The sequence below is a fragment of the Myxine glutinosa genome, chromosome 3 (genome assembly GCF_964187855.1).
Source record: "Myxine glutinosa chromosome 3, kmMyxGlut1.1, whole genome shotgun sequence".
In the NCBI taxonomy this organism is placed as follows: Eukaryota; Metazoa; Chordata; class Myxini; order Myxiniformes; family Myxinidae; genus Myxine; species Myxine glutinosa.
This window is the reverse complement of record NC_136263.1, coordinates 82100870-82245048: the sequence shown is the minus strand read 5'-3', so window position 1 is coordinate 82245048 and position 144179 is coordinate 82100870. Positions and strand designations below refer to the sequence as shown.

Genomic DNA, 144179 nt, shown 5'->3' with positions numbered 1-144179 from the left:
GCTGCTGCTGCTGCAATGCCCTCTGTAGGTTATTAGGGCAGAAATTTGTAATTTGGCCATGGTGCCAGCGATAGCTCGCCTACTCTTCGCGAAGGACACTGGGATCTTCAATGTCCACCAACTATTACTGGCAGACAGGACGCCCAGTTTGACGTCCATCCAAGGGACGGCACACACATTGGTGAATAACCCTGCCTAAGAAACACTGGGATGACAGTTTATAGTTGGGTCAAGATTCGAACACAGGCTACACAGCTGAGAGGAGAGTATGCGTATCTCCAGGCCATCCCGCCAGCTCATTCTGCATTGCAGCACCAGAGTTGAAAGTTGGTGTCTGGGGGGCTGAGGATGTGGGGTGGGTGTAAAGTGGTATGTAATTAAACCATCTGCAACTGTGGTTGTTCATATTGTTACCAAGATGAATGAAAATGTAAGGAAGCATAATGTATTCATCAACAAATCGTGCTCAGTGCAAGTCCTTTGTTTCCATTATTTTGCGGTGATGAAAACTGAGGAGAAGGCAGGAATTGTCACTTTGAAGCAAAGATATTGCAGAATGAACGGTTATCGCAGGACTTCTCCATATTTTACGCAAAATGTTGTTGTATAAGATCAAGGCTCATGGAAAAATGAAGTCACAGATGGTAATGTGTTCACTGTTTAAAAATCACTAAGTACAGTATGTATTATAATAATGACAAAAATCCGTGATGTAGTTTATAAATTGCAGTTTTTCGGATTAATTCATTCCCTTCAGTTGAACAACCCTAAAAACTTCATAAAAACCACCCCTCCCCCACCCCCTGCCTCTCCCCCCCATTTTTTCCAGCTTTTCCTTCCTGAGAGTTTGCTTCCACATCCTCCCCTACCCCTGATTCCTACTTGCAATTCTGCTGATCCTTTCGTTCTGTTGCCGTCCTAATCCATTCTGTGTTCGCGCTCTTCCGCGAACCTCGGCTTTGCTTACAAAAAAGCTGCACAAAAGGTTTCAGCAGTTTCTCGGATTTAAGGTTTTTTGTGTTACACCATTTGAGGATGGTATACATTGTAGTGTAATCGAGATAATTGTAATAGGGTCTAGTCTTCAAATGAGCATGCAAAAATTGTGGCTTTTCTCCTGCCCAGAGCCATAGAAAACCAGAGTTCGGCGAACTTAACAATTGGCGCCATGTTGCTACTCAACTGTTCTTGTACGGGTAGCGTTAATTACGTGCTATTGGAATCCAACTTTGAGACCTTTAAGATCCCTTAGACCTTTTTACAGACCTTTTTTTACCCTTATTGAAGGGTAAAAAGTAATATTTTACCCTATATATTTTACCCTTATTGACCCCCAGAGCTTTAACTTTAAACCCTTATTGAAGGGCTCCTTTAGACCCCTCAATATCATCAATGTCGTTAGACACTTTACACCATTTAACTCTCATGTCACTTAAGATACCTTAGACCCACAAGACACCATTAGACCCTCAAGACCCTTTGCTATGAGCCGAGCTTTTTAATAACTTAGGATGATCTCTTTGAATGCACCAGGCATGCCAAGTCACAGACAAGGTTTGTTATATCTCAGCTTTTCTTTATCGACACAAAACATCCCCCAAGCACATCACCTTTCATGACCTTTCATGGTTTTCTACAGTAGTAATATTGCTTTAATGCATATAATGTATGATCAACTCATGATTCTGTGTGGTTCCATATATGCAATGTTACATGACATGTACATGTTGACGCATACAGATTATTTTATTATTTGGACCACAACTTGTATTACATTCATAACAGAACAGATTGTCCATTTTAAGATCATATTATCATAGCATAGGATGTCACGTGGTACAACTCCTGATTCTACTTGGCGTGTAATCAATCATTTCAGCGCAAAATTAGTGTACTGCTTGGATGGGAAGAGAAGTCAAAACAAATAAGAAGTAAATACTTTAAATGGTAACTGATCTGCCCTTAGAGGAGAAGGGAAATCTGTAAATGGGAATCCCTTTCGCTCATGGCGGATCAATTACCATTTATTTCCTTCTTATTTGGCCTAATTCTATACTTAGCTCGTTTTAACAGCAACACAATGATTCTCACCACGGCAAACAGAAACGAGTCGTCGTTGGCTCTCAATTCCACACGACAAATTTTCCTTTTTTTTTTTTTTTTTGGTATACAAGATCGAGGCTCGTGTAAGAGCTAACATTAATCACACAAAAAAACGAACAGACAAAACATACAGTAAAGGGAGCATTAGACAAGATGGGGAGGTAGAGGGAAGCAAACAAGTACAACAGCAGAGAACAGGGACATCGGGAGATCTGTGGGAGGGAGAGGGCTTGGGGGGAGCGGGCATGGGAAGGGGGAGGGGCAGTGGGAGAGGTACACAACACATGGACACTGCTAGGACTTCCAGGAAAGAAGTTGATATTTCAAAAAAGTGGATCTGGGTGAATTAATTGGGGTAGAAAAGATCAAGGCTTTGGATGGGGGAAGATAAGAGATGGTGGTGAACAGCTGTTTTAAAGACCTGGAGGGAGGAGTGGGATTGAAGAGAGTGAGGGAGTTTGTTCCAGAGGTGGGAGTAAAGAGGAATGAAAGAGTGAAGGTGAGCAGAGAGTCTTGATGTTGGCAATTTCACCAGAAGAGGGTTGCTGGCAGATCTTGTGCGAATTGTAGGAATATTTGGGGGACAGAGCACTGAGAGAGCTGGGGGAGCAAGGCCGGAGAGGAGTCAGTCGAAGACAGAAAGACCACCTACCTGCCTGCGGTGAGTTAGTGAAAGGCCCTCACAATCGGCTTCATCGCGGGAGATTCCAATGATTCTGAATGCTTTGGTTTCAACCGCGTGTAGCCGAACTAGGTGTAAGGCAGGAGCACCAGCCCAGAGGGGAGAACAGTATTCCATTGAGCTGTGGATGAAAGCCTTGTATGTGGTGAGGAGCTCAGGTGTGCCAAGGAAGGACTTCGCACGACGGAGGATGCCCAGTCGGCGACTGGCTTTGGAGGCCAGATTTGAAATGTGGTTTTCCCAGGAAAGATCATGGCAGATAGTGAGACCCAAAAGCTTGAGTGACAGAACTTCTTGGAGAGGATTGTTGAGAAAGTAGATGGGAGGGTTGTCCCGTCGGTCTTTTCGGAGAGACATAGTAAGAGTGTGAGATTTGTCAGGATTGAAAGACATGTTCCACTTGTTTGCCCAGTCTGTGATTTTGTCCAGGTCTGCAGAGAGTGAAGAGGCTGCAGACTGCCGATCTGAGGGATGAGGAATGGAGCGGCAGAGAGTCGAGTCATCAGCAAAGAGATAGAGAGGATTTTCCAGACCATCGGAGAGATCATTGATGAAGACCAGAAAAAGCACAGGGCCCAGAACACTGCCTTTGAGAACTCCAGCATGAACCGGAAGGGGAGATGAGAGAAATCCATTCAGGGCCACACGTTGTCTACGACCAGAGAGGAAGTCCGCAAACCATGTGTGGAGATTTCCATGGATACCATAGGAGGAGAGTTTGGTGAGCAGAGCGGGGTGCCAGACCATATCGAAGGCACGTGATATGTCGAGGGAGACAGCTCTGATTTCCTGTTGGCATTGAGGACCTCCATCCATTGTTGAGACAGCAGAAGCAGCATGTCCAGAGTAGAGTGACCTGGTCTGAAACCAAATTGATGATCAGAGATCAAGCCATTGGAGAAGAGGAAGGATTTGATATCCGAAGCAATGATGGATTCCATGACTTTGCTGATAATTGGGAGCAGGCTGAATGGTCTGTAGTTACAAGGATCTATTTTTGCACCTTTTTGTGTGGAGCAGTAATGTTGGCTGATGTCCCAGGAGATGGCAGATGACCTTGAGCAAAAGAGAGGGTGAAAAGAACAGAGAGAGGGTGTGAAAGAGCAGCAGAGCAGAATTTTAGGACCCGTGGGCTGATGCCGTCTGGTCCAGTTGCAGAATCAGAGTCGAGGTTTGACAAAAACTTCTCTACCTTGTCAGCAGAGAAGGATACAGAGTCCAGGAGCAGCTGGGTAAGGTGGGAACAGAGAGAGATGGGTTTGGGACCCAAGATTTTGAGGCAAACACAGAGTTGAGGCATTCGGCTTTGTCACATGTGGTGTCATCTGGGTAGCCATTTGAGGTAAGGGAGGGGATGGAGTGGGAACAAACACCAGAAACAGATTTGACCAGACGCCACCAGGATTGTGGAGGAAGGAGTCAGGTTTGAGAGTTCAATCTTGAGAGTAGAGAGATAGTGCTTCTTGGCTCTCCTGAGGGTCGACACACACTTGTTCCGAGCTTGGTGGAAGAAATTGAGATTGCCTTTACCATATTTTCCTCCTTTCTGGATCACCAGGATAAAGATACATCTTCCTTCCTCTGTCTGATCGATTGGATCTGCCCCATACGGAACAGCACGGCCTCTTTTACACCCCAAAACTGACTTCAGAATTAAATATTAAAATGATGTGACGAGATGTAATAAGCTTGGAGTCCACGCAGATGCACATAAATATCGCAATGAATAACAACAATGCACCTTGCGGTCATGTGAACATGTAATCTCCAATCACCATCGCTTTCGCTCCAACCTAGTTCGCCAAACTCTGGCTTTCAATGGCTCTGCTCTTGCCCCCTCCTCTCACCCCTGCACCCCTCCCTCTCCCCTAGGCCCTCCCCCCTTTTACACACTTTTATTTAACTTCATCTGAACTTTGTTTGTTTGTCCCGCTTCAAATCTTTGAGCCGTTCGTTTTCTGGGTTGCATGTGTCTTAGAGAGCTGAAATTTGGCCACGGTACTCTTTTCCGGTACATTTACATGTATCAAAATTTAATTTTAAAAATAAATAAATAAAAAAAAAATGAAAAGGTTTAAAGCTTTTTAAAAAAGTGTGTAGCCCTAAAACATGTTTTTTCGTTTACTTGTTATACTTCCCTTTATCAGCCATTTATTACCTGCTTCCTTTACTTTTCTCAATTCCTGTGTGTGTATGTGTTATTACACAGATGAGCCATATCGTAATGTCAACCCAATCAATGTAAAGCCGTGCCTTTAAGTCGACATTTTCAAGACTTCAGTGTAAAATATGCTGTATGAAAAACTGCCTCGATGTATGATAATAATGGGTTGTTTTTGTTATTTTAAGTTTATTGTTCATGTAAAACTTTGTGATGCAGATAAGGTGATATCACACCTGAAGCATTGAATGTTGAAAGTTACGAAACTTCCCTTTCCTTAGATTGGAACAAGATTGGGACAGGCGGGCAATCATCAAGGAAATGGGAAACACTCAAGGAGGAAATGTGCAGCGAACAGAGTAAGTATATTACAGAGAGGTGTGAATCCAGAAGCAGGAAGAGATCAGGGTGGTTGAGCAGGGAGATAAGGAGTACTCTGATAAGCAGAAGGCATTTATTAGGCATGCAACAATAGGACTGGAGTCTGGCTCAAATCAGTATAGGAGTAAACAGAGACTAGTTGTTAAGACGATAAGTAATCAAATGGGTGTATTTAAAGGGTTCGGTGTAGGATGACTAGATTGATTCTGGAGTTAGCCTGACTAAGCTCGGGGGAGAGGTTGGCCTTTCAGCAAAATGAACAATGACCACAGTCTATCAGCCATTTATTGGCCACGTCATGGGCCACATGTGGGCCACATGTCATGGGCCACATTTATCATGCCATTTATTGGCCATGGGCCACAGTCTTTAGCTCCTGTTAAAGCACTGAATCAGCAGAAGAGAAGACAGAAGTTGCAAAAGATGTAAACTAATCGCTTGAAGACGATTTACATTCAAGGCCTGAAAATCGCCCATAGACGTAGTATTTCTTCTGGGCCTAGCAGCGCAAGCTAGTCGAACAGTTTAACAGTTCTTGCATGTCTTCCTCCTTTTGAAGGCACCTATTACCAATTTAAGGCATTACTTCATCTAATCATATCTATCCTCGGGATATGCACAATCGCCACTGAACTGTCTTGCATGGGTTCAAATCTAGGCCCAACTATAAAAATGAACTGCCGTCCTAGTGTTTCAAATGCAGGGTGATTGATGGACGCATCCTTGGTGTACGCCGTCCATCAGAACGACATTAAGCCGGACGACCCTGGTCCTTGGTAGATGCTAAAGATCCCATGCGTCTTTTGCGAAGAAGAGGTGATTTATCGCCGGCCCCCTGTCCAATTTCCAAATCCCTGCCGAATGCATCCACGGCCTCGTCTCAGTAAAATGATCTCCTTCCTTGAAACTTCTCTCTCCTTCCTTGATACAAATCCAAGGCCGATATGCATTCACTAATACCTTCATATTCACCATCTGAAAGAAGAACTCGAAGGTAATATGAAAATAAAGGGATCGTCATACCAAAGTATGGTGTGTATACAGTCGGTGAAACACGCGACAATAGAGCTTTTCTTCCCTCCCCGCTCCAACACCAAGGAACCTTGAATGCCCACTCGATGCCATTCCCCATCTTTGGTTGACCTTCGGCATCATTCTTTCTTTCCTTTTTTTCCCCCTGATTGTTCCTTTACATTTGGAAAGTCGATTTATTTGGTGCTTATACAGTGCTGTACTTGCGTTTCCCCGAGTATGATGGAAATCCAGGAATGGGTCGAATTGTCGCTGAACGACAAGACTTTTGAAACGGTAGGTCATGGCGTGTGATTGTATCCAACCTTTGTCGCCTCTTGTCGTTTGCAGGTTCCGACCTATTTGAGGTTCCTGAAAACTGGTAGTGTGAAGCATCGATTGAGTGGTGGACCTTCAAAGCAATTTGTTTTTGTTTTGTTTCTCTTGTTGTATGTTTATTGGTTTTATTTTTTGCTTTTTTTTGTGCGCGCCCGATTTCTGCGCACGATGCGGAAAGTTAATTAGCAGCTCTAGGATTCAGATGGCCAGGATTTGATTCCCATTTTAAAAAAAAGTGATAATGTGAGAGAATATCAGGGATTTAAAGACAAATTACAATGGTATTAAGACATGATAGTACTGTACTACTTCAAACGGTGCTCTTTCCATATTCTGGATTAAAGAAAAAGTTTAACGTGTACGTGTGCGTGTGCGTGTGCGTGCACACACGTACATACTGCTATGTTTTATCCCGGTTTGAATACCCTACTTTTCCCCCTCCTTGCCTTTTCTCATCTTGCAAAGGTGTTCAACTCAGCAGCAAAATAGTTTACTTCAAACTCATTATATTCATCTACCTTCTGTACTTGTACACGTTAGCTCTGCTATTCATATATCCTTTCAAAGGTTAGACATCATTATCTGTACAGCTAGCTTTGTTTTGCCAATGACTTTTATCCATCCTTCTGTTCATGTTGAAACGATGCTTTCAAACAAACTTTTATGCCTATGGATCCACTTTTTTGTAAGAATAAAAAAATACATCGTTGACTTCTTCTTTTTTTTTTTGTCTCGAAACTTTTTTTAGCTGAGTTTCTGTCCCAACGTCCTTGTATTTATATGTACTGCATTGCAACCATCCTGTGGCTTATTTGCACCCCCGATAACATAATCCAAGGTGTGATCTTTGCTCAAGTCAAATGGAACGCAACGTAATCCTTATTCTGCAACATTGATCTTTATATCTTATTCTGCGAGTGCAGATAAATGGCAAAGCACGACTGAATTTCATACAAACCCAGTATGCAGTCTCCCGACTTGCTAATCTCAATTTCAAACAATCCCGCTCCATTTCCCCACGTCCCTTCCATGGTACAGGAGATATTTACCGAGTAATACGCATGGATGTTCTAAGCTGTAAATACGTCATATTTGACTGAAAGACAGTTTGTGGTTTCAGGAATGGGATCTTGCACCGCGTCACTTTATTATTGGGGAATATTTGCACCCTAAGATACAAACCCACGAGACTCCCGCAACAAAATTGGCAGCGTCTTTCTATTTTATTCTGCCCTGTGAATGTTATCGCTGTCATCGCCATTTAGCTTTGTGCTGCAAAAATGAGGAATTACTTTCCGGTGCATTTTAAAAATTCATTATCAAATTTGTAGAGAATAATTTACTCATCCCGGTGTGTACCCCGGTTTAGAATAGGTACACCGTATCCCTGCGCATCGTAAGAGGCGACTAAGGGTTGGCGTCAGGAAGGGCATCCGGCCATAAAAACATTGCCTCAAACAGGGAACCATGATTGTCATGGGGCCCGCAAGGCTAACCCCCGCTCTAGCGAGGAAAATGGCCTTAAAACGATCATTCATTCATTCATTCAATTCACTCACATACTTTTTCGGCACAAAAATAGAGTACATTGCAATCACGATTTGGTTGTTTACCCAAATTAAATTGGTTCTCTCCCATTGCCAGTGAGATGTAGGTTGAGGGCAAGGATGAGAAACATGGTGGACAAGAGGTGGAGCTATGCCTGTAAATTGTTAATTTGAATATTAATCGACTTGAGATTGGAAAAATATTACTTTTGTTATGGCTGAGTGGCTAAGGACTCTTATGCGTAACTCTGTGGATTTGTGTTTCAAATCTTGGTCACACCATGTTTAAATTATGACTTTGTAATGGGCATATCTTGTTAAAATTGTATTTAATTATTAATAAAAGTGGACCCCTTTCCTTTTATGTCTGACCTGTTCTCATTCCCTTTATTTACTTTTATTTATCCAACCCACAACCTCCTGAGCTCCCGACCCAACTGGGCTGGAGGCCAAGCCTGTCCCGCCCTACAGTCTCGCTGTCTACTTGTATTAAAGAGTTAACTAATGAGCAAGGTAAGTTTTGAAGTCTCGGACCCACCACCGAAAGAACATCAGTGGGATGTGAACCGACGCCTTTTGTGTGAGAAAGTCTTTAACGGCAAATTAAAAATAAAAAAAATTAACAATCAAATACCTTTGAATATCTGTGTGTGTGTGTGGGTGTGTAAGTTGTTGTTGGCTGCTATCACCACACACGGGTATCCATAACTCCAAAGCCATGAAACCCAGCAGCCCGAAACTTTGCATGCATACGAAGGGAACTCCAAGGAAGTGTATGAGTGAAAACTGGGTATTTGGGTAAATGTAAACACCCCTTTTGAAGATAATTAACTGTGTTCATCATGAAAAAAACAAAAAAAGGCTTAACCTTGGTCAGCCCACTTTCACCTCGCATGGGTCTTAAGCCGCCATTTGTTTCGGCCTGCTCAAAAATGCCTTACCTTGGAATCACGATGTACTCTCATAGAGTAATTAAAGTACATAATTGAAATCTGTCTTCGGATTTGAGGATCATAACTCATGGACTAAAGTGTTGAAATCTGAAAATTTTAAGAAATTAGCAATTGTTATAACTGACATACAGGGTGCTTCAAAAAGATTGATACAACTTTGACTTCCTGCTATTTCTTTGTTTTTTGACTGATACTATTTTCCTTTTCAGGGTTTGGTGGTGTTATCGTGGTATTTGTTCCCTGCGATTTCTAGCTCTGTAGCTCAACTATGCCATTGACAGTGGTGCAGAAGACAAAAGTGGTGGCTCTGTCGTACGAGACTAAATCATATGTAGACACCCGCCGGAGGTTCTGCCGGGAATACGACCTCAGAACACGTGATGGACCCACAAATTGTGCCATTCAACGTATTGTGAAACATTTTGAGCACAAGGATAAAGTGCACAACCAGAGCAAGGGCAACAGTGGCAGGCCAGCATCAGTAACCAAGAGCCAAGCCAACATCGACGTCATGCGGGATTCTGCAGTGGACAGTCACAAGAAGTCCCAGCGCCGGCGTTCCCAGGAGCTGGGCATCAAACCAACATCAGTCTGGCGTATCCTCACTAAGGAACTGAAGTTTTTCCCAGACATCATCTCTATTAGGCATAAACTGAGTCAAGATGACCTGAGAAGGAGACTTGATATGTGCAATTGGCTCAGTGACAGGATGGAGCGGTACCCAAACTCAATCAACCTGATGTGGTTCAGTGATGAAGCCCATTTTCACTTGAACGGTGCCATCAACAACCACAACAACATTTTCTGGTGGGCAGAACCACCTGACCTACAGGAAAGTTGGACAGAACTTTGGAGTCAAGATAAATGCCTGTCTGAACCGCAGAGGGGCACACATCGAGAACGTCAATTAGAGACGCATTCGTTTATTTTGTGATTTATTTTCACATTGATTAATTTTGATTCAATTGATTTTGTGATCACACAATTAGAGATTTATTTTGCGTAAATGCCAATTTCAGACCTTGAGCTCTCACTAATTCTAGCAGTAACTTACTGCAATAGCAATCAGTGGTAGAAAATATCATGTGATAAGGTTTAAAGAAATGTTTGGTTCACGTTCCTGAGGTTTCTGTTTCTTTGTAAATAAGCGTTTAAAGTTGTATTTAAAAAAATATATATTTTTGATCAGAGATCAAGCCCTTGGAGAAGAGGAAGGATTTGATATCCGAAGCAATGATGGATTCCATGCCTTTGCTGAAAATTGGGAGCAGACTGGCGAGATCACGGCGAGGTCACGTCTTTTCGAAGCTGCTCCATGCGCTCACGCTTTCGAAGCTAAGTGATATTTCTCAATTGTGTTTTTGTCGAGACTGTATCTATTTTTCGGTGTATGTACCTACAGCGTATCTTTTGGAAAATTTTCGGTGCTAATTTTTCGTTCATGTATACACAATCGTCGGTTAATGGTATCGAGTATTCTGCGGCCTAGTACTCGTAGGCTTAGACTACCGTACCGTCTCAGACCTTGTGGTTTGTTTTTCTCTCAGCGATTCGTCGAATGCGCTGAAATTATTTTCGTTCACTGTTTCGTACCAGTCGTTCACCCCGTACCTCCTTGTTTAATATCTGTACTCACAAAAAAAAAAAAAAAAAAAACCCCAAAAAAATATTTCCTTCCCAGGTCTTATTCGTTTATTTGTTGTTCTTTTTGTTCGTTCGTTCTTCGTTCGCGATCACGCGGTTAGAAATGTATAATCTCTCCCCTGAACAACTATTTTCTCTCATATATTATAACACCCTTTTCTTCTTTTCCTACAAAAGGATGCTTTCGTCTTGCTCACCAAATCTATTCATTCCAAAAAATATATATAATACCATCTCTTACAGTTCCTCCTTTCTACATTCCATAAACTATCCAGAACTCCATCCCTCCTCCAGTGTCCTCAAACGTATTTTTGACTCGAAGGTCTCAAACTCATTTTGCCAAAAATGTTCGTTTCCCATGAATCGTACACTTTTCAAAATCCAATCTCACCCCTCCCCTCCAAATCCTCCCCATCACCCATCCCTTTCAAATCTCCCCCCTTGCCCCTTCCCTCCCCTCCCTCCTAAACTCCCCCCACACCCCTCCCCTCCGAGACTCTCCCTCGCTCCTCCCCTCCTAGACTCCCCTCTCACCCCTCCTCCTCAAAGCATCCTCCCTACTTCTTCCTCCTTCCAACTTTCACCTTCATCTCCCCAAACCTCCTGCCTTGCTCTTCTTCCCCCTCCTCAAATAACACCTCACTGTGCCTCACCCAATCTCCATCAAACCTTTTGTCTGCCCCATTCTTCCCTTTCTCCAAGCTATTCTGAAATCTCTGACACACCTTCAACAGCTCTCCCTACCTCTTCCTCCTCTTCCACATCTTACCCTACCCCTCCCCCCCCCTGTTCTGGACCCGATGCTCCCCCTTCCTCTTCATTGACGGTATGGACCTCAAACATCCGGGGCCTTCGCTCAAACTTGACTGACCTCTCCATACAGGTTGCTTCTGACAAACCAGATGTGATCTGCTTAACAGAAACTTTCCTCCTTCATGATGTCTCTGATGCCTTGGTATCTCTCCCAGGTTACTCCCTCCTCCGGTATGATAGACCTGAGCCTCGTCCTGGAGGTGGGGTTGCTATCTTTATAAAAAACTCTCTTCCTCACTCGCCCTCCACTGCCCTCTCTCCACCTCACCCCCAGGAATACCTTTGGCTACGGCTTCCCCTTCGCTCCCACCTTTTGTTCATATGTGTGTTGTACCGTCCACCAATCAGCGATGACTCCATCTACATCTCACTGTCTGATAATATGGACCAACTTCTATCTACCCATCCCAACTCTCTCTTCCTCATATGTGGTGATTTCAATTGTCACCATGCCAGTTGGCTGGGTGTGGGTACCTCTCTCACCAGCCATGGCTCTTCAGCAAAGGACTTCTGCGACTCACTGGGACTGACACAATCTGTCAATTTCCCGACCCGGATCTCAGTCAACGGAGCATCTTCTCTTCTGGATTTGGTTATGACAAACTTCCCTGAAAATGTCTGCTGCTCTTCTTCTGCTCCAATCGGCTCATCTGATCATGTGCTTGTCAAAGTGGACATCTCTCTGACCATTCTCAGAGAGCCTCCTCAGCGTCGACGAGTCTGGCATTTCACTCAGGCCAACTGGCACGGTCTTCAAGCAGCCATCAATCATCTGGACTGGTCTCCCATCTCTACCGCCTCTGACATCAACTCATCCTGGGAATTCTTTCAAAGTAAATTGCTCTCTCTCATGCACAGATTTATACCATCTCGTCTTCAGTTGTCATACCCTTCCTCCCGTCCATGGTACACGGAATCTTGTGGTGAGGCTGTTGCCCTGAAACAACTTGCTTTCGTCTCCTGGAAAGCAAATCCAACGGAAGGAAATCTCATTTCCTTTCACAAAGCCCGAAACAAGTGTGTGTCCACCCTCAGAAGAGCCAGGAAACAATATCTCACCATTGTCAAGACCGAACTCTCTTATCTGTCTCCCTCTTCCAAATCCTGGTGGCATCTGGTCAAATCTGTTTCTGGTGTTTGTTCCCCCTCCATCCCCTCCCTCACCTCAAACGGCTTAACGGCTGACTCCGCACGTGAAAAAGCTGAATGCCTCAACTCTGTGTTTGCCTCTAAATCTTGTGTCCCAAACCCATCCCTCTCTGTACCCACCATACCCAGTCGTACCCAGCTGCTCCTGGACTCTGTGTCCTTTCCTCCTGACAAGGTGGAAAAGTTTCTGTCAACCCTCGACTCTGATTCTGCAACTGGTCCTGACGGCATCAGCCCACGGGTCCTAAAATCATGTTCTTCTGCTCTTTCACTCCCTCTTTCTGTTCTCTTCACCCTCTCTTTTGCTCAAGGTCATCTGCCATCTGCTTGGAAATCAGCCAACATCACCGCTTTGCACAAAAAAGGTGCAAAAACAGATCCCAGCAACTACAGACCAATCAGCCTTCTCCCAATTATCAGCAAAGTCATGGAATCCATCATTGCTTCAGATATTAAATCTTTCCTCTTCTCCAATGGCTTGATCTCTGATCATCAATTTGGTTTCATCTCTGATCATCAATTTGGTTTCAGACCTGGTCACTCTACTCTGGACATGCTGCTTCTGCTTTCTCAACAATGGATGGAGGTCCTCAACGCCAAACAGGAAATTAGAGCTGTCTCCCTTGACATTTCACGTGCCTTCGATACGGTCTGGCACCCTGCTCTGCTCTCCAAACACTCCTCCTTTGGTATCCATGGAAATCTCCACGCATGGCTGGCGGACTTCCTCTCTGGTCGTAGTCAACGTGTGGCCCTGAATGGGTTTCTCTCATCTCCTCTTCTTGTTCAGGCTGGAGTTCCCCAAGGTAGTGTTCTGGGCCCTGTGCTTTTTCTGGTCTTCATCAATGATCTCTCTGACTCTCTTGAAAATCCTCTCTATCTCTTTACTGACGACTCTACTCTCTGTCGCTCCATTCCTCATCCCTCAGATCGGCAGTCTGCAACCTCCTCACTCTCTGCAGACCTGGACAAAATCACAGACTGGTCAAACAAGTGGAACATGTCTTTCAATCCTGACAAATCTCACACTCTTACAATGTCTCTCCGAAAGGACCGACTGGACAACCCTCCCATCTACTTTCTCAACAATCCTCTCCAAGAAGTTCTGTCGCTCAAGCTTTTGGGTCTCACTATCTGCCATGATCTTTCTTGGGAAAACCACATTTCCAAGCTGGCCTCCAAAGCCAGTCGCCGACTGGGCATCCTCCGTCGTGCGAAGTCCTTCCTTGGCACACCTGAGCTCCTCACCACATACAAGGCTTTCATCCGCAGCTCAATGGAATACTGTTCCCCCCTCTGGGCTGGTGCTCCTGCCTCACACCTTGCTCGGCTTCACGCTGTTGAGGCCAAAGCTTTCAGAATCATTGGAATCTCCTGCGATGTAGTCAACGCCGAGGGCCTTTCACTCACTCACCTTCTTTCTGTCTTCTACCGACTCCTCTCCGGCCTTGCTCCCCCAGCTCTCTCTGTGCTCTGTCCCCCCAATATTCCTTCAGGTCGCACAAGATCTGCCTGCAACCCTCTTATGGTTAAACTGCCAAAGTCTAGGCTCTCTGCTCACCTTCACTCTTTCATTCCCCTTTTCTCCCGCCTCTGGAACAAACTCCCCCACTCCCTTCAATCCCACTCCTCCCTCCAGGTCTTTAAAACAGCTGTTCACCACCATCTCTTATCTTCCCCCATCGAAAACCTTGATCTTTTCTACCCCCGGTAATTCACCCCAGAGTCCTTGCAGTGTTCATATGTTTTAATCCTCTCCCACCTCCCCCCAAGTCCTCCCGATGTCCCTGCTCTCAAATGTTGTGTTTGTGTCCTACCCCTTCTTCCCCCTCTCTTTTGTGTCCTCCCCCCTCTCTCCCCATCTTGTCTGCCGCTCCCCTTGTTTTTTGTTTCGTGTGTCGGTTTGTCTTTTTGTGTGATTAATGTTTGCTCTTTCACGAGCCTCGATCTTGTATACAAAAAAAAAAGAAAAAGAAAAAAAGACTGATTGGTCTGTAGTTGCAAGGATCTGTTTTTGCACCTTTTTTGTGTAAAGCGGTGATGTTTGCTGATTTCCTAGCTGATGGCAGATGACATTGAGCAAAAGAGAGGGTGAAGAGAACAGAGAGAGGGAGTGAAAGAGCGGAAGAACAGGATTTTAGGACCCGTGGGCAGATGCCGTCAGGTCCAGTTGCAGAATCAGAGTCGAGGGTTGACAGAAACCTATCCTCGTCAGGAGAGAAGGACACAAAGTCCAGGAGCAGCTGGGTACGGTGGGTACAGAGAGGGACGGGTTTGGGACACAAGATTTTGAGGCAAACACAGAGTTGAGCCATTCAGCTTTGTCACATGCGGAGTCAGCTGTGTAGCCGTTTGAGATAAGGGAAGGGATGGAGGGGAAACAAACACCAGAAACAGATTTGACCAGATGCCACCATGATTTGGAAGTTTTCAGATTTGAGAGTGGAGAGATATTGTTTCCTGGCTCTCCTGAGGGTGGATACACACTTGTTCCGGGCATTGTGAAACGAAATGAGATTGCCTACCAACCGCTTCCTCTCTACCTCTTCTCTCACCCACCCCTTCCTCGCTACCTCTTCTCTCACCCACCCCTTCCTCGCAACCTCTTCTCTCACCAACCGCTTCCTCTCTACCTCTTCTCTCACCCACCCCTTCCTCGCTACCTCCTCTCTCACCCACCCCTTCCTCGCTACCCCCTCTCTCACCCACCCCACCCTCTCTTCCCCACTCTTAGTATTTCCATCAGCGAAGCGACAGGTGCTATTTGATTGTGCTTAATATTCTTCGTGATGTCCTTCTCATACTCTTTTGGCTTGTCGAGATATTTTTATTACCTTGTCTCTTTCGACTTACTCCTTCATTGATGTAAATCTACCTCGTCACCCCTTCCTCGCTACCTCTTATCTCACCCACCCCTTCCTCGCAACCTTCCAGGAGGCAAAGGCAAGTTGTTTCAGGGCAACTGCCTCACCACAAGATTCAGTGTACCATGGACGGGAGGAAGGGTAAGACAACTGAAGACGAGATGGGATAAATCTGTGCATGAGAGAGAGAGCAGTTCACTTTGGAAGAATTCCCAGGATGAGTTGATGTCAGAGGCAGTCGAGATGGGAGACCAGTCCAGATGATTGATGGCTGCTTGAAGACCGTGCCAGTTGGCCTGAGTGAAATGCCAGACTCGTCGTCGCTGAGCAGGCTCCCTGAGAATGGCCAGAGAGATGTCCACTGTAACAAGCACATGATCAGAAGAACCGATTGGAGCAGAAGAAGAGCAGCAAACATTTGCAGGAAAAATCAGACATTTGACATTTGCAGTGTCACTCTTTTTGAAACACCCTGTAGTTACTTTTAGCAAGGTGCACCCCCTTCTCCATATTTACACAAGAAAATGTGGAATTACCAAAGCATTAAGCTTATCTTTTTCTCCTGTTTGGACAAATATGTTGAGTGAAGAAAAGATTAAGGAATGTGCTGTAAGTGTAACTTCATTGAGTGTAATGAAAATGATTAATAAGTGGGATCGCCGCAAATGCTCCTACGACCGTGCATGGGTTCTCCATGGACAAATCATCCAGAGTTAGGAAGGCAAAATAAATTAAATCAAAGATCGAATTAAAAGAATGATTAACATAATGGGAGGATTGGAATGAGGAAAGCAATGGGACAAGTGCACTATGAGTTCGAGAGAATTGGGAAATATTGTAATAATATATTGTTGTGGATATGAGGATTGTGTTTTTATTATTGTGTTTTTTTATTGTATAGTAAATTGTTGTAAAATATCGCCCTCCTCACTCCAGTGTTGTATAAAGGTCAAAGGGCGTTCCCGTAGTTAATTCCATAAAGCATACATGTTAGCCAATCATAGATTTTCCCCCTTGTTGATAGTTATATCTTTATTATGTGTATTAGGGTAAGGCCTTGTCTTCCATTAAAATGACACTCCATTGCACCAAGTGAAATAAGATAGATTCCCTTCATTCCCCATTCCCACTCCCAAAACTTCCATTGCCAAGCCTCAATTGCCAGCTACATCCCCTCCAAGCCTCCATTGCCAACTGCACTGGGCAGTTTGCCAGGTTTGCTACAGCTGTGGGTTGTTGATTTCGCCCCAAAGCCACCATTAAGCATGTGCTCAGCTCGGGGAAGAAGGGCGTGCCCACCCATCGTCATCAAGGGCGGAGCCAGAGGGCCGTGCCGACCAATCAGGGCCGAGGCGAGCTGACCGATGGGCGCGTCCTGAAGGCCGGCGGCTTGATCGCCTGAGGCGCTATAAAAGCGCGCGCGCAAGAAGCGAAAGTGTGGTTGGACCAGACGAGTCCTGGAGAAAGCAGCAACAGCGGCAGCTTCAGCAGCAGCAGCAGCCACAGCAGCAACACAGCAGCTTGGGGCCTTGACGGCAGTTTTGAGCGGGGCCACGAAGGAACGGCGGCTGCCAAACGCGCCGATCGTGCTGCAGTATCCGTGGGCCTTCCTCTCCCTCCAGCCATCCACCTCCTGCCAGTCCTATCATCATTCCCCGCGTGAGTCTGTCCTTGTTTGTTCTGTCCCTGGGTTAATTAAGATTGTAGGTAAGCTAGCGTTGCACTGTGTCTCTAATATCTTCTGTAAATTATTTTCTTATCTTTCCTTCTTCCTTGGTTACTTTTGAGCGTGTAAATAGTAAGAATAAATTTAGTAGTATTTCCAACCTTTTTGTCTTCTGTCTTCTTCTCCTTCACATCCGTGTCGCTTTAGTCTTTTCCCCATTGAATATCTGTGGCGCGATTTTGGCCAACGTTCGGGAATCGGGTTAGTCGGGGTAACTGTTCGGCCGCGGTGCCATCCACTCGGCAAACCAAAATCCTTATCCGCGGTCTGTAACAATTGGTAGTCAGGAGTTGGGATTCGAACCTGGGACTAAATTTATTTAGCCCAAATTTTGGAACACCAATTGTTCTATTGGCCGTAACAATTGGTGTCGGGAGCGGGATCGGACCCGAAGCGCGCTTAACGCGCTCAAAATTACAAGCTGCTGAAATTTGTTTTAAAGAAAAACCCGAATTTTGAAATCGCGCCATGGCTAGTCAAGGCGATCGGATGCCGGTGGGGGAACTAGAGGAGGGGTTAGGGGTAACCCAGGATCAGAGGGAAGAAATGGAGGAGGGCAATGAGGAGGTGGTTGAGGAGGTTTCAGGCGCGCAAGATTGCGCTCTCGCGCACGAGGTTACGGGCGCGCAAAATGGCGCCTCGCACATGGCTACGGCGGCCGCGCCCGCCGCACAAGTGGGAGGGATTGATGTGCGGGACCTCGTGGCGCAGATTAGTGCAGCCATACTAATGGCGAATATGGGGCTAGAAGCCAAAATGGGAGAAATGGGGGGCAAAATGGGGGCAATGAGGGACGAAGCGAGGGCTGATAGTGAGCGATTGGGAAACCAAATTGAAGCAATAACGAACGAAATGAGGGCCGATAATGAGGGACTGGCGAGGGACAGAGTCACATATGAAGTAAGGGAAGCGGAGAGGGGCAGAGACCGCAGGTCGGGCGAGCAGGTCCCAGGCGTGCACGAGGAGGTAACGCGGGTCGAGAAGCGCTGGTTGAGCGAGGCGGAGAAAAGCGCGGGTAAAATGACGGGGGTAGAAATCGCGACACGGGGTTTGGGGCAGCCGGCGACCGCTGAGGTAGAGGGGATTTTATTAAAGCCAGCGGTCGTCGAGGTGAACAAAGAAATTATGGGTATAGTTGAAATTGGAGAGACCGGGGACTTAAAAGAGCAACAATCAGAGGAAGGAATGGAAATTGCTCAAAGTCTAAATGCACATCCTGATGCCGTACTTGCTAATCCTTATAAAGATTTGCAGGTTTTGGTGCAGGGAGGAAGAAGAACCCCGAAGGTGAGACGGGCTGCATGTGGTGCCGGGAGATTTTGTAAGAGGGGGTTTGGCGCGAAGAGAATTGTCGCGCGATTGGGATCGATATGGCACCCGGGCATTGGTGAAGGGTCCCGTGTGAGTAAAAATGGCACGCGTGTGGAAAAAAAGTGTGCGTCGGCGAGTGAGCGTGTTATAAAGTGTGGGAGTGAAACCGAGTGCGAGTGAGAATGCACGTCGGGATGTACGGAGTGTGACACGAGGAGTGAGTTGGTGGTGGAGCGGGTGCGAGGATGCACGTATGGGATGAACGGCGAGGGTGTGCGAGAAAGCACACCTGAGTTGGTGGTAGCGCGAGTGCGAGGGAGCACATCGGAGCGCGGTAGTGGGTGGATGCAAGAGTGCACGCCCATGGTGAGTTACGGAGGACGTAATGGAGGAGAGGTGTGCGAACGGCGAGTGTGCCCGAGAGGTGTGGTGTGTAACCGGGAGTGCGTTGGTGGAATGGACGGAGTTTGGGGGATGCACTTGAGGCGTTGGAACGCCGGGCTTTGTGAGTGTGAAACGGGTCGCGTGGTGTCAGCATGCAAGTAAAGCATCGACGTTGACCGGGTTAGCAGTTAGGGCGACGGATAGCCGATGCGAGCACTTGGGGCGCGGTGTGCTTTGTTGGATGCCAGGCCCGGCGAGGATCGATGCTGCGTCGCTTCTCTTCGAAGCGTCGTTGCCGATTCGGGCTTGGCCCCGCCCTGCACGGTCGAGTCCGGGCCTTGTCGGGCGAGGCGACTGGTCCGGTTCAAGGGCGAGTGGGAAGAAGCGGAACGGTGCCCCCTCGCGGGGGCGGGGTTCCGATCGGGCGAGCCTCGGTCATCGGGCCCGGGACCGCAAGGTGCCGCGCTGAGATGGTGCGTGGAATCTCGGCCCGACCAAACCACCTCCCTTGAACCGAAAGCCGGACGGATTCAACCTGCAGGCGACCAAACCACCCGAATTCATTGCTCGGCTTTGCGAAGCCGAGTTTAATGATGTCATGACGCACCGAGGCTAGGATATAGCGGACTGTGATGATGGTGATACTGATAGTGTTTTTGGATTCGAAATTTTGGGATAGAAAATTTTTGATTGGTTGGAATTTGGATGAGCCAAATTGATAGAAGATGCCCGATGTGATGGGATGGCAACTCTGCCATCTCTCACAATGGGGGCAAAGGAGCACTAGTTTATGGGGTTTATGGCAGTGAAAACTAGCCCGGGAGGGTTTGGATAATGTGTAGGGACCTAGAGATTGACAATAGGTAACGGTAAGGTTAGGTAGCTACATTGGACAGGTAGCTGGGGACATAGAGAGGGTAGTTTGGATGATAAAGACGTGGTATGTGCTTAGTTTAAAGGGAAGACGGGGAGCACTAAGTTAGCAGGGCACCAGGTAGATTAGATGATGCCGTGTGTATGGTGAACAGGTGTGATTGCACAGGTGTGCAACTGAACAGGTGTATGGAGCAGTGTTTGAGTGAGTGATGGTGATGAGTATTGTGCTGACCAAATGGTCCAGGAAGGAAGGAGGGTGCAGGTGGCACCAGGTAAGATTGCACAGGTGTGCAACAACAGGTGTATGGAGAATGGTTGTGTGAAATACATGGAGTGTGGAATATATGGAGTATTGGAATGGATGGTCGTGGAGTGAGTATGGTGGAAACTATGGAGTGGAGTGGATGGTGCGAAGGTGTGAATGGGGGAAGGATGGACCCCCATCACGAATACCCGGGGCGGGTAGTGTAAGTGTTAGGTAGAGGGTATAGGTAAATTGTGGTTGGATATTGGCATCTGTGGTGCGGATGAGAGAATGGTATTTGGATGGGTGCATTAGTGTTGTGGAAATGGCTGGGCGTGTAGCCTGTTAGTGTGTGTAGTTGGTTTGGGCACTCCACCACTGTGAGGATGTCGGCCAGGTGAGGCCGCAGGTGGGCTCTGGGAGCCGGTAGAGTTGTTGTGGATGGGGCCCGAGGATCCGGAGGACGGACCCGGGTAGCCCAGTGCCAGAGGGCACCGAGGGGTGACAGAGGGCACCGAGGGGAGGGGTGACAGAGCCAGGAGGGGCCTTCCCCAATTAGATAGGGTAGGGTGAGGAGCTAGGTAAGCTCGGGTGGCAACTGCAGTGGTGGAGGTGTGCAGGTGGGTAGGCCTGCTGGAAGAGCTACACGCCCCAGTCCTGAAATTGTGGAAGGGCACAGGGAGTTGCATCGGGGGAGTGAGACCCCAAATTGATAAGCACCGCAGTTTGGTCAATGGGAATTGGTTTTTAGAACCCATAGTGTAAGTTGGCCAATGGATTGGCAGGGAAAGACCCCGGGTAGTGTAAAGTGTATTAAAGTCATTTAGAAAATAGTTAGGTTTGAAGTCTCCTCGCACCATCTGCATCCACTCACCTGAGGTGACGATGTTACTCCACACCATGCCAGGTTGTTTTCTTATTTTTGATGCAAATGTTTGGAATGTGAGACGCATCATGACGTGGGTGTGACATTGTGCTTGTTGTTCCATCTCTTCCTCCTTATGAGGATTGATGATGAATTGGGTGATGGCAAATTTTGGATTGAGGGATTGTGGAGACGAATTTGTATAGGGGAAATATGGGGAAGACGTGACATTAGCGACGAATTTGTAATGTGTAGATTGTTGTAAATATAGGTGACAGGGGGGGTGTAGGTGACAGGGGGGGGTGACATTAGCGACGAATTTGTAATGTGTAGATTGTTGTAAATATAGGTGACAGGGGGGGTGTAGGTGACAGGCAAGGGTAGAGTAGGTGACAGGGGGGGTGACGTACGGTAGGGACGAGCTTTCTCACTTCGCTCTCCGTACGCACTTCGCCTTGCATTGCCTTGATTGATGTGTACCCTTGTGACCTTACCCCTCGCTCATCTGTCTTTCCCCCCTTTGTCTCCCACATGAGGACCTGTGCGCCACTGGGCGCCGAGGGGAGCGTGCGTGAGTCCGCCATTATGCGCCCGGAACTCCCAGAACCAGCTGTCTGCATCGATGCACCACATTATGGACCACATGTCTGTGGCTGAGGACCACTTATGGACCCCATGGGTTGGGGCATGGCCCCTCTGCTGGAACCGGCCCTGAAGGCTTTCATGGGTGCTTTCATGGTGCGTCAATGCAGAGCAGACTGTTCCCCCCCCCCCCCCCCCCCCCCCCAGAAAGAACAATCACAGGTCCTGGGTTGCGTTTTGTAAATAAAGTAGCGTCAATTGTAAATAATGCTCCCCACCGTCAATGTATAGTTTGAAGACCATTCCGCAATTCGGTTAGCTGTGGGCGTGAGTCTGTTAGGCAGGGTGCAATGGAGCAGCGGGACATATTTATTTATGTTTTAAAACTGTCGCACTCAGGGTCAGGTTAAAAGTAGAGGGAACTACACCTACGTGTCACACTAAGTTAAAGTTATAGGCCCGGGACATGCCTAAGAGGAGGAGGGTGCAGTGTTGTGGATATGAGGATTGTGTTTTTGTTATTGTGTTTTTTTATTGTATAGTAAATTGTTGTAAAATATCGCCCTCCTCACTCCAGTGTTGTATAAAGTTCAAAGGGCGTTTCCGTAGTTAATTCCATAAAGCATACACGTTAGCCAATCATAGATTTTCCCCCTTGTTGATAGTTATATCTTTATTATGTGTATTAGGGTAAGGCCTTGTCTTCCATTAAAATGACACTCCATTGCACCAAGTGAAATAAGATAGATTCCCTTCATTCCCCATTCCCACTCCCAAAACTTCCATTGCCAAGCCTCAATTGCCAGCTACATCCCCTCCAAGCCTCCATTGCCAACTGCACTGGGCAGTTTGCCAGGTTTGCTACAGCTGTGGGTTGTTGATTTCGCCCCAAAGCCGCCATTAAGCATGTGCTCAGCTCGGGGAAGAAGGGCGTGCCCGCCCATCGTCATCAAGGGCGGAGCCAGAGGGCCATGCCGACCAATCAGGGCCGAGGCGAGCTGACCGATGGGCGTGTCCTGAAGGCCGGCGGCTTGATCGCCTGAGGCGCTATAAAAGCGCGCGCGCAAGAAGCGAAAGTGTGGTTGGACCAGATGAGTCAGACGAGTCCTGGAGAAAGCAGCAACAGCGGCAGCTTCAGCAGCAGCAGCAGCAGCCACAGCAGCAACACAGCAGCTTGGGGCCTTGACGGCAGTTTTGAGCGGGGCCGCGAAGGAACGGCGGCTGCCAAACGCGCCGATTGTGCTGCAGTATCCGTGGGCCTTCCTCTCCCTCCAGCCATCCACCTCCTGCCAGTCCTATCATCATTCCCCGCGTGAGTCTGTCCTTGTTTGTTCTGTCCCTGGGTTAATTAAGACTGTAGGTAAGCTAGCGTTGCACTGTGTCTCTAATATCTTCTGTAAATTATTTTCTTATCTTTCCTTCTTCCTTGGTTACTTTTGAGCGTGTAAATAGTAAGAATAAATTTAGTAGTATTTCCAACCTTTTTGTCTTCTGTCTTCTTCTCCTTCACATCCGTGTCGCTTTAGTCTTTTCCCCATTGAATAAATGTGGCGCGATTTTGGCCAACGTTCGGGAATCGGGTTAGTCGGCGTAACTGTTCGGCCGCGGTGCCATCCGCTCGGCAAACCAAAATCCTTATCCGCGGTCCGTAACAATATGAATTCATCTACTCTTTGAAAATTTTAATTGACAATGAGCATCATCTATCTATAATTCCAGTAATCTCTGTCTGTCTGTACGTTTGTCTGTGACCGCTGTTTCTCGACAACCACGGGTCCGATATACTTTTAACTTGCCAGGTATATTGCTGGGGACCCGAGGATGTGCCTTTTCAAGGTTTCATATTAATCGGACAATTACTTACCGAGCTATGTCCAAAAAACGATTCAACCAATCAGAGAGCAGCGAACGATCGCGTGTGCCGAACGTGGCGGGCACACTCTGCCTCGGATGGCACATTTGAGAGCGTATTCATTTATTTCACGTTTGCAAACTATGTTGGCGTTAAACTATGTTTTACAACTAATAAAAACGAATTTGCGATTCATTCGCTTTCCTGCGCGTTTGTGCACGCGATGGCGATTTCTTTACCAAACTCCGGAAGCCGTTCGCTTTGGACCAAACCATTGCATGTAAATAGAGGGGGGGGATTGTCACCACTCGCAAGCCGTTCGCTTTGGACCAAACCATTTCATGTAAATAGAGGGGGGGGATATAATTTTAGATATAGATATAGTACGGGCATGCCCTAGTTCAATTAATGAGGTGTCGTTTTCCTCCCCCACGCCTTCCTCCCCACTCCTCAGTCCCCTACCATCTTTCTCATGCTCTGACCACCTCCTTGCCCCCCCCCCTCCCCCTCATTCTGGAGTGTATAGTGGTGTGAGGTGTTGCTCGCCCCAACCACTTTCCACGCTTTCTTTCTTTTTCTCTCTCTCTCTCTCTCTCTCTCTCTCTCTCTCTCTTTCTCCCCCCCCCCCCCCCCCTCTCTCTCTCTCTCTCTCTCTCTCTCTCACCCCACCCCTCTCTCTCTCTCTCTCTCTCTCTCACCCCTCCCCTCTCTCTCTCTCACCCCACCCCTCTCTCTCTCTCTCTCTCTCTCTCTCTCTCTCACCCCTCCCCTCTCTCTCTCTCTCTCTCACCCCCCCCCTCTCCCTCACTCTTTCTCTCCCTCACACCCCCTTTCCTCCTGGAGTGTATCACAACGTGTGGTGGGGAATCTCTCTCCCCTCCCTTCCTCGCTCTCCTCCTCCTCCTTCCTCCACCCCTTCCTCGCTACCTCTTCTCTCGACCACCGCTTCCTCGCTACCTCTTCTCTCATCCACCCCTGCCTCGCAACCTCTTCTCTCACCGACCACTTCCTCACTACCTCTTCTCTCACCCACCCCTTCCTCGCTACCTCTTCTCTCACCCACCCCTTCCTCGCTACCTCTTCTCTCACCCACCACTTCCTCGCAACCTCTTCTCTCACCCACCCCTTCCTCGCTACCTCTTATCTCACCCACCCCTTCCTCGCAACCTCTTCTCTCACCCACCCCTTCCTCGCAACCTCTTCTCTCACCCACCCCTTCCTTGCAACCTCTTCTCTCACCAACCGCTTCCTCTCTACCTCTTCTTTCACCCACCCCTTCCTCGCTACCTGCTCTCTCACCCACCCCTTCCTCGCTACCCCCTCTCTCACCCACCCCACCCTCTCTTCCCCACTCTTCATATTTCCATCAGCGAAGCGACAGGTGCTATTTGATTGTGCTTAATATTCTTCGTGATGTCCTTCTCATACTCTTTTGGCTTGTCGAGATATTTTTATTACCTTGCCTCTTTCGACTTACTCCTTCATTGATGTAAATCTACCTCCAGTCTTGTTATTTTATCTATACAGTACTAACAGAGAGACGTTTGTGTGTCTGTGTGTCATTTTTCTCAGAGATGGCCGAATGGGTCTTATCAAACTGAGGTGCATCAGTGAGTGCCGCCCTCTGTTTTTTGGCAAAAAAGTTTAAAATTAGTACTTAAGCCTTTGTATGTATGTGAAATGTAATAATATTAAATAATTCTCAACCACAATCCTTCGTGGGTTTAGGGAGGTATTTTTGTCCTCCTCTCCCCTCTCCCCTAATTAGAAAAAAACAAAAATGGATTTCTTCAAAATACCAACAGGATTAGAACATCACCGGGCAAAGCTGAGTACCCGTTAATGTTAAATACGGTATGAGATAAAAAGGTTGGGATTCGAACTTTGAGGCCTCATCAATGACAGCGGTATTTAACCCACTCACCCAACTGAGTACGTGTGTAAATTAAATAATATTAACAATCCATGATTACCCTGCGCTCGCCAAGCGAAAAGGAGGGCTGGGCGATCGGGTGCGTACATGTGGCGTGTGCATTTTTAAAATTCATTTTCTTGGCAACCGATAGTCCAGTTGACAGGAAGGTTTACCATAGGAGCGCCTCAACCTGTATAATTTTTTTTATTCATAATTGTGACGTCATAAGTCACGTAGTATGGACGCCATCTTGGAAAAACGTTACACCTCTATATCTCTGAAACAGCTCAATGGAAAAAAAAATATGTAAACATGGCTCATTGTCAAGTACTCGGCATGGGAAATAAGATCTGTAATGATGATGTCATCGGTGCCTTCATTATGAGGTCATAATTGGACAAGTACAACGCTTTATCTGATCAGTATCAAAATAATTTTCTCTGCAACTTCGTCCGATGGACAGGAAATTACAACCAAAGGAGCACCTCCTCCTGTATATTTTTTTAAGGATAATTATGACGTCAAAGGGCACGTGGTACAGGCGCCATCTTGGAAAAATCGAAAAACGTTGCACCTCTATATCTCCGAAACTGCTCCATGGAAAAAATTGAAACATGGCTCATTGTCAAGTACTCCTCATGGGGAATAAGACATGTTAATTGATGATGTCATCGGTGCCTTCATTATGACATCATAATTTGACAACTACAAGGCTTCATCCGATCTGTATGAATTTCTTTTTTCTGCAATTGTTGGTCCGATTGACACGAAATTTTCACCATGGGAGCACCTCCTCCTGTGGAATATTTTAATGACAATTATGACGTCATAGGTCATGTGGCACAGGCGTAATCTTGGAAAAACCGAAAAATGTTGCATTTCTATATCTCCAAAACCGCTGCATGGAAAAAATTGAAATGTAGCTCATTGTAAAAAAACGCGGCCTAAACCGGTACGCCTCGCCCTGGCAAGCACGACGATCACAGATCCCCGGGCCCTTGCCAGAGAAGCCGACAAGATCTCCGCCACAGGACAGCGCATCGCAGCGGCGACATGGGACCCACCGCCGTCCGACGCAACACCCATGGCGCCCGAGCACCCAGCACGGTCGACGACCGAACTGCCGACGCAATTGGCGGCCGCTACACCGAGCCGACCACCTCCAGCACGACGACCGGGGCCTCCACCTGACCAAGCGTGGTGTTACTATCATGCCAGGTTCGGACAGAAGGCCCGGACATGCCGACCCCCGTGCACCTTCGGCAGGCCGGGAAACGGCCGGGCCGGCATTCATTACCAGCCATGAGCGCCGGCCACACGGGCAACTTACTGTTCATCACGGATAAAGCGTCCGGACGGCGCTTCCTGTGCGACACCGGCGCCTAACTGAGCGTCATACCCGCCTCTGACCAGGACAGGCAATCCGCGGTTTGCGGCCCCTCCTTGGTTGCGGCCAACGGATCGACCATCCGCACCTTCGGCCCGTGCAACGTCACCCTCTGCTTCGGCGGCCAACGCTTTGCTTGGACGTTTGTAACCGCAAACGTGCCCATGGCTCTGCTAGGCGCCGACTTCCTCTGCGCACACGGACTGCTGGTGGACGTCCAACGGCGTCGTTTAATCAACGCCGAAACCTTCAGCTCCCTGGTATGCACATTGAGCAGCTCCGCGCCGACCGAGCTGGCATGCGCCGTCCCGGCGGCGAACGAGTTTGCTCGCCTGCTCACGGAGTTCCCGGCCCTCACGCGGCCGACGTTTTCGGCCGTCGCAGTACGGCATGGGATCGAGCACCACATACCAACCACGGGCCCGCCGGTCTACGCCAGGGCCCGCCGCCTCGACCCAGCCAAGCTCGCCGTGGCGAAGGCCGAATTCGACGCGTTGGAGCACCTCGGCATCGTGCGGCGCTCCGATAGCGCGTGGGCCTCGCCACTGCACATCGTGCCAAAGCCGGGGGGTGGATGGCGCCCGTGTGGCGACTACCGCCGTCTCAATGACGCTACCACCCCCGACAGGTACCCGATCCCGCATATCCAAGACTTCTCCGCCCGTCTGGCGGGACGGGTCATTTTTTCGAAAATTGATCTCATACGGGGATATCACCAGGTACCTGTCAGGGCGGCCGACATCCCTAAAACGGCAGTCATCACGCCGTTCGGCTTATTCGAATTCTTGCGGATGCCGTTTGGTCTCAAGAACGCGGCTCAGGCGTTCCAGCGCTTGATGGACGGCGTGCTGCGTGACCTGCCGTTCATTTTCGTTTACCTGGACGACATCCTCGTCGCCAGCACGTCCCGGGCCGAGCACCTCCTCCACCTCCGAACACTGTTCGGGCGCCTCAGCGAGCACGGCCTCATCGTCAACCCGGCCAAATGCCACTTCGGCACGACGGCCGTTGATTTTTTGGGCCACCACATCACCAAGAACGGGGCCGTGCCGCTGCCAACCAAGGTCGAGGCCATCACCACGTTCCCGCATCCCCGCACCATAAAGGCCCTGCAGGAATTCCTGGGAATGGTGAATTTTTATCACCGCTTCGTGCCCCGCGCTGCTCAACTCATGCGGCCCCTCTACGAAGCCCTCCGGGGCAAGCCGGCCAAGCACGACATCGCCTGGTCCGCAGTAATGGATGCGGCCTTCCAAAGCTCAAAGCAGGCCCTCGCCGACGCAACACTGCTCGCTCACCCGGTGCTCAACGCTCCCATCGCCCTCACCACGGATGCCTCCGACTACGCGGTGGGCGCCGTACATGAGCAATGGATGAACGGGGTTTGGCAGCCACTCGCTTTTTTCAGCCGGCAGCTCCGGCCGAACGAGCTCAAATACAGCACGTTTGACCGGGAGCTCCTCGGTCTACACCTGGCCGTCCGCCATTTCCGCCACCTCCTGGAGGGCCGACCTTTCACGGCGTTCGTCGACCACAAGCCGTTGGTTTACGCCATGGCCAAGGTCACGGAGCCGTGGTCGGCCCGCCAACAGCGCCACCTCTCCGCCGTGTCGGAGTTTACCACGGACATCCGGCACGTCGCCGGCAAAAACAACGCCGTGGCCGACTGTCTTTCCCGGGCCAGCGCGAACGCGGTCCACCTGGGCGTGGACTTTGCGCTTATGGCGGCGGACCAAACCACCGACACCACGGTGCAAGCCCTCCGGGCGGCGGACACGGGCCTCCGCCTGGCCGACATCCACTTCGCGGACACTGTCCTGCTCTGCGACATCTCCCAAGGCCAGCCTCGCCCCATCGTGCCCGTCACCTGGCAACGCCGCATCTTCGCCTCCCTCCACGGCCTTTCCCACCCGGGCCGGAAAGCTTCCCAGAAGCTGGTGTCGGCGCGATTCGTCTGGCACGGCCTTCGTCGGGACGTCCGCGATTGGACCAGCACCTGCACGGCCTGCCAATGGGCCAAGGTCCACCGACACACCCAGGCCCCGCTGGCACCTTTCACTGTGCCCGAACGACGTTTCGACCACGTCAACGTGGATCTGGTGGGCCCCCTCCCCCCGTCACGGGGGTTCACACACCTGCTCACCATGGTGGACAGGACCACCAGGTGGCCGGAGGCCGTTCCCCTCGTCTCCACCACCACCGCCGACGTGGCGCAGGCTTTCATCGCCACCTGGGTCGCCCGCTTCGGCGCACCGGCGGACATCTCGTCAGACCGCGGACCACAGTTCACCTCCAAGCTGTGGGGCGCGGTCGCCCGCAACCTGGGGGTCAAGCTCCACCGTACTACGGCCTACCACCCCCAAGCAAACGGGTTGTGCGAGCGATTCCACCGCTCCATGAAGGCCGCGCTCATGGCCGGCCTTCAAGACGGCGGTTGGGCCGACCGGCTGCCGTGGGTCCTTTTGGGCCTCCGCACGGCCCCCAAGGAGGACCTCCAGGCATCCACCACCGAGCTTGTCTATGGCCAGGCGCTACGCGTCCCGGGCGAATTCGTGCCCGACGCTACCAGTCCCTGGTCCGCAGCTCACCAGCGCTCGGACCTCCAGGAGGCCGCCCGACGGTTTGCCCCCATGCCAACATCCCACCACGGTGACCCCCAGTCCTACGTCCCCCCAGCACTTCGCACAGCGGAGTATGTTTTTGTGCGTCACGACGCACATCGGGGGCCACTCCGGCCGCCGTACGACGGGCCCTTCCGGGTGCTGCGACGGGACGACAAGTCGTTCGTCATCGACATCGGCGGCAGGTCGGACCGGATTGCGGTGGACCGCCTCAAGCCGGTGCACGTGGACGTCGACCACCCACCACGGGTGGCCCTTCCGCCGCGGCGAGGCCGCCCCCCGTCCACGGTGCCCCCCACTCGACCGCCCACCACCACACCGGACCCCCTCCCACGACCCGCCAGGGGTCGCTTCGGCCGGGTCATCAGGACCCCCCTCAAATTGATCCTGCCGGTGCAAGTCGATTCTGGGGGGACGTGTGTAGCGGCTACCGCTGGGTTTTCACAATCGCCTTGCACCTATCAAGGACGCGGAGCGATCACCATGCCGGGCTCGTCCAGGACGCCCGGGCAGGCCCGCGCTCAACTTGCCAGGCCTCGGTCGGGACGCCCGGGCATGCCCGGGCAGGCTCGCCCTCAACTTGCCAGGCCGCAGCCAGGACGCTGGGCCACGCCCCCTCTCGCCTTTCCTGGGCAAACGCTCCGGGATAATATGTATATATATTGCTGCCCGATAAACGGGCTTTTCAGAGTGCCTGAGTGTTTGGTTTGATTAAAGCAACTCGGATGAATTCCAGCTTTTTGTCGCGTCCATTCTTCCGATCGACGTGGGAGCCCCAGCTCCTTCAATAATATAGTTTGATGATGTCATCGCTCACGTGGTCTGGCAGCCATATTGGATCAAAGAAAAAACCCTTCAAAAACAGAAGAGTTGTCTCGCACCAAATTGCGCAGGGTAAGTATTGTATGAATACCATCGAGTTGTATAATCATAAACGACGGGCTCATTCATTTCGTGTGCAGCCTGTCTGCTGGTTGCATCATTTCTGGGAGCACCGTTGTGCCGCCGATGCAGTGCCCCCGTTACCAGTAAGCGGGTACTCATTTTGCCTAACTCGGAAGGATGACATGGTGAGTCAACCCACCTGGTGTTAACTCAACGGCTCGACAGGGGCTCCAACTCAAGACCCTCGAAAAGATCTTCAGGCGGCCACCTTAATCGTTAAGCGAACACCAGGCTTAAAACGAAGGGTAAAATGACGGGATTCGAACCTGCAGGTCCCCACATTAGGGAAGTGCTTAACGAATAAACCCTTGATTTGCCCTTTTGGATTAAATGATTTTCTCAATCAAGTATTTGCATAATCCATGTTTGTGTTGCCCCCGAGAGAGCTGGTGACGTCATGAAAGGGGACGTTGAAACTCCACCAGCAACCTGTCCACCTGGAGAACGGTTTCATTTCTCCACCTTCCAGTGCTTCTTCTTCCTCCCACTGTGCCGGGGAGGGGATGGTGTTCGAGTACGGTGTCCGGGGTCCACCAGCTGACATGCAAATGGTGGATCCCAATAACGCCATTTGGTCCATCGTACCTGTGCCATGTCCACCTCCGCGCTTGGGGGTCAGATTACCGGTACACATTGGCCTGTTTTTTTTTTGTTTTTTTTTTCCTCCACTCCTATCCCACCACATTGAATGGTCTTGAAAACAAATAAACCACGTGACGTCCTTCAAGTAAGTCCACAGGTGGACCGATTCCCAAGTTCTTATCCATTGTAATTCCCAATTGAGAGCTTGAGAGGCTTGAACAGAGAGAGTTTGTCCAAAGTGGAAACTGATTGTCCTGCAGTCGAATAACGTGGATTAATTATGTTAATCATATGTTAACGATATGCAGGACCAGTGAGACACTTATCCTCGGACGCTGGTCCTTAATACTCATTTATTTATTTTATATTGTCAACTTAAAGTTGGAATTGATGGATTTGGACCTTTGGAAGGGGGAGACGAAGTCGTTGAGCTCAAACAAAAATGTTTTCAATTTTGACTGATTGAACATCCACGTGAGGGAATGTATATACTGTCCCTTATGGGTGGTGGTTCGTGGTGGATCGCTATGAGTATCTCGAAGTATGTCCATTGTTGAGTAATAGGTTGGAGATCAATTGACTTGAGGCTTTAAAATTCAAAACCATGAAACAAAAAAAAAAAGTAACTACCAACTACCTTTACGTATTTTCATTCCAAACCGACGGTGTCCATCGTTTTCCATGGATTCATTCAAAGGAATGAACATTTATCAGACTTGGTTGAAGAGCACGATTTGCATGAGACTCATTTACCTGAGGATTTTCAGAGAACCACTCGTTTGCATATAAAGTAGCGACAGGTCACGCTAATTGGCCACACACCGTTAACTTCTTTTTTGATGAATTTATTTTAGATGTCTCTCAACTTCTCACTATTTTAGGGGAGGAAGCGAGGAAAGGGGAGTGGGGGTTGTGGGAAATTCTACCGACTCCTCTCCGGCCTTGCTTCCCCAGCACTGTCTGTGCTTCGCCCCCCAAATATTCCTACAGGTCGCACAAGATCTGCCTGCAACCCTCTTATGGTTAAACTGCCAAAATCAGGACTCTGCTCACCTTCACTCTTTCATTCCCCTTTTTTCCCACCTCTGCAACAAACTCCCTCACTCTCTTCAATCCCACTCCTCCCTCCAGGTCTTTAAAACAGCTGTTCACCACCATCTCTTATCTTCCTCCATCCAAAACCTTGATCTTTTCTACCCCCGCTAATTCGCCCCAGATCCACTTTTTTGAAATACCGACGTCTTTCCTGGAATTCCTTGCAGTGTCCATGTTTTATTTTTTTTACCTCTCCCCCACCCAATCCCCTTCCCGTGCCTCCTCCCTCCCACAGATCTCCCGATGTCCCTGTTCTCTCGTGTTGTACTTGTGTGCTTCCCTCTCTCCCCATCTCGTCTCCCGCTCCCTTTATCATGTTTTATGTGTGTTTTTTGTGATTAATGTTTGCTCTTACATGATCCTCGATCTTGTACACAAAATAATAATTCCATATCCTTTATATGATATTTAAACAGAACAATTAATGATGATGAAGAAATTAAGTATTACAAATCCAAAATAATTATTTATATAGTGTTAAGTCCCAGGATGCATGCACACTTTGTCTAGCTTGTCAAGGTATACTGTCACACCTGTTTGATGCCTCAATTACATCCAGATTGTGGGTTTTATTTTCCGCCTCGAAATAAATAAAAGCGCCAGCGAGAATGGCTGAAAAGCCTGAGTTTGCAATTAGCAGGTTTCTCACACATGAAACGTTTCAAGGGGTGCGGTGCGGTGCCCCTCGTGGTCACTGTACCTGGGGTAAGCGGGGTTAACGAGCCGGGTTATCCGACGCCCTTCAGGCCGCCATTACGCACCCTCCAGGCCAGGCCTCCACTGCGAGCGCAGCAATAAAAAATGGCCTCTGTGTTTGTTTCGACCTTTAAAATAACGAGCTTGGAAATGTTCCGCACTGTATGAATCTATCTCTTTCTCCTGTTCTAGGGCTTCTCTGGACTTTGTTTATCTCCATTACATCGTTTACTTTCAATTGAGACACATTCATGAGATCCCTGTGTTTTTATGGCATCGTCGAGGAATTCTCCATCAGCAAAACACGACAGAGGCTCCTGTGATCTACCGGAAAACAGGTAAGAAATGATTAATTACCGGTGGTGAATCATGTATTCATTACTTATGGATCATAATTAATTTAGTTTACAGTCACTCTGTGCGTGCTCCATGGTGACTCACTACCCGTGTCGGCTGTTTTGCATTTAGAATGGGAATGACATGTTTCACATGTGGGCGTTATTTAGGGGAGAAGGGGTGGGGAGGGATACTTTGGGCCTAGTGCCCACGGACTGCTTAATCCTGCCCTGCTAGTTATAGGATTACTAGCAGAAGTACCCGGCATTGCCGGGCGGGGGAAAGGGGAGGGGGAGGGGAAAGTGGAGGGGGGAGGGGAAAGTGGAGGGGGAGGGGCGAGGGGAAAGTGGAAGGGGAGGGGCGAGGGGAAAGTGGAGGGGGAGGGGAAAGTGGAGGGGGAGGGGGGAGGGGAAAGTGGAGGGGGAAGGGGAGGGGAACGAGGGGAGTGGAGGAGAGGGGGGGAGGGAAGAAGAGTGGGGAGGGGATGGGAGGGGGGAGGGGATGGGAGGGGGGAGGGGAGTGGGGGAGGGAGGGGGGAGGGGAGTGGGGGAGGGAGGGGGGAGAGGATGGAGGGGGGAGGGAGTGAGGGGGAGGTGGGTGAGGGGGAGGGGTGGGTGAGGGGAGGGGGAGGAGGGTGAGGGGAGGGGGAGGAGGGTGAGGGGAGGGGGAGATGGGGGAAGGGGGAGGGTAAGGGTGGAAGGGGGAGGGTAAGGGGGGAAGGGGAGGGGGAAAGGGGAGGGGGTAGGGTGTAAGGGGAAGGGAGGGGTAGGGTGGAGGGGGAAGGGAGGGGAAGGGGAAGGGGAGGATGGAGGGCGGAGGAGGGAGGGGAGGGAGGGGGTGAGGGAATGGGGGGAAGGGGAGGATGGAGGGGGGAGGGGAGGATGGAGAGGGGGGAGGGGTGGGGGAGGAAGAGGGGGGAGGGGAGAGGAGGGGGAGGATGGAGAGGGGAGGGGGAGGGGAGGAGGGGGTGGGGAGGGGGGAGGAGGGGGTGAGGAGGGGGGAGGAGGGGAGGGAGAGGGGGAAGGGGAGGATGGAGGGGAGGGGGGAGGGGAGGGGAGGTAACATTCCATTACACACACACAAACTGTGTTTTATGTTCAATGGTCTGGCGGCGGGGATGGAACATCACGTGCTCGCTCTGAGCGAATCAGCACGCTGCTCTGCCACCGACTCAGAATCCGTGTATAATATTCCTCACTGAAAAAAAATCTATGTGAAACATGCTACTATCTATGCTAAATCATGCTAAATGCTAATCATGCTAAAATCTATGCTACTTGCTGTGAGTTTATGGCGGCAAGGAACATCACGTGCTCGCTCTGAGCGAATCAGCGCGCTGCTCTGCCACCGGCTCAGATTCCGTGTATAATATTCCTCACTGAAAAAAAATCTATGTGAAACATGCTACTATCTATGCTAAATCATGCTAAATGCTAATCATGCTAAAATCTATGCTACTTGCTGTGAGTTTATGGCGGCAAGGAACATCACGTGATCGCTCTGAGCGAATCAGCGCGCTGCTCTGCCACCGGCTCAGATTCCGTGTAAATATTCCTCGCTGAAATGCGCTGAGGTAAACATATGGTAAAAAAAAATATTATGAAATAAATGTTTTTAGGTCGGCCATGTTCTTCCCAGGCTCAATGGCCATGTCTATGCCAAACACCAAGCACGTGAGCCTCTCCGGTTAGGAGTCTATCGGTAACATTACACACACACACACACACACACACACACACACACACACACACACACACACACACACACACACACACACACACACACACACACACAGTGTTTTATATATATATAGATGGTCTGGTGGTGGGGATGGAACATCACGTGATCGCTCTGAGTGAATCAGCGCGCTGCTCTGCCACCGGCTCAGATTCCGTGTATAATATTCCTCGCTGAAAAAAAATCTATGTGAAACATGCTACTATCTATGCTAAATCATGCTAAATGCTAATCATGCTAAAATCTAGGCTACTTGCTGTGAGTTTATGGCGGCAAGGAACATCACGTGATCACTCTGAGCGAATCAGCACGCTGCTCTGCCACCGGCTCAGATTCCGTGTATAATATTCCTCGCTGAAAAAAAAAATGGATCTAAAGATGAAAGAAAAAAAAACCTATGTTGTGTGAATGGCAATGTTCCTCGCTGAAATGTGAAAAAACGCAATCGCTTTTCGCTCTGAATTACGTGCGAACGCGTAACTGTAAGCTTATGGCGGCAAGGAACATCACGTGATTGCTCTGAGCGAATCAGCGCGCTGCTCTGCCACCGGCTCAGATTCCGTGTAAATATTGCTCGCTGAAATGCGCTGAGGTAAAAATATGGTAAAAAAATATTTTGAAATTTTTTTTTTTAGGTCGGCCATGTTCTTCCCAGGTTCAATGGCCATGTCTATGCCAAATATCAAGCATGTGAGCCTCTCCGTTTAGGAGTCTATCGGTAACATTACACACACACACACACACACACACACACACACACACACACACACACACACACACACACAAACAAACTGTGTTTTATATATATATAGATAAACAGATTACCCATAATACATTATCCAGTGGAGATGTTGATTAGGCCACTGCAACCATTTTGGAATTAGACAATTCCAGGCAAAACTAGAACAGCACGTTGTAGAGCGCACACCTCCGCCAGGCTGAACAGTTTATGTTTTCTATCCCACTGATAGGGCGGATCTGGATTCAGACCTGAACCAAAATCTAATCGGCTTGTTCTTGTCATCGACACAACTCGTCCACCAAATTTGGTGAGAACTCGTGCACAACTTTATGAAATACGAGTAGGACTGCCCGGCGTTGCGGAGGGGAGGGGAGTGAGAGGGAGGAGGCAGCAGGCAGCATAGGGAGGGGTGAGGAAGGGAGTGGAAGGTGGTGTGCGAGACATGAGGGGAGAGGGAGGGGAAATATATATTACATATACATACATCTTTTTGGGGAGGGAGGAGGCAGCAGAGGGAGGGGTGTGGAAGGCAGTGGGGGGGGGGCGGGGGGGGAGGAGTGGAAGGGGGAGGTTTGTGTGAGGGGAGAGGGGAGGTAGAGATATTCTACATATCCATCCTTTTTTGGAGGGACGGAGGGGTGGCTTTGACAGGCCCCTCGGTTTTGGGGGAGAGGGGGGTTGGGAAGGAGGACAAATTTTCCCCTGCAAAGAGTGCTTCATAACCTCAGTGGACGAAGGTAAAAAAAAGGTAAAGGAAAGGTAAATTCTCTATGTAAATGTGCACCGTGTAGCGCCACCTGGTGATGGTGGCAGAGGGTATTACAATTTCCTTTTAATTTAACCTGGGAATACCTTTTATCTGGGAAAGGAATTCCCAGATAAAAGGTATTCCCAAGTAAAAAAGAAAAAGAAAAAAAAAAAAAAAGGAAATTGTAATACCCTCTGCCACCATCACCAGGTGGCGCTACACGGTGCACATTTACACAGAGAATATTACGCCCCTCTCCCGGTCCCCCACTCCCCCACTCCCCCACTCCCCCGCACGAGGCCGCGGCCACATAGCCTATGTTACCCCCCAAACTTGTATTTATACCCCGAGTAAAGTTTATCAGTATTTATAACTGGAATACCCTGTGTTGCTCAAGAGAAAAAGAGACATTAACATATTTGAAATGAGGGCAGATATAATGGAAAAGCAATTAGATCCAAATCAAAATCCATCACAAATGTCAAATCACTAATAATAAATACTGTAAATAACAATCTATAAACTAAGAAGAAGAAGAAGCAAAAGAAGAAGTCTTCCCACCAACTTCGTACACTTCCGGAATTGTTTGATTCATTTGTGTTCAAATGTTTACGAATTGTTTTGTATTTATTTATGTGAATGTGTGCTTGTATATAATTATAACTCATTAATTAAAAAGGCTTCGGCGCCATGGCGCGATTTTTTTTTATCCCAGAAAACGGAAAAAAACGAAACGAAAAAAAACAAAAACAAAAACTTTCTTTTGCCTAAAACACTCGCATGTAGTTACTGATGAACCTCTGAAAGTTTGACGAATATCAGTTCAGCCATCTCTGAGAAAAATGGTGACAGACAGACAGCTATCTTATATAGTAGATCATGCTTTTTTTATATCGTTTTTGGCTCCATCTCACAATGGTGAATTTATCACTTAACTAGAAAGGAACTCTGACAACGTCGACCGATATGCCTCCACCCACACTATTACATCATTATACATACTTGTACCAAGTTTGATTTAAATCTCTTCAGCTGTTCTCAAGTATCACATTTTTACCTGACATGACCTCTGACCTTTGATGTCGTAATCTAATCAGTTCATCTTTACGTCATTACACATACTTGCACCAAGTTTGGTGAAAATCCCATCACTGGTTCACAAGTTTATAGCTCGGTAATATAATTTGTATCTCACACGACTTCTGACTTTTGACCCCATCATCTAATCAGTTCATCTTTAAGTCATTATACATACCTGTACCAAATTTGACTCTGCTCCCTTCAGCCCTTCTCAAGTTATCAAGGTAACAAAATAATTGTAACTTCTCATGACCTCTGACCATTGACCTCTTGACCCCAAAATCAAATTGGTTCATACTGGTGAGATAACCGTGCTATGCACAGGTGGGAGGCCAGAAACACAGACAATGCAGATACGGTGAATGCTAAAACATGAAACCAATACATTCCACATTCCTGTAGCACCCTCAGTCGCACGTCAGACATGGACAGCAGGTTCGTGAAGGACTTCCATGAAAAACGTACCTGTTCGCAAACAAACGGGTATGTTCACGTATAGAAATATTGGTCGTGGGTCCGTGGCGAATCTGCACATGGCGATCCGCGAAGTTCGCGTTCACAAAGTAGAAACCATCACGGCATGTCGTCATTCACTTGAACTTGATATCTCTTTCATTCCAAACAGCATAACTCCAATCACAAATTAATCACAAAATAAACTTTTAACAATATTGTTAATGTTTCCTTCATTGTAAAAACTACCAAGTCAACAGTTAAAAGGATTTTGAGGCGATAGGTGTTACGGCATCGGCAAGATCGATGAAGACAGCGATCTGTTGGCTTATACACCGCCCAAATAACTATGTGGAATTCTCTCATGTAGAGATTAAACCCATATCGTTTGAACTTTGGCCGAGGTCATTATTTACTTTTAATGATGTTAAATCATCATACGATATACGAATCAAAAAGAAGATAATTGGTTTTGGGTCGTCCTTTCCGCATATCTCGTGGGATTGTGAGTTGGAGACGGCCGTGATGGCGGGGAGGGGGTTGGCATTCTCTCAAGCAGGGATTCAACCCATGTCCTGATAAAAGGTCTTTGTGCGAGGTCACAGAGTCCGATCGGTGCAGCCGTGCAGCGATGAGTGCAGCCGTTTGTGTGGCACCCGGGAAAATAACGTTATGCGGGAGTCTAAAACTGAAAATGCTGGAGGCCAAAGCTGAAATTGGAAAAACAATGTAGCCTATTTTACTCCAGGGGTTCCCAGGATTACCCACCCAAAATATCGTTGCGATCGGTTCAGCCGTTTTTGCGGTACCTTCGAACGGACGGATATTTGGTGAATTATAGTAAGATTTGCATCATAATACATACTTGTTAGCCAACATTGGTCAAAATCCCATCACTGGTTCACAAGTTATCGCAATAACAGGATTTTTACCAAACATGACCTCTGACCTTTGACCTCATGACCCCAAAATCTAACTTTGGTCATAACTAATCTACAACTTTTTTGAGACATCATAATATATATCGTTTTTGTCACTCATTGGTGAACAATCGTATCCGGATGGAGAACTTCATCAAAATCTAATCAATTCTCGTCACACACCCTACTTGTCCACCAAATTGTCTGAATCCGTCCATAACTTTTACAGACATCCTGCTCACAGACAAACAGTGATGAAAACATAACCTCCGTCCTCCCTCGGTGGTGGAGATAAATATGGAGAGACATTTATCCCAACACGTTTCCCCCCTCACATATGTAAGTAATAAATAGATGGCACCTTGTATAAAGTGTTTTAAAGTAGAGAATGAAAATACCAAGACTAACAATGATGCATCAGATAATCTACAAACAAAGCCAAGATCCTGTTGCCAATTGTAGAATATTATTTGTGCACTTTCAGCACCTGGGTGCTCATTGGATCATCATGGCAGATGTAGTTATGCCACCGAGTGCCCAACATGAGGCAGAACCATTTGGAAAGGTACCCACGCAATGGAGGTCTAACATCCATAGGTAAGCGTTAGTATATTGGATAGTCCCAACATCGCACCCAAAGACATTTCTCTTTAATGCAACAATCTACCTGTAAAGGACCAGAAATCAAAGTGCAGGTAACCACAAAGGTAACCACAGACGGCTGTCTAAAATACAGCACAAACAAATACTGTGTGCAATTCTGGAGAAGTTCCTCTCTGCCCTCTAAAACCAATAAGAGAACCATTTTTCCAGTGCTCGTTTTGGTGCCAATAGGCCAAGAGATCTCATGTACAGCAAAGTAGTTCTGCAACTGTGGTTGGGCGCTGGGGAGGGGCGGGCGGCGGGGAGGATGCGAGGGGAGAGGGTCAATCGACCTAGGGATAAAGTGAGCAGAAACAAAAAGGAGAAAATGAAAACCTTCAAAAGGGCAGAGTGCCTTGTCAAATGAAATGGCTGACACAACCCGCAGAGGGAAGTGCAAAAAGGGGACAACAGTTTGCACTTTGGTCTGTGTGTGCGACATTCGGGGGGTGATCAGATCGACCGGTGTCAAAACGGTGGTCATCCACAGACGGAAAAGCTGTCCGTGGGCAGTGTTCCTTCTACAAGTTGAAGACGAGACATTCGTACAATAGAAATGTCCATCAAGCTCAGCTTGAACCAGGGATGCCTTGGTTTGTGTTAAGATCAAACACTTTCCTTATGACATCATAATCCCAACCTCGAATCTCACGTATTATAATCATTTCCTCACTATTGTTGTTCAACTAATGTGCTTTGTGTAAACAAACAAGTTCCTCCACGCATCCCAAAAGCAAAAGTAAGGAAGAATACTTACTACATAGACATCAAGCATCGTACATTGAAACGACAATCTTGTGAAACATTAGAAGCGCCATCTTGAGAGAAGATAGAGAGGACTTTAAGACTCCATCAGCTGGAAGTTTGGAACATCCCAGATGTCCCTCCGCTTCCCCTTTGGCCACCTCACCCGAGGGAACTGTGGCTATGATTAACGTACCGTTCCGGTACCAAGTCGTGCTTTTTGAAAACAACTTGAAATGTCTCCAACCCCTCGCTCCATGCTGGTCACCACATTCTGCTGACTGATCTACATGTCATGGGGTCTCCATTTTGCAGTCGTGGAACTTTTTCACAGTCATCTTTGCCATACAAGCTGCAAATTCTTGCTTCTCTACTCGATGTCCCGTTTCTACACCTTTTCATGTGCTCCCTCTACACTTGACTGCCTTTTTGGTGATGGCTTCTTGCCTGCTCGTTATTTTGCTTTGCATTATTCGTCGGTGCTGGAGCTGAGAAACTAGGGCCGCATGAGGCCTTGCTAGATGTGGATGCCACACTGCTGTTTTGTCTGTGTTTTTTTCCCATGAACTTTGAGTTTGATAGTTTTTGCTTTATTTGCAATCTCAACAGTTGTAAACTTGCACCCAGCGATCTTCAATGGTTTGAGCCCTCAGTGCAGAGACTGGCACTTCAGCGCAGACGATCAAGTGAGTCATCATGTGACATATACCAATGACTTGGTATGTATTGCGGCATTGCAGCAGGGTACTTTGCTGTATAAACTGACAGGTTTGCTTTCAAATAGGAGTAAACCTAAATTCAGTGGCTAAGTTTTCAACTTTGTCAGGCCAACTCGGCGATGATCAAATGGTTTCCTGAAAAATGACAACCACCTCTTACTCCTGAATTTGATTTGATGCCCGCACTCTTTACAAAGCATCGATGCTGCTGAAGAGGTTTCTTAGCAAAGTTATACTGGGTGGTTTGCCATTGCCTTCCCGGCGTTGTTTGTCCTTGCTCTGTCCTATTAAAAAAGGCCGAGCGTCAAGTAAGGAAGCAGCACGTACCGTCATTAGTCTCTGGTATGACTCGGCCAGGGTTCGAACCACCGACCTCCTGGACTCAGAGTGGGCACTCCAACCATTACATCTGGTAACCCATGAACATGTTAGTGCAAATGAAACACCCAATATTTTAGATTAGTCTCGCATACACTTTCAGTTTTGCAGCCCGAGTATAAAACCAGACTCGGTGGTGCAATGGTTAGAACTTCCGCTCCGAGTCTGAGATGTCAACGGTCAACGGTCATACCAAAGACTGCAAAAATGGTGTGTGCTGCTTTCTTGGTCAATGCTTTAAAAGGATAGATCATGGACAAACAACCATAGGGTGGCAACCACTGCACAGATTTGATTAGCCTAATGCCCTCCTCCTGCATTGAAGGGCCTTCCTTGTAAGGGAGCTCGCATTAAAAATTTTTAAATTGTCCCATGGGGGACTGACGGTTATTTCCCCACTGTTTCTGAGAAGATTTTAAATAAATTACCCGAATTTGAGGCAACCCCTCTTTTCAGCCTCTTATAGGGGTGGATCTGGATAGGGAGCACAACCCCATGCCACCTTACGTTCCCGATGCATTGTACCAAATCTGGTCCATATCGTTAATGTTTTAATGAAAATGAGGGATTCGGGGAAGGGCACCATGTCCCCCTTTCTGGGTCAGATACGACAATGAGGAGCACAAGTTAAGGTTAGGACATGGACTCGATGCCTCGTGACAAGTTTTGTCTGGATCTGTCTGGCGGTTTCCAAGATGATTTTTGAATGAAATACCAATATTTGGAGCAAAGCCCCCCTCTCACCACCTTTATAGGGGGGCACATCCAGATGGGGAGCACAACCCATGAGACCTTGCTGTCCTGATGCAAATGTAGTACATATAGGTTGGGTAGTTTGTGAGAGGTTGTTTTAGTCAAATGTTAATGGACATACTGATGTCCGGCTGTCCATCCTTATACAGGGACCTCACTCTGAGTAAATAAATAACCTCATGATGTGGAGATGAGGGGTAAATGAAGTTTGATAACGATCATCTCCAAAATAAAAATCCTAGCCCGATGCCTCCCCATCCCCCCCGTCCTGTTCCTCCCCCCCTCTCCCCCCGTCCTCTTCACCCCACGTCCGTCCGTCCATCCTCCTCCCTCCCCACGTCCGTCCTCTTCCCCCCCCCCCCCGTCCTCCTCCCCCCCCCCCCCCCCCCACCGGTCCTCTTCCCCACCCCCCCACCCGTCCTCTTCCCCACCCCACCCGTCTTCTTCCCCCGTCCTCTTCCACCCCCTCCGAACACTCCAAGAGTCTTGGAGTCGCAAGGACCAGGTCAACTAGGCCAGCCACATACAATGTGCATCAACACCGCAAATGGAAGTACGGTATTTGAACCATTGAATATCTGAAATACTAGTGGTGTTTCTACCAATAACACTACCTACCTCTGCCCATGACTACCGATCTGATGAATCCTTTTGTAAATAATCACACTTGTATTAATTACAATTGCCTCTCTTCGAACAGGTGAACTGTGACTTTGTGGTCACACCTGATTTAGCATATGATGTCAACATCATCAGAAGATTAACCCCTTGTCAAAATAGCAACCATTTGTCAAAAGCAGGCCCCGGGTGTATATAACTGTTATACATTTTATTTTGGTCATTTCATGTACACAGGCACTTGTATCCCCACCATTACATGACAAGTTATGAAAGGGACAGCTGTCACATTATCCCAACCTAGCCTAATTAACAAGTATGCAGCTGGACTGGGCCTTTGTGCTGGGAAAAGTACAGCATAAGTGCATTTGACCTGAGAAATGTGGCAGGACCCATTGGCTGTTGAACACAGCCATATGCGCACAAACCACAATTATCGAAATACAGCTGCAAATAATAATAATAATAATAACAATAAGCATCTGAACTTTTCCAACTTACAGTATAAATCACAGTTGGCAGAAGAAAAAGTATTGCCATAAAATCAGATATTTCATCGACAAAAACATTGATATTTGGTGTTAAATCAAATGCCCAATGCTGCAGCAATTAGAACATGTTAAAAAGCATCGGTACATCAACATGACCGGAGAGGTAATTCAAGTGTACACCCTCGGTGAGTCTCACCCAACCAATTTGTGCCGTTACCCATGTGACGGGGAAGTTATAAAGAAAGGAGTGCGTGTCCCGATTGGCTCGTGACAAGTGAAAAGGCTAAAAGGTTACACGTCCAGAGTTGTGATGTCGCCCTCACACCGGCATCCGTACCTCGGGCCCTCCTGACCCACAGCTGCTCGGGTCGAAAGGCCCTCGACTGAAATGCAAGGGCAAGGAGGTCAAAACCAGAGAGCCATTAGGCCTTGATCTCCAGGATTGAAGGGTTCGTGTCAAGGATGGAGAGAATTATTTTGTCCATGTACTGCCTTAGGCGGCAGTTGATCTCTTCCTGCTCACGGAGGGCCTCCATAACCTGCCGGACACACGTACGCAAAAAATAAACCACAACGGGGTATTGAAAGTCTCAGGGAAATTGTGCCTGTACAATCCTTTAAAGGCCGTAAAAGGAGCTGCACCATTTACCACCTTTAGGCCAAATGATACATTCCCACTGTGTGCATTTGTCAAGTAATGTTATTCGGGTGAAACTTAAACTACAACAGATAGATTAATTGAACAAAAGCAATATTTGGGAATTCGCATTTAGCGCCCATGTTATCGTTTGTGAGCGTGGGGCGTGTGTGCGCAAAATATACCCATCTTTTGTGGGAATTAATTAGTCAATTAAAGTGTCAAAACGAATTCATGTCACTTGCGTGATCAGTTTGGCAAGCAGTGTGTCCTGTAAGAAAAGCAAGACTATCATGGAATGCATCCTGAAAACTGGGCCTCCTGAAAACAGCATTAATGGATATTGTGGGTCGTGTGGCAGAATCCAATACATGCGGTAAATAACCATCGACTACAAAGTGAAAATTTCTAACATTGTTTTATGAACAGTCTGTTTGCTTATGGCACAATATAATATTTTAAAAATAACCACATTTAGAGGCCATTTTTCCCCGCAAAGCGGGGGTTGGCCTTTTTCGGGGACCGTGGTTGTTGTTGTTTTTTTGGTCCCCTTTTTGAAGCAATGTTTTACGGCCGGATGCCCTTCCTGCCGCCAACCCTTTTTGTCGCCTTTTACGACACGCAGGGAATTACCAGTGAACTGGTACTCAATTAGCCGACCTCGGAAGGATGACAGGCTGAGTCAACCCCCCTGGTGTTAATTCAGCAATCGACCGGGATTCGAACCCAGGATCCTGGGATCCTAAGCTGGCACCCGTAACAGTAACAGTAACAGCTAGCCCAATAACAAAACAAAAAATGTTTTTTTGTTTTTTTAATATGCCACGTTGCTTGCTTCCAGCACCAACCTAAGTGAAGGGCGAAACATTAACGGTATGACCCTGCAGTAGCAGTTGCACCTTGCTATATAGCCCACCTTCCCTACCCTTCTTTCTACTTGTTTAAAACGTCTTCTGATATGTTTTCATGAACAAGAAAAATAATCATCATTTCATGTGCAGCATGTGACTGCAAGTTTGCATCATTACTGCAAGAGTTGGCTCGTCACTGATGCAGTGCCCCCTATAGGTGAGGGCAGGAATTTAGAATTTGGCCATGGTGCTGGCGATAACTCGCCTACTCTTCACGAAGGGCATCATGGGTACTTCAACACCCATCAACCAATGCCGGCAGATGGAATGCACCAAGAAAAATAAATAAGAGTTCCCTTGCAAGGAACTTCAACGCAGGAGGGAGACCATTAGGCCTGTGAAATGGCTAATGATATGAAGAGGACACTTTGCTCATTCTCGGTTGCTTTACCACACATTATGAAGATGCATCATGGAAGTGCCTGGTCAGTAAGTCGCAGGTAAACTCATTGTGCGAGTAATAATTGCATATAGTTAAATGCAGGATGGAAGAGGAGGGGATAAGGTGGGTAGACATGTGCAATTCCAATAAGAACTAGGGTCAAAGAACACCTTACTCCATGCAGTCTTGAAAAGGACATCGGCGGGGTCTAATTAGCCAATTTGATTGGTCTTGATGATGTAAAATGCCGTAATATTTTGTCCAAGTACTGCTAAACGAATGGTTTTTTGAGGTGTGAAACAGTTTATTTGTGTTCCACAGTGTTCAAATAAAATAACGATTTAGGGGTCGTAGAGGGGAAGAAAAAATAAAAATAAAAACTAGCCGTATACCACCACTGATGCAGTCTTTTACACCACTTTATTTGACATCACGAGTTATTCGTGCCTGTTTGTGTCCTTTATTAAGTCGCAAAATAACAGTAAGTTTCCTGTTGGGAATTATTACCCTCGCCAGAGGAGAGGGTATTGCATTTGAGTCAGTTTGTCTATCTGTCTGTCTGTCCGAACAGAATAAGTATGCTTTTCTCTGCAACTGTTGGTCTGATTGACAGGAAATTTTCACCATAGGTGCACCTCCTCCTGTAGAATTTTTAATGATAATTATGACATCATCGGTCACGTGGTACGGGGGTAATCTTGGGGAGTAAAAAAAATTGCACCTCTATATCTCGGAAAGCGCTGCATAGAAAAAATTGACATGGTTCATTGTAAAGAATTCCCCATGGGGAACAACATATGTTAATGATGATATCACAGATGGCCCCATTATGACGTCATAATTCGACAAGTACAAAACTTCATCCTATCAAGATGAAATCTCTTGAGCATCATTTAGGGATACATTGGTGGAGGGGGAAAAAATGACGTCATCGGTCACGTGGTTCGGCTGCCATATTTGTTTTAATATAAAAGCCTTCAAAACCACTAAAACATGTCCTGGTGAGGGTCTGCCATCTGTGATCGCTCTTTCTTCTTTTCAATTTTGTTTTACTGCCAGAGAGGCAGAGAAAGTGAAAAAAAGATTAATTACCTCACCCTTTTATGCGAATGTCGAATGCGAAGAAATTCAGAGCCAAATTATTGCTAAACTACAGGTTCGTTTTCCGATTCATGTTCAAAATATAATATGAAATTGATATCAAGTTGTTCCTTGATCACAAACTGACGTTTGTGCACAGACAGACAGACAAAGTGAACCAACTGTTTTTGCCTGTTTTTCACTTCCCAGGGAGGGGGGGGGGGGGGGGGGGGACAAACATTTCTTATATAATATATAAATAAATATAAGTATATATATACATACACATCTATATATATATAGATATATACATATAGATACATAGATAGATAGACAGACAGACAGAGACAGATAGATAGATAGATAGATAGATCGATATATATATATATATATATATATATACATATATATACACACATATAAATATATATACACATATACAAATAAATATATATATACACATATACAAATAAATATATATATACACATATACAAATATATACACATATACAAATATATATACGTAGTGTGTTCAAAAAGTATCCGACCTTTATTTTTCATGCGTAAAAAAAAAGAAGCTAGGGAGGCGTTGATTGGTGCACGTATGTAGGCGATCCTAATGCACACGCGTGAATTTTTTCCCACCTGCAGAAGCTGTCATTCGACGGCAGACCGCCGATGAGTGAGGACATGTAAGTGAGCGCCGTTGGATTTTCGTTTTTGACAAAATGACGGAAAAACTTGAACAACGCTACTGCATCAAATTTTGTGTTTTTTGGCCTCGGGGATGTTGGATGCTTCCATTGTGATGACTGCAACTTGGTTTCTGGGTCGTACCCATAAACCCAGGACTCATCGCCAGTGATCACTGTGTTGAGGAAGCTGGGATCGCTGTTCACAGTCTCCAGCATGTCCTGTGCGATCTCCAAACGGAGTTGCTTCTGCTCAATCGTTAGCAGCTTTGGTACGAACTTCGCTGAGATTCTCCTGAAGCCCAAATCCTCCTTCATAATGGAATGAACGGTGTTGAATCTTGCGGATCGTTTCCACTTGGGAATCGCCAAGCTTTACACAAAATTTGATGCAGTAGCGTTGTTCAAGTTTTTCCGTCATTTTGTCAAAAACGAAAATCCGACGGTGCTCACTTACATGTCCTCACTCATCGGCGGTCTGCCGTCGAATGACAGCTTCTGCAGGTGGGAAAAAATTCACGTGTGTGCATTAGGATCGCCTACATACGTGCACCAATCAACGCCTCCCTAGCTTCTTTTTTTTTTTACGCACGAAAAATAAAGGTCGGATACTTTTTGAACACAGTAGTATATGTATGTATGTATATATTATATATACACAAAGAATTAAGTTAAGCACCCCCCCCCGTTTTTTTACAACCTCGCACATTACAAGTTTGTTGTCGTCAAAACAGTGTAATATACCCATGATATTGCTATATTTTCTGGAGAAGTGATATTATGGTCACATAAAAACATAACAATCATGCCGTTTTCATTATTTTATTCTGAATAATTTAAGGTGAAATTTTTTGGGAATTTTAGGCATATTTTCACCTCAATTTAAGTATGGAGCTATAGGTCCATCACGGACAGTGTGGATGACGTATATGTTTTCTAACGTACAGTCATTGGTCTGAGAAGACCTCTAGCGATCTTTGCGTCAATAACGTGTGTAGGACCCACGTGATCGGATCACTACTCAACCCAACTCAACCCTACGAGTGCACTCATCTGCATTTCATCAATGGATAATTGCTAATGTCATACCAATCATTATTTGATCTCACATACCTTAGAATATATGCCAATGTATACATATACACAAAGAATATATATTAGGGGGTGCTTACCTTAATTCGTTGTGTAGGGGTGCTTAACTTAATTCTTTGTGTATATATATATATATATATATATATATATATATATATATACACGTATATAAATATATATACACATGTATAAATATACACACACATGTATAAATACATACACACACATGTATAAATACATACACACACATGTATAAATACACACACACACACACACACACACACACACACACACACACACACACACACACACACACACACACACACACACACACACACACACACAATTTATTTTATGACTTGCAGATTGATACGAGCTGCTTCCAAGGCAGTCTGCAACACAGACAAAACTGTACCACCATCGAGTGCAGACGAGTCAACACAACACATACGTGTTCACGCACGCTCATGGAGGAGGCAAATCAAAATGGGGAGAGTTCAACACAACAACAATAATAAGTTGTTGCTTCTCTACTCAAGAAGTAGTGAAGGCCTGAGTCTATAAAGGGATAACCAGACATGGCATTGGAAAAACGGGAAAATTATGAACAGGGAGCTTTTAATAAGTATGAACGTATGGGTGGGATAATTTAATTAAGGGTAAGGGGAAGTGGGTGTGATAAGTATTCAAAGGCCATATGAACAACCAAATAGGGAACAAAGTCACTTTTAACACCACTTAATGATGCAACATGGCACAAAGTACCAGTTTATGAATTCAGCTCTTCTTTTATCAGTTTTTTTTTATTCCATGAATGAAATCGTAAATTTCCATAATACTTTTTTTAAATTTTAATTAATGGGCTTTAAGCTTGTATATGACAGAACTGTGCACTTGTTTTGATTAAATGGAGAGTATCTGAAGTTCACCACAAAACACGATCAAGTTTGGGTGCAAAATGATAAAGCAATTACTGTATGTAATATATATCGTGGGGATTCGTCAGCTTATGAAGATCGATGAACGTCACATAAAAGGCTTAAAGTGCAGCCTTATTATCAATTCACACAAAGCACTTTTAAAACAGATGGATAATAGGTTTATGCTCCGTTAGCTATTACCAGCTTGTATCCAATCTATTCCTTTATACGACATGAAAATGTTAAAAAGGGCATTTGCATTTGCACAGTTTGGGGCATGAGCAAATCGGTGGCCGAAGTAGATCAGACTTACATTTTAGGATGGTTTAGACTCGGTGGATGCAAAAAAAAGCTTGAAAAGAGGGACTTTTTAATTGGCTGGATCGACAGATCTGTCCTGAGACTGTTGGATATGGCTTCAAACCATGAAAGCAATAACAGGAAAAGCTCTACAATAAAGCAAGAATAGAAAATAAACTATGTACTCACATGATGAGATTCCAGGTTCAAGATCTATAGATTGATTTTATCCGATACCCCCTAGTGTCTTTGTCCGAGATGTAGAGCAGACGTTATTAATAAACAAAGTCTTATATCATTGTTCAAATAAATGAACGAGTAAATGTCTAAGCTCAAGGTTTGCACAAATTGAACTGCTCACAAAGAATTGCAGCTTTACCTCGTCCTTGGAAGCAGAATCGATCTCCGCAGCAAGGGACTGAAAGCGAGGTGTGGTCGAGCACAGAGATTTGGCTTCCTGGATACTAAAGCCGATGATCTGCCCGTGAAGATCCTCATTCTGTTCCTTGAACCTCCGCAATTCCTGCGATTATGTGGATCAGATTTAGCACCAAAAATGTCAGGACAAACACCCGGAACCATCAATTGGTATTATCACATATTCGCTGCCAAACCCCTTCGAGATATACAATCACCCACGATTTTAATCCACTTGGCATTTTCAACTTCCGTACGCACACCTGTTTCAGTCGTTGAACCTCGTTCTCAAATTCCAAGTCGTGCGGCCGACCGATTTCGCCCGAGCTAGAAAACCGGCGTCGCGCTCTGCCGGTCTCATGCCTCAACAACTGCAGCTGTTCCAGCTCACGACGCAAGCCTTCAATCACCTGCGATCAACATGGTCCACCATTGCAGTCGAATGAGAAATACTACTGAGCAGCATAATTGCACAACATACATGTTGTGGGTATTTTCTTTTCATCCTAAGTACAGTTGACTTTATCGTGTTCATTCAAGAAACGTGGTTGAAATGTAGCACAACAGTTTGAAAACAACAACACTGCCATTGTCTTTGGCAACAATGAATTTCACCCAACCACATTCCGTTCTCTGTTCTCCACCTGGCTCAAGTAGGATACATGAGTTGATGCAAGGCGAATGTACTGTTTAGTTTGCATAATAGACCAAAAGTGTTTTTTTTGTTCCCATGAACATTAGAACCGTGTAAGAGCTGACACATGGTGACTTTGGGAGAGGTGACCATGGGGTCATCATTTTTATAATCACCCGAGTGTATATCATTGTGTGATGATGATGTTCACTCCAGCATCATCAGATGCATTTTGATGCCGAAGCAGTTTCTTGACTATTGGGCACAATCCTGGTCGGGTCGCCCCTCCTACGCAGGATACTCGAATGGCTCATTCATCCCAGCAAGCTGGTACTCATTTTGCCAACCTCGAAATGATGACAGGCTGAGTCGACCCACCTGGTGTTAATTCAGCGATCGACCGGGATTCGAACCCAGGATCCTAGGATCCCAAGCCGGCATCCTAACCGCTAAGTGAACACCAGGCACATATATCATTGTGTAATAAACAAAATCTATCATTGCATTTAGGAGAATTATAACCATCAATGCAAATAAACAAATAAATCAAAGTTGAACAGACAGTTAGTTGGTTGTTGGCGAGTATGCTAAATTATTTGGTGTTAATGTAAGATCGCAATCTTATATGAAACAAAATCCAGACTATATTAAGTGGCCATCATCTAATAAACAAATATGGCACAGTAGGCTCTTGTTAAAAACCATTAATCGAAAATTAATTTATAAAATAATAAAGAAGACAAAAACACAATTAACAATAAAAAGGGTTTTTTTTTTAAGCAACCATATCAGCAAAAGTGTTCATTTTCAAGCGTCAACATTCCTCAGAAATCAATGACTCATTCCCTTCCTTCCCAATTGTGACTTGAATGTTTTACTTGAGTGAAGAGCAAGGCCGACTCCATTATCGCACCTCTTGTGTCGTCTCTTTGTCTTGTTGGTGACTCTGCCTTGTGCGATGCAACATCTCAGATAGTTCTTTGGTGTGGCGGGCATCATCTTGCAAGCGCCGGGCCAGCCCTTCAAGCCGTCCCAGTAGGTCCTGGTTAGTCTGTAACCCATATGTGTGAAAAGGTGAGGAATGAAAAAAATTAACTGGTTAAGAATGAATGAATGAATGATCGTTTTAAGGCCATTTTCCCCGCTAGAGCGGGGGTTAGCCTTGCGGGCCCCATGACAATCATGGTTCCCTGTTTGAGGCAATGTTTTTATGGCTGGATGCCCTTCCTGACGCCAACCCTTGGTCACGCTCTTACGATGCGCAGGGATACGGTGTACCTATTCTAAGTCTGGGTACACATCGTGATCATTCATCCAAGCAAGCTGGTACTCAATTTGCCGACCTCTGAAGGATGACAGGCTGAGTCAACCCCCCTGGCGTTAATTCAGCGATCGACCGGGATTCGAACCCAGGATCCTAGGATCCCAAGCCGGCACCCTAACCGCTAAGCCAACACCAGGCTGGTTAAGCAGCTGTTATTTTGACTTGAGAATGTGCAAATGTAGACTAAAATGGTGTGGACATCTTGAAAAGAATGGAGGAAAGAATGGAAAAAGGATATGCCAAAGTAGGATAAACAGTAGAAGTCCCCTGGATAGACCAAGAACCATATGGAAGTAAACAGTGGAGAAGGATCTCTGATGGGAGAATGACTATGGAAGAAGCGCAACATCTAGCTCAAGATAGGAAAGGGTGGACAACTGTGGTTTGGACCTTACGCTGCATAGCAGTGGGAAAATAAAGCCATGCAGTCCTGAAGTTCAGTGAAGGACAAAGAAAAGACAAACTAGTGAGCAAGGGATTTAGTCAGTTCCGATCCCAATAAAGTTATCCCAGCACGAGAGAAATGGCTGAACCATAGGTATGTGGTTAGGCACAAATCCCTTGCAAGCTTATGTGATCAAACTACATCCAGAAGCAGAAAGAACAATCATGTGGACATCTCTAAGTGCAGAATTCTAGGAAAGTGCATCATAAGCCGACAGCAAAAATACAGAGTACCTAATCCTCTACTGATTGTTCCGAAGCTGAATAAACATTTTGTATACAAAAATGGCAAAGGGGCCCCTTTTGGTGGCAATGTCTCGTTTCCTTCTAGTCAATTGTCAAAAACAGACGCAAGACATGATTTAGTACAAACCTCTTCCAGTTTCTGGGTGTGTACTTTGAGATACCCGACAGATAGAGAGAGCTCGGCGTTATCATCGTCCAACTGTTGTATCCTGGTGAACGGTAAAAAGAGTGGGTGTGGGGCGGAGGGTTGCGATGAAGGGGTAAAGACAAGGGGGAATTAGGTTCAAACTCGGGATAACTGAAAAGTAAATAAATATATAAACCTTTACACAAGTACATAATTTGTGTACAATTCAAAATAAACATCAATGACAACTATAACTACACCAAGTCAATCATGTTGTACACAACCTTCAATTCATTCATTTCAAAAGTCTGACTTTTTTACATGACGGCCATCAAGGAAACATGACAAATACCCCGGTCAAAGTCGAAGCACGGCGAGGAGGGAAAATTAGATCTTTTACAACAATTCCAGGAATGGCAGCAATGAACTTTGGGATCAAAAGTCGATATTAGTGATTTGGAAAGTTGTTGTGCCCTGCAGAACAACTTGCAGGCAGGAACTGTACATTATAAAGCAAAAAGTAGATCCAGGTGGGGTGCGAAGGTTCAGTGCTCGCTGTTGGGTGTTGTAACTGTACCATTCTTCTACTGTGGGAGGATTGAGTGACCATAAGCACATCTCCTTCAGATGACCCAAGCACGCTCATTAGGATTCAACTCTGGAGATCCTGCAGACCAGGCCTTGCATGTGACGTGGTCCTGAAGTGCAGCGTTGGCCACATGTGTATGAGGTGGACAGACATTGTCATCCATAAATATCAAGTTAGGACCTTACTGTTGTGCCAGAGGAACGACTCCCAAATGATTACAAGATCAGTTGTTCAGACAACTTGAATACCTGGGTTGTTAGGGTATTATAATGCAAGTTCTCCGACGAGGAACTTCAACGCAGGAGGCCACGAGGCCCATCAAAGCCTGCACAGTGATTGCCAACCCATGGTTGTTTGTCCGTGCTCCATAGTTTTTAAATGCCGAGTGTCAAGTAAAGAAGGAGCATATACCACTTTAAAAATCCTTGGTACGACTCAGCCAGGGTTCGAACCACCGACCTCCCAGATTTTGAGCAGGCGCTCTAACCATTAGGTTGACAAGATAATTATCACGGGGGATGGGATGACCTGAACGAGCTCTCTCCATGAACATTAAATGTCCAGTCTGATGGTACCATGTCAGTGCCATAGAAATAACAGTACTGAGAAGCAATGGCAGGCTGAGTACAAACATAACCTGTGCAAAATACCCCCTTTGAACCATCCTGCGGCACGAGCAACCTCGTTTGTTGTTAAATTGCGCTTAGCAATTCTTAAACTGACGGAGCACACGAATTGCCAATTTCTAGACATCGTTGACATGGGTCATGTGCGGACCTGTACCTAGATTATATGAAAGGTGATTTGCTCAATTGTGATTCAAGATTGCTCAGTCAAGGCGAGAATAATTGTAACATTACATGTTGTACGTCAAATTTCCTGATTGCGGTTCTTTCCTCAACAACTATTGCATGAATGCACATGACCAAGAAATTTAGGAACTCCGAATCCACAAATTACTTGCAAAAATCAAAAACTTTTCAAGTATATTGGTTGGTCTTGTGCGTTATTATGTCTGTTTGTCTGTTAATGGCCCACAGTTCACAATTTTAAACCGATATTCGCGAAACTTCACCAGATGGTAGAGTCGGTCATAGGAAGAAGCCTATGGATTTTGAGGTCATCTTGAGGTCAAATTTCTAAAATTGCCATTTTTTATCTGATCAACTTGAAAATTGAACGAACAACATTTGCATAATATAAAAATATATAACCACCTTTAGAGGCCATTTTTCCCCGCAAAGCGGGGGTTGGCCTTTTTCGGGAACCGTGGTTGTTGTTGTTTTTTGGTCCCCTTTTTGAAGCAATGTTTTACGGCCGGATGCTCTTCCTGACGCCAACCCTTTTTGCCGCCTTTAACGACAAACAGGGAATTACCAGTGAACTGGTACTCAATTAGCCGACCTCGGAAGGATGGCAGGCTGAGTCAACCCCCCTGGCGTTAATTCAGCGATCGACCGAGATTCAAACCCAGGATCCTAGGATCCGAAGCCGGCACCCTAGCCGCTAGCCCAACACCAGGGTCCATAATGCATCTGCATAATGAGTCACTAAATTTGGAAACCAACTATTTGAGGTCAAAAGGTCGAAGGTCAACTCAAGGTTAAACTTCAAAAATCAATTTTTATCTGTAAAACTGTCAATTTTCATCTGATTGACCTGAAAATTAAATAGCAATTGTACAGTGCCTCACTGAATTGGGAAACCAACTATTGTTATGGTCAAAAGGTCAAAGGTCAACTCAAGTTCAAACTCCTAATATCAATTTTCATTTGAAAAATCATCAATTTTAATCTGACCTGAGCTTTGATTGAGATTGTCAATTTAAATCTTAATGAAATGGACAATTTGATGTATCCATGGCAACCTTTTTTGGGGGGCGGGGTGGATTTTGCAAGTATCATGCTCTTCATGACGTCTTTTTGTTTTGCAGTTTAAAAGTTGTTGATTTTTTTTTTTTGTGGAGAGCATAATTTCTTGCACCTGATTATTTGATTTACTGAAATGCATATGCTTTTTCCTTTTATAGGCTTTACCTGCACCTGGTTTTATCAAGCACGGGTGTCAGATAGGTCATAACCTCCCAAACAGTCGACACCGACAATACCACACCTACCCCACTGCCCTCTTGCACCCCCACTGAGTTTCCCCAATAAATGTCATACAGACACTGCAAATTGCAATTCTCATAGAAGTTTCCACTCTGGTAAGAAAAGCATTCAATTAGACAGTTATTCACTGCTTGTTTGGCCCTACAAGGCTTGTGCATAAGTCTCCAAATACTATTCGATTGAAATTACACCAATATATCCTACAAATTGGTAACCTCGTATACTGAGGCTAAAAGCCTGTATATAATAGCGTGAGGGGAGTGGATCCTCGCCTGTGGTGATTGTAAAAGCTCCGATATTTATACTCCAAGGCATTGTGATGAAATTGCTTGCAAAGAATGTCAATAGTCCAACTTCAAAAGCAATACAAATCAAACCAAACAAAAACAATGACCGGCACTGCGTAAATTTCCCCTTTTAATAGTCTAGTTGAGATTTGACGTGTCGTCGGACAGCGCATGGGAGCGCAGGACTGCCACCCAGTGGCTCGACGATATCGCCACGCGGAAAACAAAAAACGACCAAGTATTTTCACCGGCACCGGTCAAGGTGTCACAGAACACCATGTGTAGCATCAGGTTGCCCAGAAAACACGAATCACCTTGAAGTCATGCTGCTGGCTTTTTCTGACGCATCCCTCTCAAACTTGAGCAGAGTTTCACGATGCTTCCGTTCTTCCTCCAATGCAATCTCCTCTGCACCGCTCTCCTGTTCTTTCAACTGTTCCTCCAGCTCGTGCGTTCTGCTCATTTTAAGAGAGTTTGGGGAAGCGGAAAAGGGGGACTTCATCAACTCCAAATAATTATTGGAACAAAATGCAGGGCATCAGGAAAAATAATAATATGAAATAAGCGGGATAGAGGCAGCCCAGCGGTGAGGACATTGGATTAACATCTCAGGAAGGCAACGGCATTAAGGATTTTCATCCCATGCTTCTTGAATCAAAGCCCGTATCAGGAGAATGATCACATCCCAATCAGAATGTCAGTAAAAATCCAGCTGGGTCATTAACAACCTTCAAAGAGAAGGGTTAATATGCCCGCCCTTCCTCGTACGATATAAATGCGACACTGGAACCCACACTGCGGTCGATTCTCAATGCCCCCTGGGCAACTTGTGATGGGCACCAAGATGCGCCCTTTGAAAATACAGCATTACCCAAACATAGCCCCCAAACTGAACAGGAAAAAGCAATGAAACACTAACCTGATGACATTGCAAAGCAATTGCACTTTGGAAATATAGATCAGATTGCTTTTTCCCTTAGGATTCCTAAACGGCAAGAGCAGTGATGCTACCTCAGTTAAATTTAACAATTTTAAAATCGCACTTAGTCCAGGTGCAAAATTCCAAGATCATTGCATCACTCACCTGAGGACGAGCTGCTTGTTCTCATGTGCCAGCCTGTTTTGAATTCCTTCACTTTCAACGGAATCGGATTCCAATTCCGAAACCTTCCTCTCCAAGGTGCTCAGCTGACGTGCAAACAATCAAGTCGTCAGCGAGACAATAAGGAATGCATTGGGCAGCAAGTTATGGACTCTCAAAGTCTTGCATTAAAAGCCTCCAGGATGTTGTTTTCATTTCCCAATTTACTTTACACATTTATAAACTTGCTAATGATGCAAAACAAAGTTACATTCTTCCTCATAACTTTAATGAATCCAAATTTGATCCTTGTCTCGAGGAAAAAAGAAAAATCTAAAAGATCAAGCACGCATTATCAGATTCTCAACAACAAGTATCATGGAGAGAAGTAGTACTCCACGTAGAGGGTTGACATGGGGAACAAAATGGCCGCCACATAAAACGTGTACAAAGTGATATGCTGAGAAGATGATATGGAGTGATGATATCAACCTTTTTAAGGCCATGCCTTTTATTCTCGAGTGTTTTATGAACTACTAAGACTTAAACAGACTCCAGAATACATTGCTAAAGTACCACATTAAATGATGGCCAAGTCACACAATTGTGCTTCTTCCTCTTCATATCCTCCATTCAAAAACAATGTTAAACTGTTTCCCAACCTAACACAATTACGGCTGAAGCGATTAAGGTGATTCCAACGTGAGGAAGTTTTACATTTGTTGTGGGATTGTGATGGAACAACGTCAAATTATGTCGTGATGGTAATTCATGAGAATTGTGGTATCGTAATGTGGTATTATTCCTAACCCGTTTTTTTTTTTCATCCCTGTTTTTAATTTTTTTTTTCTTGAGATTTCAACCCTCTGTTTTTAGATCATTAGTTTTTGGCTTTTTTGAGATTTCATCCATGTTTTTAGATTTTTTTGAGGGCGGGGGGGGGGGGGTTTGAGGGGGGCGTTTCACCCGTTTTTGTTTGTTTGTTTTTTTCGTTTGAGATTTCATCCCTATATGTTTTTAGATTTTTATGTTTTTTTTGGGGGGGGGGGGGGAGGGGTTTTGAGATTTCGTCCGTTTTTAGATTTAAAAAAATTTAAGTTTTTTTTTATTTAATTGCTTTTTTGAGATTTCATCCCTCTGTTTTTAGATTTTTTTTGTATAATCGCACTCCTCCCATGTTTTATTTTCATCACTTCCCATTCCGATGAATTTCAACTTCCATTAAAATGTGACATTTCATGCAATTTGTTAGCGTGCTGTTTTTAATCCTTGTTCCAATGCTTATTTCATTTTGATGTCCTCGTCCCAGCTACTGGACATCAGGACAGCAAACGAGCAGCTGTTAGTCTGGGTTGTGCTCCCATTGCCAGACAAGTCTCATTCACTCTAAAATATAGTCGTACAAGCATGGCAGAATTTACTCGACAGCATTGGTAAGGCAGATGGACTCGTATATCACAAACTTGCTTTACAATAGGCAGAAGACTGATGTGCAACAACATGACAATGAAATTGGCAACACACAAAGTTAATGATCCACAATTTAAAAAAATTGTACATTCGGTACATGTTGGGGAGGCTCATCATCATAAAAGATGATTGTTTCACGGATTTGGATTTCACAGGCCGACAGAGGCAGCTCGTGTTTGAAACATGTGCATCGAGCAGCCCTAAATTCTCATTCCCATGTTGCGACAGATTTTGACCTTTAATGTATGTAAATTCGAAACTGCCCCGTTGAAAACCTTGTAAATTGCAACAATAAAAAAGAATGAAAAACAAATGCAAAATATTGGTCAATGCAACTGGGATGGCGGTGAGTGGCCATATAGAACAAATGGCCACATAATCAAGGTCATTGAATATCACAAAATATTACTATGCGCACCTAAATGCAGAGTGATGCGATTTCACAAGATGGTTGGCCACAAGGTTCACTGGTTAGCAAACATAGATCGAAGGTCAGATCAGGCCATCTAAGGACGATGACCTGTCTGTCAACACAAACCTTTTCCAATGTAAAAATATCCAGACACCAGACCAATGTCGTGGGTGCTGTGGTACCAACTCCATTCTGGAAGGTTTAAATACGAATGTTTGCCAGGGCAAAACCTTCATTTTGCAACCGATTTTGACCTCTGACCCCTGTATAATCCTGACAAAAAAAAAAAACACTAATCTGAAATGTTTCCATGCACTAGGCTTCCCTATCGGGGCTGAGAAAGCACCTTTGTACCAAATTTCATGTCTATTGACTGGCAACAGGAACATAAAAGACAATGTGTGATTTTTTTAAAGTGTTTCATCTATGACCCGTTAAAATCTGAATGGAATCCTAAATTAACAAAGCAGTCTGGGTATATTGGATCAAGGTAATTTCCCCCCTCAGTAGGAGAAGGTGACTGCATTGTCCAGCACGTACATAGAGAACTGTGTAGCTCAGTTTAGTCCGCCATCATTTGCTCAATCCTCGACAGACGGTCACTCACAGTTTACGGGGTCATAGCGATCGGCTTTCCTTGCTTCGGAAAGAGTGGCCTAATTTGGGGTCCAGCAATGTTTACTCGGCTGCCGACCTCAGTCAACTGCATTAGGAAGCTCTGGCTGTGGCAGCAACATCTGGTCTCTGATATAACCAGCAAGGCAAGGAAAGCAGCTCTCCAGCCATGCGGCACCCTTAGCTGTGTGGCTCTAGATGTTCTCCGGGGCTCTTGCAACTTTGGCAAGCAGAGTCTGCTATGCCTCATTTACCCTCATTCATCCAATTGAAATTGTAACGAGACCGGTCTCCCTCAGGGTTTAACCAAAAACTGCCAGAGGTAAACTCTGCAGAATAGGCTGAGCGGGAGATGCGATCAGGCGCTGTGCTCGAATTTATTTAATTTACTTTGCATGTCAATATTTAAAATGATAATTTGGTGACACTGGAGGTGTAAATTCCACCCCAAAAACCACAATGACATGGGTTTAAAATATAAAATAAAAACATGGGCAATTTCATTTCAGCCAAGGGAAGGTGATGCAACAATCAACTAGAACGGCACTCAGTAGAGCGCATACCTCCGCCAGGCTGAACAGTTTATGTTTTGCATCCCACTGATAGGCCGGATCCAAATCTGGATTTTCACCAAAATCTAATCAATTCATCCTCATCACACACCCAATCTGTCCACGAAGTTTCGTCCGAATCCGTCCATAACCTTTAAAGACATCCTGTTCGCAGATAAGACAAACAGATAAACAGGGGTGAAAGCATAACCTCAGTTCACCTTTGGTGGCAGAGGTAATGAGACCGCTTAATCTAGATAAAGACGGACTCAACGCCCATCTTACAGCTAAATCTTACGCCAACGGACTTATACGGGAGCACAAGACAAAGCAGGGAGAAGGAGAAAGAAAGACAATGGAGGTAGAGATAATGTCCTTCCCTCTTGGCACCGGGATGGTGCCACATGGAGGCGAGCTGGAGGTGGCTCATCCGAGGAGTTGTACCACGGTCCATACTCTCCTGATCGCAGGCTTATGACCCCAACTCATAGGTTGGTGAACCAAAGTTCGAAAGAAATGCAACAGCCAATGGTCACATCTGACTCGGTGATGCAATGGTTAGAGCATCTGCTCTGAGTTTGGGAGGTCAGATGTTTCAAACCCCACCGAGGCATACCAAAGACTTCAAAAATGGTACATGCTGCTTCCCCGTTTGATATTCAGCATTTTAAAGGATGGAGCATAAACAACAATAGGTTAGCAACCATGGTGCAGGCTCGATAGGCCTAATGGCCACCTTCTGTGTTTAACCTCCTTGTAAGGGAACTCATTATGTAGCATATGAACTCTTGGAGTACAGCAGAACAAAAAAAAAAACATTAATTTTGTCAAAAACAACTCCATGGCAACTTAATTTGTGGCATGCAGGCCGAAAACAGAACGCAGACATCACCTCTTGAGAAACTGTCAACCCATATTCCTTTGAAGGGTGACGTCATACCATATCCTGTCCAGCATGAAGAAAGGACAAAACAGTTATGCTTTCAGAGGCCATGCAATGGAGTGAGCAGGGACATAGCTCAGTGGTATTTATTTGATTTGTCTATACCAGGTCAAGGCTCGTGCGAGAGCTAGAATATAGATAGAATATAGAATACACAGCAGAACAAAAGCAACAGTAAATAAGGAGTGGGGGGGGGGGGGCAGCAAAAGCAGGGTTTAAGGACAAAATAAAGGGAGACATGGACGAATAAAGGGTGTGGGGAGGAATGAGGGGTAGAGGAGGGCACGTGGGTGTAAAAGACGGATACAGAAGCAAACTCTCTTAGGAGGGAAAAAACTGGAAATTTAGGAGGTGGGCTTGGGTGTCGGTGTCGGGGGTTAACAGGGGTAGAAAAGATCATGGTTGTAAATTGGGGTTGATCTGAGATGGTGGTGAACAGCCGTCTTGAAGACCTGGAGGAAAGAATGAGATTGAAGAGAATTTGGAAGTTGGTTGCACAGGCAGGAAAACAAGAGGCAACAAAGATCCTGGATTTTGGGAGTTTCACCAGAAAAGGATTGTTGGTGGACCGGGTGCCATCTGCAGAAACCTGGAGGAGGCGGTGTAAGGACACGGAAAGAGCAAAGGGTACAAGACCAAGAAAGGAGGCGGAAGAAGCCAGAGACCACCGACCTGTCTGTGAAGAGAAAGTGATAGACTCGGCTTCATTGAGGGAGATTCCAATGATCTTTACGGCCTTGATTTCCACAGCCTCGAGCCGAGAAATGTGTGAGGCAAAAAAAGCACAACCCCCGAAGGGTAAGCAGTATTCCATCAAGCGACGGGTGAAGGCCTTGTAGGTGGATAGGAATTCAGGTGTGCTAACAAAGGACTTTATATGATGGAGGATGCCCAGTCAGTGACTGAATTTAGAGGCCAACGTAGAAATGTGGAGTGCTCAACAAGGATCATGGATGATAGTGAGACCCAGGAGTTTGAGTGACTGAACTCTCTCAAGAAGATTAAGATAGTAGATGGGAGGGTTTAGCAGATGAGAGAGATAGAGATAGAGATAGAGATAGAGATAGATCGAGAGATCGAGTGTGGGATTTCTCAGGATTGAAAGACATATTTTGTTTGCCAACATGCCGTAGTGTTTTGTCAACATCAAATGCTATCCACAGTTTCGATGTTTGACAGAGCTACTTCCTCCCAACGTTTTCACTTTTCTGCAGGTTTTCTATCAAGAAACAAAACAGAATTGATCGATCGTCATTACTGCACAGGAAAAAAACTCCACCTTTTTGGAATGATTGCCTTGTGTAATGGAATGGCCGACATCTACCAGAGCCCAAACACACATCCCTTCATTGCCTACTCCGTCACACGGTTTACTGGATACCAATCCCAAAAGACATGCAGCCTCAAGCTGTGATTACATATGGTATGAAGCCAGTCTTTGCATACCCTTTAAAAAAGGAGCAACACCGTTTTCTCAGGTTTACAAAATCGAGCGGATGCTGAGACCAATACACACTGGTCCTCCGTCCGAAAATATAACCCTCCTAAGGTGTTAAAACACCAGGAATATCCGTGGCTGGAGCCTCAAGACAAGGCACAATATCAGACTTTATGGCCTTTCAAAATTATTTCAAGGCAAGGAATGTGGCTCTGCTAGTTTTCAATTGACAAAAACTTGACTTTCTCCACGTCACAATCTTTTGACTGAGAGAACCACCTTTAGAGGCCATTTTTCCCCACAGAGCAGCGGTTGGCCTTTTTTGGGCACCGTGGTCCCCTTTTGGAAGCAATGTTTTACGGCCGGATGCCCTTCCTGCCACCAACCCTTGCGACACACAGGGATTTACCAGTGAACTGGTACTCAATTTGCCGACCTCAGAAGGACGACAGCCTGAGTCAACCCCCCTGGTGTTAATTCAGCGATCGACCAGGATTCGAGCTCAGGATCCTAGGATCCCAAGCCAGAACCCTAACCGCTAAGCCAACACCAGGCTAGATATCTTTTGACTGATAGGTGATGGACAAACTATTTTTGACCGATAGGTGATGGACAAACTATTTTTCAGTGTTGTCTAGAGCGATGCCTTTTCTAAATGCTGCCGATATAAAATCTTCCTGTTCAAGCTGATAAATTGTTTAGAAGTTGCATTACTTTGCCCGGCCATTGTTCCTGTTCACGAGCTTAAGGAATGAGTTCTCCACTGGGTTCAACAGGAACTTTGGACATGTGGTACGAAAATATTGTCATTTTGTCAAGAAGCACGCAGGACAATCAAGTAATTAAGTAGACATCTTCCACAGTCTCCTGCCAAAGAGTAGTAGTACGAGTGCTAACAATATCACAGGCACTTTCTGGATACTCATCCAACAAATTAGTTACAGGCGATATCGTTTGCAAAATGAGTCTTTGACTGTCGTGGAGGATCGATTGTGATCTAGATTATCTACCGGCACACTGGTGGTAAATACAGTACATCTTCTTTCTTCAACTTGGATCGGGAGAATACGCTTTCTTCATTGTCCGAGGATTTAACAGTTTTGGTTGCTGTTGATAGTTGAAGCCCCCAGTGCATGGTGCCCTTAACACCCCGAGGTTGTACAGTCTACTCACTAGATCCATTTTGCAGGTTCTTACGAAGACCATTAGGCCATGGTAGGTTTGTAAGAAGCACTTGTCTGCCAGAATTGTGCCAAAATTTTTTTTGCTAAAAGGAGAAGCGTCCGTCCATGTGTCACACTTCATTCTAATCTAAAGGGTTTCTGCCATTGTAGAATAATAAAAGTGGTACCGTTGGAAATCTAATAATAGGTTTACTTGAAACAAATATTCATGTATCTATAATGTTAAAGAGCCTGTTTTAAAAGCCCATCTTTCGGTATTCAAGAAGAAGAAGAAGCAGGACCTCAAGCTTTAACGTAGTGGTTCCTGCTGTCGTACAATAATAACAATGGTAATGTTGGAAAGGTAATATTCGATTTACTTGGTCAGAAAGCTGTTGGAAAGGGTACTGTAGATTTACTTGGACCACGAATTTCTATTGGTTTCATCAAAGGTGTCTGTTTTTAAAGCCCTCTTTCTGCGATGGAAGAAGAAGAAGCAGGAGAGGGATCATAATGCAGCGTTTCCCATGGTAACATTTATTATTCTATGACAGAAAGAACCTTTGGAAGGACAGAGCACAAAATTATACGTAGTATATAGCAATATTCCTTGGAACAATATGAAATATATAAAAAGTACCGGAAAGATTCACATAAACAACAACAGCCACCACGACAACTTTCTACTACAAATAGATGGGGTGTGTGTGTGTGTGTGTGTGTGTGTGTGTGTGTGTGTGTGTGTGTGTGTGTGTGTGTGTGTGTGTGTCATGGTTTTGTGGAATTCTACTGGAGCTCATGCGGAGTGTGAAACACCAAAATGATAATCATGATCTCCTGACTTGATTCGGCCAATTAGTCCAAGCACATCTGGGCTTGGTGAAAGGTAAGCTTGCTCAAGCACTACAGCAGGCAGGTGTGCTACAAGGCTGTGAAGACCAATGAAAATCTGGTCCAATGGATCAACAGGCCCTCTAATATAAAATATCCTTTTTCCATGTGTTTCAATTCATTTCACATCCTCATTGAGATTCACAGATAGACATGCAATATGTTTGTGAAGTACAACATGCTGCCTTTTGATTAAACGCATCAGGGAAGTGACAGGTAGGCACACCCCGTAATCATAAAAATGAGCAACTCCGCTTGACAACGTTATAGCTCAGCCACAGGGATATAATACAGGATGTATTGCAAAAACATTCTTCAATGTCAGTATGGTATGCCTTGTTCAGCCGTTCCACATTCACTCACCAACACTAAAAGTTTTTCAGCTAAAGCTTTATCCGACAGTCTTTTATACACAGATTGGTCCATTAAACGTCTCCTGTTATTGCATGAACTCTTTTTTACAATACGAGCTGGTTTTACCCGACCAATGCATCAGTCAGAACTGTTGTCACATGTGCACCACCGCAATGTGTTCATCATATGCAGGCAGTATCTCTTTATACCCCGAGACTGGAACTGGGACCACAAATCAATTATACAGTCATGTGAAAAAGTAAGTACACCCCATGTAAAGTTTTGACTTTTTCAACATATTTCAACATACAGCTAATTGATCTTCATTTCAACAATATTGAAAGATAAAGGTGATATAATATAACAAATATCATGAAACATTTACATTTTGTAATCCATTGTATAATTTATAGAAACATAAATGCAAATTTCGCATGTGGAAAAAGTAAGTACACCCTTGGCTCAAAAATGTGGTATTGCCCCCTTTGGCAGAAACAACCTCAAGTAGGCGTTTCTTATAACCGTCTACCAGTCTCTGACATCGACTGGGAGAAATTTTTGCCCACTCCTCCATGCAGAATTATTTCAGCTGTGCGATGTTTGAGGGGTTTCTGGCATGCACAGCTTGTTTCAAATCCCCCCACAACATCTCGATGGGATTTAGATCCGGACTTTGACTTGGCCATTCCAGAACCCTCCATTTCTTTCTTTTCAGCCATTCCTTGGTGGATTTACTGGTATGTTTAGGGTCATTGTCATGTTGCAAGGTCCACCTTCGGTTGAGCTTCAACTTTCCGACAGATGGCCTCACATTATCCTCAAGCACCCTCTGGTACAATGAAGAATTCATAGTGGATTCTATGATGGTGAGCTGCCCAGGCCCTGATGCAGCAAAGCTGCCCCAAACCATAATATTTTCACCACCATGCTTTACAGTTGGTATCAGGTTCTTGTGGTCAAATGCTGTCTTTGGTTTTCGCCAAACATGTCTTCTGGTACTGTGGCCAAATAGCGCCACCTTTGACTCATCTGTCCAGAGCACATTGTTCAAGAAGTGCTGGTCTTTGCCTCGGTGTTCATTGGCAAACTTTAGTCTTGCCCTGATGTTCTTTCTGGACAGCAAAGGTTTCCTCCTGGCACACCTCCCATGTAGATCAAATTTGTGCAGCCTCTTTCTAATGGTAGACTCGTGCACTTTGACATCAACAGTGGCAAGAGCTACCTGTGCGTCCTGTGATGACATTCTGAGGTTCTGAGAGACTTTTCAGCATCTTGCGGTCTGCTCTCGGGCTGAACTTGCTGGGGCAGCCTGGCATGAACAAGTTGGCAGTTGTTTGGAATCTTCTCCACTTGTAGATGATCTTCCGGACAGTCGAATGATTGATTTCAAATTGTTTGGAGATCTTTGTAAATCCCTTCCCAGACTCGTAGGCATCTATAACCTTCTTTCTGAAGGCCTCAGAGAGCTCTTTTGATCTGGGCATGGTGACGGCACACACTTCAACAACAAAGAGCAAACCAAACTAAATGTCTGAGGTTTAAATAAGACAGGTTCCTCCAAGATCCTCTCTAACGATGTGCGGATCATTTGCACCTGAGCTGGTGCACCTGATTCTAATTTTAGGTATTTGAAGTAGTGATAAATGGAGGGGTGTACTTACTTTTTCCACAAGCGAAATTTGCATTTATGTTTATTTAAATTATACAATGGACTACAAAATGTAAATGTTTCATGATATTTGTTATATTATATCACCTTTATATATCAATTTAGACATCTGAGCTGGTGTGAGCACGCCGTGTCACCTTTATCGATCAATTTTTCTCGGTGTGTACCCCAGTTTAGAATAGGTACACCGTTTCCCTGCGCATCGTAAGAGGCAACTAAGGGTTGGCGTCAGGAAGGGTATCCGGCCATAAAAACATTGCCTCAAAAAGGGAACCAAGATTGTCATGAGGCCCGCAAGGCTAAACCCCACTCTAGTGGGGAAAATGGCCTTAAAACGATCATTCATTCTTCATCTATCAATATTGTTGAAATGAAGATCAAATAGCTGTATGTTGAAATATGTTGAAAAAGTCCAAACTTTACATGGGGCGTACTTACTTTTTCACGTGACTGTAACTGCCAGCAATCTGCCTTTCAGCCATGTCAAACAAATTCTGTTTGAAACATCTCGACCAGGTTGTTGCAACGTGTCAAAATAGAGTTTTCAAACACATTAACATTGTTTGAAACTTCAAAACATCAATTGATTAATAAACATGTTATATCTTCACCAGACTTTGGTTTTTCACTAGAGCATGCTAATTTAATGGCGTCTGTAGCTTCAGCACCCAATGAATAAATTGCCATTTGTCAGAACCCCATATCTGCCTATGTAGTTGAAAGGGCAAGTCAGAGCAAGCTTCACGTGTGTGGTTCGAAAAGGCAAGTTGTTGTAAAAGGCTCAAACATTTCCTGAGATATTGTGCACCAGCCTGGTCACCGGCCATGTGATCAAAAAATACAAGAAGTTCCAAATCATCAGCAGGGTAGAATGAAACCAAGATGACGTACATTGAAGTCCGGGCTGAGAATGGCCTACAGGTACTCACCTCCAAGCCGTCTAGTCGAGGTTCGAATCCCGACTCAGCTATAAACTGTCATCCTGGCGTTTCATCAATTATGCCACCTCGCGGATGGACGTTAACCTGGGTGGCATTTGATGGTGGACGTTGAAGATCCTACGGTGTTCTTTGAGAGGAGTAGACGAGTTATCGCCAGCACCATGAAAAATAATTCCACATTCCAGCAAAAACTACTGCTGGGAAGGCAATGGCAAACCACCCAGTGCAACCCTTGCCAAGAAGCTGCTTCGGCAGAACTGAACCTGCCTTTGGGCAGAATACAAACACGAATATTAAAATCCCTTTTGCGGTTTCTCTGTGTTTACAAAAATCACTAGTCAGAAGTTATCAATTTAAAACAAGGCAGAATGTCATCCGTTGCAGTGAAATGAATTCACCACATGAAATCTATTCAAAATCAATTCACCACATTTGCTTTAAGAGCTACTTTCAAGCCTTAGTGGGTTTTTTTAAGAATGTACCTTTGTGCAATGAGTGAGCAGGGACGTAGCAGTAATGTGAAACACAGACATGGAGCAAATTCGGTGCTTTCATCAATTATTTGGCACAACATTCTGATGGAATATCCTATTATAAAGAACGTAGAGCATATTCAATACAGATTCTCCCGTGATGAAGCAGATTCTGAGGGCTTCTCTCTCACCGCAGGCAGGTAGGTGGTCTTTCTGTCTTCTACCGACTCCTATCTGGCCTAGCTCCCCCAGCTCTCTCTGTGCTCTGTCCCCCAAATATTCCGACAGGTCGCACAAGATCTGCCAGTAACCCTCTTATGGTTAAACTGCCAAAATCAAGGCACTCTGCTCACCTTCACTCTTTCATTCCTCTTTTCTCCTGCCTCTGGAACAAACTCTCTCATTCTCTTCAATCCCACTCCTCCCTCCAGGTCTTTAAAACAGCTGTTCAATGTTCACCACTATCTCTTATCTTCCCCCATCCAAAACCTTGTTCTTTTCTACCCCCGTTAATTCACCCCAAACCCACCTCCTTCAAATTTCGTTTTCTTTGCTGAAAGTCCAAGTAGCGGCCATCTTGTTTATCCCATGTACACGCCCCAGCCCTCTCCCTTCCACAGATTTCCTGATGTCCCAGTTCTCTACTGTTGCTGTGCTTCCCTCACTCTCTCCCTCTTGTCCCCCGCTCCCTTTATTATACGTTCTGTGTATTAGCTTTTACACAAGCCTCGACTTGGTATACAAAAAAGGTTCATTATTGGTATCATCATTATTATCCCCATGCTTTTTGAAACAAACAAAACAAAAAAAAAAGCAAACAACAACCAAAAAAAAAGGAAGGATATTGTAATCGGCTCAGTCTGTCTGTCTATCTCCTCCTAAATCTATCTATCTATCCCCTTTTAAATCGATCTATCTATCCCCTTATAAATCTATCCATCTCCTTTTAAATCTATCCATCTTCTTTTAAATCTATCTATCTTCTTTTAAATCTATCCATCTCCTTTTAAATCTATCTATCTTCTTTTAAATCTATCCATCTTCTTTTAAATCTATCTATCTTCTTTTAAATCTATCCATCTCCTTTTAAATCTATCTATCTTCTTTTAAATCTATCTATCTTCTTTTAAATCTATCCATCTCCTTTTAAATCTATCCATCTTCTTTTAAATCTATCCATCTTCTTTTAAATCTATCCATCTTCTTTTAAATCTATCTGTCTTCTTTTAAATCTATCTATCTTCTTTTAAATCTATCTATCTTCTTTTAAATCCATATATCTTCTTTTAAATCTATCTATCTTCTTTTAAATCTATCTATCTTCTTTTAAATCTATCTATCTTCTTTTAAATCTAACCATCTCCTATTAAATCTATCCATCTTCTTTTTAATCTATCCATCTTCTTTTAAATCCATATATCTTCTTTTAAATCTATCTATCTTCTTTTAAATCTATCTATCTTCTTTTAAATCCATATATCTTCTTTTAAATCTATCTATCTTCTTTTAAATCTATCTATCTTCTTTTAAATCTATCTATCTTCTTTTAAATCTAACCATCTCCTATTAAATCTATCCATCTTCTTTTAAATCTATCCGTCTTCTTTTAAATCTATCCATCTCCTTTTAAATCTATCCATCTTCTTTTAAATCTATCCGTCTTCTTTTAAATCTATCCATCTTCTTTTAAATCTATCTATCTTCTCCTAAATCTATCTGTCTATCTCCTTTTAAATCTATCTATCTTCTTTTAAATCTATCTATCTCCTCCTAAATCTATCTATCTATCCCCTTTTAAATCTATCTATCGATCCCCTTATAAATCTATCCATCTCCTTTTAAATCTATCTATCCCCTTTTAAATCTATCTATCTATCTTCTCCTAAATCTATCTGTCTATCTCCTTTTAAATCTATCTATCTTCTTTTAAATCTATCTATCTCCTCCTAAATCTATCTATCTCCTTTTAAATCTATCTATCTATCCATCTCCTTTTAAATCTATCCATCTCCTTTTAAATCTATCTATCTGTCCATCTCCTTTTAAATCTATCCATCTTCTTTCAAATCTATCTATCTCCTCCTAAATCTATCTATCTTCTTTTAAATCTATCTATCTTATTTTAAATCTATCTATCTCCTCCTAAATCTATCTATCTTCTTTTAAATCTATCTATCTTATTTTAAATCTATCTATCTCCTCCTAAATCTATCTATCTTCTTTTAAATCTATCTATCTTATTTTAAATCTATATATCTCCTCCTAAATCTATCTATCTATCCCCTTTTAAATCTATATATCTATCCCCTTATAAATCTATCCATCTCCTTTTAAATCTATCCATCTCCTTTTAAATCTATCTCCTTTTAAATTTATCTATCTTCTTTTAAATCAATCTATCTCCTCCTAAATCAATCTATCTCCTAAATCAATCTATCTCCTAAATCAATCTATCTCCTAAATCAATCTATCTCCTAAATCAATCTATCTCCTAAATCAATCTATCTCCTCCTAAAAAAAACAAAAAACATTGCCTCAAAAAGAGAACCATGACAATTACAACTACATGTGGGCAGGGTACAGCCCGAAGTGGAGATCGGTTTCTGAGGTTTGGGACATGGAATGTAGGGACAATGACAGGGAGATCAGGAGAAGTGGTGGAAGTATTGGTCAGAAGAAGAGTGGACATATGTTGTGTGCAAGAGACGAGATGGAAGGGAAGTGGTGTGAGAATGGTGAAGGGTAGGCAGGGACAGAAATACAAGTTTGTGTGGCAAGGGTGCCTGGAGGGCGTGAATGGTGTTGGTGTCCTGTTTTCTGAGGAGTTTGTAGACGGTGTGGTGAGTGTGACTAGAGTGAGTGATAGGTTGATGATGGTGAAAATGATGATTGGAAAGCTCTTGGTGAACGTCATCTCGGGATATGCTCCGCAGGTTGGTCGGAGCGATGAAGAGAGGGCAAGTTCTGGTGTGCGATAGAGAAGCTGATGGAAAACGTGAAAGATGAGGAAGTTGTTGTGGTAGGAGGAGACCTAAATGGACACGTGGGAAGGAGTATGGATGGTTTTGACGGAGTTCATGGGGGTTACGGATATGGTGTGAGAAATGGAGAAGGTGAAAGGATTTTGGAGTTTGCTGATGGAGCTGATTTGTTGATTTGTAATACTCAGTTCCAGAAAGAGGATAATAAGCTTGTTACATACACGTCAGGTGGGTCGACGACAACCGTTGACTACCTGATGGTGCGTAGGCGAGATAGGGGGCACCTCCGAGACACAAAGGTGATCCCGGATGAGGAGGCTGTTTCACATCACCACTTGGTTGTCTGCGACGTAAGGGTGAAAGGTGCGAGGAGAGCTCGGCGGGTGAAGTACCAACCGAGAATGAAGGTGTGGAGGTTGAAAGAGGTGACAGTAAGGGAGGCATTAAAAGAGAGGCTGAGTAGGGTCGAAGATGATGTGGTTGAGCTTGAAAGTGGTTGGATGTCAATGAAAGCTAGTCTGTTGGGAGCCGTTGGTGAGGTATGTGGATGGACAAAAGGACCACCGAGGCACTCGGAAACATGGTGGTGGGATGATGAAGTTGGAAAGAGGATTGACGAGAAGAGGAAGAAGTTCAAGGAGTGGCAGAAGGCGAAGGGTACGGGAGCAGAAACAGCAGAGCATGAAAGTTATAAGGCAGCCAGGAAGGCTGCAAAGAAAGAGGTAGCAAAGGCGCAGGAGGCATGTAGGAAAATGATCGGAGAACGCTTGGATTCGGAAGAGGGTCAGAAAGCAGTATTCAGGATTGCAAAGCAGATAGCGAAAGAGAGGTGTGATGTGATGGGGGTGAGCTGCTTGAAGGATGAAGTGGGACAAATCGTTGTCGACCCAGATGGAATTAAAGGAAGATGGAAAAGATACATGGAAATGCTGTTGAATACAGAGAATGAATGGGATGGCAACATCGAGAGTAACCCAGTTTTAGGACCGGCAGAGAAGATAACTGAGAAGGAAGTTGAGGAAGCGATAAAAGCAATGAAGGGTAGAAAAGCGGGAGGGCCGACGGGAGTTGTGGGAGATATGTTGAAGGCAGCAGGAAGTTGGGGTGCGAAGAGAATGACAGAGACCTGTAATCTGGTGGTGAAAGAAGGCCGCATTCCAGTGGATTGGGAACTGAGTACCCTCGTCCCTCTATACAAGGGGAAAGGTGACCCTCTGGAGTGTGGCTCGTACCGAGCGATAAAGTTATTGGAGCATGGAATGAAGGTATTGGAAAGGGTGTTGGAGAGGAGGATAAGGAAGAAAGTGAAGATCGATGAAATGCAGTTTGGATTTATGCCAGGAAGAGGAACGACAGACGCGCTTTTCATTGTGAGGCAGTTGCAGGAGAAGTACATGGAGAAGAGGAAGAAGTTGTTTCTTGGGTTTGTTGATCTGGAGAAAGCATTCGATCGGGTTCCACGCAAAGTATTGACATGGGCATTGAGGAAGTTAGGAGTGGAGGAATGGTTGATCAGAGTAGTGATGGCAATGTACAAAAGAGCGCGCACAGCTGTAAGGACGAAGGACGGGAACAGTGGTGAGTTTGAGGTGAAGGTGGGAGTGCATCAGGGGTCGGTACTAAGTCCACTACTATTTGTAGCTGTGATGGAGGTGCTGGCTCAGAACGTAAAGGAGGGTTTACCGTGGGAGTTGTTGTATGCAGATGATCTGGTGTTGATTGCGGAAAGTATGGATGGACTGAAGGAAAAGATGAACACGTGGAAGGAATGTATGGAGACAAAAGGTCTGAAGGTGAATATCGGAAAGACGAAGGTGATGGCAAGTGGTAAAGCATGTGGTGAGGTGGAAAGAACTGGGAAGTGGCCCTGTGCTGTGTGTAGGAAGGGTGTCGGAGTGAACTCCATTCAGTGTACAATGTGCGCTGAGTGGGTTCATCAAAAATGTAGTGGTCTGAGAGGGTCATTAACCAGTGTGGCAGCTACATTCAAATGTAAGGTGTGCACAGAGGGAGCTGCAGATGGAGGAAATGTTGAGTTGGATCTTGGAGACGGCGTGAAGCTGAAAGGTGTGAAAACATTTTGCTACCTCGGAGACATGCTGAATGGAGAAGGTGGATCAGACTCGGCAACGGTTGCTCGAGTGAGATGTGCATGGAAGAAGTTTCGAGAATTGAGTGGCGTGCTGACGATGAGGGGAGTGTCGTTGAAGCTGAAGGGAAAGGTGTATGCTGCATGTGTGAGAAGTGTTATGATTTATGGGAGCGAGACATGGGTAATGAACGTAGAGCAGCAACGAAGGTTGGAAAGGGTGGAAATGCGAATGGTTCGACGGATGTGCGGAGTATCGTTGAGAGAGAGGAAGACAAATGATGAATTGCGAAAGATGATGGGAATAGAGCCTGTGATTGATGCTGTGAAGAGGAACAGGTTGAGATGGTTTGGTCATGTGTTGAGGAAGGATGAAAGTGGCTGGTTGAGAAGAGTGATTTTTTTTTTTTTTTTTTTTTTTTTTGTTTTGTTTTGTATACTGAATCGAGGCTCGTGAAAGAGCTAACATTTACTTCACAAACAAATCAACCAGACAAACAAAATATATAAAAAAAAATGAATGTAGAAAATGAATGATGGAAATGAATGTAGAAGGAAGTAGAAGACGGGGAAGACCGAGAAAGACTTGGCTAAAGCTGGTGGAAGAAGAAATGCGGGCAAGGGAGTTAACAAGGAGAGATGCAGAAAATAGGGCAAAATGGAGAAGATTGTCATGGGGACCGCAAGGCTAACCCCCGCTCTAGCAGGGAAAATGGCCTTTAAAATGCATGTTGTTGTTGTTGTATCTCCTCCTAAATCTATATATCTATCCCCTTATAAATCTATCCATCTCCTTTTAAATCTATCCATCTTCTTTTAAAACTATCTATCTTCTTTTAAATCTATCCATCTCCTTTTAAATCTATCTATCTTCTTTTTAATCTATCTATCTTCTTTTAAATCTATCTATCTTCTTTTTAATCTATCTATCTTCTTTTAAATCTATCTATCTTCTTTTAAATCTATCTATCTTCTTTTAAATCTATCCATCTTCTTTTAAATCTATCCATCTCCTTTTAAATCTATCTATCTTCTTTTAAATCTATCTATCTTCTTTTAAATCTATCTATCTTCTTTTAAATCTATCCATCTTCTTTTAAATCTATCCATCTCCTTTTAAATCTATCTATCTTCTTTTAAATCTATCTATCTTCTTTTAAATCTATCTATCTTCTTTTAAATCTATCCATCTCCTTTTAAATCTATCCATCTTCTTTTAAATCTATCCGTCTTCTTTTAAAACTATCCATCTTCTTTTAAATCTATCTATCTTCTTTTAAATCTATCTATCTTCTTTTAAATCTATCCATCTTCTTTTAAAACTATCTATCTTCTTTTAAATATATCCATCTCCTTTTAAATCTATCTATCTTCTTTTTAATCTATCTATCTTCTTTTAAATCTATCTATCTTCTTTTTAATCTATCTATCTTCTTTTAAATCTATCTATCTGTTGTCTATCCAATCTATGTCTATGTCAATCCAATCTATGTCAATCCAATCTATGTCAATCCAAGACATATCCTAATCTATGTCTATCCAATCTATCCAATCTATCTGGTCTAACCCTGGTGTTGGGCTAACAGCTAGGGTGCCGGCTTAGGATCCTAGGATCCTGGGTTCGAATCCCGGTCGATCGCTGAATTAACGCCAGGGGGGTTGACTCAGCCTGTCATCCTTCCGAGGTCGGCTAATTGAGTACCAGTTCACTGGTAATTCCCTGTTTGTCGTAAAAGGCGACAAAAAGGGTTGGCGGCAGGAAGGGCATCCGGCCATAAAACATTGCTTCAAAAAGGGGACCGAAAAACAACAACCACGGTCCCCGAAAAAGGCCAACCCCCGCTTTGCGGGGAAAAATGGCCTCTAAAGGTGTTTTTTTTTTTTTTTTTAATCTGCTTTGAAATCTATCCATCTTCTTTTAAATCTATCTATCTTCTTTTAAATCTATCTTCTCCTAAATCTATCTGTCTATCTCCTTTTAAATCCATCTTTCTTCTTTTATATCTATCCATCTTCTTTTAAATCTATCTATCTTCTCCTAAATCTATCTGTCTATCTCCTTTTAAATCGATCTATCTTCTTTTAAATCTATCTATCTCCTCCTAAATCTATCTATCTATCCCCTTTTAAATCTATCTATCTATCCCCTTATAAATCTATCCATCTCCTTTTAAATCTATCTATCTATCCATCTCCTTTTAAATCTATCCATCTCCTTTTAAATCTATCTATCTATCCCCTGATAAATCTATCCATCTCCTTTTAAATCTATCTAACTCCTAAATCTATCTGTCTATCTCCTCCAAACTTGGTATTTATGATCACCACATGGCACGAAGACGCAGGAGCAGTGCCATTTTGGCCATACCCACTTGGGCAGGGTCAAAAACCAAAAAATGCAATTACGAGAACATATTCAACATTTTTTTCATGAAACTTAGAATATGCAATCACCTTTGCGGAATGCATGAAATGTCTTGTTTTTTTTATCCCCCGCCCCCCCCCCCCTCCCAACCCCCCAGCGTCATGCCCCAGGCCTTAAGGTCACAAGGATCAAAATGGGAAGCAAATTAAACTAAATTTGATATTGGGTCATTCCTTATGGAACTTTTTGCCATCTTTCAAGGTTTGCTTTAGGAGGTAAGCGTGGGGATTTACAATGATGCGCCATCGACATCGCTCTAGTTATTACTAATATTATTAACTTCACCAAGTCTCAGCTCAGGTCAAAATCCAGCAAAAGTGAGACCAGTCCTACATCACCAACATCAAGTAAATGTGATTGGGGAGTATGACAACAGAACATTGTGGTGATGCCATTCACAACAATATAAAACTGTCAATTACATCATCAGAAGGTTGTTAAGTAACTATATCAGGGATGTGCAGTCGATAAGCCTAGACCGAAGCAGGAAGTGGGACACAAAAGCAAGCAGACACAGAACTGCTATCCTCCGTGTGCAAAGATGAAAGTTAGTACGAGGGTCAATGTTAACGTTAACAATAACAATCGTGTGGGGTTATTTGGAAGCACAGTGTGACAGGAAGGAAACACAAAGATTAGCTCTGTAAATTCAGAGCTCTGGAATTCAAATAGAAAACAGTCGTACACAGCAACATCACTTTGCAATGCTGAAAGCAGGAAGTGAGTTACAGACGGGTATTTTAAAAAAGAAACACAAAGATAAAGGTTAGCGTAAACGCCACATAAATGAACTATCAGCAGCTCATGGGAGGAAGGATCTTTTGAGATAAAGAAGTTAAAAACGGGTAAAAGTCAAATATAAAGCAATTTTTGACGATGCAATTTTTTTTTTTGCAAAAACAGAAAAAAAAATTAAGGGAAATAAATATATTTTAAAAAATAATAATAATAATAAATAAATAAATAAAAACTTTGTAAGCATGATGGTAGAGGTATCAAGCCTGTTATTACATCATATTCTAACAGCCGAAGTTATCCCCATCTTCTTGAGGGGTTGGCCAGGGAATGTTTTTGACCCATCTTTTACAAACCAACTAACCAGGCCCTACATTCAACTAAAGGTGGAATTAATTTGAAATGTGTTCAGGGTGCTGGCAATAACTCGCCTCGTCTTTGTGAAGGGCACAGTGGGATCTTTATCGTCCACCAATGACCAGTGCTGACAGACAGGTCTTCCGGCTTAACATCCTTCCAATATTCCAATACCACACATCGATGCATAGCCATGCATGTAAAAGACAATGGTAACAAGTTTATAGCAAAAGTCCAGATTCAAACCCAGGCAAATCATCTCAAATGTGAACGCGCATACCTCCAAGCTATCCCGCTGACCACTACACCAAGCACACTCGGCACCAAGCACCCAACCTATTTATTAGAGTCTAGGCTCCCTCCATGACAAGTAGGTGATAATAGCCACCATTTGGCAGTTCAGATCACTCCATAAATGCTCTGTGAAGGGAGCCTATCGACCATTGCTCGACCACATCCGCATTTGATCGACAAGGCTCGAATGTGGATATTGGCAAACTTGACCCGGCTGTTCCGCGATCTTTCAAGGTTGAATTCTGGAAGTCGAAATGACTTGCTGTGGTGCAATTTCCGACATTGCTGCTTTGTAACCTATTATATTTATATCCTTTCCTGTTAAAGGCTCTCATTTTCACTTTTTCTATCCACCTTATGTTTTGACACCAAAGATTACAAAGTAAATGTAGACTTTCATTTTTGCAATTAATTAAAAAACAACTTTCACCTATACATTCAGGGAAAGGTTTGGGTTGTGGTTAATGTCGGCCAAATATGTCGTTTTGAAATTTTCACTTTCTCTACAAGAGTGAGGCTCATGAAGAGTGATGTTAAGAACAAGAGAGGGAGGGAGAGAGAGAAAGGTGAAGAAACCCTGTTTAGTATACAGGGAAGGGTCCATGGGGGGCAATAAAGGACCAGGATGGAGATGGGGCTGACTTGAGGTAGCAGCGCACTGCTTCGAAGTTTAAGGACTCAATGTACTTACGTAGGAAAAGGGATTCTACACCACCCATTCCTGAAAGACAAGGAGCTGTCAAGTGTGATGCCCAATAAGTAGAGGTCACAATGCTGGGAGCGTTAGTGTGTTTGACAACTTGAACACCTCAATTCCACCCACATCAGAGGTTGGCTCCGAAAGGAGGGTCAGTGCACAATGGCCACGTGGATTTCCTTTTTCCATTCAGTTTTCAGAATAATAGATTTAAAAATGAGAATGCGCAATATTTAAGGATGAAGTATGTATGGGAGCGACATCATCAGGTCTGGGATCTTGGCAGGGTGTGGTGAATCACCTCCGTGACTGCCCAATGCAATCTCAAAATCAATTCCAAGCACAGTAAAATTTGAATATAATTACAACTGTTAAGCATATCCTTACTTTACCCGTAAGAGATTAATGTCTCAATGACTTAAACACGATCTGTACATTTTTCGCATCATAAACATTTCCTGTAACAAAATCACTCACACATAAAATTTACATCATGCAAAACCCATGTCGCAGAAATCCACTGTAAAGTAAGGAAATCCACTGTATGCATTAACCGCAGTTGGGCACATTGGTGTTCATAACCACAAAAAGTTCCACTTTACATCCATCGTTTATGACAAGAAGGGTACTTGGTATTTATTGCAATTTGATGATTGAGACACAAAACATCCAAGAATGCATAAGGAATAGAATAGCTCGCTATGCTACTTGGACAAGCGAGGGAAAGGTGAATCTTTTTTACCTCCGCCATGGAAGGTGGATGGAGGTTATGTTTTCACCACTGTCTGTTTGTTTGTGAACAAGATATCTCAAAGTTGTGGATGGATTCTGACGAAATTTGGTGGAGATGTAGCATATGTGACAAGGACGGAATTATTAGATTTTGGTGAAGATCCGGATTCGGATCCGGCTACCTGAATTTTTAAAGCGATTCTTCACAATTGGGAGATAGGGCCAAAAACGATACATAGCAGGATATCTCAAAATGTTGTGGATGGATTTGGACGAAACTTGGTGGATTGATTGGGTGTCTGTCAAGACCAAATTGATTAGATTTTGGTGAAGATCTGAATATGGATTCGGATACAAGAGTTATTTACTTTTTAAGTGAGTCTTCACCATTGAGAGATTGGGGGGAAAGCGATATACAACATGATATTTAAAAAATAGTTGTGGAACTGTTATGAATAAACTATGTGGACGAGTTGGTTCGGTGACAAGAATATGCCGATTAGATTTTGGTTCAGGTCCGAATCCAGATCCGGCCCATCAGTGGGATACAAAACAAACTGTTCAGCCTGGTGGAGGTTTGCGCTCTGAGTGATGTTCTAGTTATAAATTTGCTTTACAATCGTATTTGCAATTGTACACAGGCATGTGTATTTCAAGCAAATAAAACCAATTCATTACAATTATTTATTTTTCCTCTGTTTTCCTATTGCTATTATTAAACACATTTACAATAAGCTTCGAGCTCTTCTACGAGCCTCGACCATATATTTAAAAAAAAAAATTTATACGAGCCTAGACCATATATTAAAAATATGAATATTGTTATGTGGACCAGACCCATTACGCAGCTAAGAATGGCGAGTGGCAGGAAACTAAAAAGACGACAGAGCTTGGAGCTCAACTTGGCCAGTCACTCACCTGAGCGATATAATGAGCAGTCCTATTCAGAACATGGACTAACAGTGCTAGTTTTCAGTATTTTATCTTGATTTACAATATTTTGCCAAGGGATAAGGGATTAGCCAATGTTGAAATGAGTGACACGCAGGAGGAAGATTGGGAAGCAGACGTGCACAATCTTGGAAAATATTGATTAATTTAGATAGAGGCAAAGGCACAATACAAATATAGAAAGATATAGTGGGACGAAGAGAATTGATGAATGAGGCTAATAGATAAACAAGCATTCTGAGAATTGCGCTGCAATACATGTCCACTACCAAAGATCAAAGTGCCATAACTTTGTCAAAATCGATCGAATTGCAAATTTATGCACGGTTGATAGTTTTCAAACTTGATCTGAGGTATGCTGAGACACGTGTGTCACGCCTCGCCTCGTTGATAAGCCCGCAAGGTCGCTCCGTGCAGCGGCCTGCACATGTTGCACTGTGTGAATTATATAAATGATTACCAACTCACGGTCTTGAGGTACTGGCGATTCAAGAGATATCCATATTTTTTTATATTTTCATTTAATTAACGATATCTGCCAAACCACGTGCCCTATCGCAAATTCCAAAATGGCATTTTAGTAGACTGACATGCTGAACAGATCTGTGAAGATTCCCCTCGATTGGATCAAAAATGAGGGAAGAGCTTGGTTTTAAAGGTTCATGCTTTAAAATGTCATAACTCTGAAACCATGTGACGCATGACATCATGCTCGCTGACTTTTTTGTTCATCAGGGGTACGCGATTCTGCCTGCAAAGTTTGGCCTCGATCTGTTCAGCCGTTGCAGAGAAAAAGGGGTTTTCGTTTTTTCACGAAAAACAATATGGCGGCCGAACCACGTGACCTGTGACGTCATAATTACCATTAAAATATTCTACAGACCGAGTCCATCATATGGTGAAAATTTGATCTCAATCGGTCCTATTATTGCAGAGAAATTGGTTTTTAAAGGAAATTAAAACTTAAAACGGCACTGAGTTAAGGATCATCAGAATTATCAGAATTCCCAAAGTTCAAAGTGCCATAACTTTGTCAAAAATGATCGAAACGTCGTGAAGTTCGAACTTGACCTGTAACATATCATGAGGAAACCATGTACCAAGTTTGAAATCATTAGCATTAAGCGTTTAGAAAAAAAGTCCGGAAAACTGTTCTTTGCGTGACGGATTGACGGATGGAGGGACGGCGTGCAAACCAATAGTCCCCTCCGGTGTACACCGGTAGGGGACTAATAAACCCTTGTATTACAAGGCATGGGGCACATGGATAGCAGAGCAGAGTTGGCCTGTACTGGGCAGAGATTGCAGCACAGCAGGGCAATACATTGGAGCGTCACTGACAAAAGAGAACGTCCAGCTCCACCGATCGTTCAAGGCAAAAGAGAGCAGAGCTCCACACCATAGACTGTACCCCAGTGAAAGAGAGTGAATGCCACCCCTTCAGTACTGAAATGGCACCAAGATGGCAGCTTTCCACCGTCAGCCCAAAGCTCAAGACAACTGTGGCACTTCCCTTTGCCATTGGGCACGGCTAATCATTGGGCAGGCGGGGAATCCTCCCATGGGGCCCAGCACAGAGTGACGACATTGTCAGAACTGGCAGTGATGTCACTCTATCGGGACCACCACAATTCCAGAGGGAGGGACAGAGAGGAGCAAACTTCCATGCTGAGAGTTGGGGTGACCTTACATTAATGACCCTCCCAAGGGGACTCCTCACTTTACCTTGCCGATTTTATGGGAACCATAGATCATGTGAACCCATGAACCTAACTAACCTCAATATAAAAACTGTCAACAGAAAGCAAAAACAGGACAACAACCTAAACATGAAGGTCGTTGCAGTTAGAAACTATAATAACATTCAGTGGAGCACAGACTTCTGCCAGGCTTAACAGTTTACATTTTGTATCCCACCGATAGGCCAGATCTGGATTCGGACTTGAACCAAATTCGAATCAGCTTGTTCTTGGCACTTACCCAACTCATGCACCAAGATTTGTCATAACCCTCAACAAACCTTTTGAAATATGATGCTATAACGTTTCGGCCTTCTCACCCAATTATGAAAAATCACTTAAATTCTAGTATCCGGAATAAGATATTCACCAAAATCGAATCATTTCATCCTTGGCACACACCCAACCTGTTGACCAAGTTTTGTCCAAACCTGACCATAACTATTTGAGATATCGTGCTAAGTATCGTTTTTGGGCCTATTAATGTTGAAGAATCACTTTTTAAAAATTATAACATCGATTCGAATCTTCACCAAAATCTAATAATTTCGTCCTTGTCACACACGCAACGTTGCAAACATATTTTGTCCAAATCCGTCCACAACCTTTTGAGATATCCTGGTCACAGACAGACAAACACACAGGGTTGAAAACATAACCTCCATCCACCTTCATTGGCAAAGGTAATGATTTATCCGACGTGAGCAGGCGGTCTATGCTAAGGCCTTACATTTTAATAACTACCCTGAACCCCACACACAACAGAATGGGTTAATGGTTGGAGCATCCACTCCGAATCTGGGAGGTCAGAGGTTCAAACCCCAGTCATTCGAAAGACTAAAAATTGTATGTTCTGCTTCCTTGTTGGCACTCAACATTTCAAAAGATAGAGCAAGGCCACACAACACTTGGAAGGCAGTGGCAAACCACCCAGTGTAAAAGTTTCCAAGAAACTACTTTGGCAGCACCAATGCTCTGTAAATAGTATGGCACATCAAGAGAAAACCGACACACGCAACAACACGAACAGAACATTGTAAAAGTTTTGCTTAAACACAAACAAACTTAAAATATATCACCAGGAACTGAACTATATCATACCTTATTGAAACACATCGAGATATCACTGAACTATCGGCCTGTGCATGATTTGCAAGAGTTATTTACAAGGTAATGGCAAATTTGTTAAGAAAACTGAAAATACATCTCCAGGAAATGAAGATAAGCCTAAAATCTGATATCATCCAAAATTTTATGCCACAACTTTTTTATATAAAAAACACAATAACCACATTCACGGCTCGAGTTCACAACACGTGCGTATTAACGAAGAATTATATGTAAGCAAATCGATGTAATAATCTCAAGTTTATCAGCACTTGATATGATCGTGAATCAATTATCGAACACGATTATCGATCACGATTCACGATCACCATATCGGTTGGTCGACGGTACCGAATTAAAACTATTCATGCATATGAACGACAAAAACTAATAAAACCCGTGTTATTAGTAATCAATTTTATGCTTTAAAAAAATATATACAAAAGCACCAATACCTTTTCCTCAATGTCCGGTTCGGCTGAGTCCAAGCAATCTGGAACTAAGTTCTCAAAGCTGCCATTCCTGCCTTGCAGTAGCTGCCTGAGTGACAAGAGCATACAATGCAGATTTCAGATCGGTTATGACCAATATTTAGTGAAAGAATGTGCATCCAGCAGCGAGAAAGATACATCAAAAGCAGGTTTAACCCAAAAAAGTAGGACAACAGGGTCACCATCCAAATGGGTTAATATTTAATGGTTATATGGATTTAAAAAATATTTTACCAACACCAGTCTTGGACAGTGCCAAAGAAGCCCGGTCCTCAACATAACGCTATTATTCAACGGGATTTATAAAACACAACCGCATTGGAAAATGTGTTTTTTAAAGAAAACATACCTTGCATATGCCATGGACAGCATCCTTTTGTTTGGACTGTGCACAGGCAGAAAAGATAATACAAACAGTGTAGTATGTTACATTCTTGAACAGGAATTAGTTTACAAAACATGGCAAAGGGTCACAGACAGACAGGCGAAGGGTCATAGAAACCTGCAGTTTCTTTTCTTCCAATGGCAAAGTAATATTTGCGGCCGTATTCCTACCTATGGATTGTCCTTTTATGACAAAAGAAAACACCAGAAGAGTTTTGCTCGGCAAGGATGTGACCAGCAAGTTAAATTATCTAAACATTTGGAATGATTCATGTAGACTTCAGGAATTCCATTTAATTCCAAAAGACAGAAAAACATCAGATGATTCAAGCTGGAGTTATGATCTGCAAAACGATATTCAAATGGCACAAGGCCTTTGTTTGACCTTTTGATGGCAAAATCGAATCAGTTCAGCTTTGTATCCCAGACCATACTTCGGGCAGGTTTGACAGAAATCACTTCTGTGTTTCACAAGTTATTGCGGTAACAAAGGTTTTCAATTACAGGTCACATGACCATAGGTCTTTCATCTTTTAGTGACAAAATCTAATGAGTTCATCTTTCATACTTTTACCAAGTTTGGTCAAAATTCCTTCAGCAGATAATTAGTTATCACAGTAATGAATGTTTGTTATGCAATCAAACACGCACGCATGGACTAACACGAAGCCAGACGGACAACATGAAAGCATAATGCCTCCTGCGCCTTCGGCTGCAAAGATTACATGATTGGTAGCATAATGGTTAGAGCGTTCATTCTGGGTCTGGAAGGTCAGAGGTATGAATCCCAGCTGGCTCAGCATTTATAAAGGATGAGCAGGAGTACCTGGCATGGGGGGGAGGGGGTGAGGGAGGAAGCAGGAGAGGGAGGAAAAAGTGGAAGGGGGAGTGGGGGGGCGGGGGGGAGGTGAGGGGAGAGGGAGGGGAGAGATATACTACATATATATCCTTTGGGGGGGGGTGGCTTTGGCAGGCCCCTCCGTTTTGAGGGGGGGGGGGGAGCGGGAGGAGGAAGGGAAGGAGGAAAAAATTTCTCGTTAAAAAGAGTGCTTCATAACCTCAGTGTTGCACAGGTAAAAAAGGTAATTGTAATAGCCTCTGCCACCATTACCAGGTGGCGCTACATGGTACACATTTACAGAGACTTTACGACCTGACCCTCTCCCGGTCCCCCAAACCACCGAATGAGGCCGCGGCCACATAGCCTATGTTACCCACCAGACAAAGTTGTATTTGTATTTGTACCCCGAGTGAAGTGTTTATAGCTGGAGTACCCGGCGTTGCTCAAGCAAAAAAGAAACATTAACATATTTGAAATGAGGGCAAATAAAATGGAAAAGCAATTACATCCAAATCAGAATCCATCATAAATGTCAAATTATCATTTTACCTTTTCGTTGAATATATGCTGGTGAATGTGCCGTTCATCACGTATCTGTGTCAAGTATGATGACGTTCAGGAAGAAAAAGAAGCCTTACAACCAACTTTGACCGCTTCCTGAATCGTTTTTTATTTGTGTTCAAATGTCTGGTGATTGTTTTGTACTTATGTATGCGAATGTGTACTTGTATAAAACTGTCATTAATCAAAAGGGCTTAGGCACTATAGAGCGATTTTTTTTTTTAAATGCAAAAAAAAGTTGTTTTTTTGTTTTTTTGCCTAAAACACTCCCAGGCACTCACTGATTAACATATGAAAGTTTGACGATGATCCGTTCAGCAATCTCTGAGAGAAATGGCGACACAGACAAACGGCTCTCATATAGCAGATAGAGCATGGACAAAAACCACAAGTTGGTAATAATAGTGCAGACTTCAATGGAGCCAATGGCCTCCTCCTGCATCGCAGTTCCTTATATGGGAACTCATTACTTGAAAAAAATAATTTTTGACCAGTATGTTGATCACTCCGGTGTGTGTGTGTGTGTGTGTGTGTGTGTGTGTGTGTGTGTGTGTGTGTGTGTGTGTGTGTGTGTGTGTGTGTGTGTCTGCTCACGTGTACTTCACTACAGGCCACAATTTTAATCTGATCTTCAAACGTCACCAAATTGTAGAGTTTGTAGTCCGATAGAATCCTTATTTATTTGAGGTCAAAAGGACAAAAGGTCAACATGGACCAAAGGTCAACCACCTTTCAATTTCCAAAATCCTCAATTTTCATCCGATTGACTTGAAATTTGAATAGGATTTACACATCAGCTAACTTAATTTAACCACCAACTATTTTTGAGGTCAAAATGATGCTCTACTGGGTGCCGTTCTACTTTGTTCTCTTTTGCCAAGTGTCGCTCTATGAGTGATTTTTCATTAAGATTGCTGTCTCATGCAGTACAATAACTGTTCACATATTCAATGCCAGTTTACATTGGCACCTTATTACAAATTATATTTTTTTATTTGCTATTTATTTATGTACACGTGTGTACATGTCCTTCTGCCCTAGGGCTACCACTGCTAGTACTTGAGTGTCAGCCACCTCCATCTCCAACTTAAATCTGTAAATAAAACTTGTGTACAACTGTGTACTGTGCTAAATACTACTTCTGTGTCGATCTCCTGTCTTTTGCAATGGTTCCCCAAATGGAGGCCCACAAATTTGTTTGGCGCTAGGCCCACAACAGGTTAATCTGGCCCTGCACATATTAACAGATCAAAACAAAAACAACAAATGTGACATCACCAGCCAAGCTTGTCAACACCCTAACATGGAAAAGTGCATTTTTGCTCAAATCATAGCTAGATTCACTAGGTAAGCATAATGAGTTTGTGAACTTCCCGAGGTGATTAGGAAACAAATCCTTTTTCCTCTCATCAACTTACCAAAAATAAATAAATGAAGCACCAAAAAAAGAGCCAACCCACAACTTACCTGGTGGTCTCCAGTCTGTGGAGGCGATTTTCTAGCTGCCCCAACTGTTCCAGGTGACGAGAACAACCGGAGCAAAAACTTAGTGCTTCTGACATCAGATGACCATCCACGCATCCATCCTCATGGCTTGTCCTGTCAAAAAATAATAATAATGTGCCCATTTGTCAAAGTATGCATGTCACATGGCACCATCTATCTATAATTCCAGTAATCTCTGTGTGTTTGTTTGTACGTTTGTTTGTCTGTGACCGCTGTTTCTCGACAACCACGGGTCCGATATACTTTAAACTTGCCAGGTATATTGCTGGGGACCCGAGGATGTGCCTTTTCAAGGTTTCATATTAATCGGACAATTACTTACCGAGCTATGTCCAAAAAACGATTCAACCAATCAGAGAGCAGCGAGCTATCGCGTGTGCCGAACGTGGCGGACACACTCTGCCTCGGATGGCACATTTGAGAGCGTATTCATTTATTTCACGTTTGCAAACTATGTTGGCGCTATGTTGGCGTTAAACGATGTTTTAAAACTAATTAAAACCCCGGGGGGATTGTCACTGTACTCGCAAGCCGTTCGCCGTTCGCTTTGGCGTTGCGAATGGACCAAAACATTTCATGCACCAAACCATTTCATGTAAAGCGTTCGCCGTTCGCTTTGGCGTTGCGAATGAACCAAAACATTTCATGGACCAAACCATTTCATGTAAATAGAGGGGGGGATATAATTTTAGATATAGATATAGTACGGGCATGCCCTAGTCGATTACAAAGACAATACTGCTCTGGGGAAACAAAAGGAGCCCACTTCTCAACCACAACATAAAATCATCATCACCTCAATCCCATGTTCAAAGCCCAACATTTTCAAATAAATGCAGCACAGGGAAACCCTTCACAATCCCAAGCTAAATTCAAATCTACAAACCCAAAAGTGGGAGGCCAAAACCTCATCTTTTAACTAACCAATTGCGATGTTGCAATGATGTTTTGCCAGAGACCAGAGGGTCGGCCAATTGCAGTGGTGGCGCTTCCTCCATGGAAAGGTCTGTGACATCACCCTCCCCGTAGTCCTCAAACTCTTCACCAATACTGAGTAGGGAGAGTGCTGAGAGCGTCGATATGTTGGAAACAAGAGAAAGGTTGTGTTTATGGGTTCTGGGGGATGGGAATGAAGAGGAAATGGTTAAAGTGTTACATTATAACAAACTGGAGGAAATATACATTTTACATTATTGTCAGAATCAATCTGCCCCTCTGTCAACCCACTTGATCTCTGGAATAAGGACAAGAACAGACCTTGTAGGCACGGATATCAAAACAGCCGATTGGTTATTCTAGTAGCCCAAAAACACAACGATTGGTACAATAGAACGTCTCCAAGTTCAACTCGTGTTTTTTTTTTTTTAAAGAGTTTATGTCTGACCATGTTGAGCTTTCTTTTCTGCAAAATATCAATCTGCAAGACAACATCACCACATGTCCAGCATCAACTGCGAAATGTACTTCAATCTTAGAGAAAGCGGTGGTTGAATTTGCACTTTCCATCAAAAAAGCCGCTGTTCAGTGAGGTGGTGAGGATAGGGGGTAGGAGGGCCTCATGCATATTGATTAGATGACGAAGACAGAGGAGAAACCTCACGGAACAGCATGGCTTCCACTGCATCAGAAGAATGAAAATGATTCGGGTTAAAAGGTGAGTTGTACAATTCTGGCGCAATGTATATTTGTGAAATGCGTACTGTGAAGTTTGTGGAGCAGCAGCTGTCTCAGTGTAGACTGTGCATAAACTCAACCACATCTTCCACCCCTACTTGCTCGTCCCTCCCACTCCATCGCCCCAAACATCAGGAAACTTGGGGACGAGGTGGGATTTGTACCCAGACGCCCGCAGCACCACAAACTCAGTCAGCGTGCATTACGTGAAGCAAAACCGTATTTTTCATCTGCACCGACGCTGCGGTTCTCATTTATCCATGTGTCCGGCAACTTCCACTTCCTGGTAAATTCTGTAAATTCCCTCAAAGCTGGCTGTGTCGGAACGGGTTTAAAGGTTTACGGCGTACAATGATGAAGTAAAAGCTTATTTTTGGGGGGAAGGCAAAGTTAAAGATCAGTTAATATCAATTGTTTTGGGTAGGTATGTCAGACATTCCTTTTAAAGAGAAATCAAAAGCAAAAAATAAATTAAAACTAGGTTTTATTCACAGAGATCAACACTAGTGTTACGAGGAACTATTAAAACAGATAAGGAAAAGTTTTCACAACGTGCATGTTCTATCTGTTACAACACGGTTTCCTCACCCGGCCTTTGTCATCCAAGTAATCGGCTTTAGACCAAGGGGATCTTTGTTCTTTAAAATGATGACTGATACAACTCCGCTTCTATAACTGACGACTGATACAACCAACCCAACTCAACCTAGAAACTACAAGATTGTGGACATGTCCATCTTGGCCTGCTGGTAAATCCATCAAGGAAAGTGAAGAAGCCATCAAAAGCATGTGTAGATTATATGGCCGTGCATTGTGCGTTGTGTGTGTGTGTGTGTGTGTGTGGCCATGCGTCTTGGCCTAAAGATCAAGGTGCATGTGTATCATTTTGAAAATCTTTGCATGACCATAAATTGTATTGTTAAGTTTCCATTCTTGGAGAAGTTGTAAGGGTTTACCCACTCCCATAACACAATAGGCAGACTTGCACCCCAACAGAACTACTTTGTGATGAAGAGATCCACCCCATAGGGTACTATGCATCACATATCCAGAAAATGCAACACGCAGCTTTAGAAAAAGAATTTATGGAGAATGATTCGTTCATTTAGGAGGGGGGAAAATGGGGAAAAACAAAAATAAATAAATAATTACTGTACATTAGACTCGTTGGGTTCTCAAATACAGTGGCTGATCTATCAATGCTAACCTACACAGAGATTAAGGCAATAATTTGGAATTTCGTCAAGGAACCAGTCCAAAGGGCTATTCTCGTCAGAGGAAAAATATCCACAAGCATGTGCAATAAGGATAGCCAGCTTAAAATCTTCAAATATACAACATTGCTACCCCAGCAGCTGATTGAACGTTCTTGGCGATCACATTAAATTGCCTTGATGAGTGCATAATTATCATCCCATCGTGCCCAGAATTATCCAAATCAGTGGCGAGTGCATTGCAATCTGAGCCACTCCAAAACCTGCAGGGCATTTTAGTACAAGGGGGGGGAGGGGGGAAATACCCAAGGAGAAAGTTGTCAGGCTCGAGTTGGGAGTAAAATGGCTGCTGGCCAAAACAGAAAGAGAGGACGAAGTTGCTTGCAATCAAGAAGGGAAAGTGATTGAAGCAGATGAGGAAAAATTGAAAGGAAGGGGAAGGGGAGTTGTGAGAAATTGACATGAAGAGGAAGGGGGATTGCAGTGCTGTTAAAGTGTGAATGTGGAATTATAACAAGTCAGGAGACGACGATGGTTCACGAGTGAGCGGTATTCAATGACAAAGGACAGTATTCAATGACAAAGGACGGACTACTTTGAAATGGCCGTCCTTTGTGACCTTTAAAAGTCAAAACCGACATTGAAAATGTATAAATAGGAATGTATTATCTGTTATGAGACTATTTAGCTACACAATACCAAAAATTCGGTTCGATTCGGACAACTTTGAAAATTTGACCTTTGTGACCTTGAAATGTCAAAACGAAGGTTACTGACCGTGAAATGAGATGGAAAATAATGTATAATCAGTTATGAGGTTAGTTAACTATACAATACCGAAAATTCGGTTCGATTCCGACAACTTTGAAAATTTGACCTTTGTGACCTTCAAAGGTCAAAGGTCGAAGATTCTGAAATTTGTTGGAAAACTTGTATTTCATGATGTATGTGATAATATAAGATCATGTACGACATTTCACCCTATCAGGAAGCGAACAATGTAATAATACCATCAGAAATTGACTTTTCTAAATTTCGTGACTGTGACCTTGACCTTGGGGCGAAAATGAAAAATCGAGCTCTGTGGGGCTAGACACATGACATTGGCCTAACCAAATACCGAAACCCCTGTCAGATTCCACCAACTCCCTCAGAGAAGATGTAGCTTGAACTCGATTACCCCCTAAAAAGACATCTTTTTCGGGCATGGCTCCGCCCACAATGGGCGCAATACACCCACTCTAGGCAGGACACAACCAGATCATGATATTAACCTCCTACCCAAGTTTCATCAAGATCTGATGATATCATCGGGTAGTTATGCTGTGGACAGACAGACACACACAGCCAGACACACACACATGACGAATATAGTGGTCACTTGATAACTCGTGAACCAATAACTAAATTAGCACTAAGTATTACCTCCGCCACCAAAGGTGGATGGAGGTTATGTTTTCACCACTGTCTGTCTGTCTGTCTGTTTGTGAACAAGATATCTCAAAAGTTGTGGACAGATTTGGACGAAACGTGGTGGACCGGTTGGGTGCGTGACAAGGATAAATAGATTCGATTTTGGTGAAGATCTGAATATTGATTCTGATATGAGAATTTTTTTTTTTTTTAAATTTTTTTAGTGATTCTTCACCATTGAGTGACAGGGCAAAAACCAACATATAGCAGAATATCTCAAAAAGTTTTGGACCGGTTTGGACAGTGAACATTAAACTGGGTGTCCCATCTGCCAGCATTAGTTGGTGATCAATAAAGATCCCACGGTACTCTTCACAAAAAGGAGGTGAGCTATCGTTGGCATCCTGTCCATGTTTCAAATTCCTGCACCAACTGCGTCAGTGGTATCACCACACCCATGTGAGAACTGATGCAAACTTACAGCCCCATGCTGTGCAATCCATATAGAAGAATTTAGTTTCTCATAAGGAGGAAAAGGGGAAAGGGAAAAGGGGAAAGGGGAAAGGGGAGAGGTGACCCTCTAGAGTGTGGCTCGTACCGAGCGATAAAGTTATTGGAGCATGGAATTATTATTGGAGTATTGTTGTATTGGAGTTATTGGAGTATTGGAAAGGGTGTTGGAGAGGAGGATAAGGAAGAAAGTGAAGATCGACGAAATGCAGTTTGGATTTATGTCAGGAAGAGGAACGACAGACGCACTTTTTATTGTGAGGCAGTTGCAGGAGAAGTACATGGAGAAGAGGAAGAAGTTGTTTCTTGGGTTTGTTGATCTGGAGAAAGCATTCGATATGGTTCCACGCAAAGTATTGACATGGGCAATGAGGACGTTAGGAGTGGAGGAATGGTTGATCAGAGCAGTGATGGCAATGTACAAAAGAGCGCGCACAGCTGTAAGGACGAAGGACGGGAACAGTGGTGAGTTTGAGGTGAAGGTCGGAGTGCATCAGGGGTCGGTACTAAGTCCACTACTATTTGTAGCTGTGATGGAGGTGCTGGCTCAGAACGTAAAGGAGGGTTTACCGTGGGAGTTGTTGTATGCAGATGATCTGGTGTTGATTGCGGAAAGTATGGATGGACTGAAGGAAAAGATGAACAAGTGGAAGGAATGTATGGAGACAAAAGGTCTGAAGGTGAATATCGGAAAGACGAAGGTGATGGCAAGTGGTAAAGCATGTGGTGAGGTGGAAAAAACTGGGAAGTGGCCCTGTGCTGTGTGCACGAAGGGTGTCAGAGTGAACTCCATTCAATGTACAATGTGCGCTGAGTGGGTTCATCAAAAATGTAGTGGTCTGAGAGGGTCATTAACCAGTGTGGCAGCTACATTCAAATGTAAGGTGTGCACAGAGGGAGCTGCAGATGGAGGAAATGTTGAGTTGGATCTTGGAGACGGCGTGAAGCTGGAAGGTGTGAAAACATTTTGCTACCTCGGAGACATGCTGAATGGAGAAGGTGGATCAGACTCAGCAACGGTTGCTAGAGTGAGATGTGCATGGAAGAAGTTTCGGGAACTGAGTGGCGTGCTGATGAGGAGGGGAGTGTCGTTGAAGCTGAAGGGAAAGGTGTATGCTGCATGTGTGAGAAGTGTTATGATTTATGGGAGCGAGACATGGGTAATGAACGTAGAGCAGCAACGAAGGTTGGAAAGGGTGGAAATGCGAATGGTTCGATGGATGTGTAGAGTATCGTTGAGAGAGAGGAAGACAAATGATGAATTGTGAAAAATGATGGGAATAGAGCCTGTGATTTATGCTGTGAAGAGGAACAGGTTGAGATGGTTTGGTCATGTGTTGAGGAAGGATGAAAGTGACTGGTTGAGAAGAGTGATGGAAATGAATGTGGAAGGAAGTAGAGGACGGGGAAGACTGAGAAAGACTTGGCTAAAGATGGTGGAAGAAGAAATGCGGGCAAGGGGGTTAACAAGGTGAGATGCAGAAAATAGGGCAAGATGGAGAAGATTGTCATGGGGACCGCAAGGCTAACCCCCGCTCTAGCAGGGAAAATGTTCTTAAAATGCATGTTGTGTGTTGTTGTATAAGGAGGACAACATTTTAAGGTTACACCTCATCCAACAGCTCCGAAACAATCATTGATTGTTGACACCCTGACAAAACTAACTTTGTAACAAATAGATCTATCCCATAGGGTATGTTGCATCGAATATCGAGAAACTGCAATGCGTAGCTTTAGAAAAATAATGTAGGAGAATGGTTAGTTCATTTATGAGGGAGGAAAAAATTTGCAAAGCAAAACCGTGACCATCAACTGTGACCTGTGACCAAATCAATGCCAAGTTTTAGAAATGACATCAAGAACAATGAATGCAAACTGTAATAACACCAGCTTATTCTCGTGTTTGCATTTTTTAGAATCCCATGCTGAAACTTCATTATCAGTAGTCTCGCAGGATGCGTCACAGAGGAAATTTGCGTAGCAAATCAAGATAAAAGATGACAGACGGTGCATTTATAGCTGGAAATGTTATAAACCACATTTTCCAAAATGGACTGACACGTTTTCCAAGATTATTCTACTCTCTTACTTCTTCTGCCCATTTGGCAGGAGGTGGCTACCAATTTCTGGGAGCACTGCAGTAGTCACATTTTCTGAAATGTCACCAGTCTCGATGGCGCTGTCACCCTCTGGTTCATCGCTAGCAGGCGTCCATGATGCATGTTCATTCTCAATGTTCGATCCCAACTTGGATAACATGCTTGCAGCAGCATCAGTGAGGGCAATACCACGATGGCGCAGAGCGATATTCAAAAAGATGGCGGGAAGGTTTATGTAGAACTATGAGCCTTCTGCAATATGTCTGGAGTCACAGCATTTAGTTTCCATTTTCACATTTGAAAGCAGCAGACCAGAAAAATCCACGACCTGCAGAAAGATATGAAAAAAAATGAGCTTGACAAAACAGCTGGGTTTAAGTAAGAAACAGTCATAATTTTCTTGCATTGAAAATTCTCACCCAAATGCAGAATTTGCCTCATCAGCAAATAAGTTGGGTCACCCAATTAAGATCGGGTCATTTAGACTTTTGCAAAACATTGAGAAGGTATATATTGTTGTGGATATGAGAATGGTTTTTTTGTTGTTGTTGTTGTAGTGTAAATTGTTGTAAAGATCACCCTTTGTAAATGTCATGATCCTTGTAAATACCTCCGTAGTGTAAAGGTCAAAGGGCGTCTCGGTAGTTATTCCATGAAACACCACATTGCAGGACCCGATAAAACCCTTGTTCAGTAGCTTATATCTTATTATGTGTCTTAGGGTAAGGCTGTGTCTCCCATTAATTTAAATACTCCATTGCACCGAGTGAAATAAGAGTAGATCCCCTTTCATTTCATTTCAATGGCCAACTGCATTTTGGGCGGTTTTCTTCAACCACCATTGGCCACGAGGCAGGGTTGGGGAAGAAAGGCGTGTCTCCACCTCGTCATAGAGGGGAGGAGTGAGCCAGCCCCACTCGACCAACCATGAACAAGGGGTTTGGCTTGAGAGGGCGGAGAGAGAACGTTTTGGGGGAGGTTGGAAAAGGTTGAGGGGCGGGGCCTATATAACCCGCCACGGGAAGCTCCCAAAAAGAGACGAGAGATGAGTCCAAGAGATGAGCTTTTAAAGAGATGAGTTCTGAGTCTGAAAAGAGAGGTCCATGACAAGAGCTGAGTTGGTCGTCAGGGGTGGTCAGTGGTTGCGTTGAGTGGTTGCGTTGAGTTGTCGGTGGAGAAAGAGTGGTTGGACCAAGAAAGAGAGAGGAGAGAACCCGTCACACCAGACCCCCCACCAGCGCGTCGGCTCCGACCGTGATCCGACCCGTGATCCGACCCGTGATCCCGCGCACACGACAGGATCGGTGGCATCAGCGCCCGTCGAGGTCCAGCCCGACGTCCCGTGCGGGATCAAGCTCTAGCCAGCTCCGTGCCGTCCTCCCCCTCCAGCCACACACCTCCTTCCAGCCAATCCACTCTGCAATTCCCCGTGTGAGTCGTCTTTGTTTGTTCTGTCCTGGGTAGTAACTAAGTCTGTATAAGCGAGTAATTTTCACTGTGTCACCTGCGTCTCATGTCCCCTGTAAATAATCGTGACTGCTCTTTTTGCTTATGTGTGTAAATAATAATAAATCCCGTTACTCTTCTGTACGTCTTCTTCCTCTTTGCATTCGGTCGCTTTAGAGTTTTCCAGATTGAGTAGCTGTGGCGCGATACGGCCAACGTTGGGTGAATCGGGTTTAGTGGGGAACAGCTGTTCGGCCGCGGTTATACATCCGCTCGGTAAAATAACATCTAATCCGCGGACCGTAACAATATATATAGTTGGAGGTGCCTGCAATATAAAAATCACTCATTCTACCAGTTTGAATAAGGAAAAGGAGTCATTCTGCTGTTTTGTGTCACTGTGTGTACCACAATGAGAATGGAGAAAAGAAAGGTTACACCTTCAGACACAAGGTACGACAGTTTCAACTCGCACCATCCGTCGCCAACTCAATGAAAGGGGGTTCTACGATAGGAGACCCAGGAGGACCCCACTGCTGAGAAAGTCTGACTGGAGGAGCCAAAACACACCTGAACAAGCCAAAATCCTTCTGGGAAAATGTCCTGTGGACAGATGAGGCCAAATTAGAGCTTTTTGGTAAAGCACATCATCTCTATGTTTACAGAAAACAAAATAAAGCCTTCAAATAAAAGAGCACCTTCCAGACAGTCAAACATGGAGGAGGTTTAGTAATGTTTTGGGGTCGCTGTGCTGCCTCTGACACTGGGTGTCTTGAATGTGTGGATGGCATCATTAAATCAGGAGATTACAAAGGTATTTTGGAGCGCAATGTTCAACCCAGTGTCAGAAATCTGGGTCTCCGTCAAAGGTCATGGGTCTTGCAGCAGGACAATGACCCCAAACAAGCTTTAAAAAAGCACCCAATAATGAGTGAGAGGTGTAGGAATCTCGTTCATGGCTATAGGAAGCACTTGACTGCAGTTATTTTGTCCAAAGGCTGCTACCAAATATTACGTCTAGGTTGTCAATAATTTTGTCAATGCCATTTATTTTTATTTTCTGATTTAAAATAATATTTTAAATTCTGAATCAAAAACAAAGGTTCTGTAATATAAACAGTGAAATAAAGAATTGTGGACACCAAATACTGTCAATTTCAACTTATTTTTGAAGAAGTTTGAAAAAAAAAAAAAATGCAAGGGTGCCAATATTTCGGGCCATGACTGTGTGTGTATGTATATATATATATATATATATATATATATATAAATAGTAAAAGGCAGTGTGAGTGTGTGTGTGTGAGTGTGCGAGTGAATGTGTGTGAATGTGTGTGTGAGTGAGTGAGTGTGTGAGTGAATGTGTGAGTGAATGTGTGAGTGTGTGTGTGAGTGTGTGTGTGAGTGTGTGTGAGTGAGTGTGAGTGTGTGAGTGTGTGAGTGTGTCCTCCATAACTCCAAAAACGTGAAACCTAGCAGCCCAAAACTTTGCATGCATACTTCAAGACTTTCAAGGGATTTGACGAATGAAAAATGGGTGTATGCATGTGTAAAACAACCTTTTTGAAAATAATTTAGGAGATGCTCAAAACTAAAACAACAAAAAGCGTCACCAAACTAGCAGTCTGCCATCTTGGTCAGCCCTCTGTCACATCGCTAGGTTCTTAAGCTGCCATTTTGTTTCGGCCTATTGAGATTGTTAACCCACAATAGGGAACATGAGCTGGGTTTAGACCGTCACAAGACAGGTTTCCTGCATCGTAGCTGCAAATACGGGTGGAAAGTTGAAAAAAAATAAGGGTATCCAGAGAAGAATAAGGTAAGTCTTGTGTTTGTAGCACTTATGGTTTTTGATTTATTTATGTTTTAAAATATAGGCGATAGGCCTCGCGCCTAGCCTTTGTCTTGGCTAGACATTAGGCCGTGCAGTTTTCGGTGAATAAAGTCGTCTAAATGAAGGTTTTTGTTGATGTTATGAATATCATTACATGGCTAAGGTTATAAGCTTTTGGATTATGTGAGGATGGGCGATGGATAGCTTATAAACCAGGAATTATGACTTTGTAATGAATTCCTTTAGGGAAAACATGGTTTTTGCTTTGAGCAGCCTCACAGGTTTATTTTAAATCTGTTTTAATTTATGTTTTCAGTTTTGGTAGGGATTTTTTTTTTTAGTGAATTTTATTTAGTGAATACATTTTGACGAACTTACGGCATTTTAAGGATTAAGAAGGGCAATGATGACCATTTCCTTAAATGCTTCGCGTGGCCTCATGGGTTTATTTTAACTCGCATTCTATTTCTGCTTTCGATTTTAGTCGCAAGTCAAGGTTGATAAAGGCCCTGGCAAAACAAATGCAGTGAAAATACAATGAATTTTGAACAACTTATGGCTTTTAACAACAACGTGGAGATTGATGGGTCAGAACATCTTCTCAAATGTTCTTCAGGGCCTCACGGGTTTATTCTAACTCCGGTTTGATTTCTGATTTGGGTCGCTGTTGTGGTTGAACTGTTGACTATAACACATTTGGTGGAAATCCGATAAATTTAGACTAACTTACAAACTCCAAGGATTTAATGTGGGAAATGATGATCATTACAAAGTTAAGTACATCCCACTCCCCTCCCTTCATATTCCCAGCACGAAGCAACTGTGATGCCCGTCAATGCCAGGTACTTTTGCTGGTGTGTATATATATATATATTTGAACACCGTCCCTAATCGATGATATAGTATTGAAAGCTATAGAAGGAAGTTGCAGCTGCTGAAACAAAATTAGAGTGCAGTGTTCAAGATAAGGTATTTTATTTCACAAATTATTTTAATCAATCGTAGTCCATCAAAGACGACCGAGCTCCAAGGTTAATTTACTTTTAAACGACGTACTGTAACTGCAATAATAGCAAAATCAAGAACTCATTTGAGAATAATTAGAAATCCAATTTGGTATTTTAAGGCATTTGAACACAATACACAACACACCTTTCGATGGAGATTGAATCGTCATGAAAAAATAAATAATCTACTGGCCAAAGATTCGGCACGCTGTACAGCATAGGTTAATAATTTTGCCCTTGCATCCTTACTCAGACAAAAAGAAAACAGTAAAGAATCACATTCAATAATCACTTACTAATCACTTTTTTTTTTGTTTTTTTTTTCTTCTTTTTTTTTTCTTTTCTTTTTTTTTTTTTTCTTTTTTCTTTTTTTTTATTTATTTTTTTTTCTTTTTTTCTTTTTTTTCTTTTTTTTTTTAACAGCCTCGGTGGGGCAATGGTTAGAACATCCTCCCCGAGTCTGAAAGGTCGACGGCCTAAACAGCCAGCCCAGTCATAAGAAAGACTAAAAACGGTAGTTCTGCTTCCTTGCTTGATGCTCAGCATTTGTAAAATGATAGAGAATGGACAAACAACTCTAAGTTGGTAATAATAGTGCAGGCTTTGATGGCCTCCTGCCACGTCAAGATTACTTGCAAGGAAACTCGTATTATCATTACTCTTATTATCAAGATAAACCTGAGAAAAGGTGGTGGCCACAAGCAAGAAAACAAATTGCATCACAAAGTGAGAAGGGAAAGGAAGGAAATGACGAGGTTCTGTTTTCAGTCTTTGCCAATATAAATTACAACGAGCAATGGAACAATGAACAACACCTTCTGGCTTTGCAAAATAAATAATAAAGCTGACTGATATGATAAGATCAGCTGATACATAGAAAACAAGGAAATACACCTCTTGCTGCCAATTGAACCCCTGTTCTCTGCATTTCTCTGGCTCTCCCACATTTCGATAAATAAATAAAAAACTTTTAATTCCTGGTTTACCTTCTTTTGATTAGATAAGGATTTTGCTTCACCTTTTGAGTGTCACAGCATTGCTGCAGACAATATCTCTCCCACCGGTACCAGCAAGCTGCCTTATTTGCTTGCTCGTGCATTTCATTTGAAATGCAACTCGGTGCAGGCTTTGTTCTTCGTCAATATAAAGCAATAGTAAAGCAAAGGCTGAGACAATCCGTTTGATTCTAATAATCCAAGACTAAGCGCACACACAACTCCCTTATATAATCACCTGGTTATCCACTGCATACATGGCAAAACTCAAGAGGAGATCCCCACAAGGCATTGCAAAGAGCCACTGGCAAAAAGAAGCAGCGTGTAAAAGGTCACATAGACTTGTAAAATAATATATCAGCAAAGGCACCAATTAAAGAAAGGAAGAAATACCAAGGGAGCCAATTTGGAAGTTTGGGGTTACAGTTTCAATCAACTTTTTTTTGAAGAGCAGGAGACATCCCTGCAAATGTCTCCTGCTGATCTTTCTCTGCTCTAATTGGTTCAGCCTCCTTTCTGGACATGCACTCTGCTCATTCCGTGCCTTGTCCTCTCCACGTTTTTGCAGGGCTCCCACGGTCCACCATCAACCCCCCTTCGGGTGAAACTACCTAAATCCAGGATCACTGCTCGTCTCGACTCATTTGTTCTTCGTTTTCCCCATCTGTGGAGCAAATTCCCTTATTCTCTTCGATCTCATTCTTCCCTCCAAGTCTGAAAGACAGCTGTTCACCACCATCTCAGAGGATCCCCCATTCAGATCACCATGATGTTTTCTACACTCATTAACCATCTCCCAACCCTCCCTCTTTCCAAATTTCCAGTTTTTCTTTCCTGAGAGTTTGCTTCTGTATCCAGTTTGTCCACCTCATGCATCGTCCCCTACCTCCAATTCATACCCACACCCTTTATTTGTCTTAGCCTCTATTTTATCCTTCGGCATTTTTGTTGCCGTTTCACTCTATTCTCTGCTGTTCCTTTTGCTGTGTGGTGTCCTGATCTGTTCAGTTCTCTAGCTTTTCCACGAGCCTTGACATTGTATACAAAAAAAAAAAAAAAAAACTTGCACAGATGAGGTCCATAAACACCATTCCTTCATCCACAAGGCTGATTAGAACAATATATGACAGCAGTTCATGTGTGACATGGACTTGATATTGTACAATGAAATTGTAGTTCAATGCTGAAATTTTATGCAAATAAATTCACACTGAGCAACTTATAGAATATACAAGAAGTGACATATCAACAATGGGTCAATAATCCAGGGTAAAACCAAGTTAGCAGCCAAGTCAAATCATTCAATTCCATGGAGCAGAGGTGCATCATTACATTTCTTTTGAAGGAGAACATCAAACTGGCTGAAATTCACACTCCAGTGTTTGCACAATTTAGTCATACAAAATTTTCACGTAGTTGTGCGTTTCAATAAGTCTGAAATGGCTTCAAGATGGCCATTTACCTCCTCTTGTCACCCCACCCCGCTACCAATTGTGATCTTTACCGCCCGCCCCACCTTCCTCTCCATCTTTTTTTCTTCCCAGGTTTTTCCCCCTTCTTGCCGTGGTTACGTTTGGATCAAGCTTGTTAACTCCCGTGTCCTCTCCCTCTTCGTTTGTTCTCATTCTTCTCCCACGTCCCTTTGTCTTGCCCATCACCCCTGATGTTGGTGACCTCCCCTCCCCACCCCCCCACCCTCCCCCGCCCCACTTTCACTTCTGTCTGTTGTGTGTTCTTGCTCTTACAACATTACACGAGCCTAGATTTTGTATGCAAAAAAAAAAACAAGCGTTACGCCTAGGTCCCTCGTCGGTGAAGTGATGCGAGTTGACAAAGTGGAAGATGCAAGGCGGCCATCTTGGATTTTGACGTGGAGACCCAATTTTCAATAGCGTTCTTCCTTATGCATAGATACACCCACACACCAGATTAGAAGTTGGTACTTCGCTTATTTTTCAGGATATTTCGCTCACAAGGTTCAGACATATATATGACGGCGGCCATCTTGGATTTTGACGTGGGGACCCAATTTTCAATAGCGTTCTTCCTTATGCGTAGATACACCCACACACCACATTAGAAGTTGGTACTTCGCTTATTTTTCAAGATATTCTGCTCACAAGGTTCAGACATATATATGACGGCGGCCATCTTGGATTTTGACGTGGGGACCCAATTTTCAATAGCGTTCTTCCTTATGCATAGATACACCCACACACCACATTAGAAGTTGGTACTTTGCTTATTTTTCAGGATATTTCGCTCACAAGGTTCAGACATATTTATGGTGGCGGCCATCTTGGCGTTTGACGCGGCGACACAATTTTCAATGGCGTTCTTCCGTATGCCTCGATATACCCACACACCGGATTAGACGTTAGTAGTTCATTTATTTTTCAAGATATCGTGCTCACAAGGTTTAGATATGGTGACAGCCATCTTGGATTTTGACGTGGCGACCTAATTTTCAATGGGGTTCTTCCATATGCTGAGTTGCACCCACACACCAAATTAGAATTCGCACGCACGGACGGACGCACACACGGACGGAGGGGAAAACCATAGTCCCCCTTTCGCTCCGCGGTGCGACGGGGGACAAAAAAAGAAGAAGATGTAAGCAAGTTGAAAGACCGAATTTCAAACAAAGACCGAATCAAAGACCGAAAGACAAAGACCGAAAGACAAAGACCGAATTTGTGAATGATCTTGTACATTCTCACATGCAGCCAACCACTCTGAATCAGAAAATCACCGTGGTACTAAACATTAAATTGCAGAAGATTTGAACATCAGTGTTGGCAGTGTGGGAAAATAAAAATCATTCCTTTGCACTTGAAATTAAATATTGGCAATGCATGGTATATTATACCAAAGGACCTCATGTTTCACTAAAAAGGCAAAGCACACAGCCAAATTGAACCAGGGTGCCTGGAATGCTACCAGGAAGGAGGGCTATTGTTTCTTGAAAATTGTGACATGTTATGAGAGCTGGCTCCATTATTTCACAGCAGAGACAAAAAAAGTAAACTAAAAACCAAACCAGCATGACATTCTTGATCCACACAACAACAACAACTACAACAAAGGTTCAAGGTTCAGCCATGAGCCAGAAAAGCTTTTGGCAACATCTTCAGGAGCTTAACTGCTTTATGTCGAATTTGATATGTGACAACCATTAATGCATCGTACGACAATGAACTTGTTACATAACAAAGTGAGACAAGCAATAAGCAAAGAATGACAAAGAATGACATGCTCAAAAAGAATGATGACAAAGTGAGGATTTACTACAATGGCCTCAGTCACATGACAAATGTAACGACTACTGCTGTCGTGGAGATGGGTTTGGAAGTCGACTTTCGATTTTGACCTCTCCGGACCACTCACAGAACATCTGGGTGGCATCAGGTTTACAAATAATGGAGACGTCAGAAAAATTGATTATGTCAAACCATGCGTCATGAAATAGCCGAGAGATTTTGTGGTATATAGCATTAAGGTATTACCACTTCACTGGGGCAAGTAGGTACATGTATCAGGGTAATACCTTGAGAAATTGGTGAGGTTTCATCAACTTCCACTTACTCGTACATTTTACAAAAAAATAAAAAGTTCACATCAGCCTCGAATTCCCTTCATATTCGAGTCATTATTTTATTGTTGGATGGAAAGCAGGTGATGGTGTTCAGAGAGATACCGAAGGGAATGTTACAAATCGGCTAACTTTTTAGCATTAATATCTCACAATCACTCATTTGCCCATAGGAACAATGTCTGAAAGGATTTTTTCAATGCTGTATTGACAAACCTTATGCAAAATATCAACAGGTGACGGGTTTCCCCAAAAATTGCCAAATGATGAAAACATGCCAAATGATGACAGTCCTCAAAGGGCCCAAGGTGAAGAATAAAAATAGCTAAAAAAAAACAAAAAAACAATGTGTTGAATGTGAGACAGAGCCATCAACATTCCATGAAGAGGAATTGCTTGGATAAGATACAGGCGAAGAGTATTATTTGACCTATTGGATCATTTTGCTAAACTCAGTGACTGCGATCACAGGCCATACACGTCACAATGCCCATGGGAGAAAAACTAGCCTATCGATGTGGTCCGAAGCTTGTTCCATCACCCTATAGGCGGATATGTTATCGTTAGGTCAGGAGACACGAAGAACACAAACAGGCACAAACATATCCTGTGTATAGAGACACCACTATGTCTGTTACATAGTTTTTGTTAAATGCATACAGTAATCGTTTATGATATTAGGTCGTGTTGTTTAACAGATAAGTTTTCATTTCTTCCTCACTTGGTCAGCAACCACTTTTCTCCCCCAACAACTAACAAGTCATCTTTCATGTCCACACACGTACAGGTGGGACTCTGGCGTCTTGTATAGATTTGATAATTTACATGCCTCTTAATTCGGGTTGTGTTGAGGCAAGTGAATGTGGCAAGGAAGGAGGGCCTGCATTGGACATACAAGTCATGTTCCACGGCACACTCAGGTAAGGGGATTTGGGGTGAAAGTTCTGGCACTTGCTTTTGTAACACGCAGAAAGCCATAACCCTCAGATGAGATGGAAAAATGCTCCGACTAAAGTAAACATTCAATACAACTCCGGCACCAAAATTGCAATGTCCATTTCCCACAATCTTGTATTTTGGTCAGGAATAGTCACCCCAACATCCTATCTTCTGAATAAATTACGTACTCGATCATGCCTAACATGTACAAGTAAACCAAGGAATTGGAAAATACTAAATTAGTGCTTTTGAGCAAATTTCATAATCATCATCAAGACACTACATTTCCCACTTCAAATCTTCCAACTTCCTTATCCCACCTCACCGGTGCAAGTCGCCAAATCATCGAATATCTATTGCCAAATAAAACTGCGTTCCCAAATAGATTCCGATGCTTTGAGACTTTTGGAGTCGCTACACACTTTTACATGCAGCAAGTGAATACGGTTACTCTACAATATCAGAACAACCTACAGCAAGCACTTAGCTTGGCTTTTCTTTTTTTCTTTTTTTGTATACTGAATCGAGGCTCGTGAAAGAGCTAACATTTACTTCACAAACAAATCAACCAGACAAACAAAATATATAAAAAGAGGGAGCGGAAAACAAGATGGGGAGAGAAAGGGAAGCACACAAACACAACATTTGAGAGCAGGGAGATGTGTGGAAGGGAGGGGGCTTGGGGGGGGGAGGCGTGGGAAGGGGGGGGGGAGAAGTACAAAACACAAGGACACCAAGGACTTCCAGGACAGAAGTTGGTATTTCAAAAAAATGGAATTGGGGTGAAATTAGTGGGGGTAGAAAAGATTAAGGTTTTGGATGGGGGAAGATAAGAGATGGTGGTGAACAGCTGTTTTAAAGACCTGGAGGGTGGAGTGGGATTGAAGAGAGTGAGGGAGTTTGTTCCAGAGGCGGGAGAAAAGAGGAATGAAGGAGTGAAGGTGAGCAGAGAGTCTTGATTTTGGCAGTTTGACCATAAGTGACCATAATTGACCATTGACCATGGCAGCTTTAAGATTACAAAACAGTTTTTGTAAAACTATCATTCCAATTAGCATTTTGGTGAATACAATCGGCTCCACTTAATCAGGTATAAGACAGTCAATAAATCCTGGTGAGTTTACATCACCAATCTTGCTTGCTCACTCGGCTCAAGTGTTAGATGGGAACGGAATGGGTTTGCCTGAGGGTACACACTACACAGGTATGCAAAGACAGAGGCAAACAACATATCTTATCTTACACCTCTTGCCAACACCCACGATACTTGCAAAACCCAACCCCTCCCCTTCCCAAAAGGTTGCCATTGATCCATCAAATTGTGAATTTAATTAATGTTAAAATTCACGATCTTCATCAAAGCTCGGGTCAATAGGATGAAAAGTGATGATTTTTCAGATGAAAATTGATGATTTTCGAAGTTTGACCTGGAGTTGACCTTTGACGTTTTGACCTCAAAATTAGTTGGTTTTCCAATTTAATGACTCGATATACAATCGCTGTTCAATTTTCAAGTCAATTGTATGAAAAATGGTGATTTTAGAAGCTTGACCTCCAGATGACAATCGACCTCAAAATCAATAGGCTTCTCAATTGTGACGACCTCTACAGCTTGGTGAAGGTTCATGACGATCGGTTTAGAATTGTGACCTGTAAACGAGTGACAAACAAACAGACAAGAAGACGTCATGCAGACCACAATACGGACGATGCCCAAACTGGCTTGAGAGGCCAGCTTAGAAATGTGGTTTTCCCAAGAAAGATCATGTCAGATATTGAGACCCAAAAGCTTGAGTGACAGAACTTCTTGGAGAGGATTGTTGAGAAAGTAGATGGGAGGGTTTTCCAGTCGGTCTTTTCGGAGAGATCTAGTTAAGAGTGTGACATTTGTCAGGATTGAAAGACATGTTCCACATGTTTGACCAGTTTGTGATTTCACTGAAATTAGATTTGTATCACTGAAAGATACCTGCCTTTTTCAACATCTCAACATTACAACTCCATTATTAACCTCCACATCGAGCAGGACCACTGCATTCTTCATATATAGCACCAGAAACCCATTTACTTCACATCATCGCCATTACCATGATGATGGTAGCAAACATTGCAGGCAACGTCGGTAGGGGACACCTGTGCCCCATTTTCATACAAAGCTGCCATGGCAGCAAAGCTTTACCAGGAACATGCAAGTCGTGCATCATGGAACCCTGGATATGTCCTCTATCGTACAGTACACCCAATTGTATCACTTGCGAAATAACAAATGGCGAGTGGTTAAAATTTAACCTGGACTTGTTTATAAAAGCAGTCATGCATGCCAATTAATCTTTGAGAGAATTTGTCTTATAAATCCAAATGTTGGCAACCAATACCCTTAGCTGCCACGTCTATCCTGCCTTAGTGCATGTACTGAAAAAAAATCAAGATGGCAGCAACTGAGATTAAGAGGATGGGACTGAATAATTATGACATTTCTGATCAGCTAAAGCTTCAACCCAGTTTAATTACAGACAATTACAGACAATTGGCTGCACAGTTTAGTGATAATTACCTGCGTTATTGCATGTCAAGGAAAACTGTATTAAAGGGTGCATCGAGCAGCACTCTTCGTATAATATACTAGCAGGGGTAGCCGGCGTTGCCCATTTCTGTTCTTATCCTGTTGGCATTTTGAAGAAATCAATTTTTTTTTTCCTTCTATTTTTTTGTGGGGTCTAAAACACTTTTCCACACTAAGGACTTGGGTCGGGAATCATTTGATATTATCTTTAACATAGCTAAAAGGCTTAAGAACTAAAATACAATAAAATAAAATCAAAATCAAAATTTTAGCTCACCTGGAACATAGTTCCAGGGAGCTTATGCAATGGCGCGTCGTTCGTCAATTCGTAAACACTTACAACCTATTCTCCGAAACCGCTGATGGGATTGTGACCAAACTTGGCACAAATGATATTTGGTATGTTGTGACAAGTTTGTTCACAGCATTAAGAGAATCGAAGTCTACAGGGATATATGGTGGGGGGGGGGGGGGGGGTCAAAGTGGGCCCAGGTTTGACCCTCCCCCCCCCCCCCTCCCCAAATAAGTATTTGCTTTCTTCTCAGAAACTACACATACAATTCCGATGAAACTTGACCACAATGTACCGTTCATCACCCGTGATGTACCAAGGTTTGTTCCTGACATTAAAAAATAAATTAATAATAATTAAAAAAACTGAGGTCTAAGGCAGTCTATGGGGGGGGGGGGCGGGTGGGTTTGCCCCCCCAAATAGGAATTTGCTTTTTTCTTAGAAACTACACACAATTTTGATGAAACTTCACCACAACCTTCAACACCCATGGTGTACCAAAGTTTGATCATGGCATTAGAAAAATTGGGGTCTGAAGAGTTATATGGGGTGGGGAGGGGTGGTTGCCCCCACCCCCCCCCCCCCCAAAGTTTTTTTTTTTGTTTGCTTGTTTATGGTCTTATAATTACGTAGTATGATTGTACATGCTACCCTGTCTTCTAGAAACCATTTTAATTGGTTTAAAATACCTTTAGTCAGTGCAGTATACTGCTTTATTCTACCAGGTGAATCCCAGGGGTATTTACCTATTTTTCAAAAACATTTTTTGCCTAAAACACTCCCCGACACTAACTGATGGACTCAAAGTTTGACAAAGATTCGTTTGGCCATATCTGAGGGAAAATGGCAACACGACACATATATACACACACAGGGCTCCTATAGTGCAGATATCACAATGTTTTAACGAACGAGATGAGGAAGAACCATGGTCTTGCCCTTGTTGTGTATACATTTAAAGTAGCTCTAGATACTGAAAACTCACTGATAGAAGAGGTGCGTTGCCAAAACTAAATACTATAAGAAGTAAAGCGGTTTATTAAATGTAAATACAAGCGTACACAAGTATTAAAAAAGATCCAGGTCAAATTTGAACAACCTTTGTATTCAGAGGTCAGTCAGTGATTTGGTAATACAGTAGTTTATAGCATGATGTTGTTGGTGAGGATAAAGACATAAAAGTGGAGAGCTTATCTTCTTGAAATGAATGCTGTTGCCACCAAATCAAACAACCTGTTAAAAGAAAAGACAAAGACCAAAAAAGAAAGAAATAAATATAAAGGAAACTTAAATCGGCGATAGTTATAACCATTTTTTCCCACAACTCGTGGATTAAAATAAATAAGTAAATAAATAAAATAAAAAATTAAAAAAAAACTGAGGAAGGGGGTCCTTTAAAATCTGCCACTTCTTCTAAAAGTGTCAATCAATTTACTAGATAGTGCCATTGCTGATACAAATAAAAAACATTTACCTTACTGAAGCAAATTAATGCAAGACTAAGGTAAAAAATAAAGATAAGAATCAAAGCAGGAAGCTTTCAAATACTGGGTGCGAATTTGAGGTGGCTGGCCAAGTGAAGTTATTTATGGGTCACCATGTGCTGAAGTAGTAAATAAGGACCCCCAAAAAATAAGCACATTTCGTCTGTACATGGCATCTGTTATCACTCGAAATCTGAATGAGCTCAACAGCTGTGAAAACACTACAGGAGCTTTGAATCAATTGCGGCCTCAGCACAGTTAGAACTACTCAACCCAATCACCAGTGATCCTCAAAAGAGCAGGCCAACAATCGGAGTGCTTCACACACAGCACGTATATGATCACGACATCGTAATCAAATATACGGTTGATATACACACACACACACACACAAATATATATATATATATATATACATATACATATACAGGAGGAGCGTGTACACCAGTCACATGCACGATAAAGATATTCGTCCTCATCAATGTACCTCAACATAAATTACAAAGACATTAGAAGACAATGGACAACTACATACAAGATTGCTCCATCTCTAGTGTTTTGCCCAAAGACAGGTTCAATGCTGCCAAAGTATCATGGAAAGGATTATACTAGGTGGGTTGCTTTTGCCCCAGCCATCATTAGGGCTTGAGTTTTGCAATTTGGTTGATGTTCCCACCACAACTCACCTACTCTGTTGAAAGAAACCAAAGGATTATTTAAAGTCCACCTGTAATCAGTGGTAGTGCGCGAGTGTCCACCTTGATATCCATTGCAAGTACGGCACACTTTGTGACATCAACACCCTGCTGGTGAAACACAAATCTGACAGTTTATACCAGGATGGAGAAATGAACCCAGACTAGACAGCTCAAAGTTAAGTATGCTACTTCTGCTGCATCCTTTCAGATCTCAACATAATATATGGGATTTGTACTCCCAAAGATAGAATTTTGGACTCCCAAAATCAAGACTCTCTGCTCACCTTCACTCTTTCATTCCTCTTTTCTCCCACATCTGGAACAAACTCCCCCACTCCCTTCAATCCCACTCCTCCCTCCAGGTCTTTAAAACAGCTGTTCACCACCATCTCTTATCTTCCCCCATCCAAAACCTTGATCTTTTCTACCCCCGTTAATTCACCCCAGATCCACTTTTTTGAAATACCGACTTCTTTCCTGGAAGTCCGAGCAGTGTCCATGTGTTTTTTTTTTTACCTCTCCCACCCCCCGTCCCCCCCCCCCTTCCAATGCCTCCTCCCCCCCAAAGATCTCCCGATGTCCCTGCTCTTCAGCTCCCTTTATCATGTTTTATGTTTTATGTGTGTTTGTCTTTTTGTGATCAATGTTAGCTCTTACACGAGCCTCGACCTTGCATACAAAAAAAAAAAAAAAAAAAAAAACCCTTGATTGTTGATCAGCAGATAGAGTTAGTTAAATGAAAACATATTCATGTGTTCATGTGATATGTGATAGCTTACATGTGATAGCTTACAAATGTTTTCCCCTTAAGTGTCACACAAATAAGTTAACTACACAGTAACCACAATGCTGTAAAGAACACGTCTTGTGGGGTCGTGTACAATATTTGTTCTTGACAAGACAGCCTACATACATACACTATCTGTCAAGAGATTTAGAACACCTCAATTTTTCCAGTTTTTTATTGAAATTTACGCAGTTTAATGTCCAGTGAATAACCTGAAATGGTACAAAGGTAAGCAGAAAAACTGCTCGAGGTAAAAAAAAAAAAAAGTTTAGGTTAGCAAAAACGGGAAAATAATGTAAATTGCACAGTTATATTGTAAAAAAAAAAAAAGGCCTTCTTCAGGGAACAGGTAATGGGTTAACAACTTAGTTGTTCTGCAGCAATGTAAGTAAATTAAGCCTTGAAACTTGATGCAAACAATTCTTACAGGTGTCCCAACCTCTGCTGATTACTTGATAGCAAACCCCCTGTCTGTATAAAAGCAATATTGGAACAGACTGTTATTACACCCTCTGAAGCATTATTTGGATAATATTGCACTGCAGGAAGTAGTATATTGGAAACTGAAGGAAACTGACAGGAAGAGGTCTGGCAGACCCAAAGCCACAACAGAATCAGAAGACAAGTTTCTGAGAGTCAACAGCTTGTGTGATAGGCGGCTCACAGGACAACAGCTTCAAGCACAGCTTAGCACTGGTGGAAGTAAGCAAGTCTCCGTTACAACTGTGAAGAGAAGACTTTGAGCTGCAGGTTTGACAGGTCGAGTGGCAGTAAGAAAACCATTGCTGAGATGGCAAAATAAGAAAGAGGTTTGCCTGGGGCATAAAGCACCGCCAGTGGACTATTGAAGACTGGAAGAAGGTCTTATGAACCGATTAATCAAAATTTGAAATCTTTGGTTCATCATGCAGGGTTTTTCTACACCGTCGAGTAGGCGAAAGGATGGTTCCTCAATGTGACACCAACTGTCAAACATGGAGAAGGAAGCGTGATGGTCTGGGGCTCTTTTGCTGGATCCAGAGTCGGCGACTTGCACAGAGTGACTGGCACCCTGAACCAAAAGGGCTACCACAGCATTTTGCAGCACCATGCAATACCCTCTGGTATACGCCTAGTTGGTCAGGGGTTCTCCTACAGCAAGATAATGACCCGAAACACACTTCCAGGCTATGTAAAAACTACCTTCGAGGAAAAGAACAAGACGGGAGGCTCAAATCATGGAATGGCCAGCACAGTCTCCACACTTAAACCCCATCGAGCTGGTTTGGGATGAACTGGACAGAAGGGTGAAAGCAATGCAACCTACAAGTGCAACACATTTGTGGGAACTTCTGCAACAGTGTTGGGAAGAACTTCCCGAAGAATATTTGATTTGCATTGTAGAAAGAATGCCACGAGTGTGTTCGGCGGTTATATCTGCAAAAGGTGGCGACTTTGCCGAGTCAAAAACTTAAATTCAATTTTGTTAAACAAAATGATTCTATGATTTCTTTTTCATCTCCAATTGTTTATTTGTTCTATGCTTAATTTCAGAGTACATTGAGACATTAAAACTGCGTAAATTTCAATAAAAACTGGAAAAATTGAGGTGTTCTAAAACTTTTGACCGGTAGTGTACATACATTGGCAGAATGACAGCCTCAACAACTTTTATTAGACTTCTCCACCACATGAACTGACAGAAGTTAAACAACACCCCGTTTACCTTTACCCATTGACCAATGCCATGCATGGCCTTCACCCATTTACTAAAGGCTCAGAGCCTCCGTCAGGCATCCACAGTCGCAGGGGGCCACCCACATCAGCTAAAGCATCTTTAAAATCCGGTTGTGCAACATAAAAATCTTTAAAATGATGTTTGCAGGGCTTTATCCTGCAATATGAGCTTTGCGCCCCCCGCCCCCCCTCCCGTGAGGTTTGCAGGAAGCTACCCACATACCCAGCAGATACTCTGCATAGGCCGAGATACTTGACACGTCTGATTTTTCCAGGGGACGCCACGAATTGTATACAACACGTTGTGGGATGGCACACAGTGATCGAGTTTGACCCACAAGAGCAAACACATTTTGTGCAACAATTCGGGTAAAATTTGGATGATGTACCCAATCCAGTGCAATGTCTACACTCGTTTCCAAAGCAAAGGATCGGTGCTCGGCTTTCAGAAGAGAATGCACCGAGTGCTTAACCATCGTCTTTCCTGGCATTAGTTGTCAGGGCAGGAATTCAGAATGGGTGCCGGCACACAATGGCCTACTCTTGTGAAATGTCTTCAACATCTGACAGTAAACGCCAGCAGAAGGGACCGCGACTTAATGGCGAATTCATTGGTGCAACGGCCTTGCCTGTGAAAAACAACAGACAGCTTTATAGTCCGGTCAAAAATCGTATCCAGACTACAGCCCCCGAAGGCAATAAGCTACTAGTCCGAGTTATCCTGTCAACGAACGGACAATGAATGCCAACCTTAAAATGTCAACAAGCATCTATATAAACCAGATGGCTTTAAGAGTTCAGTTTTGTCGCTGGCATACCAATACAGCTGTCCGATAAATACTTCTCTTTCAGCTAAAAGACAAAAAAAAAAAAAAAAAGAAAAAAAAAGGGAGGTCAACAGGTCATGCTTACTTAAAATGTCAACAAGCATCTATATAAACCAGATGGCTTTAAGAGTTCAGTTTTGTCGCTGGCATACCAATACAGCTGTCCGATAAATACTTCTCTTTCAGCTAAAAGACAAAAAAAAAAAAAAAGGGAGGTCAACAGGTCATGCTTACTTAAATACGAGCAAGGAACTTTAAAAGAAGCCTGAAACTCAGCATTGAGTCAGCAATCCTCACATTGCATCCAGAACTCTGTTAAGGCTGTTAAAGAATCCAGGCTTACACAGCAAATCTGATAGTAAAGTGGACATGCAACAACAGCTACGTAAACACAGATGTACCATGCTGGGGATGGTAAAACAATCAGCCAAAGTCCGATAGCAAATCCATTGTACAAGTAAATTGGCGCATCCCATCGTAATACATCTCAAGCCTACTTACCCACGTGGGGCAAAAAAATGTTACGAAAACAAGATACAGGAATGCAGGACAACCCACCTCCCTCACACACATTTTTCAAGTAAAGTTCAACGAGACACGCACACACCATATTATACATTATTATACATCATCCGCTACACAGAGCATATGTTCTGCCGAAGCACTTTCTTGGCTATGGTTAGATTCCTGGAGGGGTCAGCACTCCACTATAACGATTCTTGACTGAGGGTGCAGGAATATATATATTTTTTTTTTTTTAACGATTTTGACCAGGGAGCCAGCGAACACTCGCGTAGGACATCGTATGACCTTTAAGGTCCACCAAATAATGCTCGACAGATGGGACGCCCAATTTAACATCCATCTAAGGGCCGGAGCACTAGCCCTGCCTGCGAGACACCTTGGAGCTGGGTCATTATTTGAACCCAGGCTAGACATGACAGAAGTAAGTGTGCATACCTCTACACTTTCCAACACGAGAATTACATATTTATTTATTTTTTCAACCAAGTGCTTTTCGTAAGTACTTTGTTCAAAAATGAAAAGAAACTTTGGCACATATTGGACGATTGTGACTATCACGGGTGTAGACCATTCCGAATGTCCCTTGTGATTCGAAAGATGTGATTCGAGTTTGGAGGTCTCGTTAAAAACCTTCATAACAACCTATGTAATGCACACGTCACCATTTAATGTGCTGGTTGTCTTATAGCTCTGGATATGGTGGTGGTTGAGCACAGTCTTTGCAGAGCATCGACAAACTCGCGGCAAGTCGTGAAGGTTTCCAGGCCAACGAGAACCAGTCCTGGACAGGTCACCATTTCGTCTCATGGAACTCATACAGCCAACACCACCCACCTTGAGCATCCATAGTATACCGAAGCACACAGGTAAAGGTCATTTACAATGCAGCAAAGGCTTCAACCCACTCAACCACAAAGGTGCTCAAAGACGACCATGAGATATTAGGAAACAACAGCGATGAACGTGAAGGTGCAGCATGTGGGACTTGAACCAGAGGCCACAACCAAACAGGACTGCCACCGATATCATCATTGGCCCGGATGTTGAACGGTGTTCCAATGAGTAAAACTTCCTATTACAAGTTGTACTCCACAGTGTACACTCAAAACATCGTTTCCTCTGCATCAGCAGCTTCGCACCAGTCACCACGGGATATATCAAATAGAAAACAAGTGCATGGTAATAACAAGCATCATCACGCTCAATTTAAACAGGTTTAAAAAATGAAGGCACCGCCAAAGTGCACAGCTGTCTAGCAGGCAAGACCCACTGGTCCGATGTGTGTTTTTCTCGTCTTTTGTGCCTTACCTTTTGAATACGAAACTAAACCATTCCAGGTACAGGTAGAACCGGTATTTTGCCATTACAAATTACATCATCTTTCAATTCAGACTCGTAGCTTGGGAGGCTGGTTCGGACGACCCAACAACCTAGATCTTCGTCACGTGGATAGAAATTAATGTCAGTAGTTGTAGTAGTAGCTGATGCTGATGTTCTTGTTGTTGCTACTGCTATCGTTGTTTTTGTTGCTGCTATTGTTGTTGTTGTTGTTGTTGCTATTGTTGTTGTTATTGATTACCTGGCGAGTTGGCATATCAATCTGTCTCGACCCACAGGGTTACCTTACCAATGCACCTTGGAGTATTGGACGATCCCCTGCCCTTTTGTAAACGCATACAAGTACCGGTACCTGGCTTTATATGTACCAGAAAAGCACAGATACACGCAAACAAAAACACACCCTAAACCCCACTCGTTTTGAATAAAAACTTCAAGAAAAATAAACAAAACACCAATGGGGTGCGCAATGCCCTGTTAGAGTACCTTCCGTGTGCGCAATGCCCTTTTAGAGTGCCTTCGGTGTGCGCAATGCCCTAAGTACCTTCTGCCCGCAAGGGAGGCTCGGAGAACACGGCCATGACATACAGTACCGGGATTGCGTAACCAGGGAGGACTCGGTGACCGGCTGTCTCCCCAAGCCAAACTACAACTACAAACAAAAAAGGGACGAGCCGGGCACCGTCACGTCCCCTACCCACGTTCAAAGACAACTTTAGAAGTTTCTCGGCGCTTCGCAGGACCGACGGATATAAATCTACACGCACCGTCGCTTCGTAGGCTACATCCACTCTGGACCTACCGGGAAGCCAACGAGAGCACGATATGGTAGACAGGAGATCACCACGAAGCAGCAAAGGCGAAGTGTCGTCCCATCAGACCACGCGACGATGTTACGAGACGGACGGGACGGTGAACCGAAGCCACGCCTATTTCTTGACACTGAGCAGGATTCACCTGGTCGCGTCACGAGCGCAGGGCGGGGTTCGGGACTCAACACGCACACGTGACACAACTGCAGAAACGACTCGCTTCTTGCACCCACATCGACCGGTGTGCACTTCTGCGGCGATGACGGAATCAGTCAAATAAAAAGGGCCGTTAAACTGAGGGTCCAAGTGAGTGCTGCATCCTGGAGAACGCAGTCCCAAGTTCCCTGCTTATTGTGAACTGCTTTAACATAAACTGCAGGTGTGAGCAAGCTCCTGGATATATATGTATATGTATATGTAAATATATATATATATATATATATATATATATATATATATATATATATATATATATATATATATATATATATATATATATATATATATATATATATATATATACACATATTGTTGTGGATTTGAGAATCCTGTGTTGGTAAATATGACCCTAGTGTAATGATTCCTTGTAAATACCTCCGTTTTGTGTGTAAAGGTCAAAGGTCGTCCCCTTAGTTAATCCATCGCATGCACGTAGAGAATCATATACCCTTCTAAATAGTTATTTCTTATTCTATGTTAGTATAAGGCTCTGTCTCCCATTAATTGACACTGCATTGCACCGAGTTGAAATAAGATAGATCCCCTCTTTCAAATTCCCTCAAAGCCTCCCTTTCCAACGGCATTTATTGCCAAAACCTCCATTTCCAACTGCGTCATTGCCATTCGCATTGCCAACTGCATTCGCCCTCCATTGAACACGCAGTCAAGCCCACAAACAAGGGCGTTGCCCACCCCTCGTCATCAGAAGGTGGAGCCAGCGAGCCCCCACCAGCCAATCAGGGCTGGTGAGATACCATCACGGGCGTGGCGCGCATTGATCTCGAAGCGCGTTATAAAAGTGCCCGCGCAAGTCTATTAAAAGAGAGGAGCGCAAGAGTTCAGTTGAGGCAGTCCACCGGAGCCCAGTTGAGTCGAGTCCAGTTGGAGCCGAGGACCGAGGAAGCCCCCCACAGCAGATGAGTAAGGAGTCAACTGCAGCTGAACCAACCGCAGCTGGGTGGGGTTGAGCTTTAACGGCAGTTAGAGCCGCGGCCACGAAGCAACACCGCCGTGCGAACGGAAGTGTGGAGAGTCGGCGGCTGCTCACTCCCGGCCCGGCCGTTCTCCTGCGTCCAGCTGAACCTTCCAGCCCTGTGGTCCCACCTCCTCATCCGTCCAGCCATCCACCTCCTGCCATTCCTGTCATCATCCCCGTGTAAGTCTGACTGTAGTCTGTTTGTCCGTGTTGTCCTGGGTATAAGTTAAGCCTGGATAGATAAGTTAATATTTGCACTGTCTTCTTCTTCTTCTGTAAATTATTTTCGTATTTTTCCTTCTTCCTTGGTTTCTTTGGTCTTGTAAATATTAGTAATAAATTAGATTTGTTCTTCCTTACCTTCTGGTTTCCTCGCATCCGATCGTCTTTGTGATTTCCCCCTTGAGTAGCTGTGGCGCGATTTTGGCCAACGTTCAGAATCGGGTTTAGTACTTGCTAACGGTTCGAGCCGCGGGCTGCCATCCGCTCGGCAACATAACATCTTGTCCGCGGTCTCGAACGAGGTTGCTCACCTGCCTCTCTGGAGGGAGCTGGGCAGCTTCAGGACTCACATCGGTCAGTCGCAGACAAGGGGATTAATCCCCCCTTGGTAAGGGGAAAAAGGGCCGACGGTGAGATCCGTAACAATATATATATATATTGTAGGAGCTGTGCTCCCACGTAATCGGGAGAATGGACGCGACAAAAAGCTGGAATTCGTCCGAGTTTCTTTATTGAAACAAAACAACTCGGGTACTCTGAAAAGCCCGTTTTTCGGGCAGCAATATATATACACACATTATCCCGGAGCGTTTGCCCGGGAAAGGCGAGAGGGGGCGTGGCCGGGCGTCCTGGACGAGCCCGGAATGGTGATCGCTCCGCGTCCTTGGTAGATGCAAGGCGATTGTGGAAACCAGCGGTAGCCGCGACACACGTCCCCCCAGAATCGACTTGCACCGGCAGGGTCAATTTAAGGGGGGTCCTGATGACCCGGCCGAAGCGACCCCTAGCGGGTCGTGGGGGGGGGGGTCCGGTGTGGTGGTTGACGGTCGAGTGGGGGGCACCGTGGACGGGGGGCGGCCTCGCCGCGGCGGAAGGGCCAACCGTGGCGGTTGGTCGATGTCCACATGCGCCGGCTTGAGGCGGTCCACCGCAATCCGGTCCGACCTGCCGCCGATGTCGATGACGAACGACTTGGCGTCCCGTCGCAGGACCCGGAAGGGCCCGTCGTACGGCGGCCGGAGTGGCCCCCGATGTGCGTCATGATGCACAAAAACGTACTCCGCTGTGCGAAGCGCAGGGGGGACGTAGGACTGGGGGTCACCGTGGTGGGACGTTGGCAAGGGGGCAAACCGTCGGGCGGCCTCCTGGAGGTCTGAGCGCTGGTGAGTTGCGGACCAGGGACTGGTAGTGTCGGGCACGAATTCGCCCGGGACGCGTAGCGCCTGGCCGTAGACAAGCTCGGCGGTGGATGCCCGGAGGTCCTCCTTGGGGGCCGTGCGGAGGCCCAAAAGGACCCACGGCAGCCGGTCGGCCCAACCGCCGTCCTGAAGGCCGGCCATGAGCGCGGCCTTCATGGAGCGGTGGAATCGCTTGCACAACCCGTTGGCTTGGGGGTGGTAGGCCGTAGCACAGTGGAGCTTGACCCCCAGGTTGCGGGCGACCGCGCCCCACAGCTCGGAGGTGAACTGCGGGCCGCGGTCTGACGAGATGTCCGCCGGTGCGCCGAAGCGGGCGACCCAGGTGGCGATGAAAGCCTGCTCCACGTCGGCGGTTGTGGTGGAGACGAGGGGAATGGCCTCCGGCCACCTGGTGGTCCTGTCCACCATGGTGAGCAGGTGTGTGAACCCCCGTGATGGGGGGAGGGGGCCCACCAGGTCCACGTTGACGTGGTCGAAACGTCGTTCGGGCACGGTGAAAGGTGCCAGCGGGGCCTGGGTGTGTCGGTGGACCTTGGCCTGTTGGCAGGCTGTGCAGGTGCTGGTCCAATCGCGGACGTCCCGTCGAAGGCCGTGCCAGACGAATCGCGCCGACACCAGCTTCTGGGAAGCTTTCCGGCCCGGGTGGGAAAGGCCGTGGAGGGAGGCGAAGATGCGGCGTTGCCAGGTAACGGGCACGATGGGGCGAGGCTGGCCTTGGGAGACGTCGCAGAGCAGGACAGTGTCCGCGAAGGGGATGTCGGCCAGGCGGAGGCCCTTGTCCGCCGCCCGGAGGGCTTGCACCGTGGTGTCGGTGGTTTGGTCCGCCGCCATAAGCGCGAAGTCCACGCCGAGGTGGACCGCGTTCGCGCTGGCCGGAGAAAGACAGTCGGCCACGGCGTTGTCTTTGCCGGCGACGTGCCGGATGTCCGTGGTAAACTCCGACACGGCGGAGAGGTGGCGCTGTTGGCGGGCCGACCATGGCTCCATGACCTTGGCCATTGCTTAAACCAACGGCTTGTGGTTGACGAACGCCGTGAAGGGTCGGCCCTCCAGGAGGTGGCGGAAATGGCGAATGGCCAGGTGTAGACCGAGGAGCTCACGGTCAAACGTGCTATATTTGAGCTCGTTCGGCCGGAGCTGCCGGCTGAAAAAAGCGAGTGGCTGCCAAACCCCGTTCACCCATTGCTCATGTATGGCGCCCACCGCGTAGTCGGAGGCATCCCTGGTGAGGGCGATGGGAGCGTTGCGCACCGGGTGAGCGAGCAGTGTTGCGTCGGCGAGGGCCCGCTTTGAGCTTTTGAAGGCCGCGTCCATTGCTGCGGACCAGACGATGTCGTGCTTGGCCGGCTTGCCCCGGAGGGCTTCGTAGAGGGGCCGCATGAGTTGAGCAGCGCGGGGCACGAAGCGGTGATAGAAATTCACCATTCCCAGGAATTCCTGCAGGGCCTTTATGGAGCGGGGACACGGAAACGTGGTGATGGCCTCGACCTTGGTTGGCAGCGGCACGGCCCCGTTCTTGGTGATGTGGTGGCCCAAAAAATCAACGGCCGTCGTGCCGAAGTGGCATTTGGCCGGGTTGACGATGAGGCCGTGCTCGCTGAGGCGCCCGAACAGTGTTCGGAGGTGGAGGAGCTGCTCGGCCCTGGACGTGCTGGTGACGAGGATGTCGTCCAGGTAAACGAAGAGGAACAGCAGGTCACGCAGCACGCCGTCCATCAAGCGCTGGAATGCCTGAGCCGCGTTCTTGAGGCCAAACGGCATCCGCAGGAATTCGAACAAGCCGAACGGCGTGATGACGGCCGTTTTAGGGACGTCGGCCGCCCTGACAGGTACCTGGTGATATCCCCGTGTGAGATCGATTTTTGAAAAAATGACCCGTCCTGCCAGACGGGCGGAGAAGTCTTGGATATGCGGGATCGGATACCTGTCGGGGGTGGTAGCGTCGTTAAGGCGGCGGTAGTCGCCACATGGGCGCCAGCCGCCCCCTGGTTTTGGGACGATGTGTAGTGGCGAAGCCCACGCGCTATCGGAGCACCGCACGATGCCGAGGTGTTCCAAAGCGTCGAACTCGGCTTTGGCCATGGCGAGCTTGGCTGGGCCGAGGCGGCGGGCTCTGGCGTAGACCAGCGGGCCCGTAGTTGGTATGTGGTGCTCGATCCCATGTCGTACTGCGACGGCCGAAAACGTCGGCCGCGTGAGGGCCGGGAACTCCGTGAGCAGGCGAGCAAACTCGTTCGCCGCCGGGAGGGCGCATGCCAGCTCGGTCGGAGCGGAGCTGCGCAATGTGCATACCAGGGAGCTGAAGGTCTCGGCGTTGATGAGGTGACGCCGTTGGACGTCCACCAGCAGTCCGTGTGCGCAGAGGAAGTCGGCGCCAAGCAGAGCCATGGGCACGCTTGCGGTTACAAAAGTCCAATTAAAGCGTTGGCCGCCGAAGCAGAGGGTGACGTTGCGCGGGCCGAAGGTGCGGATGGCCGATCCGTTGGCCGCAACCAAGGAGGGGCCGCAAACCGCGGACTGCCTGTCCTGATCGGAGGCGGGTATGACGCTCAGTTGGGCGCCGGTGTCGCACAGGAAGCGCCATCCGGACGCTTTGTCCGTGATGAAAAGTAAGTTGCCCGTGTGGCCGGCGCTCATGGCTGGTAATGAACGCCGGCCCGCCGAAGGTGCACGGGGGTCGGCATGTCCGGGCCTTCTGACCGAACCTGGCATGATAGTAACACCACGCTTGGTCAGGTGGAGGTCCCGGTCGCCATGCTGGGGGTGGTCGGCTCGGCGTAGCGGCCGCCAATTGCGTCGGCAGTTCAGTCGTCGACCGTGCCGGGTGCTCGGGTGCCATGGGCGTTGCGTCGGACGGCGGTGGGCCCCAGGTCGCTGCTGCAATGCGTTGGCCTGCCGCGGAGATCTTGTCAGCTTCCCTGGCGAGGGCGCGGGGATCCGTGATCGTCGTGCTCGCCAGGGCAAGGCGTACCGGGCTAGGCAGCTGACGTAGGAACAGCTCCCGGAACAGGAATGCCGGAGAGTGCTCGCCGAGCAGCGAAAGCATGTAGTCCATTCACTTGGACGGGCGCGTGTCGCCGAGCTCGGGCAGGTCGAGCAGGCGCCGTGCGCTTTCCACCGATGAGAGCGCGAAAGCGTCGAGGAGGAGCTTTTTAATCGGGCCGTATTTGTCCGCGGCTGGCGGGCTCTCGAGGAGGCTCAGGGCGCGGGCCGCGGTGGCTGAGCCGAGCGCTGCTACCACATGGTGGAAGCGGGTGTCGTCGGCCGTGATGCCTCGCAGGGCGAACAGGGAGTCCGCCTGGGCGAACCAAACTGCCGCGTGAGCCTCCCAGAAGGTAGGCAGCTTGAGGGCAACTGCCGTGTCCATGTCGGTAGGTCACCAATGTAGGAGCTGTGCTCCCACGTAATCGGAAGAATGGACACGACAAAAAGCTGGAATTCGTCCGAGTTTCTTTATTGAAACAAAACAACTCGGGTACTCTGAAAAGCCCGTTTTTCGGGCAGCAATATATATACACACATTATCCCGGAGCATTTGCCCGGGAAAGGCGAGAGGGGGCGTGGCCGGGCGTCCTGGACGTGGCCTGGCAAGTCGAGGGCGGGCATGCCCAGGCATGCCCGGGCGTCCCGGACGCAGCCTGGCAAGTCGAGAGCGGGCCTGCCCGGGCGTCCTGGACGAGCCCGGCATGGTGATCGCTCGGCGTCCTTGGTAGGTGCAAGGCGATTGTGTAAACCCAGCGGTAGCCGCTACAATATAATATAATATATATATATATAAAACACAGTTTGTGTGTGCGTGTGTATGTGTGTGTGTATGTGTGTGTGTGTGTGTGTGTGTGTGTGTGTGTGTGCGTGTGTGTGTAATGTTACCGATAGACTCCTAAACGGAGAGGCTCACGTACTTGATATTTGGCACAGACATGGCCATTGAGCCTGGGACGAACATGGCTGACCTAAAAATTTATTTCATAATATGTTTTTACCATATTTTTATCTCAGCGCGAAATATTATGACCGGAATCTGACCGGAAGCAGAGCAGCGCGCTGATTCGCTCAGAGCGATCACGTGATGTTCGTTGCCGCCATTAACTCAGTTACGCGTTCGCACGTATTTCAGAGCGATTGCGTTTTTGCCGGGTACTTCTGCATGATTAGCATTTAGCATGATTTAGCATGTTTCACATAGATTTGTTTTCAGCGAGCAGAAGTACCCAGCATTGTACGAATAATATATCGATTGTGCCGTGTAGGGCGGAGTGATGCCGCTGTGGGAGGGACCGAGCAAGGTCGCTGTGGGCGGGACCGAGCGAGGTCGCTGTGGGCGGGCCCGGGCGAGATCGCTGTGGGCGGGGCCGAGCGAGGCAGCTATGGGCGGGGCCGAGAGAAGTTGCTGTGGGCGGGGCCGAGCGAGGTCTGCGTTTGTGCGTTGCCGTTGCCGTTGCCGTTGCCTGGTATAAAAAGATGGTGCTTGATGCTGTCTGCGTCAAGATACGGACTTGATGTCCATATCTTTACAACAGACATTCCAATGATGATGATGATAAATGTAATACCACTCAAGGAAGGCCCACAACTCAAGAGAGTGGAAAAAACAATAAAATGAACAAAAATACGGGGAAGGAGAAGCAACCACTCAGAAGAATGACAGAAAATCATTTCCCTTAAATGTACCGTGTTCACCAACTAGCACGACCAGATACAGGACACCAAAATAATTTCCCTTACACATATCGTGTCCACCAACCAGCAAGACCATACCACTTACCTCTGGATCAAACTGTATTGCAAATATTCAAACGGTTTTTACATGCTGCCGTCTCCTAGCAACCAATTAAATTTTCAAAAATATTGTAGTGTGGCGGACACAAAAGCCCACTGGCGTGGTGACATCATTCCACGCACCAAGTGGGCGGTGGCCACGTCCGAGGGGTAGGCGTGGCCTCAAGAGAGACACCGGGCGCCCAGCCCGGAGCGGTACAGTGTTACAGTGTAGTCTTGAATAAAGGCGTTTACATGTTACCGCTTGTCCGCTTCCTCCTTGCTCACAAGCAGCGCGCGTAACGCCGCGCTTTATTGGTGACCCTCGACGTTGGATCTGCCGGAGCGATCCTTCCACACGCGACGCCATCGCCATGGCCGCCTTCGTCAAACTTCCGGAATTTTGGGAGGCTCAGGCCGAAGTCTGGTTCGTCCAGGCCGAAGCCCAATTTCAGCTTCGGCACCTCACCGGCGATGACACGCGCTACTGCCACGTCGTCGCCTCCCTCGGGCCCGGCACGGCCGCTCGAGTTGTGTCCGTCCTTCGCCACCCACCGGACGGCCACAAGTACGAGGCACTCAAGCGGCTACTCCTAGCCACGTTCAGATTCAGACTCACGGACGACGCACGGGCCGACCGCCTCCTGGATCTCCCCGAGCTCGGTGAGACGCGCCCGTCGGTCCGAATGGACCATATGCTGTCACTGTTGGGCGACGAAGCCCCCGGTTCGCTATTCCGGGCGCTTTTCCGTCACCAACTTCCAGCGCAGGTTCGCCTCGCGTTGGCCGGGACCGGGCTAACGGAACCCCGAGCATTGGCGGCCGAGGCGGACAAGTACTTCGCCGCTTCGGACACGCGGGCGAGCGTTGGCGTGGCCGTCACGGCCTTCGACGCTGCTGTTCCACAGCATCATCTTCTACAGCACGCTGATGTTCCACAGCATCATCTTCTACAGCACGCTGATGTTCCACAGCATCATCTTCTACAGCACGCTGATGTTCCACAACATCAACTTCTACAGCACGCTGTGGTTCAGCAGCATGCTGATACGCACCTCGTGAACGCCGCCACGCCCGCCCACCGCCGCGGCGAAAACCGCCACCGCGGGGAAACCCGTCGACTCCACCGGCCTGGCGGAGCCAGCCGCGCTCCTCCAGCTCCACCACCTGGTGCTGGTTCCACGCCAAGTTCGGCCACGAAGCTCGGCGGTGTCATCCGCCGTGCTCCTTCAACGGGTCGGGAAACGCCCGGGCCGGCGCTCAATTGTGGCGATGAGCGCCGGCCGTTCGAGCAGCCTGCTGTTCATAACGGACACCTTCTCCGGGCGCTGTTACCTGTGCGACACGGGAGCACAGGTGAGTGTCATTCCCGCCGGCACGTCAGACAAGCACGCCGCGGGTGGGGGCCCCGCGCTGCTTGCCGCGAACGGGACGCCCATCCGTACGTACGGAAAACGCTGCCTCTCTCTGCGGTTTGGAGGGCAGGTTTTCCGATGGACGTTCGTCACCGCCGACGTGCCCATGGCACTGCTTGGCGCGGACTTCCTGTGCGCTAATGGGCTCCTGGTCGACGTCAAGCGCAGACGGCTTGTCCAGGCCGAGACGTTCAGCTCGCTCGCATGTGCGTTGCCCAGCTCAACGAGCGGCTTGCCAAGCGGCTTGCCGAACGATTCGGTTCCGGCCACGTTGGTCTGTACGCTTCCGGCAGCGGACGCATTCACCCGCCTCCTCGCCGGTTTCCCGGCCCTCACGCGGCCCACCTTCTCGGCGGGGGCCGTCAAGCACGGGGTGGCCCATCACATCCCCACCGTCGGGCCACCGGTCTACGCCCGGGCACGCCGCCTCGAGCCGACGAAGCTGGCGGTGGCAAAAGCGGAGTTCGCTACCCTGGAGCGACTCGGCATCGTTCGGCGCTCAGAGAGCGCTTGGGCGTCGCCGCTGCACATCGTGCCGAAAGCCCGGCGGGGGATGGCGACCGTGCGGGGACTATCGCCGTCTCAATGACGCCACGACTCCCGACCGCTACCCCGTCCCCCACATTCAGGACTTTCCGCCCGTTTGGCGGGCAGGTCTTCTTCTCGAAGGTGGACCTCATACGCGGCTACCATCAGGTCCCCGTCAGGCCGGAGGACGTCCCGAAGACGGCGGTCATCACGCCATTCGGACTCTTCGAGTTCCTGCGCATGCCCTTCGGTCTGAAGAATGCGGCTCAGGCGTTCCAGCGACTGATGGACAGCGTCCTGCGCGACTTGGATTTTGTCTACGTCTACCTGGACGATATCCTCGTCGCCAGCGGTCCCGCGAAGAGCACCTACGCCACCTCCGCACGCTCTTCGAACGCCTGGGCAGCATGGCCTGATTGTGAACCCCGCAAAGTGCCGGTTCGGCGCCGCCACAATCGATTTTCTGGGGCACCGTGTCACCAGGCACGGAGCCGTCCCCCTGCCGGCCAAGGTGAGGCGGTGAAGGGGTTTCCGCGCCCCCGCACGATCAGAGGGCTGCAGGAGTTCCTGGGCATGGTGAACTTTTACCATCGGTTCCTGCCCCGTATCGCCCAGCTCCTGCGCCCCCCTGCACGAAGCTCTCCGAGGTAAGCCGGGCAAAGGCGACGTTACCTGGACCGAGCAGATGCACACGGCGTTCACGGGCGCGAAGCTCGCCTTGGCTAACGCCACCATGCTCGCGCACCCGGCGCCCGATGCACCGATCGCCCTCACCACCGATGCCTCGGACTACGCGGTGGGCGCGGTGCACGAGCAATGGGTGCGTGGAGCTTGGCAACCGCTGGCGTTCTTTAGCCGGCAGCTTCGCCCGCCCGAACGCCGTTACAGTACCTTCGACCGCGAGTTGCTCGGACTTCACTTGGCGGTCAGCACTTCCGCCATCTGCTCGAGGGCCGGGCGTTCACTGCCTTCGTCGACCACAAGCCGCTGATCTTCGCGATGGGCAAGGTCACCGAGCGTGGTCGGCCCGGCAGCAGCGTCACCTCTCGGCCGTGTCCGATACCACGACGGACATCCAGCACGTCGCGGGGAAGGACAACCCGGTGGCGGATTGCCTTTCCCGGGCCGTCGCCCACGCAGTCCACCTCGGCATCGACTATGCCCGGATGGCAGCGGACCAGGCCGCTGACCCCCGACGTCCAGGCCTTGCGGACCGCCGTCACGGGCCTCCGCGTCACCGAGGTGCCGTTCGACGGCGCGGGCGCGGGCCCTCTTGTTCGACGTCTCCCTCGGGCGTCCTCGCCCCATTGTGCCCGCGGGCTGGCAGCGCCAGGTGTTTGACGCCATCCACGGCCTGTCCCACCCGGGCGCGAGGGCCTCCCAAAGGCTGATCGCCGACAAGTTCGTCTGGCATGGCCTCCGGAAGGCCGTCCGCGGCTGGGCCAGGACATGCCTCGCGTGCCAGCGCGCCAAGGTGCACCGGCACACCCAGGCCCCGTTGGCCCCGTTCACGGTGCCGGAACGCCGGTTTGACCACGTCCACGTGGACCTGGTGGGACCTCTGCCCCCCTCGCGGGTTTCACCCACGTCCTCACCATGGTGGACCGCACCACCCGGTGGCCGGCAGGCCGTGCCCTTGGCGTCGACAACGGCGGCCGATGTCGCGCAGGCTTTCATCGCCACCTGGGTCGCCGGTTCGGCGCCCCCTCAGACATCTCATCCGACCGCGGCCCCCAGTTCACCTCGGAGCTCTGGGGGGCGGTTGCGCAGGGGCTCGGGGTCCGGCTGCACCGAACCACGGCCTACCACCCCCCAGGCTAACGGCCTGTGTGAGCGATTTCACCGCTCATTGAAGGCCGCGCTCGGGCCACCCTCCGCGACGGCGGCTGGGTCGACAGGCTCCCCTGGGTCCTGCTGGGCCTCCGGACGGCGCCCAAGGAGGACCTGCGCGCATCCGCGGCGGAGTTGGTCTTCAGGGCAACCGCTGCGGGTGCCGGGCGAGTTCCTCCTCGACTCCACGGCACCATGGTCCGCGGCACAGCAGCGCTCCGCTCTGCAAGAGACCGCCCAGAGGTTCGCCCCGGTGCCAACGGCATGCCACGGGCACCCACCGACGCACGTCGCCCCGGAGCTTCGCACGGCGGAGTACGTCTTCGTCCGCCACGATGCCCATCGGACACCACTGCGGCCCCCGTACGACGGGCCTTTCCGCGTGCTGGAGACCGGGGCGAAGCACTTCACCCTGGACATCGGCGGTACTCCTGACCGCGTTTCGGTAGACCGCCTCAAGCCGGCCCACCTCGATGTGGACCATCCACCGCCAGTGGCCCGACCCCCACGTCGGGGCCGCCCTCCTGCGGGCGGACCCCCGGCACCGCCCAGCCCCGCCGCCACGCCGCCCCACGGTCCTGCACCCATCCCAGGAGCAGCAGGGGCATCCCACCTGGCATCCCTGCACCCCGGACGCCGCCGATCGCCAGGGGGCGCTTCGGCCGGGTCATTCGTCTGCCCCGCAAACTGGCCCTCCAGGTGCGCGGGAATTCTGGGGGGGCGCGTGTGGCGGACACAAAAGCCCACTGGCGTGGTGACATCATTCCACGCACCAAGTGGGCGGTGGCCACGTCCGAGGGGTAGGCGTGGCCTCAAGAGAGACACCGGGCGCCCAGCCCGGAGCGGTACAGTGTTACAGTGTAGTCTTGAATAAAGGCGTTTACATGTTACCGCTTGTCCGCTTCCTCCTTGCTCACAAGCAGCGCGCGTAACGCCGCGCTTTAGTAGCTTCACTTTTCACGGAGTATGAGCGTTCTATATATTTTCAATTCAGTGCGCCCGACTCGCTCACGTACTTGATTTGTGGCATAGACATGGCCATTGGGCCTTCACGGTGTAATTTGTGCGAGGCTTTTGTCCGAGTGAGCTTGAGTCGAGAGGGCGAATGTACGGGTTGGAATGTATGGGTCTCCCTTCCCCTGCCCGGCAACGCCGTACTGGAGGGCGTCACAGGATCGGTGAGTCTCCAAAATCCGCTTCGTGCTTTTGCGAAGATTCAGACGATGTCGCGATTGTTGTGCTGCTCTCCGACCATGAGAACTGCAACGTCATTGTTGACTGGCCCTCCCCTTCCCTCCCCCTTCCCATCCCCCCTCCGTCCTCCCCTCCCCCCTCCCCTCCCCCCTCCCCTCCCCTCCCCTCCCCTCGCCTCCCCCTCCCCCCTCCCACCCCTCTCCTCTCCCATCCCTCCCCATCCCCCCTTATTCTCCCCTCCCCCCCTCCCTCCCCCTCCCCCCTCTTCTCCCTCACGTTTATACACGGAATGCCGGGTACTTCCCCCCCCCCTCTTCTCCCCTCCCCCCTCTCCTCCCCTCCCCCTCTCCTCCCCTCCCCCCCGTTCCCCTCCCCTCATCTTCCCCCTCCCCTCCCCTCCCCCGCCCGGCAATGCCGGGTGCTTCTGCTAGTATATACATATATATATACATATATATATATATATATATATATATATATATATATATATATATATATATACATATATATATACATATATATATATATATATACATTATATATATAGATATATACATATATATATACATTATATATATAGATATATACATATATATATATACGTATATACATATATATATATACATATATATACATACAAGTTCAAAAACACCTGGTCACAAGTGTGCCGCACTGACAGGGTCCTCAGTCGAGGTCCTCAGCATCATCCCGTTTCGGCCCTTCAACCTCGATACGGTCAGCTAAGGTGGGCCAGCAGGGGCACATACACATCCACATGCAGCAACTACACCTGGATGCGTATAGATATATATACATATACGTATATACATATATATACATATTGTTGTGGATATGGGATTTGCATCCATCCATATCCGCTTGTAAATATTCCCCTATTTCCTCAATACTTCCCAACTATCCCCAATCCCCCATTCCCTAGTCCCATTTTCTGTAAACAACACTCTGTAGACCCGACCTCCCCCTATTTCCCCCATTAAATGTCGTGCCCAGGTTCACCGCATCTCATGTAAGACAACTATAGGACATCTTGCTAGTTATTCTTAGTCTATGTCAGTTAAGGACTCGTTTCCATTAATTCTGACCCTTCGTTGCACCAGAATGTGATTGTATGGCACCGTTAGGAAGTTTAGGACCTCCCAATACCTCCCCGCAGCTCTTCCTCACAGTTCAACAACAACAACAACAACAACAACGAGCGCAGGAAGTGCTGGTTGGTAGGGGGTGTTGGTAGGGGGTTTGTTGGTAGGGGGCTTGGTTGGTAGGGGGTGTTGGGAGGGCACCAGGCCTTCCCAACGAGCCGCCATCAAACATGTGCTCGACGGGGTTACCAAATAGGGGCTCCCTGTCAGCTCCTCGTCAAGGGCGGAGCCCGGTAACCCCCGTACCCAATGGAAGCGGCGGACCAGCCCCAGTGGGGCGGAACCAACCAGCCGAGGGCGTGTCACTCCCCGCTGAGCATGCGCAGTGAGGGGGAGGTGACGTCAGATGCGCGCTGAGCTTGAAGCAAGAAAGACGTCCCCTCCGAGCGCTGTGAGACCTCCCCGCATCTTCTGGACCATGCTTTATCCTGTCCCCGAGCCAAGGTGCACCTTGTGCTATCGACCTACCTGTCCCTTCCTGCCATCAATCCCTGTGTAAGTCTGCCTTGTTCCGTTTGTCTGTGGTCTGTCTGGGATAAGAAACGACGGTAATTAAGTGCCCATCTCTTCTGTGTCTTTACCTCACTGCCTTGTAATCTACCCCTTTTCTCCACCACTGTAATTATACCCTCCTCCGGAGGTCTTGAGAACTGTACCCCTTGCGTCGTTTCCTCTTTCCCAGTCGTCGTGTCCTTTCTATCATTGATTTGGCATAGCGCGATTTGGCCAACGTCTGGGTGAATCGGGTGAGTTGGGGAAGAATCGGGGGAACTGTTCGGTCGCGGTAATACCAACCGCTCGGTAAATAACATCTTTAACCGCGTCCGCAACAATATATATTTACATATATATACATATCCATATATATAAAGCAGTAAAGTATGTTTGTTTGTTTGTCCTCTTATAACCTCATCGCAGAGAAAAACCAAAGGCATATTCGGAATCAGTACGTCTCAGAGCAACTACAGGACACCTTAAATTTTTAAAAACTTCGGGTTTTAAAATTAGCGTATTAGCGCAGAAGCGCGAGCAGAAGAGGGAGGGAATCGAAGGGAGGGAGCGCAGCGCTCCGCAGCGCCAGCGCTTCTGTTAGCGTAATGGTGCACAGGCGGTTCTCACTCTTGCGCATGCGCAAATGCGCTGTTCCGATGCTTCATGTTCCTGCAAAGACTTTGGCGCATGCGCAAATGACGACACATGGGCCACTGTATGTTCGTTTAATACGTACGCGGTTTGATGGGCGGGGCGTATGGCGTTGATGAAATGGTCGAATGCGGAAGTGCTTGAAGCCGTTGCGAGCGACTCGCACGATCTCTTGTCATGGTCCACAAGATTATCACAGAGACGTGCAGCTTCCAGCATTACGAGATATGATCGAGACCTAACTTTTGAGACCAGTCCCAGCCTTCTAGGCCCCGTGGTTGGTTCAGACGACCCCGACAAAGGACGTGTTGGATTTTATCGCGAGCCGATTCGAGTGCCGGCGAACAAAACCAGTCATATCCTTTTAACGCGTGGTTCGATTTTTACAAAATAATCTTTTTCTTGAAGGGCTGAACCGTGCGCTCACAACGATACCGAGTTTGACCCTGGGAGAGCCGTTTTGCGCCGGCAAAGGCGCCTTGTTTTCTGTGATGACCATGTCGTGCTGCATAGATTACCATAAATTATAATATATTACCGGCGGCGCGTTCCGTGATGTCACGGCTCACTTAATTGCAATTATCTCTGGGATTCCTTGGCCGAATCGTACCAACTTCTATATATAAAGCAGTAAAGTATGTTTGTTTGTCCTCTTACAACTCGAGAACTACTCATCGCAGAGAAAAACCAAAGGCATATTCGGAATCAGTACGTCTCAGAGCAACTACAGCATACCTTAAATGTTAAAAAACTTCGGGTTTTAAAATTAGCGTATTAGCGCAGAAGCGCTAGCAGAAGGGGGAGGGAATCGAAGGGAGGGAGCGCAGCGCTCCCTCTAGTGCTTCGCAGCGCCAGCGCTTCTGTTAGCGTAATGGTGCACAGGCGGTTCTCACTCTTGCGCATGCGCAAATGCGCTGTTCCGATGCTTCATGTTCCTGCAAAGACTTTGGCGCATGCGCAAATGACGACACATGGGCCACTGTATGTTCGTTTAATACGTACGCGCTTTGATGGGCGGGGCGTATGGCGTTCATGAAATGGTCGAATGCGGAAGTGCTTGAAGCCGTTGTGAGCGACTCGCACGATCTCTTGTCATGGTCCACAAGATTATCACAGAGACGTGCAGCTTCCAGCATTACGAGACATGATCGAGACCTAACTTTTGAGACCAGTCCCAGCCTTCTAGGCCCCGTGGTTGGTTCAGACGACCCCGACAAAGGACGTGTTGGATTTTATCGCGAGCCGATTCGAGTGCCGGCGAACAAAACCAGTCATATCTTTTTAACGCGTGAATCGACTTTTACAAAATAAACTTTTTCTTGAAGGGCTGAACCGTGCGCTCACAAAGATACCGAGTTTGACCCTGGGAGAGCCGTTTTGCGCCGGCAAAGGCGCCTTGTTTTCTGTGATGACCATGTCGTGCTGCATAGATTACCATAAATTATAATATATTACCGGCGGCGCATTCCGTGACGTCACGGCTCACTTAATTGCAATTATCTCTGGGATTCCTTGGCAGAATCGTACCAACTTCTTTTTATATAAAGCAGTAAAGTATTGTTACGGACACGGTTTTTGGATGTTATTTTACCGAGCGGTGGTGTATTTAACCGCGTCCGAACAGTTACTCCCCGATTAGAACCCGATTCCAACCGAACGTTGACTAATCGCGCTACAGATATTCAATTGGGAAACCTCTAAAGCGACCGAAAGAGAAGAAGAGAGAAGAAAGACAGAGTTTGGAGGAAGAACAGATTTATTATACACGCACAAGCAATATTTTAGAGCGACCAATATTATTTACAGCAATAGATGGAAAAGAGCAGTCACACAGTGCATTGTTAACTTATTCTATTTCATTTACTTAATCCCCAAGACAAACGAGTAGGACAGGACGTTCACACTCACACGGTGGATATTGCAGGCAGGTAATGGCTCGAGGTTGATTGCTTGAGAGGAAGGCAAAATCGGAGGCCGCAGCACCCCTCGCGGTTTTGGCGGGAAAACCTCCGTCGCGTATCCGCGGCCGTCACGCGCTGGCTCGGCACACCTGCTCCTCTTCCCGGGGTGGAGCCGTCTCCCTCCGTTCAGCGCGTCTCTCCAACGACAGGGGGGTATTGCAGGCAGGCAGGTAGGTAGGTAGGTAGGTAGGGCTTGCGGTGGATTGCGCTCCTCTTCCAGGTCATCCCCCAGCGTATCTCTCAAGGCCTCTCTCTGGTCATCTCTCATCCGGACTCGTAAAGCAGTTCCTTACATTCCTTTTTATCACCTCCGGCGGAATTAAGCCGCCGGCTCCGAGGGCACACCTACCGGGTCACTCACCGCGGTGTTGATTGGCTGTTAGGGCCGGTTCACTCCTTCCCTCTTACGACGAGGTGGAGACACGCCTTTCTTCCCCAACCTTACCTCGTGGCCAATGGTGGTTTGAAGAAAACCAGCCAAAATGCAGAAGGCAATTGGAAGGGAGGTTTTGGGGAAACTGGAAGGGCCTATGCTTATTTTGTTTGATACAATGCAAAGTCAATCTAGTGGAAAACACATACTTAGCCTACATGGAATAAGGAAATACACTATTTAAAAGATATATCGTGACCTGCGTGTATGTTCTATGAAATTAATTAGGAGGACGGCTGCGACCATTATTTACATTACCAGGATGTTACCATACCAAAACCATACTCTTCACATCCGTTACCCTTCCTCCAAAATTGTTACACTCCTCAAAGCCCGTTACACTTCTCAAAACCCGTTACACTTCTCAAAATCGTTACACTGCACCCTCCTTTCTTCAGGCACGTCCTCGGGCCTACTAGACTTAACTGAGTGTGACATGTAGGTGTAATTCCCTCTACAATTAACCTGACCCTGAGTGTGACAATTTTAAAACACAAATAAGTATGTCCCCCTATTGCATTGCATCCTGTCTAACAGACTCAAGCCCACAGCTAACCGAATTACGGAATTATTCTGAAACTATACATTTACGGTGGGGAGCATTATTTACAATGACGTGATTTCTTATTTACAACGCAACCCAGGACCTGTGTGTTTTTTCTTTTCTTTTTAGGGAACAAGAGAAAGAAATTCCTGTTGGGAGGGAGGAGACAGCACGCATTGCATCGATGCACCAGTACCAATACCACCAAAGCACCCAAAAGCACCCAAACACCACAAAGCACCCAAAAACACCATCCGGTGCGGTTACCATGGTTCATAATAAACACAACAAAACAACTGGTGGTGGTCTTCTCCTTCTCTGCTGGGCCGATGTTCTTCCCGACGTCTTCTGGCTTCATGCGGCCTATTTGGACATACTAAAAAAAGCACAACTTGTGTCCATTTTTATTTAGGGCCTCAGGGGCCAACTAAGGGTGGTCCACCTGTTTGGCATAGGTGCCACCTTACCGAGGTCCGCAAGCAAGATTTCCTGGCCACTATGGCCGGTTTCCAACAGAGGTGCCCTGCCCCAGAACCTGGGGTCCATCAAGTGGTACTTGGCCGCCGAACAGCGGTCCATAAAGTGGTACATCAACGCAATGCGTGCTGGTTCTGGGAATCTCGGGCGCACAATGGCCACCTCACGCACGCTCCCCTCGGCACCCAATGGCGCACAGGTCATGTGGGAGACAAAAGAAAGACAATTGAGCGAGGGGTAAGGTCACAAGGGTACACGTCAAACAAGGCAATGCAAGGTGAAATGCGTACGGAGGGCGAAGTGAGAAAGCTCGTCCCTACCGTACGTCACCCCCCTGTCACCTACACTACCCTTGCTCTTACCCCATATTTACAAAATCTACCCATTTACAAATTCGTCACTACTGTCACGTCTTCCCCATATTTCCCTTATACCAAATTCGTCACCACAATCCCTCTACTTCAAAATTTGCCATCATCAAATTCATCATCAATCCTCATAAGGAGGCAGAGATGGAACATCAAAGCACAATGTCACACCCACGTCATGATGCGTCTCACAATCCAAACATTTGCATCATAAAAAATAATCAAAACATGGCATGGTGTGGAGTACCTGTCACCTCAGGTGAGTGGATGCAGATGGTGTGAGGAGATCCTTCATCCTAACTATCCTCTAAATGATTTTAACACACTTTACACTACCCGGGGTCTTTCCCTGCCAATTCATTGGCCAACTTACACTATGGGTTCTAATAACCAATTCCCATTGGCCAAACTGTGGTGCTCCTCAATTTTGGGGTCTCACTCCCCCGATTCATCTCCCGGTGCTCTAGCACAATTTCTGGGCTGCGACGTGTACCTCTCCCAACAGGTCTACCCACCTGCACACCTCCACCACTGTAGTTGCCACCCGAGCTTACCTAGCTCCTCACCCTAACCTATCTAACTGGGGGCAGCCCCTCTCCTGGCTCTGTCACCCCTTGGTGCCCTCTGGCACTGGGCTACCCGGGTCCGTCCTCCGGATCCTCGGGCCCCATCCACACAACTACTACCGGCTCCCAGAGCCCACCTGCGGCCTCACCTGGCCGACATCCTTACAGTGGTGGAGTGCCCAAACCAACTACACACACTAACAGGCTACACGCCCAGCCATTTCCACAACACCAACGCACCCATCCACATACCATTCTGTCACCCGCACCACAGATGCCAATATCCAACCACAATTTACCTGTACCCTCTACCTAACACTTCACTACCCGCCCCGGGTATCCGTGATGGGGGTCCACTCTTCCCCCATTCACACCTTCGCACCATCCACTCCACTCCACAATTTCCACCATACTCACTCCACGACCATCCATTCCAATACTCCATACCATTTATTCCATACACCTGCCCTCCATTCACCTGTCGTTGCACACCTGTGCAATCTCACCTGGTGCCACCTGCACCCTCCTTTCTTCCTGGACCACTTGGTCATCACAATACACAATCACCATCACTCACTCATACACTGCTCCATCCACCTGTTCAGTTGCACACCTGTGCAATCACACCTGTTCAATCACTCCCACACACGGCATCATCTCAGCTAACTCCTCCCCTCTGAAACTTGCGCTTCCCAGTCGTCCCTTTAAACTATTGCGCTCCCACGTCATTATCAACCACACTAACCTACCTGCGTCCCCACTACAGGTATCAGTCACTAACTAACCTTATCGTTACCTAAGGTCATCTTCGCTAGATCCCTATCATTATCCAAGCCCTCCCTGGCTCGTTTTCACTGCCATAAACCCCATAATCTATAGCGCATTTGCCCCCACCTGTGAGGGATGGTGGATTTGCCATCCCACCACATCGGGGGTCTCTCACTACCAATTTCGCTCGTCCAAATCCAACAATTCAAAAATTTTCCATTTACTGCCAATTCTATTCACTTTTCTAAATTTCGTTTCAAATCACTACTATCACTATCACCATCACCCGTCTACTTATTACATCCTCTCGGTGCGCCAATTCACATCACCCGTCTACTTATTACATCCTCTCGGTGCGCCAATTCACATCTACAGCCCGGCTTCGTACAGCCGAGCAATGAACGCGGGTCGTTTTTTGCCAGCGGCTGGATACGTCCCGCATTCGGGGCAGGGACGGAGGCTTACCCGGGCCGAGATCCCATGCACCACTTCGGCGTGGAGCCATCCAATGTCCCGATCTCGACCTGCCGGCACGTCTCAATAGAAAGTGGTCGCCATGACGACCCTTCCTATCGAGCTGCCCGCTCCGCCTTGTGGAGCCCGGACGCGGCCGCTCCACGCGAGGCCCAGCGTGGATCGCGCACGGCGGTCCTTTCGAACCCGCCGTGGCTCGGATCTCCGCTGGTTCTCGCGGCACGCGAAGCCCGGCACGCACCGAGGGCCCGATCCGGCTAAAAGTCGACCTAACCTTTAACCCGGTTACCGTCGACGCTTCACCTGCAGGCTTACATGCATACGCTACCTCTTTCTTGCTCATACATGCAGCCGTTCCCATTCTCCTCGTACCTTTTCTTTCACACCTCGGTACACTCACTCCGCTCACCGACTTGGTCACACACCTGACCACCGAACACTTTGGCACACATTCGTTGCTCGCACACCTCACCAATACACCGCTTCGCGCCCCCTCCTCGGTCACCTCCTTTGTGACAATCACAGGTGTGCTCTCACCCGCACACCCAACCACGTGTCTCACTACCAATTCCAGCGTGCATTCCCACTCACGCTCTACCATTCCAGGTGTGCATCCTTCCATCCCAGGTGTACATCCTCGCTCACCTATCACAACCAGCTCATGCTCCGTTTCACTCTCACCACTCTCACCTCCACTCTCAGTCGCGCACTCACCCTTACTCTTGACAGCATGCGCTTTCCCCATGCACCCGTCCGTTACACACCTTTCTCGCGCATCCTCCCGCGCACACTTCTTCGTTACTTCCTCCGTAACACTCACCACAGGCATGCATTCTCCCTTACTCTTGACAGCATGCGCTTTCCCCATGCACCCGTCCGTTACACACCTTTCTCGCGCGTCCTCCCGCGCACACTTTTTCGTTACTTCCTCCGTAACACTCACCACACCGCGCTTCCCTGTGCTCCCTCGCACACGCGCTTTGACCAATTCACTCTTGACGGCACACTCACTCCTCGGCGTGCACTTTTTCCTCACACACCCCATGGTCGGACATTCTCGCACACCTCTTTTTTCGCACACCAGACCTGTCGCACACCTCACCAACGGCCTTTCACGAACACCCGGATCCAAACCAATCCCCAAGCCGACTGAAGCTTTCCTCACATCATGTACATTGCCACTCACCTTGGCACCTCGTCCCCGCACCTCCTTTGCCACCTGCAAACTCTTTATTTGGTTAGTGAGCATCACATCATGATTTGAACACAGACCTTGTACATATTCCATGACTTCCTCCTTTATCTCCCTCTTAGTTTCTGTCCGTCCCTTCTTAATTTCACTCACCTCTTCTCCCACTTCCTCTAATTTTTGTTTAACCTCTTTTATTTCCCGGTGCGTCTCCTCAAGTTCGTCCTCTAAGGCTACCGTGACCGTTTCTACGTGCGTCCTTACCTCCCGGTCCTTCGTCTCCATTGCTTCTGTCACCTCTTCCACCCTCATTGTCAGTTCCTCCCGTACCATCTGACATTGCCTCTGCGTCGCTATTAATTCGTTTTTAATTTCTTTTTGTGTCGCCTTTAACCCTCCTAGTACCGCAGTGTTCTTTTGAACCTGCTCCACTAACTTAGTTTGTCCCTCTGTCAGCTGCTCCACCTCCTCCGTCAGATCTTCTATTCCCCCTTGTAACTTTGCCGTATTATTTCTCACCTCTTTCTCTATACGCTTTTCGCCTCGCTTTACCTCCTCGCGCAGCCCCGAGACCTCCTCACTCACCCCTCGTCGTATTTCCTCCATCTGGTTCCCCATCTGTTCGATTTCCCGGGCGGATTGTTCCCCTATTTCCCGCAATTTGTCCTCCATCCTATTTTCTAACCCCATTAACCCATTTTTCACCCCCTCTAACTGATTCTCCTGGGCAGCCATTCTATTTTCCACCCCCGTTAACCCATGTTTCACCCCTTCTATCCCATTGTCTAACCCCTCAAATTTCTTGTCTAACTCCTTAAAATTATTGTCTAACCCCTTAAAATTATTGTCTAACCCCTCAACGGTACCCCTTGCTTCGTCCCTCATTACCCCCATTTGGCCCTCTAATCGCTCACTCTGAGCATCCATTTTTGCTTCTAGCCCCATATATGCCATTAGTATGGTTGCATTAATCTGCGCCATGAGGTCCCGCACATCAATTCCCGCTATTTGCGCAGCGGGCGCGGCTACCCCGCGCTCGTGCGAGCCGCCCCTTTGTGCGTCTGATACCACGTGCGCGAGAGCGCCATTTTGCGCGTCTGACACCCCCTCAACCGCCTCCTCATTGCTCTCCTCCTCCCTTTCTTCCACATACATTTCCCCTGGTTCCTGGGTTACCCCTAACCCGTCTATCTCCCCCACCGACATCCGATCGCCTTGATTGTCCATGGCGCGATCTCAAAATTCGGGTTTTATAAAACAACACAATTTCGGCAGCTCGTAATTTTGACCAAAAATTTTTTTTTTAAATTTGGGCCTAACAAATTTAGTCCCGGGTCCGAATCCGACTCCTCGACACCAATTGTTACGGTACTAACACAATTGGTGTCCAAAATTTGGGCTAAATAAATTTAGTCCCAGGTTCGAATCCCACCTCCTGACAACCAATTGTTACGGACACGGTTTTTGGATGTTATTTTACCGAGCGGTGGTGTATTTAACCGCGTCCGAACAGTTACTCCCCGATTAGAACCCGATTCCAACCGAACGTTGACTAATCGCGCTACAGATATTCAATTGGGAAACCTCTAAAGCGACCGAAAGAGAAGAAGAGAGAAGAAAGACAGAGTTTGGAGGAAGAACAGATTTATTATACACGCACAAGCAATATTTTAGAGCGACCAATATTATTTACAGCAATAGATGGAAAAGAGCAGTCACACAGTGCATTGTTAACTTATTCTATTTCATTTACTTAATCCCCAAGACAAACGAGTAGGACAGGACGTTCACACTCACACGGTGGATATTGCAGGCAGGTAATGGCTCGAGGTTGATTGCTTGAGAGGAAGGCAAAATCGGAGGCCGCAGCACCCCTCGCGGTTTTGGCGGGAAAACCTCCGTCGCGTATCCGCGGCCGTCACGCGCTGGCTCGGCACACCTGCTCCTCTTCCCGGGGTGGAGCCGTCTCCCTCCGTTCAGCGCGTCTCTCCAACGACAGGGGGGTATTGCAGGCAGGCAGGTAGGTAGGTAGGTAGGTAGGGCTTGCGGTGGATTGCGCTCCTCTTCCAGGTCATCCCCCAGCGTATCTCTCAAGGCCTCTCTCTGGTCATCTCTCATCCGGACTCGTAAAGCAGTTCCTTACATTCCTTTTTATCACCTCCGGCGGAATTAAGCCGCCGGCTCCGAGGGCACACCTACCGGGTCACTCACCGCGGTGTTGATTGGCTGTTAGGGCCGGTTCACTCCTTCCCTCTTACGACGAGGTGGAGACACGCCTTTCTTCCCCAACCTTACCTCGTGGCCAATGGTGGTTTGAAGAAAACCAGCCAAAATGCAGAAGGCAATTGGAAGGGAGGTTTTGGGGAAACTGGAAGGGCCTATGCTTATTTTGTTTGATACAATGCAAAGTCAATCTAGTGGAAAACACATACTTAGCCTACATGGAATAAGGAAATACACTATTTAAAAGATATATCGTGACCTGCGTGTATGTTCTATGAAATTAATTAGGAGGACGGCTGCGACCATTATTTACATTACCAGGATGTTACCATACCAAAACCATACTCTTCACATCCGTTACCCTTCCTCCAAAATTGTTACACTCCTCAAAGCCCGTTACACTTCTCAAAACCCGTTACACTTCTCAAAATCGTTACAGTATGTTTGTTTGTCCTCTTATAACTCGAGAAGTACTCATCGCAGAGAAAAACCAAAGGCATATTCGGAATCAGTACGTCTCAGAGGAACTACAGCACACTTTTAAATTTTAAAAAAACTTTGGGTTTTAAAATTAGCGCATTAGCGCAGAAACGCTAGCAGAAGAGGGAGGGAATCGTAGGGAGGGAGCGCAGCGCCCCCTCTAGCGCTTCGCAGCGCCAGCGCTTCTGTTAGCGTAATTAGCGTATTTCGAACGTTAATTTTTCAACTTCATTATTCGGAATCAGTACGTCCCAGAGAAACTTCGTAATGTTAATTTTTCAACTTCATCCGATTGACATGGGACCAACGGCATGTGACAGAGAGTGAAACATACATGCTACATTTATTTGAAGACAATGAGTTCCGACTTCCGGGTTCGTGCCGCCAACCCTGTTAGGCGCCTCTTGCGGCACACAGGGAATTACCAGTGAACTGGTACTCAATTTGCCGACCTCGGTAGGATGACAGGCTGAGTCAACCCCCCTGGTGTTAAGGGGGAGGAGGAGGGGAGGGGGAAGAGGAGGGGAGGGGACGGGGGGGAGGGGGGAGGGGCAAGGAGGGGGGGAGGGGGAGGGGGAATGGGGGGAGGGGGGGGGGAGGGGGAAGGGGGGGGAGGATAAGGGGGGAGGGGAAGGGGGAGGGGCCCTTCTTCCCCCGGGCACCCCCACACCCTCCCCTCCCCCTTCCCCTCCCCTCCCCCCCCTTCTCTTTCCTCTTCCCTCCCCCCTTCCCCCTCCCCCCCCCCTCCCCTCCCCCCCCTGTACCCCTCCCCTCCTCTTCCCCCTCCCCCTCCTCCTCCCCCCCCATTCCCCCTCCCCCCCCCGTTCCCCTCCCCTCCTCTTCCCCCTCCCCTCCTCCTCCCCCTCCCCTCTTCCTCCCCCGCCCGGCAATGCCGGGTACTTCTGCTAGTATATATATATTATATATATATATATATATATATATATATATATATATATATATATATATATATATATATATATATATATATTGTAACGGTTTTGAGAAGTGTAACGGTTTTTTGAGAAGTGTAACGGTTTTTGAGAAGTGTAACAATTTTGGAGGAAGTGTAACGAATGTAAAAAGTATGGTTTTGTTATGTGTAACATCCTCGTAATGTAAATAATGGTCGCAGCCGTCCTCCTAGTTAATTCCATGAAACTTACACGCAGGCCACGATATATCTTTTTAAATAGTGTATTTCCTTATTCTATGTAGGCTAAATATGTGTTTCCCACTAGATTGACTTTGCATTGTATCAAACAAAATAAGCGTAGGCCCTTTCAATTCCCAAATCATCTCCGCTCTCCAAAGTTCCTTTCAAAAGGGTGCGAGTTGTGTTCAATCCCGCAAAGCCGCCATTGCCCATGTGCTAATCTCGGAGAAGAAAGGCGTGTCTCCACCTCGTCATAGAGGGGAGGAGTGAGCCAGAGGGTCGCATGGCCAATCAGCACCGCGGTGAGCGACCCGGTGGGCGTGCCCTCGCAGCCGGCGGCTTGATTCCGCCCCGAGTTATAAAAGCGACTGTAAGGGACTGCTTCACTAGATGACTTGGGAGATGAGCGAAGAGGCGACACCAAGAGGAGCGGTGAGATGCGAAACGCTCCAAGCCAAAGAGGAGAGGTACTCGGAAAGGGAACCAGCTTTGGAGAGACGCGCTGAAAGGAGGGAGACGGCTCCACCAGAAGGAGAGGAGCAGGTGTGCCGAGCCAGCGCGTGACGTCTACAGCAGCGGATACGCGACGGAGGGTTTTCCCGCCAGAACCGCGAGGAATTGAGAGCTGCTGCCTCCGACCTTGCCTCCCTCTCCAGCAATCCACCTCAAGCCCTACCTGCCTGTAATATCCCCTGTGTAAGTGTGAACGTCGTCTGTCCTACTCGTTGTCTTGGGGTTAAGTAAAATGAATAGTATAAGCTAACGATGCACTGTGTGACTGTTTTTTCCATCCATTGCTTGTAAATAATTTTGGTCGTTCTTTCTTTTTGCTTGTGTGTGTATAATAAATCTGTTCTTCTCCCGTACTCTGTCTTCTTCTCTTTTCCTTCTCTTTCGGTCGCTTTAGAGGTTTCCCGATTGAATATCTGCGGTGCGATCTGGTCAACGTCGGGTGGAATCGGGTTCTAATCGGGGAGTAACTGTTCGGACGCGGTAATACACCACCGCTCGGTCAATATAACATCTGAAACCAATAGTACTGTAACAATTGGTTGTCAGGAGTTGGATTCGGACCTGGGACTAAATTTGTTAGGCCCAAATTTTGGAACACCAATTGTGTTATTAAGTAACAATTGGTGTCGAGGAGTGAGATCGGACCGGAAGCTCGCTTAACGCGCTCAAAATTACAAGCTGCCGAAATTTATTTTGTTTTATAAAACCCGAATTTTGAGATCGCGCCATGGACAATCAAGGCGATCGGATGTCGGTGGGGGAGATAGACGGGTTAGGGGTAACCCAGGACTTAGGGGAAGAAAGGGAGGAGGAGAGCAATGAGGAGAAAAATGGCAATGTGGTTGCGGAGGTTTCAGACGCACAAAATGGCGCTCTCGACGCACGTGGTTGAGGGGGCCACGGCCGCGGAACCAATGAGTGCAGCCCAAATGCAAGCCTTCATGACCCAATTTATGGTACAAATGCAGGCGTCCCTCAACCTGCAGAGTGAGCAAATTAAAGCTCGGGGTGAGCAATTGTGGGTAATGGGGAACCGGATGGATGCTAACAGTGAGCGATTGGGAAACCAATTGAAGCAATAACCAACAGAATGGGTGACCGCATGCAAAAATGTGGGGAGACCATGGATCGCATGGTGGGCGAAAGGGTCCCAGGGGTGCACAAGGAAGTAACGCGGGTCGAGAAGCGCCGGTTGAGCGAAGCGGAGGAAAGCACGGGTACAATGACGGGGGTAGAAATCGCGACACGGGGTTTGGAAAAGCCGGCGACCGCTGAGGTAGAGGAGGGTGTTTTATTAAAGCCAGCGGTCGCCGAGGTTAATAAAGAAAAAGCAGTGCTGGGAATTAAAATTGAAGAGATGACGGAGGTAGCCCGGGAATTGCAGGGAGAAATGGATTATGTACAAAGTCCCTGCTCACATCACGATGCTGTGCTTAACCCGAATGGAAGTTTGCAGGTTCGCGTGGAGAAAAGGATCCCCCAGGTGAGTCGTGCTGTATATTGTGCGGGTAGATTTTGCAGGAGGATGTTTAGCGACAAAAAAAATTTCGCGCGCTTGGGATCGAGGAAGCATCCGGGCGTTGGTGAAGGGTCCCGTGTGAGTGGAAATGGCACGCGTGTGAGGAAAAAGTGTGCGTCGGCGAGTGGGCGTGTTATAAAGTGTGGGAGTGAAACCGAGTGCGAGCGAGAATGCACGTCGGGGTGTACGGAGTGTGACACGAATAGTGAGTTGGTGATGGCGCAGGTGCGAGAGGGCACATCGGAGCGCGAGTGTGAAACCGAGTGCGAGCGAGAATGCACGTCGGGGTGTACGGAGTGTGACATGGAGAGTAAGGTGGTGGTGGAACGTGTGCGAGGAAGCACACCTGAGTTGGTCATGGCGCGAGTGTGGGAGAGCCCATCCGAGCGCGTTAGTGGGTGGATGCAAGAGTGCACGCCCATGGTGAGTGTTACGGAGGACGTAACGGAGGATAGGTGTGGACCAAAGTGTGCGCAAGAGTGTGCGCGAGAGGTGTGGTGTGTAACAGGGAGAGCGTTGGTGGAATGTACGGACGGCGTTGGAACGCCAGGTTTTGTGAGGGTGAAAGGGGTAGCGTATGCGTGTGAGCATGCAAGTAAAGCATCGACGGTAATCGGGTTAGCGGTTAGGGCGACGGATAGCCGATGCGAGCACTCGGGGCGCGGGGTGCTTTGTTGGGTGCGAGGCCCGGCGCGGGTCGATGCTGCGTCGCTTCTCTTCGAAGCGTCGTTGCCGATTCGGGCTTGGCCCCGCCCCGCACGGTCGAGTCCGGGCTTTGGCGGGCGAGGCGACCGGTCCGGTTCGAGGGCGAGTGGGAGGGAGCGGAACGGTGCCCCCTCGTGGGGACGGGGTTCCGACCGGGGGAGATTGAGCCATCGGGCCCGGGACCGCAAGGTGCCGCGCCGAGATGGTGCGTGGAGCCTCGGTCCAACCAAACCACCTCCCTTGAACCGAAAGCCGGACGGATTCAACCTGCAGGCGACCAAACCACCCGAATTCATTGCTCGGCTTTACGAACCGAGTTTAATGATGTCACGGCGCACCGAGAGGATCTAATAAGTAGACGGGTGATGAGGATAGTGTTTTGGCCACGAAATTAGAAAAAGGCGAAATTTGATGATTGGTACGATGATTGGCAGAATTTTTGATTGGTTGGATTTAGGTGTGCGAAATTGATAGTAGGACCCCCGATGTGGTGGGATGGCAAATCCACCATCCCTCACAGACGGTGGGGCAAATGCGCTATAGTTTATGGGGTTGATGGCAGTGAAAACTAGCCCGGGTGGGTTAGGTTATATTGTGTGTAGGGATCTAGCGAAGATTGACATTAGGTAACGTTAAGGTTAGTTAGTGACTGATACCTGTAGTGGGACGCAGGTAGATTAGTATGGATGATAATGACGTGGGAGCGCAATAGTTTAAAGGGACGACTGGGAAGCGCAAGTTTCAGAGGGGAGTAGTTAGCTGAGATGATGCCGTGTGTTTGAAGATTGAACAGGTGTGATTGCACAGGTGTGCAACTGAACAGGTGTGTGGAGCAGTGTATGAGGGAGTAGTGATTGCGTGTTGTGTTGACCAAATGGTCCAGGAAGAAAGGAGGGTGCAGGTGGCACCAGGTGTGAGGGCACAGGTGTGCAACGACAGGTGAATGGAGGACAGGTGAATGGAATAAATGGTAGTGTGGAATAAATGGAGTATTGGAATGGATGGTCGTGGAGTGAGTATGGTGGAAATTGTGGAGTGGAGTGGATGGTGCGAAGGTGTGAATGGGGGAAGAGTGGACCCCCATCACGGATACCCGGGGCGGGTAGTGTAAGTGTTAGGTAGAGGGTACAGGTAAATTGTGGTTGGATATTGGCATCTGTGGTGCGGGTGAAAGAATGGTCTTTGGATGGGTGCATTAGTGTTGTGGAAATGGCTGGGCGTGTAGCCTGTTAGTGTGTGTAGTTGGTTGGGCGCTCCACCACTGTGAGGATGTCGGCCAGGTGAGGCCGCAGGTGGGCGCTGGAGCCGGTAGTAGTTGTTGTGGATGGGGCCCGAGGATCCGGAGGACGGACCCGGGTAGCCCAGTGCCAGAGGGCACCAAGGGGTGACAGAGCCAGGAGAGGGCCTTCCCCAGTTAGTTAGGTTAGGGTGAGGAGCTAGGTAAGCTCGGGTGGCAACTGCAGTGGTGGAGGTGTGCAGGTGGGTAGACCTGCTGGGAGAGCTACACGTCGCAGCCCAGAAATTGTGCGAAGGCACCGGGAGATGAATCGGGGGAGTGAGACCCCAAATTGAGAAGCACCACAGTTTGGTCAATGGGAATTGGTTTTTAGAACCCATAGTGTAAGTGGCCAATGGATTGGCAGGGAAAGACCCCGGGTAGTGTAAAGTGTGTTAAAATCATTTAGAGGATAGTTAGGATGAAGGATCTCCTCACACCATCTGCATCCACTCACCTGAGGTGACAGGTACTCCGCACCATGCCATGTTTTGATTATTTTTTATGATGCAAATGTTTGGATTGTGAGACGCATCATGACGTGGGTGTGACATTGTGCTTTGATGTTCCATCTCTGCCTCCTTATGAGGATTGATGATGAATTTGGTGATGGCAAATTTTGAAGTAGAGGGATTGTGGAGACGAATTTGGTATAGGGGAAATATGGGGAAGACGTGACAGTAGTGACGAATTTGTAAATGGGTAGATTTTGTAAATATGGGGTAAGGGCAAGGGTAGTGTAGGTGACAGGGGGGTGACGTACGGTAGGGACGAGCTTTCTCACTTCGCCCTCCGTACGCATTTCGCCTTGCATTGCCTTATTGACGTGTACCCTTGTGACCTTACCCCTCGCTCAATTGTCTTTCTTTTGTCTCCCACATGACCTGTGCGCCATTGGGTGCCGAGGGGAGCGTGCGTGAGGTGGCCATTGTGCGCCCGAGATTCCCAGAACCAGCATGCATTGCGTTGATGTACCACTTTATGGACCGCTGTTCTGCGGCCAAGTACCACTTGATGGACCCCAGGTTCTGGGGCAGGGCACCTCTGTTGGAGACCGGCCATAGTGGCCAGGGAATCTTGCTTGCGGACCTCGGTAAGGTGGCACCTATGCCAAACAGGTGGACCACCCTTAGTTGGCCCCTGAGGCCCTAAATAAAAAAACGAACACAAGTTGTGCTTTTTTATATTTCCAAGTAGGCCGCATGAAGCCAGAAGACGTCGGGAAGAACATCGGCCCAGCAGAGAAAGAGAAGACCACCACCAGTTGTTTTGTTGTGTTTATTACGAACCATGGTGACTGAGCACCGAGTGGTGCTTTTGGTGCGTTGTGGTGCTTTTGGTGCTTTGTGGTGCTTTTGGGTGCTTTGGTGGTATTGGTACTGGTGCATCGATGCAATGCGTGCTGTCTCCTCCCTCCCAACAGGATTCTCCACGCTCTCGTGGTCTCCACGCTCTCCATCGAAATCGAAGTTGTCATTGTTCCAATTTGTATTTTCGTTATAACTGTATTTCTTTTATGGTGTATGTACGTATATTGTCCCGTCAAAGATTTTCGGTGCAAATCTTTCATACCTGTATTGAAAATCGCGTTAATTCGTGTCGTCTCGAGGCCCTGTACAGTGTACACTGTACAACCTTGAGGCTTTGTTTTTCTCTCAGTGCCTGTCGTTTGTGATCCAATAACTTTCGTTCTCTGTTTTCGCAGTCTTTCCACCCCAAAGCCTACTTCCTTATGTAAATCTCAACTCAAAAAAAAAAAAAAAAAGACATTACCTTCTCCGTGCTCATTCGTTTATTCTTTCTTATTCGTTCGTTCGTTCTTCGACCACGTGTTTCTCCCCCATTTCCCCAGATAGATTGTCAAATTTCAATTCGTTATTTTATCGTCCATGTGATATTGTTTGATTATAGTTAGTTTTGGTTTGAATTTCCTGTAACTCGTATTTAA

The 144179-nt window shown here is 46.3% G+C and overlaps 2 protein-coding genes across 3 annotated transcripts in view; one reads left to right on the top strand and one right to left on the bottom strand.

The window, feature by feature from the left end:
• Window positions 1–7388, top strand: part of LOC137423420 (poly(A)-specific ribonuclease PARN-like) — a gene marked incomplete in the record, with an annotated part of 200382 nt that extends 192994 nt beyond the window's left edge. Inside the window, 2 exon segments of the mRNA XM_078774234.1 lie at window positions 5228–5305; window positions 6690–7388. Coding sequence (XP_078630360.1) covers window positions 5228–5305; window positions 6690–6724 — 113 coding nt within the window.
• A 35402-nt stretch (window positions 7389–42790) lies between these two features.
• LOC137423417 (rab11 family-interacting protein 4) lies at window positions 42791–113190 on the bottom strand. 2 transcript variants are annotated; one of them, XM_068110561.2, is made up of 13 exons: window positions 112926–113190; window positions 92074–92411; window positions 86098–86289; window positions 85135–85266; window positions 82231–82266; window positions 81846–81930; window positions 56367–56470; window positions 55597–55737; window positions 52296–52377; window positions 51068–51205; window positions 49784–49930; window positions 49483–49626; window positions 42791–43628 (listed from the first exon to the last, which is right to left on the bottom strand). In XM_068110561.2, the coding sequence occupies exons 2-13, from the start codon at window positions 92241–92243 to the stop codon at window positions 43512–43514; spliced, it is 1488 nt and encodes a 495-aa protein (XP_067966662.2). In that variant the 5' UTR covers window positions 92244–92411; window positions 112926–113190; the 3' UTR covers window positions 42791–43511. The 2 variants fall into 2 exon arrangements, with proteins under 2 accessions (XP_067966662.2, XP_067966663.2); XM_068110562.2 differs by lacking the exon at window positions 92074–92411 and having other exon boundaries at window positions 112926–113064.
• Between the last annotated feature and the right edge of the window lie 30989 nt (window positions 113191–144179).

Coding starts and splice junctions, on each gene's coding strand:
- LOC137423417 (XM_068110561.2), bottom strand. CDS start 92,243: ATGTTATCCAAGTTGGGATCGAACATTGAGAATGAACATGCATCATGG. Junction 82,267..85,134: donor CACAGACTGGAGACCACCAG/GTAAGTTGTGGG, acceptor GCCTGTGCACAG/TCCAAACAAAAGGATGCTGT. Junction 55,738..56,366: donor AACAAGCAGCTCGTCCTCAG/GTGAGTGATGCA, acceptor TAAAATGAGCAG/AACGCACGAGCTGGAGGAAC.